The 140,734-nt window shown below is 45.9% G+C and overlaps 2 protein-coding genes across 3 annotated transcripts; one reads left to right on the forward strand and one right to left on the reverse strand.

The window, feature by feature from the left end:
* Positions 1 to 17,071: 17,071 nt before the first annotated feature.
* LOC308608161 (signal peptidase complex subunit 2-like) lies at positions 17,072 to 18,352 on the reverse strand. The gene has a single exon (XM_081220881.1). The coding sequence runs from the start codon at positions 18,346 to 18,348 to the stop codon at positions 17,755 to 17,757; it is 594 nt and encodes a 197-aa protein (XP_081077007.1). The 5' UTR covers positions 18,349 to 18,352; the 3' UTR covers positions 17,072 to 17,754.
* A 3,223-nt stretch (positions 18,353 to 21,575) lies between these two features.
* ENPP6 (ectonucleotide pyrophosphatase/phosphodiesterase 6) lies at positions 21,576 to 118,162 on the forward strand. 2 transcript variants are annotated; one of them, XM_081220899.1, is made up of 8 exons: positions 21,576 to 21,898; positions 68,330 to 68,509; positions 89,088 to 89,199; positions 93,974 to 94,115; positions 95,271 to 95,450; positions 98,189 to 98,326; positions 110,920 to 111,043; positions 115,965 to 118,162. In XM_081220899.1, exons 1-8 carry the CDS (start codon positions 21,658 to 21,660, stop codon positions 116,168 to 116,170), a joined length of 1,323 nt encoding a protein of 440 aa, XP_081077025.1. In that variant the 5' UTR covers positions 21,576 to 21,657; the 3' UTR covers positions 116,171 to 118,162. The 2 variants fall into 2 exon arrangements, with proteins under 2 accessions (XP_081077025.1, XP_081077026.1); XM_081220900.1 differs by lacking the exon at positions 115,965 to 118,162 and adding an exon at positions 113,520 to 113,714.
* Positions 118,163 to 140,734: the final 22,572 nt, after the last annotated feature.

The following is a 140,734-nucleotide window of genomic DNA, read 5'->3' on the forward strand; positions in this document are numbered from 1 at the left end:
TTCTGCTGTAGACTATTTTTAGAGAAACCATTCTTCTGGATCATCAAGATAAAATCCCTTTCCTATTTTTTGTAGCTTTTTAGAATTAGCTCCCTCCATAGGGTTTCCGCCTTTATTTGTTCATCCTTAAATGAAGTGACATCTGTGTAGAGCTAGCATTTGTAAAGAGATAGGGCGAGCTGATTATCCGTGGTCCCGTCCCCTTGTGTGGAATCTGATTCTTGGACCAATAGCCAGAGGGTAGGTGGACAATACAAGTTCCTGTTCTCAATTTCTGGCAAACTTTGACCTGTAGAAGCTCTGTTTTACCAGACTGCCAACTTCTCCTACCTTGTCTAATTGGTTCTCTGATACTGTATTCTGAGTCCAAGAAGTGCATGGAAAGCTTAGGTTTCTAATATACTGTTAACCAGTATATTTCATCCTCTTGTATTACTTAGAGGACTTGTGGGCACTGCTTTTCCTAAAACGTGATGAGCTAACCCCAGTTCCTTCTACTTTCTGCACAGGATTTTTGTTTTTTAAAGTTCTTCCTATCTCTGAATGAATATAGATTAAAAGGGGAATGGGATGGGGGTGGAATCACAGTGAGGAACTAGGTATCACAAAGAGGAACTTCTGTGTGATTTTCTGGTTGTTTCAGGGTTCAGATCCTGGGTCCCAGAAGGAGAGGGCAGACTGCAGGGTTGTACAACATACCTTCCAACTTCTTTTATGTGGTCTCAGTTTCCTGAAGTGAAACCTGGATGTGCTTGAGGAGAAGACTGGGTAGGTGTTCCTTCCAGCCAGTTCTGTCTGCTGTGCCATTAATGGAGTTTGTCTACATTTTCCATTTGATTATCTGTTAAGCCTAGATTTGGTGATGGTGTAAATTTGTGTTTTTGTTTTTCCTTGGGCAGCTGAGAGAAATTGCATTTTAGGGTTGCTGATCTCATTAAAAAACAAAAATGTGTTATTTTTTTTTTTATTTTTATTTTTTTTTCTTTTTGCGGTATGCGGGCCTCTCACTCTTGTGGCCTCTCCCGTTGCGGAGCACAGGCTCCGGACGCGCAGGCTCCGGATGCGCAGGCCCAGCGGCCATGGCTCACGGGCCCAGCCGCTCCGCGGCACATGGGATCCTCCCAGACCGGGGCACGAACCCGTATCCCCTGCATCGGCAGGCGGACTCTCAACCACTGCGCCACCAGGGAGGCCCCTGAAAAATGTGTTATTTTTTAATGTGAGACACTGACGTGATTTTCCTCAAAGCAGCATAAATAATTATAAAATATTAAATACTTTTTCTCGATCAGCTGTATGTTAGGAACTGGCACTAAAGGAAATTAGAAGTTTCATATTTTCATATTTGGTTGAGACTATTTAAAACCTTTCTTCCTCATAGGTACAGTAGGTTCTCTTATTTTCCTCTGTGCTTTCTGTCCTGATTAAGGGAAGATCAACAGCAAATGCCTATTTCTCTTTGAATGAATCTCTCCCCCTTGTCTTTTCTATTTTCAACTAGATCTGAACAAATATGGGCTGGAGAAACATAGATTTTAAAAACCTTGAACAGGTCAATAAAAAGGCTATTCTGTTTTCCCAGGGTTTTTGGTGATTATTATGGGGAAAACAGAACCACTGGAGCCAGAAAGCATGTATTTATCACTCAACCACAGAGAGAACTTTAAATATACATTTTAAAATATTTTATTATATAAAATATATATTTTATATATATAATATATAATATATTCAACAGGTGTTTTATATATAATTGGAGTTACAAACTATGTATTTAACACTCAATGGCAGAAAGAGATTTAAATATATAATATGTACAATTATATATAAAATGCAATAGATAAAATACATTTAAATATATACTCTTCATTTATACATAAAATAAATATATAAGTGTATTTTACATTTTATTTATATAATATATATTAAATATATATTTTATGTTAGAATGTAGTTTAAATATATATTTTAAATTCTCTTTGTTGAGATAAACACGTTTTGTATCTCCCCTGGTTCTGTTTTCAATATATATGTGTATCTCCATTGTATTGACTTTTAAGACAATAATTGAGGGACTGAAATGGAAAAAGTTCAGCTCATGGCGGCCTTACAGACTGTAGACTGCAGGTTGGCAAAAAAATCTGGTTGGGAGCCAGTGGGCTTGGTGAGCAAATCCTTGCAATAAGCCTTTGACATTGTCAGGCTAAGGCCATTTGAGTTGAAAGCCAGTTCAGAGCCAAAGGATTAAGATTTTATTTTGAAAATAGAGCTCCACCTAGTGGCCATTTGAAGGCTGACTTCTAAAGTTGAGTTCTAAGAACCCACCAGTTTGGGAAGCACCTCTCTGAACTTGTTTTCTTTCTGCTGTTATTTTCTACCCCTGTACTTGCACTAGATTTCGGCTTCCACTCGCCCCCTGGGTCGGGAACCCTTCCAAGTTCCTGTTCTCAATTTCTTATGTCTGGACGTTGAGCACAGACCCTTCCCAGAGTGTCATCAGATGGAAGGACGAAGGGTCAGGGCTCACTTTGGCCGCTGCTTGATGGCTATTAGATGCCACTAATATTGGAGGCTGGTGGTGGGAAGAACACTGGGCCGAGACTCCCAGGACACCCGGGTCTCTTCCTGGCTGTACCATTGACTGTATACTTGTTTCTCTCTTCAGGGCTCAGGGCCGTCATCTATGTAACTAGAGGCCTGAAGGATGAGTCTCTGAAGGGCAGCATCCAGTTCTGAGATTCTGTGGCTCGGGAAGGAAGAGGGACTTTAGACCTTGGCATCTGCCGTTTCTCAGGGCACCTTATTCTACAAGCTCAGTCGCTCTGAGGTCGGGTCATGGGGCTGGCCTGGGACCCAGTGAGAAAATGTCCAAGCACAAGCCTCCTTGGACAGCTCCCGTTACTCTAGGGAGGGGGTGGGTGCCCGTGTCCTCTTCACAGGGACCATGGGCAGCAGATTTTGCTGATGGAAGGATTCTTGGAAGAGGTACCTAAGGGGGAGGAAAGCCAATCTTTAAAACGGACAAGCACGATGAGGGACTTATTATTATTTTTTTGCGGTATGCGGGCCTCTCACTGTTGTGGCCTCTCCCGTTGCGGAGCACAGGCTCCGGACGCACGGGCTCAGCGGCCATGGCTCACGGGCCCAGCCGCTCCGCGGCATGTGGGATCTTCCCAGACCGGGGCACGAACCTGCATCCCTTGCATCGGCAGACGGACTTTCAACCACTGCGCCACCAGGGGAGCCCAGGTCTAACTCTTAATGGTTTGTATCAAATGCTCAAGACAAGCATATAGCTTGACCCATCAGCACCCGTGCCCCAAGGAACCTGACTCTAGAAGGCTTTTGTGCTCTGGAGGATCAGAAGTGACTCCGGCGACCTTCTTGCTTGACCCCTGAACTTCTGGATCTGAACTTCTAGAGGCCCATGTGAATAGCATACTGAATACGCTGTTTTGCTCTGAAGTGGACATACAGTGTTTGATTCAGGGAGACCATGCGCCCCCCACGGCCTCCCCCAAGTCTGTGGCAGACATTGCCAATCAATCACAGCACTCTGCAGTCGAGCATCCTTCTCATCACAGCTGTACTTGATCTTCTTGGAGAATTCACCAGGTTTGTCTTCACAATTAAGTGGGCTTCCATGTGTGAAGACCACACAGTATAAGATGGCTATCTTGGATTCAGCTCTTTGTGAGTTCTTTGCAGATGGATAGTATACATTCCACAAAGCTACCTCAGCTTCTGAAAGTCAAAGGTTAGTACCCAGGGAAGGTGAAAATCTACTTTAAAGTTGCCGGTGAAAGGTGGGCTGGGCAGTAGGAATAGAGAATTGGGCTTATGGAGCAGCCTGGGTTTCCATAGAAACAAGATGCAGCTGAATCAAACCCATGAGTAAACTTATCCACACTGGTTTTGAGCCTGGAATGAAGCCGGAAAAGAGTATTTACTGACCACGCAGGCAGAGTGAGAATTTCGACAGTAAAGTCCTCCAAAAAGACTCAGCCAAAGTAAATGGCAGTGGCTCCCCACAGAAGTCACGTGGGAGGCCCAGCTACAGCTTTATGTGCACTGGCTTGTCATGTGCACGAAATTGTCCAGCTTGGAGAATGAAAGGTATTGTAACTCATTCTGGATATGTATCACCTTTAAGAAACACTTAGTCAGCACAGGGTAGTGATTTGGGATCTGTGGGGTTTAGTGAAATACAGTAGCATGCTTTGCAGGTCCAAAACCTCCAGTTTATTGCAGACAGTTAAGAAAGCTGAAGATGTGGTGCTGCTGCTGTGAGCAGCTCAGCCTGAAGCCCCTGTGGGTGGCAACTCGAGCCTGTTTTCCAGCAGCCTGGCAGTGGTGGGGGCACTTCTGTTCAAGCCTTCCCTCAGGCAGCGTGTGTGAACTTGTGAGACTGTGGTGGCTGCCTTCCAGCTGGGGCAGGAGAAGCTGAAAGAAAGTACAGCCTTGAGCGGAGTAGGGCTTGTCTGGAACAACACCCGTTGTTCTCTCCCTTTTTTCTCCTGGGCAGGAAGGATTGGGCTCCCAGGTAAATGGCCAGAAAAGCCTTCCTTGTCTCACTTTGATGGAACCCATCATGGAACAGATAGAGTTGCAGAAGCAGAAGTATCGCTGTTGTTACTTTGCTTGAAAGGCTAAGGACTTGTAGATCCATAGAATCTGTAGAGCTCTAGGGGACCAATGAGGTTCTTTAATTCAGCCCTCTCATTCTACAAGAGAAGAAATAGATTTCCCACGTGAATGTGCCTGCTGCCTGGCCAGGCTTAGGGAGAATGGCAAGACCAATCCCTCTCAAGATGGGGAGGATCCCTGAGAAACTACGCTATGGGGTCCGTGTTCTAATATCTGAACTTGGTCAGATTTGAGTCTTCTGAGTCCATGGTGAGGCTTACTGGCAGGTCATTTCTGAATAGAGTAAGTTCAAGGTCTGACAGTATTCTCTCTTTCCTCCGGGATAGCAAGTAGGGCATGTATTAGTTTCCTATTGCTGCTGTAACAAAGTACTACACATTTAGGGGCTTAAAACAATACACATTTATTATCTTACAGTTCTAGATATCAGAAATCCAGAATGGGTCTCACAAGGCTGAAATCAAGATGCTGGCAGGGCTGCCTTTGTTTCTGGAGACTCCTGGGGGGAGTCCGTTTCCTTGCCCTTCCCAGCTTCTGGAGGCTGCCCACGGTCCTCTGCTCGTGGCCCCCTTCCTCCTCAAAGCCAGCAGCCGTGGTTCAAGATCTTCTAGTCCTCACAACACATCCTGACCGCCTCTTCTACTTGCCTCTTCCCTTCTGATTTCAGTGGGTGTACTCCAGCAATCCAGGATAATCTCGCTAGCAATTTTATTTTATTTAAAAAAAATTTTTATTGGAGTATAATTGATTTACAATATTGTGTTAGTTTCAGGTGTACAGCAAAGTGAATCTGTTATACATATATCCACTTTTTTTTTTTACTCTTTTTTTTTTCTAGATTCTTTTCCCATATAGGCCATTACAGAGTATTGAGTAGAGTTCCCTGTGCAGTCTCTAGCAATTTTAATTGCATCTTCACCATGTAACCTATACACAGGTTCCAGGGCTTAGGCCATGGGCATCTATGGGGGGCATTATTCTGCCTACCCCAGAGCACCCCCAGTTTGTCAGGAGCAGTCTCTACAGCCAACCTTGACGTCCATAGTCTTGACTTCTGAAGATCTGAAGGTTCTTGGTTCCCGCTATTTGGAAGTGACAGGCAGGGTTCATGACACATAACCGTTTGCTCTTCGACCTCTATGCTTCAGTGCCAAAGCCAGCACCTGGCCAGTGAGTGCGCCTCGCCAGCCTCCCAGCTGCGACCTTGGGGTGCTCCTCTGTGGATCTCATTTGATGATGCTCAGACATTTTCTCACAATAACCCTTTGAAAGTGGCATTATTCCTGATTTATAGCGAGGAAACTTACAAAATTACATGCTAGAAGGATGTTTCCAGATTCAAGGATTGTTTACATTCTCCCCACCAAGGTGAGTGGTTTTATGTTCTTAGGGGACACAGGCTCCTTTGTAGGCTTCGGAGGCTTTCTAAAAAAAAAATCTTCGGCCACTAGAGGGAGACAGATCTTTGAAGAGCTGAGGCCATTGTTCATGTTTGTCATAGACAGATGAAATCCTGTGTGTGTTTTAAAATGGTATCCAGGGCAGACGTAACAGGTGGACAATGAAGGGGGCAAATCCCGCGCTCATCCTCAATGCAGGCCTCAGCGAACAGCTTCTCCTTCACCCACGGCTCCCTCTTCCATAGTCACTCCTGCCACTCGGAGCCAAGGTCCTTTTTTACTTAGCCATTGGCAGCTTACCATTAAAAAAAAAAAGAAAAATCTTCTCTTTCTCCCTGATGGTAAACTTTGCAGAGATACGACCCAATAAGTTGTTAGAACTAATTCTGATAAAAACATAGAATCCCAAAGATTTCAAGTGCTGTCGTCATGTAGGGTCTAAAACAGAGGCCACTGCTCCCCAGACAAGCCGTGTGGCAACCATGTGTCCTCCGACAATAGTGTTCTGAAATGGGACCCAGGGCGTGTTTTCTCTGTTAGAGAGTTCTGGGTTTCCTGACATAAGATTTGCTCCTGACATCTCTTGGTTTAAAAAAATGCAACTTCTGGGGCTTCCCTGGTGGCGCAGTGGTTGGGAGTCCGCCTGCTGATGCAGGGGACGCGGGTTCGTGCCCCGGTCCAGGAGGATCCCACATGCCGTGGAGCGGCTGGGCCCGTGAGCCATGGCCGCTGAGCCTGTGCGTCTGGAGCCTGTGCTCCGCAACGGGAGAGGCCACAACAGGGAGAGGCCCGTGTACCGCAAAAAAAAAAAAAAAAAAAAAAGTAAAAAATGCAACTTCTGTGTTAAAGAGATTGCTTTCCGTGAGGTAAAATGTCTAGTGTGGAGATCCTGTGAGCCTAGTCGAAGCAATGTGGAGACACATCAGCCACAGGAGTCCAGTGGCTGCAGACTGGGCCCAGTAGGAATGAAGTCGAGTGACTTTAGCCTGCTACCCTGTGTGGCATATCTCAGAGGTGCGATGTTTTATTGGATAATAACACGCGCCCACCTCACCTCTGTTTCTTATACTCACGCAGAGATTCTGATTCAAACCTGGAAGAATTAGCACAAAAACCATGGTTACTAACAGGGGTGTGCCATATTGCTCATGTGTTTTGAGGAGGTAAAAGGGTCTCCGCTATGAAATCACTTGGCATTTTAGTGGTTTTCAGCAGGTAGGTCAGTCTGGGTACTTAGTTCATCATATTTCTAGAAATGACATCCCCATCAGGCTCTTTAAAGGTTTTGTTGACTGTACTTCCTTTTTTTTTTTTTTTAAGTAAACACATTTGCTTTATTGGCAAATGGTGTCATCTTGATCAAGAAGCTACTCCAATTAACTGATAAGTTGGCTGAACTCCTCTATATAGATTAATTCTATAACCAGATTTAAAATTAAACTTCAGTTGCAGGCAGCAAACATTGGCTTGGAATATACATTCTCTGTGATGTGTATATTTAGCTCTTTTACAACAGAAGGTTAGAGTGCTGCACATATTTTACATAATAACAGCATCTGGTGTTCAAAATTAGTCACTGTTTTCAATAAGATAAACTGTCTCTGTAATGAATTCATATCTGCAAATTGCTTCAATCCGTGGATCTCTTCATTGAATAGACTCCAAGTAACTGGACGTTTGGGGTCCGCCCCTTGCAGTCATGGGAGAGCTTGGGTCAAACCAAGACCAAACTCTTCTGCCTGGATAAACATAGGTCTAGAAGGTATCTTCCTAGGTGACCTGGGCCACTTCTGCTTCTGCCTGAACCAGTTAAGGCAGGTGCATCATTAACATTCGTTTCAATTTCTCAAGGAGGGGGACTGGAGACTTCTTTCTGCAACCCACCAGTGAGGCCCTGGGTACAAAAGAAGTACTTTATGTGACTTGACAGCTACTAGTCTTACTGTTGGTTGTTGGTGCTAAGATCCATCTCCCTCGGACCCCCTTATGAAAATGGGGTTCACTGAAAGGGTACCGTGGACTAGAAAGGGAGCTGGCAAGGACCCCAGGCAGCCGTGGGACTGGCTCTACCCCTCCCTTTCTATCTTTCTAGCCACGCTCTGCACAGACGTGGCCTCACCACGCCCTGTAGACTAAGAGCAAAGTATATATCTTTACCTAATACATTTAGAGTTTTCTCCCAAACATAAAGCTTATGCCGTTATCCACAATTCTAGAATTCAAAAGGCTCTGAAAACGTAAAGATTTTGATAACTTACTTGAGGAAAATCCTGATCTTATCTGAACTCACTGGGTGGCATGCACTCACCTTGATGTAATGGGAGGCTACTTATGGTCTTTATTTATCCCACTTAGTGTGAACGTGTATACATTTTTTCTGTGGAAATATTAACAGATTTGATTATTGGGTGATGCTTCTAAAGCTGCAGGTGTTTATATGATATATTCTACACGCACCATGTTACCTTTTCAAATCAGAAAAACGCTCAACTCCCAAACATAGCTGGCCCCATATAGGGTTTCAAATAAGGGACTGTGGACCATTACAAGCAGGAAATAAATGTATTTCAGGCAAATAAACAAAGGGAGTGGGGTGGGAAGAGAGGCAGAATAAATAAAGTTGAATTTTTTTTTGCGGTACGCGGGCCTCTCACTGTTGTGGCCTCTCCCGTTGCGGAGCACAGGCTCCGGACGCGCAGGCCCAGCGGCCATGGCTCACGGGCCCAGCCGCTCTGCGGCAGGTGGGGTCTTCGCGGACCGGGGCACAAACCCATGCCCCCTGCATCGGCAGGCGGACTCTCAACCACTGCGCCACCAGGGAAGCCCAATAAAGTTGAAATTTAAAAAAGCTTTAATATGGGAGATTATACCTACTCTGGACTCTGCCGTTATTTACTTTTGTGATCCTTCAGGCAAATTCTTATACTTATTTGACATGCAGGTTTCTCTTCTTCGAAATTAACAGATTACCACTAGATTATTTCTCCAATCACAACTCTATAATTCTGTGATTCTAGTTACTTTTTTCAAAGCAGTTCTTCCCATCTGGCAGCAACCAAGATGTGCCAATTCTTTATCAAGGTTTACATGCTACTGTATTTTCCCTTCATATGTCACGTATTTAATGTAAACTCAAACATATTCCTCTGACTAACCGTTTTTTCAGTTTTCTTAAAGAGAAAAACATTGAGGAGTTTCTATTGGTTTTACATGAGTTTTTACATTCAACTTTTATGCAATTATTAAATAATCCATTTTACTTTTCTCAGCATACATGATGATTTCTATTTATCCAGCAAAGATGTAAAGAGAGAACATGAGGTCATTTGTACAAGAGTATTTGAGCCAAGACTTGGAATTGCTCGCTCTTGACGGCTCTGCTGAGATCACTTCCCTAGTTCTGTTTTGAAGATAAAGTTCCTTTGTTACCTTGGATCGTGGTTTGAATTAGGTTAACTTCCCTCTTTTTTCTGATTTATATGATGAGGTGATTGCTTAAAGATGGCGATTCTCCTACAGCACCGATCTTGACAAATGTACTACTGCGTCATTGAAGGCAGAACCTTGGGAATCATCCAAGACCCTTTTCTCTCCCTTACCACCCACATGTTCAATTAATCACCAGGGCCTGCTGATTTTTTTTTAAAGTTATATTATGTTTCTGGCCTGCATAAAATCCAAGAGCATAATATAAACAACATCCTTGTACCAACCCTCACGTTTGTGAAATTGTAGCCTTTTGTCATATATATGCACTTCATGTTCTTGTTTTGTTTTGTTTTGTTTTGTTTTGTTCTGCCCGTGTTGAGGCTTGTGGAATCTTAGCTCTCCGACCAGGGATTGAACCCAGGCCCTCTGGGCAGTAAAATTGCAGAGTCCTAACCACTGGACCTCCAGGGAATTCCTTGTTTTGTTTTTTAAATGAATAGAACATTACAAAGTTGAAACCCCCAGTGTACCTCTCTCTGATTTCATTCTCCTCTCTCCTTTCCAGAGGAAACCTCAATCTTGAGTTTGGTGTTTGTCATTTCTGTGGTGTTGGTACTATTATTATATAGAATATCGTGCTGCATGTTTTTATGTTAATATTCTATACTGTGTGTATCCATCTGCAACTTGTTTTTCTCACTCACCATTATTCTTGAGATCTTCAAGAACTAGATATTTATGTCTAGTTCATTCTTTTGGACGGCTGTATAGTTTTCTTTTCGATGAATATTGATATCACTTATTCATACTCTTGTTCATGAACCTTTAGATTATTTCTAATTTTTTTTTGCCATTACTGACACTGCAACAATAAATATCCATGTATATATCTCCTTGTACAATATGACAGCTTCTGTCATATATGACAGCTTCTCTAGGGCACAGTGGAGTAGCACAGCATCCATGATTTCCTTTAACAAACTTTTTTTTTAATGGTCACAGTGTTACAAGCTTTCTGTCATTGCAACCACTAGAACAAATATTTTGATATACAGAAAATCTTTTGCCTCTTTCAGTAAGAAGGCTTAGAAACTTTACCATGACAAGATGCAGAATAACTCAGATTTCATTCTTGTGGTAGAAGCATGTATAGTCCTCCCCTGGTATCCACAGGGGATTGTTTCCAGGACCCTCCCCTGTCCCCATGCCGAAATCCGTGAATGCTCAAGTACTTTATATAAAATGGTGTAGTACTTGCATATAACCTATGCACATCCTCCTGTATACTTTAAATCATCTCTAGATTACTTGTATGTCTGATACAATACCAATGTTATGTAAGTAGTCGTAAATACAATGTAAATATTACATACATATTTGCCAGTGAGTGGTAAAGTCAAGTTTTTTTCCCCTGTACTTATTTATTTATTTGGCCATGCCACGTGGCTTGCAGGATCTTAGTTGCCCGACCAGGGATCGAACCAGGCCCCCAGCAGTGGAAGCTCAGAGCCCTAACCACTGGACCTCCAGGGAATTCCCTTTTCTTTTCTTTTTTTTTTTTTTTTTTTTTTTTTCTGTATGCGGGCCTCTCACTGTTGTGGCCTCTCCCGTTGCGGAGCACAGGCTCCGGATGCGCAGGCTCAGCAGCCATGGCTCACGGGCCCAGCTGCTCCGCGGCATGTGGGATCTTCCCGGACTGGGGCACGAACCCGTGTCCCCTGCATCAGCAGGCGGACTCTCAACCACTGCGCCACCAGGGAAGCCCTCTTTTTTTTTTTTAATTGAAGTATAGTTGATTTAAAATGTTCGGTTAATTTCTGCTGTACAGCAAAGTGATTCAGTTATAAATATATATACTTTTTAATATTATTTTCCATTATGGCTTATCTCAGGATATTGAATATAGTTCCTTGTGCTATACAGTAGGACCTTGTTGTTTATCTATTTTGCATGTAATAGTTTGCATCTACTAACCCCAAGTCAAGTTTTTCTTTTTATTACTTTCTGGAATTTTTTTTCTGAATATTTTCAATCCACAGTTGGTTGAATCCAGGGCTGCAGAACCTGCAGATACGGAGGGCTGACTGTGTATATTCGAGATAACCTCTGCTAGCTTCTAAACAAGGGCAATTGTTTCTCCATTGTTTTGTATTCTCAAAAACACTTTTGTCTTATTGATGCCAGGCTTCTGATTTCAATTTAAATTTTTAAACTTTATTTTGAAAAAGTTTTGCACTCACTGAAAAATTGCAGAAAGAAGGCAGAGTGTCCCCATAACTCTTCACCCAGCTTCCCCTAAGGTTAGCATCACACATAAGCAGAGTACGATTATCAAAACTAAGACATTAACATTGGTGCAATACTAATAGCTAAGCAACTTTATTTGGATGTACTGATTTTTGCTTCATGTTTCTTTCTGTTCCAGGATCCCAGGCCACATTGCATATAGTTGTCATGTCTCCTCAGCTGCCTCTGGTTTGTGACAGTTTCTTGATCTGTTGTTTTTCACGTCCTTGATGTTCTTCAGGAGTCCTTGCCAGTTATCCTGTAGTATACCCCCCAGTCTGGGCTTGTGTGGTGTTTTCCTCACGATTAGACTGGGGTTTTGGAGTTTTGGAAAGAACACCACAGAGAGAAGTGCCAGTCTTATCTTGCTATATGAGGGGTTACATCAGGTCTGCATGACATCACTGGTGATATTAACCTCCATCACCTGGGTGATGTGTTTGCCAGATTCCTCCACTGCACAGTCACTGCTCTTCCTTTTTCCCTACTCTCTTCTTTGGAAGTGGGTCACTAGGTCCAGCCTACCCTTGATGGCGAGTAGGTAGGGGTTAAGTACTACCTCTTGCCATGAGGGCATCGGCATATATTATCTAGAATTCTTTTGTCACAGGAAGATTTGTCACTTCTTCCCTATTTATTTGCTTGTTCAATTATTTGTTTATACCAGTATGGACTTGTGTATTTATTTTATACTTTGGGTTAATATTCCAGTACTGCGTCATTTATTTTATTCTGGTTTTGGCAACTGGGAGCTCTTTCAGGTTGGCTCCCATGTCCCTTTGGTATGCCCCATCCTTTTGCTTTTTGTACACTTCCTCACTTTCTGGTTCTCCCACTAATTTTAGCATCCGTCGGTGGATGTTGCCTGTGACGGTTATTTCTGCAGTGTTCTAGTGGTGGTTTTCTATTCCCCCCTCTCAGTTTAATCAAGATAAGCTAAAGATACTTAGGGTTTATTATTTTTTTCTTTTACACAGTCTTTGATTTTTCTTCCTAATTTCACAAATTGAATGTATTCCCCTAAAATATAAAGCTATAAAAGAGACCTGGGCTTGAATTTCAGTTCTGACACTTCAGGCTATTTGACATTAGGCTTCCCTGAACCTTGATTTTCTTTGCATTTTCGGGGTGTAGATACTTACCTTCAAAATTATCAGAAGATCTAAGTGAATTTTTGCATGTAAAGTTCTTCATATCAAGGAAGATGGATGTTATTATTCTTGCTTCTGCCGGCACTGATGTTGCCTCCCCATGGCTTCCAGAGCCTGCTTTCTAAAATGCGGATCTGATGATGACATGACCATGTTCAGGCTTGTGCATTGCTGCCTGTCATTGTCAGCAGTGGCTCCCAAGCCTCTCTTTTGATCAAAATTATATGAGGAACCTCAAAAGATATATAATAGCCCAGTCCTGCAGACTAGAATTTTGGTGGGGTGAGTTCAGCCCTTGTCTGTACTCTGGAGGGGTGAGACCTGAGTCGGAGGCTCCCTCTGAAGGCGGATCGTGGGTTCTCCCTCAGTGATCAAGAGAGGGGCCCTTCTCCCCACCATGAAATGGACAGGTAGGACCAGAGCATGAGATTAGGAGTCAGTCTAACAGTTCTTAGATAGTCCGCGTAGTATCTGTGTAACTAATCTGTGTGATTCGTTAGCTGCTTTTTATATACGGAGTATGTTCTTGAAGACCGTTTAATTTAAAGTGTGCACAGATAAAACTACTTTGCTAGTAGGAACAAGTAGAATGATTGTTGTACGAATTTTCTTCAGTGCTGCCTTTTACTCTTTTTTACCTTTAATTCTAATGCTTTGCGGAGTGTTCTTTCTCTCTTTTGTTTTGATTCACTACAGATATATATTATGAAAAGATTATCACAATAAGGTTAGTTAACACCTCCATCACCTCACATAATTACCTTTTTTTGTGGGGATAACATTTAAGATCTACTCTCTTAACAACTTCCAAGAATATAATAGAGAATTGTTAATTACAGTCACCATACTGTACATTAGATCCCCAGAACTTATTTATTTATTTATTTATTTATTTAAAGAAGATGTTGGGGGTAGGAGTTTATTAATTAATTAATTTATTTTTGCTGTGTTGGGTCTTCGTTTCTGTGCGAGGGCTTTCTCTAGTTGTGGCAAGCGGGGGCCACTCTTCATTGCGGTGCGCGGGCCTCTCACTATCGCGGCCTCTCTTGTTGCAGAGCACAGGCTCCAGATGCGCAGGCTCAGTTGTTGTGGCTCACGGGCCTAGTTGCTCCGCGGCATGTGGGATCCTCCCAGCCCAGGGCTCGAACCCGTGTTCCCTGCATTAGCAGGCAGATTCTCAACCACTGCGCCACCAGGGAAGCCCTGGAACTTATTTATCTTATAACTGTCTTATAACTGGGAGTCTGTACCCTTAAACCCAGCATCTCCTTAATTCCCCCACCCCCAGCCCCTGGCAACCATCATGCTACTCTGTTTCTATGATTTTGGTTTTTTAGATTCCACATATAAGTGAGAACATAGAGTATTTGTCTTTCTGTGACTTATTTCACTTAATGTGATGCCCTCAAGGTCTTTATATGTCGTTGTAAATGGCATGATTGCCTTCTTTTTATGGATAATATTCTATTGTATATACGTACCACATTTTCTTTATACTTTCACTCTTTAATAGACATTTAGGTTGTTTCCATGTCTTGGCTATTGTGAATAATGCTGCAGTGAACATGGGGGTGCAGATATCTCTTTGAGACAGTGATTTAATTTCGTTCCGATATATACCCAGAATGGGTTTGCTGGGCCATATGGTAGTTCTATTTTTCATTTTTTGAGGCGCCACCGTACTGTTTTCCATAATATTTGTACCAATTTAACATTCCCACCAACAGTGCACAAGGGTCCCCTTTTCTCCACATCCTCGCCAGCGTGTGTTATCGCTTGTCTTTTTTGGTAATAGCCATTTGAACAGGTCTGAGGTGACATGTCGTGGTTTTGAGTTTCATTTCCTTGATGGTTAGTGACATCGAACATCTTTTCATGTACCTGTTGGCCATTTGTATGTCGTCTTTGGAAAAATGACTGTTAAAGGCCCTTTGCCCATTTTTTTTTTTGGTACGCGGGCCTCTCACTGTTGCGGCCTCTCCTGTTGCGGAGCACAGGCTCTGGACGCATAGGCTCAGCAGCCATGGCTCACGGGCCCAGCCGCTCCATGGCATGTGGGATCTTCCTGGACCAGGACACGAACCCGTGTCCCCTGCATCGGCAGGCGGACACTCAACCACTGCGCCACCAGGGAAGCCCTCTTTGCCCATTTTTCAATTGGATTGTTTATTTTTTTGCTATTGAAATGTTGAGCTCCTTATATATTGTGGATATTACCCCCTTTCAGATTGATGGTTTGTGAATATTTTCTCTCATTCTATAGGTTGCCTTTTTTTTTTTTTGCAGTACGCGGGCCTCTCACTGTTGTGGCCTCTCCCGTTGCGGAGCACAGGCTCCGGACGCGCAGGCTCAGCAGCCATGGCTCACGGGCCCAGCTGCTCCGCAGCATGTGGGATCTTCCCGGACCAGGGCACGAACCCGTGTCCCCTGCATCGGCAGGCGGACTCTCAACCACTGCGCCACCAGGGAAGCCCTATAGGTTGCCTTTTCATTTGGTTGATTGTTTCTTTTGCTGTGCAGAAGCTTTTTAGTTTGATGTAGTCCACTTGTTTATTTTTGCTTTTGTTGTTTGTGCTTTCAGTGTCGTATCCAAGAAATTATCACCAACACCAATGTCAAGAAGCTTTTCCCCTATATTTTCTCCTAGGAGTTTTATGGGTTTGAGTCTTACATTTAAGTCTTTAATCCATTTCAAGTGAATTATTGCAAGTGGTGTAGGACAGGGGTGTAAAACAGTTTTATTCTTTTGTATAGGAAGATACAGCTTTCCTATCACTAATTGGAGAGACGATTCTTTCCTCATTGAGTATTCTTGGCTCACTTGTCAAATATCAGTTGATTGCATAGTGTGGGTTAATTTCTGGGCTCTCAACTTTATTCCATTGGTCTGTGTGTCTGTTTTTATGCCACTACCATACTGTTTAGATTACTATAGCTTTCAAATAAAATTTGAAATCAGGAAGTGTGATGCCTCTAGCTTTGTTGTTCTTTCTCAGGATTGCTTTGGCTATTCAGGATCTTTTATGGTTCCATATGAATTTTAGGATTGTTTTTCCTATTTCTGTGAAAAATGCCATTGAAATTTTGTTAGGGGTTTCATTGAATCTATAGCTAGCTTTGGATAGTATGGACATTTCAACAATATTAATTATTCTGATGTATGAACATAGTATATCATTCCATTTATTTGTGTCTTCAGTTTTTTCATCAATGTGTTGTGATTTTCAGTGTACAGATTTTTCACCTCCTTAGTTAAATTTATCCCTAAATAATTTATTATTTTTGATGCTATTATTGTATAAATGGGATTGTTTTCTTTATTTCTTTCTCATATAATTCATTGCTAGTGTATAGAAAAGCAATTGGTTTTTGTACGTTAATTTGTATTCTGAAATTTTACTGAATTCATTTACTAGTTCTTTTTTTTAAACTGTTTTTGGGTTTTTTTTAGGATTTTATATATATGGTATCGTATCATCTGCATACAATTTTACTTTTCCTTTCCAACTTGGATGCCTTTTACTTCTTTTTCTTGCCTAATTGCTCTGGCTGGGAGTTCTAGCATTATGTTAAATAGGAGTGGTGAGAGTGGTGTCCTTGTCTTGTTCCTGATCTTAGTGGAAAAGCTTTCCCATTTCACTACTGAGTATGATGTTAGCTGCGGGTTTGTCATATGCAGCCTTTATTATGTTGAGGTAATTTACTTCTCTATTAGCTATGCCTCTTTGTAGTATTTTTTAGTGGTTGCTCTTGGCATTATAATATGTATCCTTGTTACAATCTACTTAGAGTTACTATTTGATCACTTTAGATTTTATTCTTCACATCTGACTTTTCCCATTTCATAAATGAAAAAAAAAAGTCACAACAATTTAATTCCATTTAAACATTCTACTACTGTCTTTAAGCTACTGTTTTTTATATCTTTTAATTCTTCATAAGTTATAAATTTATACATCCCATCAGAGTGTTATTTTTTACTTTAAACAATTTTTTTAGGACATTAAGAAAATAAAAATATATACTCTTTTATGTTTATCCATATATTTACCAATTCTAATACTCTTTATTCCCTTCCTGTAAATCTTAATTTTTATCTTGTATTATTTCCCTTCAATCTGAAGGACATTCTTTAGTATTTCTTTTTATTTTTTTTAAACTAAAAATGCCATTGGCTTCTTTAATTGGTTAAGAGCACAAAATGTAACAGGCAGAAAGTCTCTTTTAAACAAATTAAAAAGCTGTGGGGTTTTTCTCCCCAGTTCTCCCCAAGTCAGATATATACACACCCACAAAAATGTGTGTGTGAAGGAAAACTGTCATACACAAGAAGTTGTATCCTGAATTAAGGGAAACAGCTGTTGAAATGGGAATTAACACAATAAAGTCAGCAACAGGTTAACAGTTTAAAAAATTGAGTCTTCAAATGCTGCATGGCACAAAGCTATACTATATAAAGTACTGCTAGGTATGAAGGAGGAAGTCTGTACGGTTTTTAGCAAAAATGCTTTTCCAGAAAAGCAAATCAAAACAATGCAATCAGCAGACCAAAGAGGCTACAGCTAGATATCAGAGCTACAACTTCTCATATCTGAGCTAGAAAATTCTCTTTATACAGAATGGACTAAAATTTCAAGACAAAACGGACATTTTTTACATTTCTTACTTTATCCATATTAAGTTCTCTGTTTCTTTCTCCCTCACCCCTCAATTCAGCATGATCCGGCCAAAAGATGGCTGCTTTTAGAAGTAGCTATTTTATTTTTCTTTCTGTGGCAAGGCTGTCATGAAGCCTGGATATCTCAGGCTCATAAGCATCCATGACCAGGGTCCCACTGTGGTCAAAAAAACTTAGCAATGGACTTGGTGAACTTGGCTTCCCGTTGCTGCTTTGTTCTTCCACTGATGAAGGTCAGCTTCACAGTGTATTTGTCATCGAACCTTTTGAGACTGGACGACAGCTGCCAAATATCATCAGGGTCCATCCCTGTGGGATCTTTCCTGTGGGCCACGAGAAAGATGCTCTCCTCCTTATATGAGGTATAAATGGTCAGGATCCCTATCATCACAAAATAGGATATAACGCACAAAGCCAAAACAGGTTTGGACTCTGGAAAGGGGTGCATATGATCCCAAATCAAAGCCACTATGGCGAAGAAACAGGAGATGGTACAGATGGTGAGGTGACCATCAATTAGACCCAAATTCTGCACATACTTGTACTTTTCCAGGAGTACCGTTTTGGCAGAATCATCCAGAGAATTTTTCACAGCTGATTTATCCCATTTGTCAATTTTTACAGGCTTATCATCAATCTTCCACTTGTCCAGCAAGCCTCTGCGGCTACTGCCTGTCCCACAGCTGGAACCGCTGCCAGCCCCACTACCGCCTCCGCCACCACCGGTTCTCCCTCCCTGAGCAGCCGCCGCCGCCATCTTGCTTGCTTCTGTAGTACAGGTATGTTGGAGACTAATTCTCTCAGCTTTCATTTATCTGAAAATGTCTTTATTTAATCTTAATTTTAGATGAATACTATCCTGAATCTAGAACACGTTCTGTAGGATTTCAATTTTTTTAAATGTATTAAGATTCTAATTCCAAGGCCTGACCACAGAGAGGGCAGGTGGGACACTTGCCATGGTCAGGCTTTAGGGCAAGAACTTTGAGGATCCAAGACTGCTGATTTCTAGGGAAGGTAAGGGTTGACATGGGCCCACATGGGCTGGCAAAAATGTGATGGATTAACAGGATCAGTGAAGGCTGATGTTGGCTAACATGGGCTGACTTGGGTCACAACTTTTGAATTCTAATTGATTCTGGGAAGGATCTTAAAACCTCTGTCACTTTTCAGAGGGGAAAATTAAAGCATGGAAAGGCAGCAACTTTCTCAGAATCACACCGTTGCAGAATGCCAGAACCCAGGCTCTAGAATCGTGTCTTTTTTCTCTAAGCCCAGGACTCCTTCCTTCCATCTCATCTGCCTCTCCATGGAGGCAAGGCTCCAGAGTGCTGACCCATCTGGACAGCACATTCCTGAGAGCTCTTGCATGTCCCTAGCAAGACCTGGAACAGCTTTCAGGGCAAAGCTCGTTCCAAGTTCTGGAGGAAATTTTTCATTTTTCTGCCTTATCTGGGTTAAACTTCTGTGGGCAGTGACCTTTTTAGCATTGTCAACCCTTGAAAAACAAGTGGCAAGGAGCACTTTTACATATTAGATGCTGATGACCACCCCCCAGCTGAGGACATCTAGATAACAGACGTACCAGGTCTTGGACCACAAGACTTTGGGCACTTAATTATAACCACATTTCCTAATCTGTTGTCTTTCCTTGTTGGCTTTTAGCTTTTCTTTCCAACCTTTTCTAGGCCACAAGGCAATATAAGACCAGGAGTCTGACTGTAGGCAGTGCTGGGACTTCCTTGGTTTGAATTCCATCCCATGTGTTTCTTTCTTTCTTCATATATTGGTATGTATATTAAAGATGCTTATTTACAGTAATTTATTGACCCAAAACTTTAGAGAAACTCTCTAAACATGATCATAAATCAACATGTTCATCATAAAACAATATAGTGCACAGCAGCAGTGCCCACACCCAGACGCATCACAGCGCTATCCATGGAGCCTTGGGGTCCTCTGGGGATCTGTGGACACTCTAATTTGGAGCTTGTTAGTTAAGGATTCCCCACCTCAACAACTGGGTAAGGCGCTCAGGGAGCCGTATTTGGGGTTGGACCTCCCGCTAGAGGCGGAGGAAAGTGGATGCCCCTTTTATATTCATCTTTAACATTTGGAGTCCTTAACCTCTCCCCAAGGGAGCTCAGGGGCCACCCCCAAGGCAGTTCATGTGGGTTTGCATTATTATGGCATCTCCGTAGTCCCCTACCCAGGCCCTCCCTACCGGAGGACAGGCCTTCAGTGTGTGTGTGATGGTCACGGCCAGGGCAGCCCATCGACTCGGCAGCAGCAGCACCTTTCCCTTTGCTTTACTCCTTCCTTCCTTCCATTTAGAATAACAGTACAGCATAACTCAAAGAGATAAGAATAACATTGTGTTTTCAAATTAAAAAAATATTAAGCTGTCCTCTTTCTCTTATTTTTTTAATTGTAAAAAGCATTACTTTTATTGGGAAAATGAAGTCTGATCCTTGTCTCAGCCAGCTGAGATGGGAATGGTAATTTGGCCTAGGTGTTTTTTTTTTTTTTTTTCCCAGCCCAATGTAGAAAGTGACCAGTGGTCTCATGTGAGGGCTTGACTCTAAATGCAATAGAACAGGATAAGAAGACAAGGCACAGGCAGAGGGCGGAGGTAGAGTGACAGCCATTGTAGAATTGATTAAGATCAGAGCGGCTGGTGTCTGACCGCCCTCAGTCCCTGTGAAGCTTTGCCCAGGGCCTTGCAAGTTTCACCAGGATCCAAGCAACGTTATAATGCTAATAATAGTTAGCATTTGGTAAGGGCTTGCTATGGGCCATGCACATTTTTTTTTTTTTTTTTTTTTTTTTCTTTTTGCGGTATGCGGGCCTCTCACTGTTGTGGCCTCTCCCGTTGCGGAGCACAGGCTCCGGACGCGCAGGCCCAGCGGCCATGGCTCACGGGCCCAGCCGCTCCGCGGCATATGGGATCCTCCCAGACCGGGGCACGAACCCGTATCCCCTGCATCGGCAGGCGGACTCTCAACCACTGCGCCACCAGGGAGGCCCATGGGCCATGCACATTTTATCAGCCTTTATATTTAATTTTCTGCCAAATGAAAGACCCAGCCTAGGGAACCGCAGGCATCTGGACTCAATGCTTGGTCTCCTGACCCACCTGTGTTTGCTGCCCTTTGCCGACCTCCTGGTCGGCCTCCCGGTCACGCCTCTGCCTGGTCCTTCTTGGCATGGAGCCTCCTGGCTATCTCTCGCTGTGCTTGTCCATCTCAAACTCTCGCCCTCCAGCTCTCTGTCTGATTGCTGCCCTCTTGGGGCAATGCTACCTCAGACCAATCTGCCATAATGACCCCCAAGTCTGTTTTCAACTGTGGAACTCTGGCTCTATGGCTCTGCTGAGAGGCATCTCCTCCTACATCTGGGTTTGGACACGGGGAACTTGAAAAGTAAAACAATAAGCGCTGTATAGGGATGCATACAAAAAGAAGTGGCTGAGACATAGACAAATAATTTGTTTTTAAATGCTATGAAGATGGAGGCCCTGCTGAAACGTCCACAGATATGCCCAAGGCGAATTTTATGGTCTCTTGTCTACATCCCGAGTTAAGAGGTTTGTGTTACTAAATTGTAGCGAAAAAGTCAGTGAGAGAGTTTAAATTGGGCAGAGGCGTGGGCTGGCAGCAAATCAAGAGATCACCCTTTTCCTTGCCTCCTCTCTATGGTTAGCCCAACTGCAAAGTTAGTGCTAACTTCTGTCATCTTCTCAAATTCCACCTCTCTGTGGGCGCTTGTATTTCTGGAACATTCGCCCCAAATAGTAAGGTTGCACTCTCTCCCCTGGTGTTAATTCTGGGTTGTTTGGGAACCTGGCTTCTCTGAAGCGGTCCATCTCCGCACTTTCTAGTAAAGGGTGAGCGTAGATGTTTTTAAAAGGGGGTGCTGTACCTTTAAATTCTGAAAGTGAACTTGGCTCAGGAAGGCCAGCAGTCAAGGTCCAGCCCCTAGAAGAGAGAATAGCTACAGATTCTCCATCCTCAGTCTCTGCAAAGGGACGGCTGTGCCAGCCGTGCTCGGGCAGGCTCCTGGCAGCATGGCAGAGAAGCTCGGGGCCCTCCTGCTGGCCCTTGTTCTCAGCCTGGCACAGCCAGCCCCGGCCCGCCGGAAGCTCCTGGTGTTTCTGCTGGATGGTTTTCGCTCTGACTACATCAGTGATGAGGCCCTGGAGTCCTTGCCTGGTTTCAGAGAGATTGTGAGCAGGGGGGTAAAAGTGGATTACCTGACCCCAGACTTTCCCAGTCTCTCTTACCCCAATTACTACAGCCTAATGACTGGTGAGTACCGTGTCCTCCTCCGGGCGGGGAGGGGTGGGCTGGAGTCCAACAGTAGCAGTTAGCTCCTGGCATTAGAGTCTCATGTAAGTGTTCAGGTTTCCCTCATCCTTTGGGACACCAGAGATAGACAGGAAGTGTGTGTTCTTGGCTGAGATTTTTTTTTTCATGGGTGTGTTGTTTTCCAAAAGTTATCCCCAGGACCTGTTTTGGATTCTCAGCGTGGAGAACAGAGAACTACATGAATAGATGATTGTTAAAGTGGTTATTTGTTTTACAAATAAAGAATTCTAGCCTACTCCGTATTTTCTAAGTTCAAATTTAAAAAGTCCACAGGGCTTCATTTGTATCAAATTTCTCCTGTCCCCTTGCCCTGCAGTCATCTGTCATCCTGGAGCTGTTTTGGCTTGTTTGTCAATGTGCTGGATTATGAAAGTTACATGTGGGATTCCTGGATGCCTCGGAGGGAATTTTCAGGTCATATCCTGAAGTATTACTTAGCAATGCGACTTGCTCCGTTTGCCTTTTGGGGCCAGGTAAAATGACATGGAGAAGAAAAAATGGATGTGTAGTTCAGATTCCCGTTTTTAACTTCTAGCATCTGTTAACAAAACAAAACCCAACCCCCCAGCTAACCCAGACTGTGGCTGGGTTTGGAAAAGCTGACTTTTGCCTAAAAATGACCTTCATCTGGGATTGCCAGCACGCCAAATGTGATTCCATGAATTTGATCCTCTATCTGTGCTCACACAGTGAGAGATTCCTAGCTTCCGGTTTGTTTATCAGCTAACCTTTGTAAGGGCCAGCGAGAGGCGCTCAGAAAGAATTTAGCAAGCTGTCCAGGGAGGCTGGTAAGAATGCACTGGTATTGATGCTTATGTAGGGCTTAGCTATGTGCTCTGAGCGCAGGGAAAACTCTATAAATTCTGTTAACAGGAAGGGGATGAGAACTCTTGTATCTCATTATGGATCTTCACAGGACAGCAAAGCCCAAGGATCCTGGAAAGACAAATTGCTATCTCTGACTTCATACGTGGATACTGTATGCATGTGTACATAAAAATGCCATAAAATTAACAGGGAAAGAGATTTTGGAGAATCAGAAATAAAGGCATGGAGAGCAAAAAAAAAAAAAAAAAAAAGTCCAGACGACACACAGCAAGGAATTTATCTGCTCATTTTCAAAAATCTCCCCCAACAGACAAACAATCAGCATCTCTCAGATAAAGAAGATGAACAAAAGTCTCCTCGTCCTCCCTTGGCACGGATCTATCTGCCCTTGCAGGGAAGCCGTTTGCGGGCCGCACATAGAGGTTATTGTGTGTCACAGGCCGACTTCAGCACTGTCCGGGGAGTTTCACACCTGCAGCCACCCCGACACCAGTTGTCTCTCAGAGCCCTGCTGCGAGGCTCGATTCACAAACTGCCACGTGCACTTTTGTCAGTCTCAGTGGAAGAGGAACAAAATCCGTTTTAGCAAGTCAGACTCCAACGAGCAAAAAGGGACCATTACAGTCTCCACGGAGAAACGCAGCCAGTGACTCGGCCCTTTGTGTGTCTGATCCACGTTCCTGATATCAGCACAAGGGCTAATTTGCACAAAGCCTTAGTCACGCAGACACTTTCTTGTCAGGCTGTGGGTATTTTCTCTGGTCTAGGCACGACAGAAGGGCCCTTCTCGTGGTGGGACAGTGCAGGTCCCATGAATGACAAAGATCTTACCTTTACTTTCAAACTGAGTCTAGCCCGAGAAAGCCACAGGCTCTCCATACAGCTTACGCCTTTAGAGTTTTTTGATTTTTTTTTTTGCGGTACACGGGCCTCTCACTGTTGTGGTCTCTCCCGCTGTGGAGCACAGGCTCCGGATGCGCAGGCTCAGCGGCCATGGCTCACGGGCCCAGCCGCTCCGCGCCATGTGGGATCTTCCCGGACCGGGGCACGAACCCGTGTCCCCTGCACCAGCAGGTGGACTCTCAACCACTGCGCCACCAGGGAAGCCCGCCTTTAGAGTTTTTGATGGTAAAATGTATGATCTGACTTGAAAGCTTGCTTGGTGCTTAAGTTGGCTTTTTCACTTTTATAGAAGCAATATTGTATATAGGATGTGTCCAGCAAGACTCATGTTCATGTGCCAGTGTCTTTGGGTGTGACTTGTCTTGTATCTACTGAGTGGACATAAAGGCTTGGGGTGGGCTTGTGGGCTGGGGTGGCCTGGCCATCAGGATGCTGCCATCTCCACTGCCCTGGAACTGACTCAGCAAGAAATCTAGACTATTTCCCCCAATATCTATGCTGCTTTTTCCACCTGATGTTGAAAAATTCCTCTTTTTTTCATATAAGGAAGGATCTATCCATTGGGAATAGTAGTTAAACATATGGTTTGAGCATATGAACATTTTATGAACCAACGAAAGAATCATGCTAGATCCTTTCGGTACTAAAAGATATGCTGTCTTAAGGTTCCTCAGAATTTATAAGGCAGTCCGTGATCTCACTTCCTTACATGAATTATTGCCCATAAGCCATAAAGCCCTTGGTGTTCTTCTCTTTTCGTAATGAGGAATGATGGGGTTATTGGAAAGAACTTGGCCTGGGAGCTGGGAGAACTTGGTTGGAGTCCTTGCAGGGTCGGGAAGACTTTGGGCAAGCCATCGCACTGCCCTGAACCTCAGTTTCCTCAGCTTCTGGGTCCTAATCCGGCCAGAATCTCAGGTGTTGCCAGAAGCAGACATGAAATTAGAAAAAGTTAGGACTGGCACCTCTTGGGAGGCCTACATATTAGAAATTAAGCAAATGACTGATCTTTAGAGAGGAGAATTTCATGGGAAGCCACGTGGATGGTGATGAAATGAACAGTCACAGGATTTGTGAGGAACCTTGGAAATCATCTAGCCCAGTCATTGACATGAAGCCACCGTGACGGATTTTTTTTTCCCTTCAAAATGTGTTTGCATCAGGACAAATGTGAACACAATTCCAATAGTGATCAAGAAGATCCATCAAGGGAATTCCCTGGCGGTCCAGTGGTTAGGACTCCACACTTTCACTGACCAGGGCCTGGGTTCAGTCCCTGGTCGGGGAACTAAGATCCCACAAGCTGTGTGGCCTGGCACCCCGCCTCCCTGCAAAAAAGAAGATCCATCAGACAATTGATTACTGGGAACACATAGAATCTTAAAACAGGGCCATTCACCCAGGGAGCCTACATTCAAGTTGAGCAGGTAAGACACATCACGTACCTGCTAATATCTCAGATGAGTAGCAAGGGCCGAATGGTGCCCCTCCAAAATTCATGTGTTGAAATCCCAACCCCCAGTACATCAGAATGTAACGATATATAAGGACATGGTTTTTAAAGAGGTGATTAAGTTAAATGATGCTGTTAGAGTGGGGCCCTGCTCCACTATGGCTGATGCTTTTTTAAGAAGAGGAAGAGACATCGGGGATCACCGTTCACAGAGAAGAGACCTCATGAGGACAGTGAGAAGGCTGTCACCTGCAAGCCAAGGAGAGAGGCCTCAGCAGAAACCAGACCTGCCGACTCCTTGATCTCAGATTTCCAGCCTCCAGAACTGCAAGAGACCAATTTCTGTTGCTGGGCCACTCAGTCGGTGGTACTTTGTTAGGGCAGCCCTAGCAGACTACTACACAAAGGACCAATGGGTAGTTTCCTAATATGCTGTGCAAGACCAGAAGAGAGGAGAATTTTCTTCCAGTCGGAGTAGCATGTGAAAGCATTTTGAAGGCTGGAATAAACAGCCCCAAGCGTGGCATTTATCATAATATCTTACTTGATGCATAAGCTCTTTTTCTGAAGAGCTGTCTGTAGATCAACTTAATTTTAGTTAAAATATAACCACAGTGTAACTGCTATGGGGAAGCTTTCTGTTTTAATCTTCTTAATTAATTAATTAAGTAATTAATTTTTGGCTGTGTTGGGTCTTCGTTTCTGTGCGAGGGCTTTCTCTAGTTGCGGCGAACAGAGGCCACCCTTCATCGCAGTGCGCGGGCCTCTCACTGTCGCGGCCTCTCTTTTTGCGGAGCACAGGCTCCAGACGCGCAGGCTCAGTAGTTGTGGCTCACGGGCCTAGTTGCTCCGCGGCATGTGGGATCCTCCCAGATCAGGGCTCGAACCCGTGTCCCCTGCATTGGCAGGCAGATTCTCAACCACTGCGCCACCAAGGGTGCCCTGTTTTAATTTTTAACTGTGGATCTTTTTGTAAAATTATTCTCTTTGAGGTAAATCCCCGTTTGATTTAAGTAAAGTTTAACATAACATCCACGGACAAAAAGCAGTGATTTGTTCAATGCAGATCACGCGTAAGAGAAAACGTTGGGTGTGTTTTGGGGCAGCATAAGGTAGCATCATTTTGCCAAAGCCAATGGCAACATTTGTTTGTAACTCTTGAGCACTTCTGATTCAGTGTTTGGGGAAGGTGGCCCAGAAATGTCCTGAGTAGCCGGGAAGCTGGTCTAGAATTTAATCTTCCTGAACATAATCTGCCAAGAGATGAACATATCCTGAGATGTTTGCTATACAGTATGTCATTATCATGTTAACATTTAGAAACTGGTAAATAATGCGCAGGGAGACTGTGTGCTTCACTGCAGACACCTAAGAACCTCAGTAGCAGGGCTGAGATTGGAGGGCAGGCCTCAGAGGCCAGTTCTCATACAGCAACCAGCAGGGCCCCGACCCGAGTCCTGGCGTGCCCACAAGGTTTTGTGTATGACCTGGGACCCAGGACAGAGGTCTCCTTATGACCAGTCCGGGAAGCAGCCAGAGCCTGGATAAAGGCACTTGATTAATCCTCTAGTGGAATCAAAGCAAAACCAAGGATGTTAACTGCTTAGAATTAATGTCTGTGCCGATGCAGTTCTGACCACCCTCCTAGAAATGACACGTGAAGCAAATTCTTCCCAGATATCAAGGCCTCACATTCTGGAGCGAGGGATTGCCGGGTAAGGCAAGCTTTCCCTTGCCTTTAAGAAAATAGCCGATTTAAATTAAAACCGGCTGTCACTTGGACCAAAGGAAATCAATGCAGAAAGTACTTGAGAAATCATGTTTTGAAAAAAAGCCCACATCCTCAGCCTTCTGGGGAATTCAGTTTCACTTGCGGCGGCCTCTGCACGCCCACAGCACAAGCAGCATGGACATGGCCTCTCTCCAGGGCACCCTGGCCTCTCCTCCCCCTGGATCAGCATCTGCTCGAGCTGTTCAGCCCAGGGCTTGGCTTCCTTGGATTTATTTTTATTATTATTATTTTAAAAAATAAATTTATTTATTTATTTATTTATTTTGGGCTGTGTTGGGTCTTCGTTTCTGTGCGAGGGCTTTCTCTAGTTGCAGAGAGCGGGGGCCACTCTTCACCGCGGTGCGCGGGCCTCTCACTGTCGCAGCCTCTCTTGTTGCGGAGCACAGGCTCCAGACGCGCAGGCTCAGTAGTTGTGGCTCACGGGCTTTGTTGCTCCGCGGCATGTGGGATCTACCCAGACCAGGGCTTGAACCCTTGTCCCGTGCATTGGCAGGCAGATTCTCAACCACTGCACCACCAGGGAAGCCCCTTCCTTGGATTTAGATGCCTCTGTCTGGGGTGCCCACTGCTCCCCGCTTACTCTCTCTCCTGCAAAACCCCGTCATGCTTTGGTTTTCAGCAGCGGCCTCCTGGTCATCAAGGGTCAGTCCTCTGCTTTGGTGGCCTCCTACCTGATAGCGCCCTCAGTTCCAGGACGCCCTCCTCTCTCTGTTTCCTTCTGTTTCACTGATTCCTCCTCGGTCCCTTCTGTTGGCCCCTCCCCATCTTCCTCACCACATTTTCTCCCGCAGCTGAGTCGGCTCTGCTTTCAGGATGGATCGCAAAGCCTCTGCTTCTCCTGCCTCCACCCCTGGGGCCCTGACCAGAGGGCGCACCCTCGGAAGCCTAGAGCTTCCCAACAGCTCCTGGTCCCCCACCTTCTCTGCCCTGCAGTTTGTCTCACATGCGAACCAGACTAGTCCTCTTAAAACACAGGCCCGATGGTGTCACTCCTCTGTTCAGACCCTCCAGTAGATTCAAGCTCTTACAGAACTGGCCCCAGGTCACCCAGCCCCTTTCCAGCCTCATTCCCCACCATTTCCTCCCTTTTTCCCTCACCTGTTCCAGGCAGGTGGCCATCCCAGGACACCTGAACTTGCTGTTCCGTCTGTCTGGAATGCTTTTCCCCAGAAAGGCCCAAAGTTTGAGGGATCTTAGTTCCCTGACCAGGGATTGAACCTGCGCCCTCGGCAGTAAAAGCACCAAGTCCTAACCACTGGACCGCCAGGGAATTCTCGCTCCGTTGCTTCTTTTAGATCTCTTCCCCGAAGTCACTACAGTGGATATGCCTTCCCTGGCCACCCTCCCTTCACTTGCCATGCTCTGTCTTCAAACAAAATGTATCCTAGTGAAGAAGCATTATAATAATGATTAAAGCGCTCAGAGTTTCAGGGAACTTGATTATTATTTTGATTTTAGATACTACTAAACTAGCAGGCAAAGGAAAAGACAAATTATGCTTTGCTTTATGAAAGCAATGAACAGATATTCAGGTGAACCGATTACCATTTATGCCTAATAATCTTATATAACCTCAAAATATGTCTATCGGTTTTGTTTTACATTTTGACTGTAAGGTCAGGGGCTGCAAGAGGGTTGAAAGGAGAGTCACCCATGAGGAGGGTGCTGGGCCTCAAAGGCCTGGGGTGTAGGGGGTGCAGCAAAACACTAGTCGTCAGCGTAGCCCTAGACAGAGCCTAACTCCAGCCAAGACTGCCGAAGCGAAGAAGGCAGAGGCATCAGTGAGGCGTGAACAAGGCCAATGGTTCAGAACCATGCGAGCAACTGTGAGAGGACAGCGAAGGCCACATTTTGTGTGGTCCTGGCCGTCAGACCCAGGGATGGGACTGGCGACTTAAAGGGTCAGCCGTCTTGTGCTCTCAGTCTCCACTCCAGACTGCTTAAGGCTCGTGAGAGGCTCCTTAGATATTTGAAAACATGAAATGGTTTATGGGCTGAATCGTGTCCTCCTTGTCCAACACACAAGTGTGTATCTTGAAGTCCTATCCCCCAGTGCCTCAGAATGTGACTGCATTTGGAGATGGGGGTCTTTAAAACGGCAATTAAGTTAAATGGAGCTGTTCGGGTGGGCTCTAATCCAACATAACTGATGTCCTGACAAGAAGAGGAGATTAGGACACAGGTGGGCACCAGCGGAAGACCATATGCACACACAGGGAGAAGGTGGCCATCTACAGAGCCAAGGAGAGATGGCTGTAGAAAAGACCAACCCTGATGACACCTTGATTTGGGACTTCTAGCCTCCAGAATTGTGAAAAATAAAGTTCTGTTGTTCAAGTCACCTGGTCTGTGGTACTTTGTTACGACAGCTCTTGGAAACTAACACAGGCAGGATGGGGACACTGGGCAGCCAATGGAAGAATGAAGGCTTCTTTAGACACACCACTTCCACCCCCAGACCTACTTCCTGAGAATTTCTGATGGTTTATGCCCTGAAACTGAGGTGGTCACGGTGTTTGGCTTCCTAGGGCTGCTGTAACAAATTACCACAAATGCGGTGCCCTAAAATAATAGAAATTATTGCTTCATAGTTCTGGAAGCCAGTCGTCTGAAATCAAGGTGCCAGCAGGGCCACGCTCCCTCTGAAGGCTCTAGGGGAGCATCTGTTCCATGCCTTTCTCTTAGCTTTCTTGTGTTGCCAGCAGTCCTTGGTAGTTCTGGTTTGTAGATTGCATCGAAATGTCGCTCCAGTCTCTGCCTTCACTGTCATGGTGTTCTCCCTGTGTGTCCCTTCCTATAAGGACACCAGTCATACGGGATTAGGGATTAGGGCCCGTCCTCATGACCTCATCTTAACTTGATTACATCTGCAAAGACCTTGTGTCTAAATAAGGTCTCACTCACAGGTGCTGAGGGATAGAACTTCAACATAACTTTTTAGAGAACACAGTTCAGCCCACAGTACATGGTATAGTGGAAAGAGCTATGGATTTGCTGCCAAAGATCTAATTTCATCTGTTCTCTCACTTTCTGACTTGCAGGATTTGAACAAGTGCTTTTGAGTTTTAATATTATTTAGCAGTAGAATGGAGAAAGTAAAACTTACCCAATAGGCTTGTTGTGAGAACAGAATGAGAAACTTTGTGTAAAACCACCGTTATACAAATTGTACATATTACCCACTTTACCAATAGGATTCGGCTAAATCATGTTGCAGTAACAAGCTCTGTCAGAGGCTTACCACAACTAAGATTCTTTTTTCACTCATGTGCATGGACTTTAAGGATTAACTGCCCCATTTCCTCTTCATTTTGAGACACAGGCTGAAAAAGCCACTTCTAAGTGAGACGTGCTTCTCGCATGGCAGAGGGAAAAGGGAAAATGGCGAACAGTGTAATGATGCTTAAAAGTTCTGCTCAGAGGTGGCACAAGTCACATCTATTCCCATTTCATCGGCCAAAGCAAATCATATTGCCAAGCTTGACGCCAATAGTTCAGGATATGTAATCCTCACATAGAGGTGGCGGGGATATATTTAATGTTTATGCACTGAATGGATATTAGGTGCATTTTATAAGAAACTTGTAGGTCTTAATTTAAACGAATAGCACAGAGATTAAGTGTCTGCAGCTCAGGGATACAGGTCTTATTGGGAGTTATAATGGTCTTGAACAGTTCCGTGGAGAAGGTGGATCTAGGTGGATCTAGAAGGTGGAATAAACACTGAAAGATGACTGGAAAGATTTTTAGTGGAGATAAATTTGGGGCCAGATCTTAAAAAAAAAAAATCTATAAAGACTCTGATGAGGGACACGGCACAAGTAAAGTCAGAGAAATAGTCAGAGACACATTAACAAGACAGAGGGAAGGGTGCTAAGCCCATTCACCATCCCGGTACAGGGTAGAGGGTTAGAGAGAGAGAGGGAATTTGTTTTATAAAAAAAGAAAAAAGACATGCAATTGATAGAAGGCTTTGGAAGCTAAATTGAAGATAATTCAGTAGGCTCCACCTTTCCTTTTTTTCTACTTCAAACGTTGGAGCATCTGTTCTTTCCGATGGGCTACAAGTGAAGAGTTGAATTTGAGGAGTGCCCTCGAGGCAGAACTTGCTGATTGGTTAGTGAGTGAATATGGAAGAGCTGAAAAGAAGGGAACCTGAGTCAATTCCAAGCCTACAAGAAATTCAGAAGTCTGGGGCTCCTATGTGCAAAGATGGGAAAGTTTGGACGGCTGTTTATTTGACGAAGTAAATTTTCATCAGAATAGATTTCAGGTTGGATTTGGATATTCACCTGGAGTTGGCCCTTTAGGGGATCAGAGACAACCTCTTAAAGGAGTGTTCCAGAAACATGTAGAATAATCATAGGGGTCAAGGAGAGAAATTGCTCTTGTGGGTTCCAGTGGACCGCAGTATATGGACTTCTCATCTCTCTGCTTGCCCCACGGCTGGTAGAGGACATTTCTCACAAACACACAATTAAATCTGTCTTCTCATCTGCATGAACTCTTGTCTCAGTTTTGTCACTTACTTCCCAGAGACACCTAACAACACCTTTTCACGTTTCCACTTAAAGCTATGGTGTGTGTAATGGGTCCTGAGTAAGCCGCCTGCAGAAAGCGGCCGGGTGTGTGAGGTGTCGGGCGACAGAAGCCGTGAGGACCACTCACTGGCTCAAGCCCGGAGAAAAAAGCGCGTTCCAAGAATTTACGAAAATAATCTCTCCCGGCACGTCATTATTTCAGCGCTCGTCATCAGACCTCTCGACACCGAAGTGCCGCTTTTCAAAAAGTATGTTTCTCTTGGCTTCCACGGTGATGCCAGGGTGTTCATTCAGCTGCTGGAAATGTACTCCCTGCAGGAGGGGCCGGAGAGGCTGGCGGGCAGAGCTGTGGTGAAAGTCTTTGATTATAAGCACAGTAAACCCTCTTTTAGGAGGTCCCCTTCCTGGAGCCAGGTGGTCTCCATACCAGGCTGGTCTCCTGTCTCACTCCCTCTCCCCTCTCCCCACTGCTGATTGCTGGGACCACAGGCTTCCTGCCAAGGCTGCTCTCAGGACCTGCTTCATCATCAGTGCTACGCCACAAACGGCTTAAAGAACATTTAGAATGGATCCAGAGGGAGCCTGAGTCAGCATGTTAACATTGATTTCAGAGGCAGTTTAGACAACACCTACTGGGGTTTCAGGGTCCCCGTCCGTGAATAAGGCCGTTGTGTCCACGGCCTCCTGGGCGAGGACCCAGGGTGGGCCTGGGGCCCCTCTGCGTCCTGTGTGTAGCATGTGGCTCGCGTCACACCTTGTGCTTGATCATAACCTACTCCTGCCTTTGGCGCTTTCCGGCGCGAGGAGAGGGGCAAGGGCTTGACAGGCAGGTCACAGAGCCATGAGGGACAGACGCATCTGGACGAAGGGCTGCCCAGGCTGAAACCACAGACAGGCTTGTGGTGAGGGGAATGCCGAGCCTTCGCCCCCCTGACGAAGCAGCTTCCCCTGGGCACCCGCCTTTAAGAGGGAGCGCTCCGGTGGTGCCAGGGCTGAGTCAGGAGGACAGGTGCGGTCATTGGGAGAACTCAGGCAAGCGTCTGTAGCAGAGCATCCTCACCTGTGTGCTGTGGGCCGTGAGAGGGTTACAGGTGTGCTCGGGGGCCCGGTCCCCCGCCCCATCCCCTTGGGGAGAGCAGCCTTGTCTGTTCAGCCCAGGTTGCCCAACAAAAATGTCTGACGGGCAGCAGGTTGGCAAGCCCTGCTGGAGCAGCAAGAGTGTGGGCAGGGAGTCAGGGGCTTCCCTCTGCGGAGCAGGGCTAGAGACCGTCTACCAGAGCCCACCTTGGGTCCAGCCTCTGAAGGCTTTCCGCCTACTGTAGTCCAGGCCATCCGCATGGCAACCTACCCTGCTGCTGGTCTACACCCGCTCACAGTGAGTGTAGTGGAATGTGGGCAATCAAAGCACCTGGGCCCAGAGCTTGCTCAGAAGAGACAGTTGATTCGTGTCCGTTGCACTTCTTTGGCTCGGTGCCAGGAACTAGACTTGTGTTCGATCCCGCGGTGGAATCCTTATATTATTTATCTGTCTTCTGAGTCTCTGGACCTCATCAGCTGAGGTCCCACTGTTTTCTAACAAACTGCTGTTTCGACCTCCCTGGATTCTGGATTCCTCCAGCCATACTCTGTAGGCTTCTGAGTTCCCTCCTTCATCTTCACGTGGGCTGTGCTTCTCCTTCCCAGGTCCAAACGAGCACCTCTGCCACATTCAGCCTGTTGTCCTGGACCTCCCAGCACCCAAGGCTCTCCCGGTTTTGCTGGGCTCTGTGGGTGGATCTAATTCCAGGTTCTGGTTACTCCCAGTCTGGCCCATTCCCCCACAGCTTAGCCAGCTGGCCTCACCCCAAAACATGACACCCCTCCCTGTACGTTTCTGTGTATGACTTTCATAGTCCATTTTAGTGTGCATTTGTCGGTGTACAACAGAACACTAAAACTGTGTGAATGAGCTTGGAACTATGTAACAAAACCCACTACATCCCAATCCAAAATTTCCCCCAGAGACATTCAGAATTACAAAATGCGAAAAGCAGAAGATGCTTTAGGAATGCTAGCGCATTTATTTATCTCATTGTGCAGAACAGAGACCGGGGCGTAAGGTTCGGCTCCAGCATCTATAAAAGGGCAGAACCTCACCAAACACAGGCCTCTGAGTCAGGCCAGAGTCTGGCCTCCCTCAGATGTCCAGGGATGGAAGCCGAGGAATCCCTTCCAATCCTTCCTGCCTGTTGATCCGCGCGGCCGCTTTGCCTGTGCTCTCTGAGCACTCCACTCCTTCCTGGCCGGGCTTCCCTGCTTGGTTTGCTTTTGCTTTTTTCTCACCCTCCTTAATGCTTCCCGGGATGTGTAAGCCGAAGTGGAGATGGGATTCGAAGAAGCTTTGTGTGTAGATTTCATCAAAGATCCGGTCAGGAAGGTGGTGGAAGCGCCTAGAAGATTGTGTGTGTTGTGGGTGGAGGGTGCTTAGACTCAGCTCAGCCATTCCCGCCCACCGCCCCCCCCCCACCCTTTCCCAGGCCTTGGCTGGTCATCGGAGGCTGGCTGCTGTTCTTCACAAGCCTTAACTGACCTCATCAAGTTCTGATGGAACAGATAAGAAAGTCACGGTCCAAAGACTTCACTCTCAGACTGTGTTAACAGCTGCTAAAAGCTAAAAGAATAAAATGGAAACAAAAATGCCTTTATTTACTCAATTCTCAACCACCTGTTTGACTAGCCGTTTGAACTGACTAGCCAGCTGTGTGGTGAATCTCACCTCAGGAGCTTCCGTCAGCGGAAACAGACTGATTCCTACCCTTCAAACACAGGGATCATCAGGGTTCTGTTGGCCAGTTGTGCAACCCCTGCGGGAATGGAATTTTGCAGAACGACCTCTTTACCTCCCTGTTTGGGTTGGAGGCCTCTCTGAGAATGCCCAGTCCTTCCGTCTGCTTATCCTTCTTATTACTTCTGGAAGCACTCTACTGCCGTCCTCCTTGGAACCCCTGAGCCTCCACCCCAGCCCGGACCCAGCTGCCCTCCACCCATCTTTCTCTTTGCAGCCAAAATAAGATGTCCCCCCTCTACGAGGCCTTGACCCACAGATAGTAACATCTCAGAGCTGGATGGCGCTCTGAGATCTCATTTTCTTCCATTTGCTGGCTCCTTTACCACTTACCGTCTGAACCACAGAATTTGGTAATTACAACAGCATGTAATGTTGACGTACGTTCACAAAGTACATTTGTGTATGATCATTCCCTATGCGGGGATATATGATCATTTCCTAGGTGAGGGGTGCTGTTCTGAGGGGACACGGCCTCTGTCTTGGATGAGCTTGCAGATAAGCTGAGCAACTCCGTGTGTGCAGAAAGAAAGAGTCATAAGCCAGGACAGAATAGGCACAGGGGATGCAGGGACCATTTCTAAGGGTGTGTGGCGAAGAGGGAAGGTTTGCTGAGGTGACGGTGTTTGAGTGAAGCCTGAAGGACTTGGCCAGGTTGAAACCTGGCAGGAGGGCCGAGAGGGCGAATGGCGTCGCTCAAGTCCAGGGGCAGAGGCGGGAATAACGGGGAGCGTTTGGAGAGCAGAAGTGGGCCTTGAGATGGTTACTCTGACATTTCTGAGCAGTGTGGGTTTGGGAGAGGCCATCCAAAGCCAAGGGGAGAATGAAGGAGCCTGGGAGTCAAGTGCCCAGAATTCTGTAGCCCATCCTGTGTTCCTGTCTTCCTTGCTTCCCTCAGGGCATATATGCCTTCCTTCCTCCCCTCCCCTTTAAAGTCATGTTCACTGTGTGTTTAAATGAGCTCAGTTTGAGATGATAAAAAGTCCCAAAGGAAGGAGTGTGTCCTGCAGGTAATATCAGCTCTCCAAAGACAAAAGGTACTGGACAGGGCTTCCTTGGCGGCGCAGTGGTTGAGAGTCCGCCTGCCGATGCGGGGGACACGGGTTCGTGCCCCGGTCCAGGAAGATCCCGCATGCCATGGAGCGGCTGGGCCCGTGAGCCATGGCCGCTGAGCCTGTGCGTCCGGAGCCTGTGCTCCACAACAGGAGAGGCCACAACAGTGAGAGGACCGCGTACCGCAAAAAAAAAAAAGGACTGGACACCTACTTGAAACATGATGGAAGGGAATATACTGGCTAATGTTTCAATAAAATATATCAATACAGTATCTAAGTCTCATACTTTGGGCACTTGCAAGACGCCTGGGTGGTGATTTCTTTACTAGCCATGAAGGCTGGAGATACAGATTTCAGAGTTGTCCTCATAGAGGTGGAAATTATGTGAGTAGATGAGGCTCCTTGGGAGGATTGTGTCAAGAGAAGGGAAAGAGGTCAACATGAAACCTTGGGGGACCTTCTTACGTTTAGGGAGCACGACATAGAAGAGACAGGAAAGGAGACAAGAAGTAAAGACCTGTCACAGAACATTCTAGCAAAGACCTCAAATGAAAATCAGGGGTCAAACAGGGTCAGAGTAATCAAGGAAAGAAGAAGTTTCTATAGGAGATGGACAGTATTATCAAACAGAAAAATTAAAAAGAAGAAACAGAAAAGGGGCTTTGCATGTAGCAGCAGGGTTTGGAGACCAGTAGGGAGATGGAAAGTCTGGACAAGACTTTGTGGGTAAAGCCTGCATTGGAGGACCTGGGGGCTGGTATTTGACTGTGTAGCTGGGAATCTGAGGGATGTAACTTAGTCTTTTTTCTTTTTTTTTTTTTGTGTGATACGCGGGCCTCTCACTGCTGTGGCCTCTCCCGTTGCGGAGCACAGGCTCTGGACGCGCAGGCTCAGCGGCCATGGCTCACGGGCCCAGCCGCTCCGTGGCATGTGGGATCCTCCTGGACTGGGGCACGAACCCGTGTCCCCTGCATCGGCAGGCGGACTCTCAACCACTGCGCCACCAGGGAAGCCCTAACTTAGTCTTGATATGCTAATGAGGTCCTATATGTGGATCTCTATAGTTGTGCTCTCAAGTGATCTTTTAAAATTATTAATAGATTTATTGAGGTATAATTTACATACCATAAAATCTATCCATTGTAAGTGTACAACTCAGTGACTTTTAGTATGTTTACAGAGGTGTGCAACTATCACCACAATATAACTTTAGAATATTTCCATCATCCCAAAAGGAAAGCTTGGGCTGGGTAGTTGCTCCCCATTTTCACCTCCAGCCCTAGGTAACCACTCATCTTCTTTCTTTCTCTAAAGATTTGCCTTTTCTGGACATTTCATATAAATGGAACCATGTGTTCTTTTGTATTTGGCTTCTTTCACTCAGCATAATGCTTCTGAGGTTCATCCATGTTGTATTAGAACATCATTCCTTTTCATTGGCAAAAAATATTCCATTGTATGGATAGGCCACGCTTTGTTTATTCATTCACCAGCTGATGAACATTTGGGTCATTTCCACTTTTCAGCTATTATGAATAAGGCTGCTGTGAACATTCATGTACAAGCCTTTGTGTGGACATATGTTGTCATTCCTCCTGGGTAGATACCTAGGCATGAAATTGCTGGGTCATATGGTAATGCTGCATTTAACATTATGAGAAATTGCCAAACTGTTTTTCAAGGTGGCTGTACCATTTTATATTGCCACTGTATGACGGTTCCCATTTTTCTACATCCTCAATAACACTTGTCATTGTCTTTCCTTTTTTACTATAGCCATTCGAGTGGGAGTGACAGGGTATTTCATTGTGGTTTTGATTTACATTTCCCTAAGAACTAAGATGCTTAACATCATGTGCTTATTAGCTATTTGATAACTTCTTTGGAAAAATGTCTACTCAAATTCTATTATCCATTTAAAAAAATTGTGTTGTCTTTTTATTATTAGTTTTGGGAGTTCTTTATATATTTTGGATATATATTTCTTATGGAGTATATGATTTGAAAACATTTTTCTCCCAGGCAGAGGGTTGTCATCACTTTGAAGTGTCTTGAAGTACAAAAGCATTTGATGTTGATGAAGTCCAATATCTCAGTCTTTTCTTTTTGTACTTTTTGTGTCATATCTAAGAGATAACTGACTGATCCAACATCATGAAGATTTACGCCTTTGTTTTCTTCTGCGAGTTTTATACTTTTAGTTCTTACATCTAGGTCTGCAATACATTTTGAGCTAATTTTTGTGTATGGTGTGAGGTAGTTGCTCTGGCACCATTTGTTGAAAAAACTATTCCTTTCTTGATATTTTTGTAGGAAATCAACTGACCATGAATGCTAGAGTTTATTCCTGGGCTCTCAGTTTTACTTCCTATGTCCATCCTTATGCCAGGACCACACCATCACGATTGCTGTAGCTTTGTAGTGAGTTTTGTAATAGGGGTGTGTAAGTCTTCCCACTTCTTCTTTTTTTTTTTTTTTTTTTGCGGTACGCGGGCCTCTCACTATTATGGCCTCTCCTGTTGCGGAGCACAGGCTCCGGACGCGCAGGCTCAGCGGCCATGGCTCACGGGCCCAGCCGCTCTGCGGTATGTGGGACCCTCCTGGACCGGGGCCCGAACCCGTGTCCCCTGCATTGGCAGGCGGACTCTCAACCACTGCGCCACCAGGGAAGCCCCCTTACTTCTTTTTGAAGATGGTTTTGGCTATTTTGAGTCACTTGTATTTCCAAATAAATTTTAGGATGAGCTTTTCAACTTCTGGAAAAAAAAATCCAGCTAGGATTTTGTTAGGTGTTGTGTTGAATCTATAGAATAATTTAGGAAATATTGCCAACTTAACAATATTAAGTCTTTTGATCCATAAACATGAGACGTCCACTTATTCAGGTTTCAAATTCTTTCCACACTGCTTTATAATTTTCAGTGCACAAGTCTTGCACTTCTTTTAAAATATTTTTAGGCATTTTATTTTATGATGTTATTATGAATGGAATTATTTTCTTAACTTCACTTTTGTGGTGTATGAAAACTGAACTGATTTCTGGGTGTTGATCTTGCATCTTGCTACCTTGCTGAATTTGTTTATTAGTTCTGATAGAATTATGTGGATTCCTTAGGATTCTCTGCATCACAAGAATCTACAAGATCATGTTTCCTGCAAATAAAAACAGTTACTTCTTCCTTTCTAATCTTGATACCTTCAGACGATCTTTATAATCACCTTGGGAGTTATGTAAGGGCAAATCTGCAGATGAGAGAACTCCAATCTGGGGAGGGTGTGCCGTCTGTGTGAGGTCACCTAGCCAGGAATTGGATAAAGCAGGACCAGAACGAGGACCTCTGCATCCCCCCAGCCCAGTCCATCACTCAGCATCTTCACCATGCAGCCTCTGGTTGGTGGAGTCAGAGTCTGCGAGGACGATGGAGGCCTCTGTCTCTGCAGCACTCTGTTGTCCTCCTTTGTTACAGCCGCCAGATTTAGTCAAGAGGGAACAGGATGGGGCTTCCCTGGTGGCAGTGGTTGAGAGGCCGCCTGTCCCCGCAGGGGACGCGGGCTCGTGCCCCGGTCCGGGAAGATCCCACATGCCGCGGAGCGGCTGGGCCTGTGAGCCATGGACGCTGGACCTGCGCGTCCGGAGCCTGTGCTCCGCAACAGGAGAGGCCACAACAGTGAGAGGCCCGCGTACCGGGGGAAAAGAAAAAAAAAAAAAAGAGGGAACAGGATGTACATTTCCCAAACGTCTGCAGGATTCCTACATCCTTGGGTCTAAAGCGCCTAGGCCCAGGTGCTTTCAAATAGTATTTCAGTCCTCAGAAAACCATGTAAGGTGGGCGTACTTAACCTGGTTTTATAGATGAGGAAATCGAGGCTGTGAGCTCTTTTTTCTTTTAATTTTAATTAATTATTTATTTATTTTTGGATGTCCTAATTTTTATTTTTATTTATTTATTTATTTTAACATCTTTATTGGAGTATAATTACTTTACATTGTTGTGTTAGTTTCTGCTTTCTAACAAAGTGAATCAGCTATACCTGTACATATATCCCCATATCTCTTCCCTGTTGCGTCTCCCTCCCACCCTCCCTATCCCACCCCTCTAGGTGGTCACAAAGCACCCAGCTGATCTCCCTGTGCTATGCGGCTGCTTCCCACTAGCTATCTATTTCATGTTTGGTAATATATATAAGTCCATGCCACTCTCTCACTTCGTCCCAGTTTGCCCTTCCCCCTCCCCGTGTCCTCAAGTCCATTCTCTACGTCTGCGTCTTTATTCCTGTCCTGCCCCTAGGTTTTTCAGAACCTTTTTTTTTTTTTTTTTTTTTTAGATTCCATATATATGTGTTAGCATACGGTATTTGTTTTGGTCTTTCTGACTTACTTCACTCTGTAGGACAGACTCTAGGTCCATCCACCTCACTACAAATAACTCAATCTCGTTTCTTTTTACGTGTGAGCTCTTAACTTACTCACTCAAGCTCACAGAGCCCCAGGATGGGCAGAACTGTGAGTATAGGATCCTGTGCTCTGTTAGGACTTCCCGCCTTCAAAGAAGTGGCTCTCAGAGCAGCACAGTCCTGTGTGGCCAGCTAAGTGTCCGTCCCTCAGACAGTGACCTTGTAGCTGCATTACGCACATGACACACGCCTGTGCACACAGACTGCACAGTGCATGTGTCACGGCCCTTCCAAGCTTCTTCCAGACTAGGCAGCCTCACGGACAGCTCTGTTTTAAACCCTCCTTTGTGTGTCTCAATGGACAATACGAACAATACGCGCTTCTGGGGTTGAGTACAAAAGAGGGGATTCAGCCTCAGACACTTAGCTGCTTATCTCAAATGGCCACGGCTGAACAGTTGTGAGGAATGGTTTAAACAGGCTTCTTTTGAAAAGCCCCATCTGGGACACTGGCCCAGGCCACCGAGGTGCTGCTCCGGACTAGCTGCATGTAAGTACACTTGGTTCTGGGGGCCTGGGAGGGCATGGTGGTCCCGGTGAGGGCAGGACCCTCCCACTCAAGTGTCTCATCTACCCTCACACTTAGCGGGAGCTCCGTAAGTGTCTCTTTGTGTTTCTTTTAAAATTACTTGGAAGCTGCTGTATCCTAAATACTCAGCCAGTTTCCTTTTAAGCTATTCTCTGCCCCATTCCACCCCTCACTCCTTACAGAAAGGCAGTCCCTGCTGCTAGGCCATCAAGGGGGACCTTTTTAGTTTCACAGCAGATGAAAAATCCAAATGGACATGGCAAAGATTGCCTCAGACATTGTCCTATGACTCTCTCTCCTCAGCCCCAATCCATACCCGACCCAGGACAGGTTTTAGGAATGCAAAGCAGAAATGGGTATAATTAAGTATTTTGCAAACTCTGTCAAATATTTTAAGAGGCAAGTAGATACCCAGTTTAAAACTCCTATGGTTTACCTTTTCACTAAATTCCAAATTGGTGAGTAATCCAGAGCTCTGGTGGCTTAAAACAACTTCAGTCTTATTCCCAAGAGATTTTAGGTTTGGGAGTTTAAGCCATTTATAACTGAGAGTCTGGGACAGTTCTCAGAAACAGCAGTCCCCTCGGGCGACATGGTGTGAGGTAGAAGGTATCCTGTTTGCCCAGCTTCCACCTCCAGGTGGTTTTGTGGTCAGCAGGAGAATATGAATTTCTTAATAACGTGAAATAAAAAGGCAATGCTTCTGCCCAAACAAGATTACCTTGTATTTGACTTCGCCATATTTTATAGTTTTTCAGGTCACGGCCAGACGTAACCACTTCTCCCCTCACATGAGCCCCCTCCCTCTCTGTGTTCGTGTGCCGATCTGGGCTTGGCCTGGTCACTTCCTCCCTGTCTCTTGATGGTGTCTGCGTGAGAAGGGTCATGGATTAGAAGCGAGAGATGTTGGTTCAAGTCCGGCTACGGTGATCCCTAAACCCGCTGGCCTCAAAGTCTTTCTGGTTTCGAGTTGCTCTTCTGAAAATAATGAAGGGGTTTAGGGCTCCGAGTTCAAATGCTGTGGCAAAGTCCTCTTTCTTTTTTTTTATTTTATTTTTTTGCCGTACGCGGGCCTCTCACTGTTGTGGCCTCTCCCGTTGCGGAGCACAGGCTCCGGACGCGCAGGCTCAGCAGCCATGGCTCACGGGCCCAGCCGCTCTGCAGCATGTGGGATCTTCCCGGACCGGGGCACGAACCCGCGTCCCCTGCATCGGCAGGCGGACTCCCAACCACTGCGCCACCAGGGAAGCCCAAGGTCCTCTTTCTTATCTGTCGCCGTGACCACTTCTGCTCTCCTCCCCCGAACCTTCTGACCTTGGCTCAGGTCACAGGGAAGGCAGTGCTGTTAGTTGATCGTGCCCCTCTTCACTGCGTCACTACTGAACCGAACGGGCACTGCGGCTGCGGTTAGCATTTGAAGCCAGACGACCATACATTTATTTTTCAAAGCAGGAGTGTAGTTTTTGCCCCCCACGCCTCGCGAGTTATGATTTTAAAAAGGGGGGAAATGGCCTGGCTTGAGGTAGGATTTGGGGGATTAGAAGCCTAGGCCAGAAATTTCTACTTAAAATCACATCCTTCACTACCAATTGACCTGAGGAACAAAGTTTAATTCTTTTTTGGGAAAAACCTAATGGACTCCATCCCCTCTGTTTCACTGGAATAACCCCCATGTAGAGCCGTGGCAGGGAAAGGAGGAGGGTGAGGGAGGCGTTCTCTGGTGTAGCCAGGAGGAGCTGTTCACTGTATCAACTCCAATCCACTTTCCCCGCGCAGGGCCTGCTGGCCCGCCAGGCACACAGAGCTGCTAGGTTCCAACCCTCTGAAACAGCCTGACAGGCCAAGTGGCCGCCCTGGAGGGTCACAGATGGAAAATCCAGAAATGAAGTTTTTTAAAAGAATGGCAAATACATTGGCTTGCTTAAGCACCTTATCTGTCATTTCGATTCCTATCAATCTTTCTAGATGGATTCGGTTTCAAGTCAAGTGTTAATAAGACCGGATGTTGACTTCTACATGGTATCAGTACCTATTCTGTCACATAAGGAAACAAATAAAATGCAAAAATGGCCCTGTCAGTGGGCCCAGTGGATTACCAACGAATCTCACAATTGCGGTTTGATGTCTTTATTTATTTATTTATCTATCTATCTATCTATCTATTTATTTATTTTTGCGGTACGCGGGCCTCTCACTGTTGGGGCCTCTCCCGTTGCGGAGCACAGGCTCCAGACGCGCAGGCTCAGCGGCCATGGCTCACGGGCCCAGCTGCTCCGCGGCATGTGGGATCCTCCCAGACCAGGGCACGAACCCGCGTCCCCTGCATCGTCAGGCGGACTCTCAACCACTGCGCCACCAGGGAAGCTCTGATGTCTTTATTTTGAAATGTCTCCACCATTTAATTGGTAATACATTCTCCTGAATCTTTTCTCATCAGAATTGCTTCCCCCTGAAGCTAAATTGTTCCTACATTTTCCAACCTCTGGAGCTACTTGACATCACTTTTCACAGGTGGCTTCTCCTGAATTCCCTTTACATCTTACAAGAGACGCCCGTCTGCGCTCCCACGGAGGGGATTCCTAGCGACCACCAGCAAACATAGTGTGGTCAGGCCAAGGCGCGGCTTCAGGATGGAAGCTTCTCATCACCTGCCCACAATGACACAAATGGAACATAGGTTTCCAGATCTTCAGATAATATTGGGAGGAGTAGAAACGGCAATTGGTGAAGAAATGACCTTCTTTACTTGGAGCAAAAATCTTGAATGATGTTTGATTTTGTTAACTAGAAAAGGGTTGGTATTTTAAGAAAATGTTCGCTTTCGGAATCTCCCCACTGCAGCTGAGCTCGGTTACTGTTTCCACAAGGAGACACCACGGGGAAAGGCTTCAGGCACAATGAAAACCAACGCTTGACTTCTGGAATTGAAGTGTAAACATGAGAATGAAAGCAAAGACCACTGGGCTTGTTCAACTCGTGGCCATGTTACATTCTTTCCTGGGATAGGCTCCTAAGAGAGCACGTGCCTTTAATGTTAGCTCAGAGAGACTTATGACAAGATACTTCTGCTCCCATAAATGATCTATTAGACTCTAGCATCCAATAATCAGTCTTTTATTTTTATTAAAGAATGTATACTCTGTGACAGTGGGGAGTCTTGTTCACTGCTGTATTCGCAGCTCCTGGAACAGTGCCTGACTCATTCAGCCATTACATAAATATTCCCAGAGCACTTGCTATGTGAACATGAGAGGTGTTCATCTTTCATTTATTTTTTACTCAAAAAGCATCCAGTGTGCTTCCCTGGTGGCGCAGTGGTTGAGAGTCCGCCTGCCAATGCAGGGGACGCGGGTTCGTGCCCTGGTCTGGGAAGATCCCACATGCCGCGGAGCGGCTGGGCCTGTGAGCCATGGCTGCTGAGCCTGCATGTCCGGAGCCTGTGCTCTGCAATGGGAGAGGCCACAACAGTGAGAGGCCCCGGAACCCAAAAAAAAAAGAAAAAAAAAGCATCCATTGCCTTTCGTGAGCCCAGAGGTACACTCTTCTAGGTACTGGAGATACACATGAACAAAACAGGCCAGAGTTTCCACCCTCATGGAACTTATATTCCTGTGAAGTGCTACAGACAAATAAACAAACAAATAAAGTCATGTAGTTTCTATGGAAAAAGTGAAAAAGGTTAAGGGCTCCGAGAACGCTGAGAATGCCACTTTATATAGAGTGGTCTGCAAATGCCTCTCTGATAAGATAGAATTCAAGCAAAGACCTGGAGCGAGTAAGGGGGCTGGCCACATAGATATGTGACAGCAAAGAGTTCCAGACGAGGGGACAGCAAGGATGAAAGCTCAGAGGCAGAAACATGCTCGGGATCTTAGAGGGACAGCAAAGAGCCAGGGTAGCCACAACAGAAGTGAGTGATGGGGAGAGTGGCAGATGAGGCCCGGGACCTAACAAGTGGTATGGCGGCCACAGAAATGCTCGGCTCCGATGTCCAGCTGTGGGGAGCCTGGATAACCCATGGTTCCCCTGCTGCCCGCTGGGTCCACCACTGTGCCGGTGCCGAAGCCCCACTTCCCCCAGGCTGATCCTAACCAATGACCAAGCAAGGCCGGGGTCCTACCTTTGCCCATTCCTCTAATGGGTGACTTTGGCCGAAGGACCCCCATCAATCTGGCCAAACTTTCTTACATTTGCAGAGGCCCTTTCTTCCCAGTCCCTTCCTTCTCCATCTCCTTTCGCAGATGTCAGACCTTCACAAGCGGAGGATTCTCCCGCCTACTCCTGCTTCCTGCTCTTCACCTGTAACAGCTGCTTCCCTCAGTAAATTTCATGCATGTCTAATCTTCTCTCACTGTCTCCTTCCCAAAGGGCCTGAGCTAACGCAAGGCCACATCAGGTCCCTGGAGGTCATGCAGACTCTGGACCTTATTCTGAGTGCAGAGAAAGGCACGGGAGGGTTTTGAGCAGAGGAGTGGTGTGATATAACTTTCATCTTAGAAAATCACTCTGGCTACTGGGGCAGAGAATGGGGACCAGCGAGGGTGAGGGTGGAAGCAGGGTCGGGCAGATGTATGAGTGGCAGTCTAACTTTTTTTTTTTTTTTTTTTTTGCGGTACACGGGCCTCTCACCGTTGTGGCCTCTCCCGTTGTGGAGCACAGGCTCCGGACGCTCAGGCTCAGCGGCCACGGCTCACGGGCCCAGCCGCTCCACGGCATGTGGGATCTTCCCAGACCGGGGCACAAACCTGTGTCCCCTGCATCGGCTGGTGGACTCTCAACCACTGTGCCACCAGGGAAGCCCCGGCAGTCTAACTTTTGATGTCATCCTTCTACCATCACTGCTCTTCCTAAGTTCACCCAAGACCTTCTAATAGCAACATCCAATGCCATCTTTCAACCTCTCTCTGTGGAATTTTACCTTTTGACCATCCCTGCCTTCTACAGACTGTCTCTTTATTGGGTCCCAAGTTTCCATCCTCCTCTCAATCTCCCCTTCTAGTAACTTCCACTGACTTCTCTTTTGCCAGCCCTTCACACTGAGGCTCCAAGAAGAGTTTGGTTCTTGTTCTCTGGTCTTTGCTTGTTCTCTCTTCTCATCTTGGTGGTCTCATCCCTCATGAGGTCTTACCCTTCATGCACATTATTGGTAGCTCTCATCTGTCACCACTTCTGCCCCAGAGAACCACTAATCTACTTTATGTGTTTTTAACTTTGCCTTTCATGGATATTTCACATAAATGGAGTCATTCAATATGTGGTCCCTTGGGTCTTGCTTCTTTTACTGAGCATACTAGTTTTGAGGCTCATTCACCTGGTGGGGTGTCCATAGTGTGTTCCTTTTTATTGCTGAGTAGTATTCCATCATATGGATATCTCCCACGTTTTTATAATTAAAAAAAAATCTTAAGGCTACAAAAACGCTGAAATAGTATTATGAGTATCCGTGTGCTGTGATTCTGTAAATTGTTAACATTTGGCATGTTTGTTTTTATTCTCACTTGAGAAATACAGGTTTCTGTTTTATTTTGTTTTTTGTGCTTGCTGAACCAGTTGAAAGTCAATTGCTAACATCATGACACCTCATCTCCCCCGCTCTGCAAATAATGCAGCATGTCTAGAATATTCTCACACATGACCACAATTATTTTCAGATTTTCTCAATTGCCAACAAAATATCTTTTATAACCTCTTCTGAAATAAAAATCGAATCAAGTTTCAAGCAGTCCATTCAGCTGCCATGTTTCTTTGCTCTCCATTAAGAGTGGCATCCTTGGGCTTCCCTGGTGGCGCAGTGGTTGAGAGTCCGCCTGCTGATGCAGGGGACACGGGTTCGTGCCCCGGTCCGGGAAGATCCCACGTGCCGCAGAGCGGCTGGGCCCATGAGCCATGGCCACTGAGCCTGTGCTCTGCAACGGGAGAGGCCACAACACTGAGAGGCCCGCGTACCGCAAAAAAAAAAAAAAAGAGTGGCATCCTTGCCTTTTTGTTTCATTTGGACTTCCACCACGTTGACATACTTGAAAAGCCCAGACAGTTATGTGGTAAACTGACTGCATTTTAGATTTGTCTGATTTTTCTTCATGGTTAGATTCATTAAACTGCTTTTGGCAAGAATACTACATTTTAAAAAATCCAAATTAGGACAAGGGGTCATTCAAGTTAGGACACGGTGACAAGTGTAAAAAGGTCTAAGGTGTCCGTACAGTTCCAGAAGAGGGTCCCCGCAGCTCTCCCTCTGCTGCCCTGCATGGATGCTGACATCAGGTGGCTCTTGGTAGCCTTGGTTGGGTTGTTCCCAGAGGCTTTTACCTAAAGGTTCACAGGGAGAATTTGTCACTTAGTTTTGTCATAGATGTTGTCCATGGGCTGTTTGTGTTGCTCTGTTTGTCTCTATGGGGGGATTTGGTGACATTCAAAATCTGTGCAAATCAGGACACTTTTGAAAATGAAAAAGGAGCTAAGAATCAGGAACAACAGGTGCAAACCAGAACTGTCCTGGGAAAATACTACCCATGACCCAGTAATTCTGCTCCCAGGTATGTACTGTGAAGAAGCAGATGTTCAGCATTCTCACTACAGTTTGTTTTGGTATGAATTTTGGTATTACAATTTAACCTGCTTTTTGATGTGTTGGATTACTTATCTACGGATTTGTGTATTTCATCAGTTTGGGAAAGTATCCGTTGTTACGTCTTATAATGTTGCCCTTCCTCCACTCTCCCTCTTCTTCCTTCTGAGTCTTTTATTAGATGTGACATAGAACCTCTCATTCTAATTCTCCTTATCTCTTAGCCTTTGTCTTAGTTTCCCAGGGCTGCTATAACACATCGCCACAAACTACGTGGCTTAAAACAACAGAGTTTTTTTCTCTCACAGTTCGAGAGGCCAAAAGTCCAAAATCAAGATGTTGACAGGGTTGGTTCCTTCTAGAGCCTCTGAGGGAGAATGTTCTGTGCTTCTCTCCCAGCTTCTGGTGCTGCCAGAATTCCTCAGTGTTCTTGACTTGTAGATTCATCACTCTGATCTCTGCCTCTGTCTCCACGCGGCCTTCTCCATTTTGTGTGTCTGGGTCTCCTCTTCTTATAAGGACACTTGGATAATCTAGGATGATCTCATCTCAAGATCCTTAGTTTCACTTGAAAAGAAGCTTTCCCCAAATACAGTCACATCCACAGGCTCTGAGTGGACGTATCTTTTGAGGAGCCACCATTCAGCCCACTACAATCTTTCTTTCATATTTTATTTTATTTTATTTATTTATTTTGTGGTACACGGGCCTCTCACTGCTGTGGCCTCTCCCGTTGCGGAGCACAGGCTCCGGATGCGCAGGCTCAGCAGCCATGGCTCACGGGCCCAGCCGCTCCGCGGCACGTGGGATCTTCCTGGACCGCAGCACGAACCTGTGTCCCCTGTATCGGCAGGCAGACTCCCAACCACTGCGCCACCAGGGAAGCCCTTTCTTTCATATTGTAATCTGTTTCTCTTTAATCTCTTTCCTCTGGGTCATTCATTTATGTCTTCCATTTCACTATCTTTTCAGCTGTGTTTATTCTGCTATTTAGCTTACCACCAAATTTTAATTCAAATGATTATATTTTTAATGTCCAAAGTGCTGTTTGATTCCTTCTTAATCCTGCCTGTTTATTTTTGATAGTCTTTTGCCCTTCGATAATTTTGATTCGCTCTTGTTTCTTTAAACATGTCATAAGGCTTATTTCATATTCTAAATATGATCATTCCAAACTCTAAAGCCCTTGGTGCTGAGTTTGTGGTTTCTTGTTTCTGCTGACTCTCACAAGGATGGATTAGTTAAGGTAGGTCCAACTCCTGCACACTTAAACTCCAAACTCGCAGTGCCTTAACACTCTGGGTCTTCTTTTCTTACTCCCATAACATCAAGCTGGTAGATCGAGGTGGGACTTTGCTCAGTGCTGTCATTCCTGAAAGGTCCCTGGACCCTGACTGAGGAAGCCTCTGCCATATTCAACACGTGGCCTCCAAGATCACCCTGAGCACCAACATTCTGCTCGTGGACAGGGGAGCCCGTACAGGATCCCAGAGGTGGTCTCTGTGGGCCAGGCCTGGAAATGGAATCTGCCACTTCTGCCTTCTTTCTGTTGACCAAAGCACGGGTCATGGCTCCACCTAGACGTGAGGGTGGCTGGAAACTAGCATCGCTGGCTGGGCTGTTGTGTCCCAGCAATGATTTTTCACGATGGAAGGAAGGCAAGGGACACTGGCTGAGAACTACTTGCCTGAGCCACACAATTTATTTCTCTGTGTGTTTGGCCTTTTTTTTAAAAAAAAATTCGTATTTGATTGAACTTAGTCTATGGGAAATCTGAGGGCTTAAATTGGAACTTTCCTGGAAGGAAGATATTCGTTTGCATTTCTAGGAAAGAAGGGACACTACTGACCTGGGACCAATTGTGAGCTTAGCAATATTTTAAACTCACGCACACACGTGTGTGTGCATGTGTGTGTGTGTGTGTGTGTATTTTATCCAGGATCTAGTTATATTGTGTATTGTAGTTACATTGTAGAGGGAGAGTCCTCCAGAGCATTCACGTCAGTGTTGCTCACTTGCCTGTCAATGGTGGGAAGTATCTATGCTCGTAATATTCAAGTTTAATCTATTTCGTTGGCTGTGCAACAGCTGGAAGTCTAAAATTAAAAGCTATTCAGTTATTTCTACATATTCAATATCTGCCTAGTAGAATCAGATATTCTTGTTATGTCCCATTAGTCTGACAATCTGGTTTAGTACTAATAGGAAGCAAAAAATCCCTTGGTGCAATAACATATACAAGCAAGGCGTGCGCATAGTACACACAAACACCACACCACGTTTATGTAGCGTCTTTCTTCCAAAAAGTTCTCAAACATTTTCATATTTATTGACTCTTGTATCCTTAAGTTTAAGGATTAAAGATATTAAGTTTTTCTTAATCTTGTCCAAAGAGGTGAGATTCTTTTAGTCCCACTTTAGAAATGAGAAAAGTGAGCCTCAGAAGGTTGTAGCTGAAGACAGAGTCTCTCAAGGCCAAGGCCCAGATTCCTTCCCCTGGCCCACATGCTCCCCCCGCAGTGACAACCTTCAGGGCCTGGGCAGCAAAGGTGGTATGCAGATATCTGTTGCTCATGCTTTGATGCTTTCATAATCCTGTGCTAATTCTCATGATGAAATTTCCCACTGAGTCACTTTGAAAAAGGTTCAGTCAACTCTAACAGGGTTTTCCTTAGACCCCTCACCCCCAGCCTGAGAACATTCATTACTCATAGCTCATGCCCCCACCCCGTGGTACCCAGAGCTCTGATCCTCAGCACAGTCCTTCCTTCCTGCAGTTCAGGGCAGAGGGAGGTGTGCTCCCTGTGGCCCGGTGGACAGGCAGCGTGGCACGGCACTCAAGAGCTACACCCCAGGTCAGATACCTGCACACACCTTCTCTCCCGGCCCCTCATCACCTTGAATAAGCCACTTGACTCCTCTGGGCTTCCATCTGCTCCCCTGTGTGAAAAGAGGATGATGGTAGTATCTTCTTCATAGGGTCGGTGTGAGGATTAAAAAAGAATTCTGGTGATGCCCCTAGTATCCTACTTGACATAGACTCAGTGTTTGGTACCTGCTGGCTGTGATGGTGAAGATGATGCTTGGCGAGGCCTTGGTCTATGGCCAAGGGCGCTGGTCCTGGAGTCGGATTCCTGCCTCTGCCCCTTACCAACTACATGAACTTGGGATACTCAGCCTCTCCTGGTCTCTGTTCAGTGGAGGTAACAATGGTACACAGCTCCTAAGATGGTTTTGTACTGGACAGGTATCACTGTCCTCTCCTCCATCCCACCCACATACAACCTGCCACTTTTGTGGACATCTGACCTTGTGCCACTGGAGGGACAGTGATGCTAGTGCAGCTGGTGGTTTATGGCAGATCGGGCCCAGGTCTTCTAGTTCTGTTCTCACATATGCACTGCCCCACTGGGGGTGGGAATGCAGAGCAGGTTTGATGTAAGTGGACTCCTACTTCTCAGTGCTCCAGAATGAGAATTCAGCTCCAGCTTTGCAGTTGGCGGAGCTTCCATTTAGAGAGAGTGCCTAATTTTTGGCCCACAAGTTGACAACTTATAGATTCCCATTCTAGCACCGGCTTTGCTTTCTCCCAGTGGTGTGATAAAGTGCCCTCTTCTGCAGAGGTAGCCCCAAGCCTAGGGCTTTTCTGTCACTTACCCTTGGCATCAACTCAGTAGTGGTGTAGAAGGGAGAAAACAGGGCTGCTATGAAAATCACAGCTGCCCTTAACTCAGGAGTTATTTTTTAAATTTTTATTTGATATTGGAGTAGAATTGATTAACAATGTTGGGTCAGTTTCTGGTTTACAGCAAAGTGGCTCTGTTATACATATATATGTATCTATTCTTTTTCAAATTCTTTTCCTATTTACGTTATTACAGAGTATTGAGCAGAGTGCCCTGTGCTATACAGTAGGTCCTTGTTGGTTATCTATTTTAAAAATAGCAGCGTGTACACGTCAACCCCAAACTCAACTCAGGGATTACTATGCGATTCTTTTACAGGAATTCTCTATCATCATTGTGAGAGGAAGAAAGGAACAGGTTGTTTATAGTCCTCGCTGATTGGGAAGGGGGGTGGATTTTAGTTTCCTGAAGCAGGGAGATGGGTGTGGGTCTGCAGGTTTGGAAACTGGGACTGGAATGAGCTGAGGGGTGAGAGAGAGGGGGGTCCTGGGAGCTGCGAGGCCGAAAAGAGAGACTTGGAAATCGTATCTCGCAGGGGTTTCGGAGTAAGTGCTGCGCACAGTGTATTGTTAGGAAACCCTCGGTAAAGGGTATGTTGTTCACTGATGCTTTCATGGGGGTTAAAGCTTTCACAGCTTTAATCAGTAGAGTACAACAGAAGTGATGCTATGTGACCTTTGGGTCTGGGTCATAAAAATGCCAAGTATTTTCTCCTTGCTCTCTTTGGTTGCTCACTCTTGGAAGACAGTCACCATGCTTCGAGAAAGACAAGCAGCCACACGGAGGGGTCATGTGTAGTATAGCAACTGACAGCCCTGGCTCAGGTGCCAGCCAGCAGCCAGCATCAACTGCCTTCAAATAATTCCAGCACCCAGGTGTTCATCACCCCCAGCCTTTGAGCTGCCCCTGCTGATGCCACATAGAGCAGAGAAGAGCTTTCCCTTCCAACCTCCGTTCAAACTACAGATTTGTGAGAGGGATACATGATTGTTGTTGTTTTAAGCCACTGAAGGTTTGAGGCTTGTTTGTTACACAGCAGTAGATAACTGATACACCCACCCACTTCCATGCAAGGGACATTCAGGCAAAGAGAGATTCAAAAAAGAACGTGTTTTCAGAAAATAGTTTCACTTGGGAACCCTTATAAAAGGGATGGATGTAGGTGAGGATCATCAGTGGTTGCTAAAACCATTAGGTGAAGGTTGATGGGAAACTTTATAGTAAATGGATTAGCCTGACACCATCCAAACCCACAGATCAAGCTTAACAAAAAGCGAGACAGCCAGATGTTCTGAGCACATGACGTGGTGCAGGAGCAAGTACACAGCACCATCTGTAATGGATTCTTGTGTTAAAAAATTGAACCTGAATCTAATCAGAACTCTAGATCAAACTAGTAGTTGGTAAGAAATACAAGAGCTGAAGGAACATGTCAATAACACCACGATGCTCTAATTGGCCAAATCCAGAATATGAGACGTTTTCAGGACAAAAGACTCAGTTTCATCAATAAATAAATGGTGAATAAATAATAAATAAACAAAATAGAGGTGAATCCTTACAGATTAAAGGAGACCAAGAGTCATAACCAAATATACTATGCGTTTTGTTAGAACCCTGATTCGAAGAAACCAACTGCATGGAGGCATTTTTGAGATAATCAGGGAAAATTGACCATGGACTGGGTACTAGATGATGGCGAAGAATTATCGTTCATTTTGTTGGGTATGAAACAAAAGTGTCTTTTTTTTTTTTTTTTTTTTCGGTACTCGGGCCTCTCACTGTTGTGGCCTCTCCCGTTGCAGAGCACAGGCTCCGGACGTGCAGGCTCAGCAGCCATGGCTCACGGGCCCAGCCGCTGTGCGGCATGTGGGGTCTTCCCGGACCGGGGCACAAACCCGTGTCCCCTGCGTCGGCAGGCGAACTCTCAACCACTGCGCCACCAGGGAAGCCCCAAAAGTGTCATTTTTTAAAAAAAGTTCTTCAGTATGAGAGATAGGCACAGAAGTATTTAAGATTTAAGATATGATGTCTGGCATTTGCTTTAAAAATATTCCAGTAGGGGAAGGAAAACATACAAAACCAGGGCAGAATGTTCTCTGTTGTTGTTTATCATACTGTTTTTGGACGTTTGAAAATTTCCATAATAGAGAACTTTTAAATTGTATCTAAGCTCTTCAGCAGGGGCGAACCTAGACTTAGACCATGAGCACTTTTAAAGCAAACTGACGTGTGAGATTTGCCATGGGTGAGTAAGCTTTGGAGGGAGAAGCCCCGCGAGACTGCTGAGGCCCGGTGCTCAGAAGCCACGCACCACGCAGGTCCAGGGCCTCCACCTAACGTGGTCCCGAGTCAGCAGCCTCCGCAGCCATGTCCGGGCAAGGCACTGTGAGTTCAGAGGGAAGAGGGCAAAGTGCCCAGAAATGCCCACAGAGCCCGTGTGCCAGCTCCAGGGAGCTGAGTCCCGGAAAAGGTGAAGGATGCACGTGGTGGAGGTCCGAGCCTGTGACTCTCGGCAGAGAGAAGGTTCTGGAGTGCCTGCACCCAGCGGCACAGGGGGAACTGGGAGCAGAGCTAAGGGCCCAACCCTGCTGGGACTGTACCGCCACCCCGGCCTCCGCTGCTCCTTTCCTACAGCCCACATGGTCCCCATTCGCCCCTACTGCAGCCTGGATTTCTCCCCTCAGGGAGCGTGTATTCACGCTGGGGGCACTTCTTCCCAGCTGGGTCTCCCAGCATGAGTGTGGGGGCCACAGCTCTGACCCGCCCAGCCTGGATCCTAGAGCACCTGTCCCTGTGGCCAGGGGTGGGCACTCTAACTGGCACAGCTTGGGATGGATGCCCACTAACCCGCAGCTAGAGAGGTCGGGTCTTGTAAGCTCCTGAAAGGACCACGTGTAGGGGGTGGAGGGAAGGAATTTCCCAAGGGGCAGTGGTAGCTGCTCCTAAAAGAACAAAGGGTGCTAGAGAAGCTAAATGTCCACTGCAGTGACCATTACAGATTGGGGTAGAAAACGATCACCGACCTTAACCGAAAGAGGAAAGAAGAGAAGCAGGGGGATAAAGGGCTGGGGTCAAGGGTAATAAAATACCAAATAGAAGCAACGATCCTAAAAAGAAAAGTGAAATGAAACGAGGATTAGGGTGGGGTGGAGTATGGGGATGAGGACGTGGAAACACAACAGAGACCTAGAAGGAATCAAGTCCAGACCAGGGGATCCCGCCTCCTTCCGCAGGGTGCACGGTTCACGTTTGCTGCGCTGACTTAAGGGGGCTGCCCTGGGGGTGTGGCCACCCGGCCCCGCTGGCCACGCGCTCTGCCCCGGCCTGAATTCTTGGCATATTTAGTATCTTCACAGGCAGCTCTAGAAATTCTGGGGTGCCTTTACCTCGTGAGATGCAAGGACAAAAGGCGAGGCTCCTACAGGTGCGTGGCGCCCAGCAAGACCGTGGGTGAGGCTGCGGGTGGTGGAGATTATTGTGACGGCCAGTAGAGGGCAGTGTCGGGCCAGGCATTTCCCAGGCGCAGGGGAGGCACTTTCTCAGCCATCCAGAGCCCCGTGGTTAGTTTCTGAATTTGGGATTCACTCCTTGCAAACCTTCCTGAGCAATGGTAATGAGTGGTAGTGCTCTTTTTTTTTTTTTTTTTTCCTTCAAGGGGATTTGAGAGTCTGCTTCGGGAGTTGGTATGTAAATACGAGGCAGGGTTGCCCTCTAAAGGAGGATTTAGGTGGTGTGCATTTATCAAATGCCTATTACGTACCAGACACTGTGCTAAAGTTTTGCCTACCCCAAATTATTTAACTCTGGACAAAGGTATGATTATCTCCGTTTTTCAGAGGAGAAAGCTGAGGCTCACTGCAGTTCAGTGACATGTATGAGATCCCGGGCAGGGATAGACTTTGGTCTGTTGGGCCCCCAAATGCTTTCCACTAGGCCACGTGCTTCTCATAGGTTCCTGCCAGTTTTTATCCTTCCTGATGCTTCTATTTTTAACTCAAAAAGCTCCTCTATTCCAAAGATGTCTACTGTTTGGACTGGGAAACTATCAATACATCAAAAAGATACTTCTTGGGCCTTCCCTGGTGGCGCAGTGGTTGAGAGTCCGCCTGCCGATGCAGGGGACACGGGTTCGTGCTCCGATCCGGGAAGATCCCACATGCCGTGGAGCGGCTGGGCCCGTGAGCCATGGCTGCTGAGCCTGAGCGTCCGGAGCCTGTGCTCCGCAACGGGAGAGGCCACAGCAGTGAGAGGCCTGCGTACCGCAAAAAAAAAAAAAAAAAAAAAAAAAGATACTTCTCACACCTAGCCAAGTGATGAATTGCTCATTTGAGTTACTCTTTCATCCCTAAGGCAAATTATCTTTCAACACATTTTATATATGTTAAGAGCACTCAAGGAGGATTATATACACCGATCATTAGGCCAGGTGCAGTGTCAGCTCCAAACACTGTCTGTTTATATGCTGATCGCTGGTGCTCGTTGATCAGGGCAGATAAGCTGTGGCTACAACCATGACCTAAACTGTTTTTTCCTCTCGTGACTTGGGAGACTGGTCTCACTATTCTGTGGTCACACCTGACCCAAGGCAGTGAACTTGACGGGCCAGCATCATACTTCACACATAGGTTTTTGTTTGCTTGTTTATTGTAGATTGGTTGGTTCACACTAGATTGAGCCAATAAAGTTGTCGATTACCTCACACACCTGAATAGCTGAATTTGATCATTCTTTATCAATTCCTGACATTAATGGTTGATCCAATAATGTTTTGGTACCCGTCTTTGGAGCTCACCCATCAGCCATTCCAGATTCTACACCAATTGCAAAGGTGGATTGGGGAACGTGGCTTGGATCCAAGACCTAAACATGTGACCCCCTTTTTTTTTACAGCATTGAACTCTCCATCCTTATCCCAGCCCTGCCCCAGTCACAGGTGGGGCAGCTGGAGAACTAAAGAACCCCCCTGCCCTGGCTCAAGGAGGACTCCTGTCCTGGGTGAATTTACGGGGAGAGAACAAAAAAGGGGCCTTCCACCACCTGGAGGCAGACAGGACGGGAGGGGGCTGGAGCCTGTTTTATGCCAAAGTAACCACTCCTAGTAGCGTGAGGAATGTGGCCGACCTGATGTCACTGGGGAAGGGGAGGGTGGCTGAATGATCGGGGAGGAGATGGATGCTTTATGACTAGGGAGGGAGTGGAGAAGCTTGTGGATGGAGATATTGGCTGGGTCTCTCTCATGTATGGAAGGATAAGGGCTAGGAATACAGACTTTCCCCCTCCAAACACCTACCATCTTTAGAAGTCCCTAGAAATACTTAGTAAAATGGAAGTGTGTTTCAAAAGGGATTCCATCTTAAATGCAATAATTAATTCAAGCTCTTTTCCAACTCTGCACAGAGGTAAGGATAGATTAAATTGTCTGGAAATTTCTTTGAACTTTGATAAAAATTAGCTTTCCCCAAATAAAGAGTGTTTAAAACAAAAAGTCCCAAACTTACATTTTTGTCCTTATTCAGGAAAATAATGTTTGTTTCTGTCCCTGTATTCTAGTTGTTAAATAATTGCACCAAGCTAGTACACTCCAGAAAAATAAAACAATACATTCTTTTGAGTCCAGTGACCTCAAAACTATGAGCATGAATATCTCTAATCAAAAATATCTCCCCTTTTAACATTTTGGGGTTATTTTTGTTGCAGTCCGTATATTTCACACTATAATCAAAGCCTGTTATCTTGGTCTTGCACTATTTGTGACTCAAACTCAATCAGGACTGTGTCTGGCACATGCATCAGTAGTTGCGTTTAAAAATGTGCAAATTGTGAACTTTTCTTTCAACTTGATCTTGCATATTTCATTCGAAACCACTTCTTTAACATACCAAATTCTGTCTTTGAACAAGTTAAGAAAATAAGATATATTTCCTAGCAGAGGTGATCCATAAAGCAAATTTCGATTTGTAAGTTAGGTAGTTAACTTTGAGCAATGCACTGTTAATTCAAGTCTCTTGGGTATCAAGTAGTTATTTGAAAATTCACTAGTCTAAACAGGGTCTAAACTCATCTTTAGACCCCCCAAATGCTCAAGGAAAAGCTCAGAGAGGAGTCTAGTGGTGGGAAAGTCTGGCTTATATAACGTGCTCAGGCTGCCCGGCTCTGGATCTGGTGTGTAGTTACCTCTTGGCGTCATGTCAATTTGAGGTGATGTATATACATACGTTCACTCTCTAAAATGCACCCATTAGCTTGAGATCTCCAGATTTCAGACCTTTGGGAGCCTCTCGTTCCACAGCTGGACCCCTTCCAGAGGGAGAGGGAGGGTAAGATTCCCGTCCGCTTTGTTCGTATCCCTCGTCTGGCAGCCTTCCCTCCTTCAGAGATATTTATGGTAAAGTCTGTGCATGATAATCCATTGCAAGAGGCAGGAGCATCTGGCTTTCTGGAGATCTGAGCACCTCATGTGCTTACCTTGGTGAGAGTCTTAGAGGCAGTCCTGGATTGTGGGACAATTTCTATTAAAATGACCAAGCCCTATGGGGCTGGTGAGCCACCCAGTGGCCAGAAGGGAGCAGCTGCTGGGAAAAGCGTGGGCACTAAGTCAGTGAGACCTGGCTTTGAACTGGTGCTCCGTTCTTTTATTAGCTGCGTGGTGCTGGCCTCGCCACACAGCCACTTTGAGCCTTAGTTCTCCCACCTGCAACATGAGGACAGTATTATCTACCTCTTAGACTTGTGTTGAAGACTAAATGAGATGGAAGCACAAAGCACCTATTTTCAGATACATGGAAGGTGGCCAAGAGCTGGTAACTAGTCCTGTTACTAAGCTGATCAGCAGACACCCGTCAAGTTGGCTCAGGCCTTTGGCCTTCAGGTTATGACCCCTCCCGAGTCTAACCTGGCCTCTAGCCCATCCATGCGGTGCCCCAGGTAAAGTGCTTCCTGAGTGGACTGATCCCCGGAACCTGACACCTGGACTGAATGGTCCCCTGAAGTCAACCTGTCCTTGAGGGCAGAAGCTCTATAGGTGGCATGAAAGCAAGCACAGAGTGGCGGCAGCTCCCTCTCCGTGGGCTTCTTAAGGCTGAGGGTTGTATCAGTTGCCGGGTCATACACTGGTGAACTAGTGTTAGTGGGTCGTAGTCCTGAAGAGTGAGGACTCCGTGTCCAGCCTCCCTCGGTTGAATCCTGGCTCCACTCTACCCACTGGTGTGAGAATCTAGGCAGGCTACCTCTCTGGGCCTCAGTTACTTTACCTGTAAAGTAGGGCCACCAATAGTACTTACCCCTTAGGGTAGTCGTGAAGATTAAATGTGTTAGTTTCCTGAGGCTGCTTTAAATTCCACAAATTGGGTGGCTTAGAACAACACAGACGTATTGTCTCACTGGTCTGGAGGCCAGAAGTCAGAAATCAAGGTGTTGGCAGGGTCGTGGTCCCTCTGAAGGCTCTAGGGGACGGTCCTTCCTTGCTTCTTGCTGCCTCTGGTGGCTCCTCCTGTTGCTTGGCTTGTAGATGGCCATCTTCTCCCTGTGGCTTCACATCATCTTCCCTCTGTGCATGTCTGTCTCTGTGTCCAAATTTCCCCTTTTATAAGGACATCAGGGTCCACCCTATCACCTCATTTTATTCAATAACTTGATTATCTCTGTAAAGAGCCAATTTCCAAATAAGGTCACATTTTGAGCTACTAGGGGTTAAGGACTCCAACGTATCTTTTCTGGGAGGGTACAGTTCAACCTGTAACAGATGAACTTAGAACAATCCTTAGAACATAGTAAGCATTACACACGTGTTAACTATTTTTATCTTTAATACTCACCCCAATCCAGCCAGGGAAGTAATGTTATTCCCATTTTAGGGATGGAAAAATGAGGCTCTGAGAGGTTAAAGATTAGCCTCAATTCACACAACTAGAAAGGGGGAAGACCCCTTAACCCCAACTCTGATCTGTCTGACCACATGTCCGTCCTCTCTCCATCGTACCCATCACCTCCCAGAGATGGACAGGTTGCCCACAGCCTGTTCCGTGTGCCCATCACACATGGCTGTAACCCAGACTTCCAGCGGGTGGCCCCAGAGGCCTGCCTGCAGCTGTGGACTCAGAACTCACCTGAATGCTGCCTCTGGGTGAAAATGTATATGTTCTAAGGAAAGAATCATTTCCAAGGTCTGTATTAATATTTTGTAACCTGTATTTATATCTCTATGTTTTGGCTAAATTGATGTGCCTAAAATATAACTTAATTTTTCACTTTTCACCCGGCTGTTTTGGTATCTAGTAGACATAGCCATATTCATCTAATGGAAACACATGGATGTCAGAAGAACACAACTAATGGCTTTAATATTACTTTGTAAAGGTGATTATACACCAAGAATTAAGAAAGCCTCTTGTATAATAGAGAAATTCCTCACTGGCTGTGGAACCTGAGTGTTTAGCGATACCATTCGCTATGTAGTTGTTTTTCTGCATGTGCGTTTAGAGACATAAGTAAATGGTTTTAAAAAAGAGCCAAGAGGTCTCATCTTGAAACCAGCGTAGTTTTATGTTCCAGAATACAAACGTAACCACTAAATCTATTGCAGCCGTGAAAGGTGAAAGGGTGGTGATTCAAGTTCAGGTTGTTCGTGTTCTCTTTGCCCCTGCACCACACACACCATTTATTAGCGCTGGGACAGTGAGCAAAATATTCAACCCTTTTGCAGCTAATATATATAAAATGCAGAGAGTCACTCCTCACTTCTGAATTTACAGGTGGAGGGTTAGACCAGGAGGCCAGCTGAGGTCCCTTCCATTTCTGAGATGTGTGTGGGATCGTACACACTCATAAGACCCTCTGCCGGGGGGACCTCAGGCTCAGGTCGTGTCCCATGTTTAATTAAGGACTCCTGCCCAAGAGGTCAACATGATTTTCTTGAGAAATCCACGTCTTACGATTTTCTTTGGCGGTTGTGCTGGATATTGTCTGTTTGCCTCTTTGCCCTGCTCCCCCTTCCCTGGCCTGCCTGGAGCCCCAGGAGGTGCAGCGCCTCAGCTGGACAGCGGGAGGGACAGCAGAGTCGGGGTATTGATCTCCGCCAGGCTCCCTGCTGGCCACACCCGCTGCACTTGCTCTTCAAGCCTGGGGGGCAGGTGCAGGGTGCGTGGAAGTGGCTCCCTGCGACGACTAAGCCTGGGTTGCTTCACCATGTCTTCTTGGCTCCCCAGGGCCCTGGCCACCCCTTTGCAAATCACCCCTTTAATGACCCGCGATGTATTGTGCCAGGACCTTGGCTGAGTGAGGCTCTGTCTTGAATGGTATTAGCTCAGCATATCATTAAGAGCATCTCGCCTTTCAAGGAAAGGGAACCCTGAGTGATGGAGAGCAAGATTCTACATTTTACCTGAATAAGAAACATCCACACCCCCCAATCCCGTCATAGTTTTGCACATGCCATCATCTCTGTCTGCAGTGCTCTTTGTGCCCGGATATGTCCTACTTAGCTCTCAACTCCCAGCTCTCTAGAAGCTTCCTCTGATTCTTGCAGGCAGTCTCCGCCACTCCTCGTTCTACCTTCCTTTTGGGCTCCGCCCACACCTCCTGATTCCACTTCTTAGGCTTTACTGTTACTGTGAAATAGGGACAAATAAAGGATGCTTTCTCTAGAGTGGCCAGATAAAGTACAGGATATTCAGTTAGAATTTTAGATAAACAACAAATAATTGTTTCGTAGAGGTACATTCCATGGAGTATTTGGGACATACTTACAGTAAAAAATTGTTTATCTGAAACTCAGATTTAACTGGGAAGCTTCCAGCATTTTTTTTGTTGTTGTTGTTGTTTTGTTTTTTTGCTAAAATAAACCTGGCAACTCTGACTAGAATGGCCTTCTAAAGTCGGTGATTCCTGTTCAAAGAAACACTTTCTTTTGTTTTCTTCCTTCCTTGTTTTCTTCCTGCCCGCCTCCCCCCCGCCCCCCCATTTTTCAGCATTCTATCAGCTAATGAGCTATGCAAATTTAGGAGTTCAGCAGGAGCTCTGGGGGGCTGAACTGCTTCTGAGAAAACTTTGAGGTCCCGAGAGAAGTTTCGGAGGTGGGTGCTGTGGAGCAGAGAATGGAGCAGACATGAGTCAGTAAGATGCGCAAGGGTACGGATCTTTCCAACGACAGGCCAAGGAGGAGGCCCTGGAGGGGGAGGCTGGAATGACTTAGAAGAACTTGGATGTCTAGCGCTCAATTTGAAGTTCTTTGCACTGTTCTCAGTCTTCCTCTCCGCACCTCACTGGATCCCCAGTAAAGCTCACCCCCCCTCATGACTACGTCATGTGAGTGGGTTTCTTTGTGTGATGCCGTAAAGCACTGAGCCTCACTTCTGGGGAGCCATATGTTATGGGAGCAGGAGGCTAGAAGTAGAGATGCCTGCAAGTCAGTGAATGTCACAGGGAAGTGCAAGAGTCTGGTGGAAACAGGGTTGGGACACATCATGTGGAGACCTTGAAAGAAAGGAGGCTCCAGCTGATCTCTAGATTACATTTGTTTGTGTGACTCTCTACCCTAACAATAATAATATAAGTTAATCAGAACAGTTTTTACTGTTTGCTATGTATTCATATATGTATTTACATGTGTCTGTGTACACAAACACGCTCCTCCCTTTGCACTGTTTGGATAAGCACAAAATCCAATTACTGCAGTTTAGCTAAATAATACCAGTTCTGCAACAACATGATTCAAATTTCAGTTACCATGGTATATTAACTCAAATAAATCTGGCAACCTTAATTGTAACTATCGCAGCGTAAAATATAAACTTAATTCCTAGCTCATCAGTCCACAAATCACGTGTAAATAACAAATGTGCATCATAATCAGTGACCAATCACATCACTTCTTTCAAGGTCTCTTGCTGATTGGTTGCCGCCCATCTGTTATTTAGTTCATACACAGACAGCAAAGCATATAATTGTGTTCCCTCTTTGTCTTCCAGTGATAAATGCAGGTAATTTAATTTTTAATGAACTACTACTGTTGGATAATGCTCCAGGTCACCCTGATTCTCTTGGACACCTGATGATTTGAACATTTTCTTTTTATGACAAAAGCAGTTTCAATAATCCAGCAAATAGACCATAGAGTTATTTCAATTTTTAAAGCCCATTATCTTAGATGGACTTTTGGACAGGCTATTGAGGCTACAGTGGGAGATCATGCAATTTCTTTAGCTGAATTTTGGAGGAAATATGACATAGAACATGCAACTGAAAACATTCAAACATCGTGGCAGAAAGTGAAAGCAAGTAATATGTGTGTGGTGTGGCAGAAATTTTTGCATTTACTGTGCAAATAACGTTGCAGGATTTGAATCAAAAGGAATGGGAATCATAGAGGAAATAGTTGACCATGGGAATGTTGACACTGGCACTATTGGAGACTCACTATGCAGCCGGAGGAGCTTAGTGAAGGCGAACTTATCGACGAAGAAAGGGGTTGTGATGAAAAGGAGGAAGATGTCCTAGAGGAAGTGACACCAGCAAAACTACTTCACATTAAAATAAGTCTCAGACATATTTCATGACATTGAAAACACAAAGGATAAAATGTTTGAAGATGATCCACACTTAGAAAGGGTCTGAAAATTTGCCTCAGTATAGAAAAGATGCTCCCTTGTATTGTTTTATATCTTGGGAGGAAGTCAAGCACTGTTCACACCATTCTTTTGTTTTTTTTTTTTTTGCGGTACGTGGGCCTCTCACCGCTGCGGCCCCTCCCGTTGCGGAGCACAGGCTCCGGACGCGCAGGCTCAGCGGCCACGGCTCACGGGCCCAGCCGCTCCGCGGCATGTGGGATCCTCCCGGACCGGGGCATGAACACGTATCCCCTGCATCGGCAGGCGGACTGTCAACCACTGCACCACCAGGGAAGCCCCACACCATTCTTGATAAGTTTTTTTTTTTTTTAAATAAGTAAAACTCTTTAACTCTCAATATTCCTAATGTTTTAAATTACAGTGTACTAATAAATATTAATTTCACTGTTTTCTTTATAACTTACAGTAAGAGAGTTTTAAAATATTTTGACAAATGATTTTTTTTTTTTTTTTTTTTTTTTTTTTTTTTTGTGGTACGCGGGCCTCTCACTGTTGTGGCCTCTCCCGTTGCGGAGCACAGGCTCCGGATGCGCAGGCTCAGCGGCCATGGCTCACGGGCCCAGCCGCTCCGCGGCATGTGGGATCTTCCCGGACCAGGGCACGAACCCGTGTCTCCTGCATCGGCAGGCAGGCTCTCAACCACTGCGCCACCAGGGAAGCCCGACAAATGATTTTAAAGGTCATGGAACAGTTGTAATTTCCCCATTGATTATTAAGATAGCTTTGCATGGTTTCAGCTAGCATGGTCATTTCTATGGCCCCATACTGCCAGGCAGAGAGAGGACTGCTTATGTATATATCTCATGGTAACTGTTATTATGCCCGTTACTCAGATGAGGAAATTGAGGCTTCAGGGGGGTCTAAGCTACCTGTCCAAGGTCATGCAGATAGTAAATAGTAGAGCTTGGATTTGAACCTATGCACTCTGACACCAAGACCTGTCCCCTTAACCACTATTGTTGCCCCTACTGGGCTCTGAGCACTTTTGATCTTTGTATACCTGGCATGTAAACATTATTTGATAAATACATGTTGAGTGAATGAAAAAGAAAAGAATAAATGAAGTAAGAAACCATAAAAGGAATTAACGTTCAGTGTTTGAAAAGCATGAGAAAAGATTAAGACTGACTGAAGACTAAGTAGCAGCAACCTGACTGATTCGCAGTTCCAGGTAAAATGGGCGGATCCTCAAGCATCTCATTTGATGTGAATGCCAGCCATTTCTGAGATGTTTGGAAATACTTAATATGGTGCAGAGGATTACGGGTACTTGCTAAGAACCTTCTGGTGATGGTCATTACATCAGAACACACCTGTCTAAGGCTTTGAGGAATAGACAATGACGGTGTCCTATCCTGCTGCTTTCTTACGGCGGTTCTAGGTGTGGACGCTGTTGCATCAGCTCCCACTGAGAGAGACAAACAGTGGCCCCACCCCGGCCCCCGGCCCGCGAGAGCCACTTGCAGCTCCCAGTCACCTGCAGGAGCCCTTGAGCTGAGGCGGGTCTACAGGTGGGTTAAGAGTCCACAGCTCCGTCAAGTGTCGGGCTGACCGCCACCGTGTATATTAACAAGTCTATAAACTCCTAGGTCTTAGGGATAAGGGGGGAAAAGGGAGAAAAATGTTCATCTGTGTTGGGAAATGTTTGTACTAGGGGCTGCCTGCATTTTCACAGGGAGTGCTGAGCCTCTGGCACAAATTTCAAAGACCCACAGAGCTGCATTTGGAGGAGGACGAGGCGGGGAGGAGCAGTAGACCTTCCCTACACCATACCCGAAAGCCACCTGAGATCTGTGGTTTGTGACGGTGTCAGGAAGGGTTCTACTGACGCCTTGAGCAAAGGGTCCAGATAATCAAACTACAGCAAGGTCTGCTTAGAAAGCCCAAAGCAGAGAAAAATCAAGCAACGTTGCAGATGCATAAAAATAGATACAGGTCAGGCAGAAATACGGAGACCAGAGCTTGTAGGCTGCAGGAGCCAGTACCTCACGTTGTGTCGTGTTGTGTTCTTTCAACCAAGCAATAATAACCAAAGAGCAAGAGAGGGCCTGGGTAGGTAAGGAAACCAGCTTGAGGAAGAGCAGACTCATACTGTTACAAACACAGACTACCAGCCTTAATATATTCACGGGAAGGAAAATCAGCTCAGCTGGGAGAGAAGATTCGAGCAGATGATGAGATGGAGAGCGTACGTCTCCTGCTGGCTTCCATGAAAGGCAGTGCTTCCCAGAACAAAGGGATGCCTCTGGGGACTGGCACTGCATCTGTGATTAAGCCTTTGAAGAATACACCCTCTCACTTCAACTCAAGGCCCAATCCACTAAAAGAATAAAACCCGCTTTCTAAACAGGGGTCTGAGATGACCTTCTTGTTGAAACAGCTCCCTCGACACTTGGAAACCCTTTAATCATATAAGGAAAACCACTGCTCGCAGGATCTTCTTTGGCACCATTCACTCACAGGAAGTGGGCAGGACCCTCCACGCTGGTGCCTCAGTCCAGCCTTTGGAGAGGGGTTGGGTCTCGGGGGAGTGGGAATGGATCACTTCCCTCCATGGGTCTGAGTTCCCTGTAGAATGGATGTGCCTCTCTGGGCCAGCCTAGACCAGCCAGGACGCTAGGTGGGAACAGGAACCAAAGCCGTCTCTGGAGGCCTCGTCTCAAAGACGCTTCCCTGAAGAATGCCATAATTAAAGGCTTTGAAGCTCACCTGAGTCTACGGGCACCACAGCCAATTGGTATGAAAAGAAACTATGAAAGCGAATGCTACCTCCTACCTAATGGTGAGGAGAGAAGACCCATTATGAAAAAAGCTAAGGGACCCAGAGAATCGCAGGAAACAGGACTTCATCATCTGAAATGTAAAAATGTGGTAGAACTGTGTGTTAACTGCACACATAGATCCTACCTCTCCTCAATGAGGTCTTACAGGTGTTTTAAAAAAATAAGTGTGAGAGGTAGAGAATTTAGCAGAAATTCTCTGGGAGAATATTCTTTCTGTCTCTGTCTCTCTCACACACACACACACACACACACACACACACACACACACCACAATCCAGTCACACTACGGCTCTACAATCTAAAGGAGGCCATAATATTTTACCCATGAGGAAAAGAGCGAAGGAGGTGAGAGAGCCTGCACCACCCTCTGGGTCTAGAGTGTTGAACGTGAGTGTTGAAAAGAAGAGGGAAGTTTTATCACATGATATTGTGGGGTTCTGAGATCTACAAGTAAAGGTTATAAGTACTTAAAAAAATATCTTCAGTTGCTTCATGCTTCTCTGAATGTAGCACGTTTTGAAAACTGAATCACGTGAGGCCCCTGCTTAGATTTGGGTTTCACGCATTCCTTCTAGAATAGTTGAAACAGTTCCAGTTAAAAGTAGAGACTCCCGCACACACACAGCCCCGCTTGATACCTTCCCTTACTATTCCCATATCCGATATCTGTAGCCCTTCCGACGCTCTCCTGGCGATTCACTCAGAGGCTCCTTTTGGTCTACTGACTTCAGTAACGCTTTTCATACCCCCTTCTAATTTTCACCCTTCCTGTGAGTTTGTACACACCAGCACCAGCTGAGATGCCCTTCCTGCCCTTGGGAGAGCGCTAGAGAGCATCTACAGAGAAAGACCCTAAAGGACACATTTCCCACGACTATTATCATGATTATCTTGCCTCGTGAAAAGGGTGAGTGAGCATCATTAGGATGATAGAAATTTTTAGATAGGGGGTGCAGTATTTTGGGTTAAGGAAATAGATAAGAACTTTTACTCATGAGGCAGGTTCCCTTAATATTGTTAAACTCTGATACACCAAAAGGATAACATATATCCTGAACAAGAACCAATAAGAAGGATGCCTCTACTTTTAATAGTAGGAATTATCCTGAGCACCCGAGATGGTGACAATCCTCGTAATTCTCCAAGTAAGACAACAACCTGGGCTTCCCTGGTGGCGCAGAGGTTAAGAATCTGCCTGCCAATGCAGGGGACACAGGTTCGAGCCCTGGTCCAGGAAGATCCCACACGCCTCGGAGCAACTAAATCTGTGTGCCATAACTACTGAGCCTGCGCTCTAGAGCCTGCGAGCCATAACTACTGAAGCTCACACGCCGCAACTACTGAAGCTCACCTGCCACCACTACTGAAGCCTGCGTGCCTAGAGCCCGTGCTCCACAACAAGAGAAGCCACCCCAATGAGAAGCCCGCGCACCACAATGAAGAATAGCTCCCGCTCGCCTCAACTAGGGAAAGCCTGTGTGCAGCAACGAAGACCCAACGTAGCCAAAAATAATTAAATAAAATAAATAAATTTATTTAAAAAAAAGACTACAACGTGGTCCCCTTCTTAGCGCCTCCCAGGAGGCCTGTCTCTTTTATGCAGAGGACCCTTTGTTGAGTATTATGTAACAATGCACTTGAGCATGGGGACTACATTTATCCAGATTTGAGTCTCTACACCTATCACAGTGTATAGTTCATAGGAGCATTTAGTAAATAAATGTTAGTTGAAGGAATAAATAAAACTAAGAAGTTCCTTAATCACTGGATCATTTTCTCAAAGTTTTTATTTTTTAATTTTTTCAGTTTACATGTGAAAGCTTCAGTCAGGGTCAAAAAACTAACTCTATAGCTTTGGGTAGAAATCATTTTGTTTGGCTCTCTGGGCTTTAAGTTGCAAGCATCATTTGTGGAAGGCATGGGTTTCTGTGATGAAATAAAAAGTTTTTCCTTTAAGATATTTTGGGTCTACAAATTTTCAAAGTTTTATTTTACGGTTTCTCCTTTTTTCTGATTAAAAATAAAGTGTGGGTGTTGGGGGGCTTGCTGGCAAGAAGACAGAGCAACAGCAAACAAACAAGCAAACAAAAAAAGCCACTTTGATTAAGCACAGTCAGTGAGCTCCGTGAAGCGTGTTTCAGCCCGATGCCAAATGACGCTCACTAAAATTGCAGCAATTTTTGATGCACATGCCAATGTTTGTGTTATTTTTACTTTAAAGATGTAACAGATTGCTCCAAAATAAATAATTTAAGCCTAATGTTTCAAAAGATTCCAAGCGCTGTGTCTTTCACTTCTGTAACCAACAGAAGCAACCCTCCTCTCTATGTAACACTCCTTTGGGAGGGTTGTTTTCTTGCTTTGTTTTTCAAAGTAGAATATTATTAAGTCACGAAAAACAATGACATACTGATAGATATTACGACATGCATGAGCCTTAAAAACATTATGCTAAATGCAAGAAGCCAGACATAAAAGGCCACATATTGTATGATCCCATTTATACAAAATATCCAGAATAGTCAAATTCATGGAGACAGAAAGTAGATGAATGGTTACCTGGGATTGGGAGTAGGAGGGAATGGAGAGTGGCTGCTAATTTGCACGAGGTTTCTTTTGGGGGTGATGAAAATGTAGAATTAGACAGTAGTGATGGTTGAACTTTGTGAATACAATAAAAGCACTGGATGTATACTTTTAAAGGATGAATTTTATGGCAAGTGAATTATATCTCAGTACAGCTGTTATAAAATTTAGTATCCCTCCAAAAAAAAAAAGTAGAATCTATTTTTCACCATCCTGTTCCAAATGTCATAGGTTCCATTGTTGTCCAGCGCTGAAGTGATAACTCCTCTTATCCAGGAAAAAGGGGAACAAACTCCATAGCATCTAGATTTGTGATCTGGTGGGAGGAGGGTGTGGAAAGGGTGCAGAGAGAGCTCTGGGTTGAGAATATAACCCACGTGCCACGGAAATCTACAATGTCCACACTGATGCTTCTTCAGACGTCAGGCCACGAACAGTGGGTCAGATTTTACACCTGATGCCCTCAGTTTAACTTAAAATAGCTTCAGACATGGCAAATCAACTTCACTCAAAATGTCCCCATCCTCAATCAATATTGGACTTCTTACTGGATTGTTTGCCTTTATGGTACAATCTAAGAGAAAAGAAACATCTATGATTTAAAAAAAAATCAAAAGCAAATATTTATGCTCTTCTGTCCTCCCTAAATGAGCCTGAATGGCTTTTAAATTCAGAAAATAAAGATGAAATGTAAGAATACCAGAGCAATAAACTGACAGCCTTGTGTTTTCATTAACATAGGTCGCCACTGTGAGGTGCATCAGATGATCGGGAACTACATGTGGGACCCCGCCACCAACAAGTCATTTGACATAGGGGTCAACAGAGACAGCCTGATGCCTCTCTGGTGGAACGGATCAGAACCTCTGTGGATCACTCTGACCAAGGCCAAAAGGAAGGTCTACATGTACTACTGGCCAGGTGAGTGTGTTGACATCCATGCCTGTCCAACCTTCCAAATCTCAAAGCACCATTGTAGTTCTCTGAGAAAAAAGCATGTAGACGTGTTTGAAGACCAAGGCAGGATTTAGATAATGGGGTCTTTGTTCAAGAAATGTCTTATGGACATGTTTATGGACATGTTTCTTTAAATTTTGGACATGTTTCTTATGGACATGTTTCTTATGGACATGTTTCTTTAAATTTTGGTTCAAACTCTCTAACATCAGACCAGACATAATGCCATTTCCTAATTCCCTTGGTTCAGCAGTGTTTCTGCAGTATATCATGCGTTTTCGTGGGTAAAATTTTGGATACACTGGAGAGATAAATTATAGGGTGCTTATTTGCTTTACAAAAGAACTTGGAGTACCATTTCTACAGATTTTGAGCTCCCCTACAATACTGAAAAGAGGATTCAAAGCTCTTACAACTTTCTGGCTGTGCATTAAATGAAGTCCCTTTATATTAACATTCCTCCTGTACATCCTAAATCAATGAGAAACTAAAGTACTTAACTTACTTCAGTGAGGGAGGTAAGCACTCATGCAGACTGCCCTGGCTGCTGTGAGGGGGCTTCAGGAGACTCTCATCTTGTCAGCCAAACTCTTTCATTAAGGATGCCAGGATTCAGTGACAACGGAATACTTAACTCACCACTGACTTCGCATTGGTAGGATGTGTTCCTAGTGAGTGGACAATATAACTTTTCCATGCCCGTGGCTGTAGACACGTTTTTCCTAACTCTTCACGGTGCATTACTGATGATTGTCATTGTGGGAGAAGAGATCAGGGAGGCCTAGAAGAAATGAAGGGATAAGTGGGGAGAAGCTTGTGGATGGATCTTGCTGGCCTGGGCTGGAGACGGCGGCCGCCTGATGGAACTGTGCGAGCCTGGCGGGTTCTGGGGGGCGGGGGAGCGGGCCCGGGCTGAGTCACAGGGGGCCACACCGAGGACGTGGGCCTGGAGCGAGAGTTTGGAGGATGCTGGTTGCAGGTGGTCACACGGAGAGCTGCTCCGGGGACTCAAGGCTGTGCCAGCTCTCGGAGGAGGAGCGTCAAGCAAGGATGGATGGAGAGCAGGGAAAGCAGGCCCATGGCTGCGCTGTGCTGAGGGCCCTGAAAGCTGCCGCAGGGCAGAGACTGGCATCCAGCGGTGAGCCCAGGACGGCCAGGGCAGCTGCGTTACTTCAAAACCCGGCAGGAGAACAAACAGACAGGCTGGTTCTGTGGGCAGATGCAGTGTCGGGGGAGCGCTGGAGTTGCTTCAGAAGATGCCTGGGGTTCGGTCCATAGCGGCCACCTGGGCTGACATAAGAAGAAGCTTTCAAGCACGGGAAGGGTTGAAGAGAACTCTACCTTAAATGGAGGCTCAACTTTTCACGGAGTTGGATGTAAGGTTAGGAAGACAAGTGGGTGCATCTGCCAAGCTAATCAGACTTGATAGAGGAGCCCAGCTCAGGTTCAGCCCAACGTGACGAGATCCAGAGCCGAAAGACGTTGCTGCGCTTTGAGGTCTTTCTCAGCAATCATCATCAACAAACACAAGGGCGCACAGGCACAGGCCTGGGAGGGGGCAGGGAGCAAACACGCGCTCTCAGGGACCACCTCCAAACGAACCTGAGGACCATCAAGACGAATGCTGTCCCGATTCCATAAGGGCCATCTTCCACGGTATCCGGTTAATGTAACTTTCTGTGTCTTGGAACTTGATCTCTTCTTGCTCTGAAGAACACCTCCCCCGGCATCTCCTCCCAGATCCCCACATGCCTCCTGAGCATACACTCTCCTCGGATGGCCTTCTGGGTAGCCATGGATGCCAGTGCTCGTGGAAAGGGGGGGAAGATCTTAAAGGAGACGGTTGCCATGTCTCAGACTTCTCTCAGCTGTATTACAGAGCATCACTCTTTATCTCATCCCGGAGAGTCTGGCTCCTTAATCATAATCAGCAATTTGAATTCATGTACCACTGAGTAGCTACAAAGTCTCAATGCTAACGTGAATGTAAAATATCTTGTCGCTCCTCCAAAATAGCTCCTGAAGGGCAAGAAATGGCCAGTCGCTTTCTTTGATTCACAGTTCAGCAGCTAATGTGATGTGACAAATACACCTTGAGATCAGTTTATGGTGTTTCCTACCAGGAGGGCAGAAGCTAAAACAGATAACCTCCTAGAATTTCCTCAGTGATCTAAATGGAGATTAGCTAACCATCTGGCCGTGTTGAAGTCTTGATAGAAATGGGATGAAAAGTCTCCTGTTTCTTAGACACTGTCCAGTCCTTCTAAACTGGATCCACAAATAAAGGCTCCCTGAGAACCAGCTGTCTCTGAAGGCCCTGCCCCCCAGCCCAAGCCAGGCGTGCTCTGGCCCCTGCATTCTTACTGGTTGACAGCTGAGGGATTAACGATCACTGCTGTCCTTTCTCCCTCCACCTTGGTCCCCTCCGGCCACAGCTCATAGCCCAGTGAGTGTTCATTTGTCTCCGCAAGATTTAGTGAAGTGCAGTGGCATTTCTTCTAAACATGACTTGGTTTTATTTTTCTTCTCAAGCCCTCCTCTTCCTTCTCCAGTCGCCACCAGACATTGTACAGACCTCTTGATGAGGCCTGGAAAATCTTTATTGCTCCAGTGAGCTGTGTTATGACACTTTGAGCCTTGCCATTAAGTCAATATTTAGAAGTGCAATTTAGAAATAGCAGTAGTTCAAGTCTTCCTGTCAGGTAGATAAAGCAGCAGACTGAAAAATTGATCCCTGGTAAAGAGTCCAAAAGACCCCACCTCAAGCCTGGAGAAATTTAATATCGTAAACAGACCCTTTATTACCCCACCCAGTGGTGCCGTGGAGCTGTGCAGAGGAAAATGTGCCTCAGGGAATGATCCCAGGCCCTAACTCAAATATCTGGCGGGGAAGGCTCCCCCAGATCAGCCAGGACCAGCGTCACCAGGACCTAGGAGTGCTCTGGAAAGGATGAGAGCTGAGTGTGTGTCATTCACTAATTTTATTCCCCTATTCCATCCCTCTGGTTTGAGGTCAAAGGAGTTTCATTGAAGTGGGGGGAAAGAAGAGGCTCCAATATTCACCTCATATCAAGAGCAACCCAAAGAGAAGGATGCCTTGGGGGAGGAGGTGAAGTGGGGGAATATAGGAGGATAAGTATTGATAAGATATTGCATGGAAGTAGAGTTTGAACTCCTTGGACAGTCGATGCTCCCTTACATAATGGCAGCAGTTTTTAAGTTTTTTCTTATGGCTATCGTGAAATACAAAAAAAGGAACAAAAAACAGCCGCCTTTTAGGAGTCTGTGGTTTAAAAACTCTTTGGAGCAAGGGTCTGAAGACTCTCAGTTCTACATCTTCAGTCATGATTTTGCAGTATTAACTCCTTATGGCCAAGCAGTCAGGAGGAGTTGGGGGCAACCATTCATATGGCTCCGGGAGGGTGTTGGGTGTGGGTCTGGGGTCTTCTGCTGGCCTCTTCCCGTCCTGTGCAGGTGTTGAGGCAAATAAGACACCTTTTATGTGGGGAAAGACACATTTCCAGCTGGCTTCTCCTCCCCTACTTCCCAGAGGTGGGCTGGCTGGGGAGTTAACAGATGGGTATCTGACTCAGCTCCAGTCAAGTTTTGGTTGTTAAAATCAAGAGGATTTCCTCTGGATGCGTGAGGAGGCACGTACTGACTAGGATCAGGAGTTGTGGTTGTTCACAGAATCTTCCCCTTCCCTGCTGTGCTGGGTCCCTGACAACCTTCCATTGGGCTGAACTTAGATGAATGCGCTTAGCCTCAGGGGGGGTCCGGAGCCCAGCATCAATCATGCAAATGTGTGGGTTAACGTTACAGCCAAGGTCTTGGACTCTACCTACATGACTCCAGATATCTGCATAAAAACTGAATTTTTTTTCAGGCAAATATTTAACAATCAAATACAGGGGGTCCAGATTTTCACTAAATTTTCCAACACTGCCACCAATTTGGCATTAAGCTTTAAGATGTATGTAATTTTAGGACCAGAAGAGGCTTTATTCTGTATGTAGTTTGCTGGTTCCTACACTTGTAAATCAAGACCTCCTTAGGATACTGATAAAAACTATGGAATTTTTTTTATTAGAAAAACAAACGCATACATACTATACACACAATTTTGTGCTCATGTAATACAAGGGACTACAATGATGAGGACTGCCAGATGGTCTTTAACGTGGCAGTACATACATATGTATAATATCTAGTTGATTTGATTTTTTTCAATGTGAGGGAAACGTCTTAGAAACTCAGTAAAGTATCAATGAAGCCCAGACTCCTCTAGTTAATGTTGTCTGCCAAGAGTAGGCTTGGGTTAAAATTCTCTAAGACTCTCTGGGTCAGATTCACCTTGAGTCCTTTCCTTTGTTTGTTGGTAACTTGGGTAAGGTCTGCCTCATTGCTCTTGTCTGTCTGCGTCAGCAACAAGGAGATTACAAATTCACATCGCAAGTTAGAGGTTGTCTCAGGGAAGTGATCTATCTTCAAAAGCATCCTGCAGGATTTCTAGGGGTCAACCATTTCTGCTGCAGAGAAATTGAGGAGGTGGTGCCTTTCTGGACTGCTGCCTGCAGGGGTGACTCCCCCAGCACTCGGAAGTCTTCCGAGCTGTCCAGCCACATCCAGTCTCCTTTTGCAGGATGGTGTCTTGGCCAAAAGAGCCCATAGTTTCTCAGCAGCATCTGTTACGGTAACTAGGAAGCCTTAAAGAGAAATCCAGGGACAAACTTCCACTCTTCACAAATCATGGCAAATCTGTTTCTTCATAAAACATCTTAAAAGGGTGTGACTCAAGGCCCTGTAATAAGCTCTCAGGAGACGACTGTGAGCAACACCAGATACAGGCTCTCCCCACCCTACCCCCAGCCCCCCAGAGAACCTACCGTCCATTCAGTCAAGGAGACATGTGATAATCTAATACTCGCCCAGAGAAATGAAAAGGACACTTGTTTAAAGTATAACAGTGAAAAGTATATTGCATTATGACCTCATCTAATAGGGGATCTGGTTTCACCCAGAGGGTGAGGTGAGTTAACACCTGAGGGGATGGACAGGGTAGCGGGGTGGGAGCGCAGGAGCTGGCGGGAGGGAGCATCCAGACCCAGCGAACGGCGTATGTTAAGGGATGGATGTGGCATGTGGATGGGCTGGAGAGAAGCTGAGGCCAGGCCAGGCTCCATGGGCCAACTGAAGAATTTGGTCTTATCCTGAGAGGAGTAAGAAGTCACTGGAAGGTTTTAAGGAAGAAGGTGACAGTACCATATTTGAATTTGGCAAGATTACTCTGGCAGCACCGTGGAGAAAGGAACCTAGGCATCAGAGGGCCTGGAGGAGGGGCGAGCAACCCGTCAGGAAGGTACTGCACAGACCTAGGAAAGAGGTGAGAATAGTGTGGATGAGGGTAAAGGAAGTGGGGAGAAATGGGTGGGTTGGGGACATATTTAGGAATTGAAATTGCCAGGGCCTGGTGATGCACCGGATTTGGGATTAAGGGACCGAGCAGTGACGGGCATGACACTTGGTTTCTGGCTTACAGGACTAAGGAGGGAAGGTGTGTCTTTGCCCTCCGGGAAATTGAAAGAGGAGTGGTTTGGAGGCAGAGGAACATCTGCATTGACTCTGAGACATGTCGCGTTGTGTGCCTGGAGCTCGATGAGTGAACTGGAGATACACAGATGTGTGGTTCTCGGGAGGGCCCGGGGCCGGTGAAGCTGTGGGCAGGAAGGTCAGCCGGGGGAGAGCCCACGTGAAGAGAGACGATGGCCCCAGACACAGCCTGGAGCGGAGGAAGTTCATGCTTAACGATCAGATGGGGCGAGTGAGTCTGCGGAGGAAACAAAGATGGACTTCCTCGGGAAGCAGGAGAGAAGCCAGAAGAGCTGGGAAAAGTATAAGGAGAGTGATGCCATCTTTTGAAGGCATCTGATGGGGGGCTTGATGTCACCCGAGAGGCAGGGGAGGCGCCACTGGAGAGCGACACCAGCTGAAATCTGTTGGCCCCTCTTGTGACAGAGACCAGAGGAACCAAATGGTTTCAAGAGGGGAGTGGCCATCCCTGGGCTCACTGTCGAGCGACACTGCGGGGCGGCAGAGACAGCGTGTGGATTTATTATCTGGGGCATCGCTGGCAAGCTCTGAACTTTGTAGCTGTTAATTTCTTTAACATTTTTCAACTCAGTCTCAAGAAAGGTCCATTATAATAACCCCAGGGTAGCCTTTAATTTCCCTCTATTGCCCGAGAGTCTGCTTGAATAGCGGCAACGATCATTGTACCTCATCTAATACTGGTTTTGAAGAAAACAAAGTGTACAAAGAATAAAATTCCCCATGATGTTTTCCGCAAAGACGATTTTCAATTAAACAGGAAAAGTAACATTAAAAAAACAAAAAAACAAAACACCTTTTATTGGTCTGGTTAGCGGACCCTCTGACTCCCGCTGGGAGTTCGTATATTCTAATGATAAACAAGCACACCTCCTCAGGTCGGGCGGCCAGGTAAGGAGTCAGCAGTCACCATCCACCGTGGATGATGCTGGGACTATAATAGACACGGTAATGCATGCGCAGGTGTGACAGATTCCTAGGAGCATCTGAGGCAGAGGGAAGGAACATGTACTAAGGTTCAAAGATGAGCAGGCAAGCGCATGTCGTGTGCCTGAAACTACAAAGAATACGACAAGGTTGCAGCTGAGTGACTAAGGCAGGATGAAGAGATCGGAAACTGGAAATGGCCAGATCTTAAGAATCAGGGACTTGGGCCCTGGTATATAAAGGGACTTGCATTTAAGGAACAAAGGTGTTTTAGGTCATATCAGTTGCAGAAACAGATAAGCCCCAAAGTCTCAGTGGCTTAACCCAATGGAAGTTTATTTTTTGCTACAGAAAGTCTGAAAAGGGTAATTGTGATCAACAGTTGACTGTCTGAACAAGGATGCAGACACTGGTGGGGACTGAAACGTGTCCCCCAAATCCGTACCTTGGAGCCCTAGTCCCCCATGTGGTGATGTCTGGAGGTGAGACCTTTGGGAAGTAATCGTTTGGACGAGGTCATGATCCTCTTTACTCCCGCTGGGTCTTCCTTTCTTGCTGTTTAAGGGACATCTCTGTTCTTGTTTCTCCCTCCTTAGGAGTGATTCTCCACCCTGGGTGTGTTAAGAATCCCCTGAGGCCTTTATGAAGTATCAGAGCCCAGGCTGCATCCTCAGAGGTTCCGACATCACTGGTGTGGGGCGAGGGGCTGAGGACTACAGCGAGAGACCCTCTGCAGTGGGCCTGGTGCACAGACCTAGTGTGCCTGGGTGGGCCCTGGGTGCCCACAGCCACGGCATGGCTTCCAGCCCCGCACTCCCATCTCTGCCGGTCACACTGTCCCAAGCAGCCTCTTCCCGTCCTTCTCTCCCCCCCGCCCCAGTCCCCAGGGTCACTCTGTGTCGTTGGCGCTGGCCTGTCTGAAACCTGACATCAACAGGGAAAGGAGAAGAGATGAGTAGTTTGAGCACCTGAAGTGAACTCAGCACTTCGCAGACATAATTCCACTCAATCCTCACAACAGTCCTAAGACAGGACTGCTGTCTTCCCCACTTTACGGACGGGGGCATGGAAGTTCCCAGAACACACAGCCAGGACACAGTAAGCCGGCTGGGCTGCTGCCGGGGCTGCCTGAGTCCACGCCCCGCGCAGGGTCCCTCCCTGAGCTTGGCCGAGGCCGGGGAGGCTCTTCCCACCGGCCATCCCAGGTTTGCGAGTTCAAGCCCCCCCCCACAGCCCAGGGTGGGAGCAGAGGGATTCATGGGGAGGAGTCCTGACAAAGTGAAGAAAAGAGCCCGGAGTCGGGACTTCCTGTAGAAACTCAGTCCCTGGCAGAGAATGCTGGAGGCTTGGCTTTTGGTGGCCGAGGCAGGCCTACACGCCCACCCCCCAGGTCTGTTCTACTTTCCCCCTCGGCACCAAACACGCCCTCGTTGTCAGTGGGCATGGGGGCTCAGCCACCTCTGCAGTGCTTTTCCCAGCTGGTGGGCCGCTGGCTGTCGGATCCAGATCCAGCGTCTGTCAGAGGGATTCCTTAGGGTGGGACAGAGACGTGGCCCTTTCACCTCACCAGAGCCCTTTGTGTGCAGAGAGCTCTGTGCCCTCCCGGCCTCTCCCCTCCTGTTCTCCCTGCTGTGCTGGATGGAGCCCTTGAGGAACCTCAGGGCAACGTAAAGAGCCAGAACATGACCGGAAAGAGACCAGTTCAGCCACTTCTTTGCCGTGGGACCTGGGGGCAGTCACTTAATCTCTCTGTGCAGCGGGTTCCTTATCTGTCCCACAGGAATGACTACGTGTACCTCTCAGGCTTGCTGGGCATGTAAAATGAGATAGGATATACAGAATATCCGACCAGAATATATGGTTAGGAGCTATATAGTAACCCCACCCTTGCCCCCCGATTCTTAAAAGGGAGCTTCAGCCTGTGTCCTTCTAATGTGTCACACGGGGTGCATGGGGGGAGGGGGAAGCTCTGGCCAGGTCACTCTTGGCCCAAAACAATGCTGCAAGGTCACATCAGGGATTCAAATGCACACTTGCAGCAAAGGCCACAGAGTGAAACACAAGTCCTGTTTTAAATCGCCATGAGAGTTCTGAGACAGGCCATCATGGCTAGTCAGGGACGGGAAAGGGGTTTCCCAGGAAAGGGGTGGATGAAGGGGTCTGGCCACTGGGTCATCAGAAGAGGGAAAGGGGACAGAGTCTGGCTTTTTGATGCCTCAGGGCTGCGGGGCAGAAGCCACGGACAGCGCGAGCTGTGCACACAGGACTCTCTCTGTGCAGAGGCGGCGCTGAGTGCTTGAGGTGTGGCCACTGGGGCGGCCCTCGGGCTCTTTGCCCAGGTGTGCAGAGTGCTGGCCTTGCAGGGCCACGTGCAGCACTCACTCCTGCTCCCAGCCATTCCTGGAAGTGGTTCAGAACTAGCTCAGAAGTTGGAGAGTTCCCCCAGATACATGGTGGGAGGAAAAGGGCACTTTGTAAGACCTGGAGATCACAGGCTCAAACTGGAGGGCTGGAGGGTGAGGAATCTCTGGGTCGGCGCTAGAGTTCTGGCAAAGCCGCTGGCAAGGCTGAGCCTGCGGTCAAGGGCTTGCCGGCATTCTGCATCCCGAGGAGGCCCAGGCTTCTTGGATCCAAATACCAGGAAACCACCTGCTCCGGGAGGAGGCTCTGGTGGGGACCACCACGTGTGCAGCAGTCGAGATGCCTTCCCCCTGGGGAGCATGACATCACTTGCAAGATTTAGATGACCTTGAGGCATGTGCCTCAGACCCAGAGATGCTGCTTGTGGCTGATATGAGGGGCACCAGGAGTCCCTCACTCCTCACCTGGGCCTGCTGGGGAGGAGGACGGTCCCTGACCCTGGCACAGAGACTTGCCCATCTAAAGCTGGCTCACAGAGGCAGAGATCGCATCTCACCTTTGGCCTCGTGATGCCTTGCTAAGGTTTCGCCACTGCCTTCCTAAAGCAGACACCCAGCCTGGGTTAGGCACATGCCCATCTGCCCTCAGGTTCCTCTCAGGACTCAGTGAGTCCTTTCCAGTTGAGTTTACAGAATCTGCTCTAATGGATGAGCAGATCATCTCACCTGTCTGCTCCTGTGCACAAGGCCAGTCTGCATGGCATCCTGTGTTCAGGCCAGCCCACCACCCCCCCCTTCCCCAGATCAGAAGAGACCTCCCAGCCCTGTGGGCCCGGCTGACCTGGGAAAGGGTGTCTGAGATCAAAGGCCACACTTTCCCCAAGGACTTGTCCCCATAAGCTCCTGTGCATCAGTTGTATCTTCCTGGAAAAGGTGACATGTTTCTAAGAGTTAATTAACTTAGCTGTTTTAATAAGCTCTCCTGAGACACATATTCAACTGTAGTACACCTGCCTCATGTCCCATAAAACGCAGCTCACAGGGGTTATTGTCACAAGGTGTGTGTGGAAGTTGGAAGCCGGGCGGCACTTGGAAGCCGGGACCTGTGTTCCAGGAAGTTTAGAGAAATGTGATTTTCATGGGCTCAGCTTCCTTGGAGGGAGTTGGCAGGAAGCCAGGATCAGTCAGGAAAGCAGTGGAAAAGTATCAGAGCCAGGAAGCTGATGGCTAGGTGGCAAGGGGACCTTGGGACAGTCACTTCTCCCATCTCAGGCGTTTGTTTTCTCAGCTGCAAAATAAAAGGCACTGATGTAAGGCTGCCGTGAAGGGCCATGAAAGCTGTTCGTTGTGCCCGGATGCTGTGTCCACGGGGGCGTGGCTCACACTATAGTCGTCATAGATTTGCATATTTATTTTGACAATATGTTGGTCTCTGACAGTCATGTTGCTATGACAAAATAGATATATTAAAATAATTGTCTAGGGCTTCCCTGGTGGCGCAGTGGTTGGGAGACTGCCTGCCGATTCAGGGGACACGGGTTCGTGCCCCGGTCCGGGAGGATCCCACATGCTGCGGAGTGGCTGGGCCTGTGAGCCATGGTCGCTGAGCCTGCGCGTCTGGAGCCTGTGCTCCGCAACTGGAGGGGCCGCGGCAGTGGGAGTCCCGCGTACCGCAAAAAAAAAAAAAAAAAAAAAAAATTGTCTAGCAGATGTAAGTTAAGTGTTTTGAAGAAGTGACTTCAAAAAATTTTTTTTGGCACAAAGATGCATGGGCTTAGTGGTGGTCCTCTTTGGTTGTCCTTTAAGTTCCCTCCAACTCTATATTTTCTGCTCAGGATATATTTATTAGGTTGCTGAGATGGGACTATCCCAGCAGGAAGGCAGACTCTAGACAGACATAAGATGAGGACCTGAACAATGAGCCCTAATTAAGGGCAATTCCCTTTCAAGTTCCCTGGGAACAACGAGGAAATAAGATGGAGGAAAGTCAAAGCCTGCCCTTGAAGCACTGGTGAAACCAAAATCTTAGTGCCAAGTTCCTGGTTGGTCTTTGAAACTGCAAAAGCCAAGCCACTGCCTTTGTGTCCCCACAGACCCCTGTGCAGAGAATCAGGAATCCCTGCTTTCCGCAGGCATGGTGGGCTGACCTGAAGGACCTCAGTTGACCAGATCCACACTCCCTGGGAGGCCATGAAAATGGCCTGGAGGCAACAGCCCAAGAGGCTGAGCAGTGCGCCTAGGTTCATGGACTGAGCCCACGGTGGGTCCAGAAAGGGGCCCACAGGCTCCTGATTAGAGAAATAGCACGTGGGATCCACACAACACACCCCTTCCAGTCTGATGATTTCCATCAGGTAAAGACTAAGGAAAACCAAACGAAGCCCCCAGACTAATTCTTCCAGGAATAATGAGCCTTGCTCTCTCTAAATCTACCACCTTCACTAATTCCATGTTCCATTGCATCGTGGCATCTGTCATTGCTTGCTGGCTGTTTCCTTTGCCGGTCATTTTTATTCATTCTGGGTTTTAAGATTAGAGGTCTAGTGACTTTGGAGATTTCACCTGGGAAAGACCATTCAGGACAGAGAGCGCAGAATGACTGCACTTGCCTCAGTTTTTGTGAACTTGGGTACCGGTCTCTCCCTTCTCAGGGCCACATGAAGGTATGTAGCTTCGATCCAAATTAATTGTGTCTGCAGCGTCAGGGCATCTCTGCTGGGTTGAGACACAATCTTTTCACTCCTCTGTCTGGCTCTCTGCTTATCTGAAGAGACAGTAAGCAATAATGCTCCGTTTGCTCTGCAGTCAAGGTTTTCCCTCTCTCTGCTCAGCTTATAGAGCTTCAGCTGGGGAACAACCCTGAGAATAAATGACAACTCTCAGTCATATCTTACCTCCAACTGCCTGCACCACTCTAAGCCCTGCTGCTTTCTGAACTTTACAGTTCCCTTAGAGTAGCAGCACTAATGCCTAGTTTCCTGGTTCAGTGTCTTCAAACTGTAAGGATTTCCAAGAGCAAAATTAATTTTAAGGGAATCTGTCTTAAGATCATCAACTTTCATATATATTGCAAAAATTGTCCTGATTAAAAACATGTCCTTTTCCTACTTTTTATAAGAAAGGAGTACCCCTCAGCAATCAAGAACCTTACTAAGGTGCATTGCCTCAGTATATAAAAGCCTCCAGGGCCAAACAAAGAAACAGTTCAAAATGTTGGTGTAGGTGTATAGAAAAGAATGCATCCAGTGACAAAATAACAAAACGTAAAAATAGTCAAGTATTTTCCAATGCTCTCCTTTAAATTATTTAAGAAAAACTTAATTGAGTTGTCAGCTGAAACACTATTTAAAAATTTATGATGATAGATCACTATGTGAATGTTGGCATTCAAAGGAGCTATTCAAAGAATTAAATGACAGACTACTTCTATTTCCATCTACTTATTTATGTAAACAACTTTCTTATCACTTAGATTTAACAAATAGGAATAGAATGGATTCTGAACTTGTCTCATTCTAGAGATCAATCATATTCATCCATGGATATACAAACTGATTTTTAAAAGCATCCTATTCCTTTCATTATGAGATGCATTTCCAATAAAATGTAACTTTTTATTTTAAAAGATCATTTATTGAAATTTGGGATTCCACTGGTACAATGACAGGCAAAGCTACTTTGAAACAACTCTTCTTGCCAGCAACAACTGAAAACGCTGCTGGACTCTGTGTGTGTGTGTGTGTGTGTGCATGTGCGCGTGCACGCGCACACAGTGTGATTGATCAGAGACAGACTAAGACCAGAGAACAAGGTGTATCTGGAAATTGGCACCATGTCTCCCCTTCATTTAAACACTGATCGTAGAAGCAGCAGCTGAGAGACTAAGAAACTGAACTGAGGTTTTGACAGAATCACAGGATGGGGGAAATGACAAAAATTGGAGTTCACAGGCCACCAAGCAGAAGAGATCTAGTAAACATCCTAGACTTTCAGTTGGGACAATAAAGGACAATGCCCTTGGAGTAAGAAGGAGCTAGAAGTAAACTAAGGGTGAAACCCTCTGGAGGACTGAAGCCTTCATAAAGCCCAAGCTGAGCTTCGAGTCATCTTTATCCCTGACTAAATCCACTCTGGGTTAAGATGGTCTGCCTATAGCCTAGGTGCCCTTCATAAGCAAAAGCCAGGGCTCTCTAGAAAAAGATAACAACATATGGAGTGTCAAATGATATCTACAATTTTTTGTATACCATATGCAGCATTCAGTTATAAAAAATAACCAGAATATGGGAAAAAAGGTCTGACTGGAAACTCAGGAGAAATAAACAAGTCTTGACTGAAAAATCAAGAGAAAAACAGTAGACAATAGACTCACACCCACTGGTCCAGATACCGATATGACTTTAAAAAGAGCTATGATGAAAGAACTAAATGATAAAATGGAGACCTGCACTAGTAAACTAGAATCTTTTTTAAAAAGTGAACTCTATAACTGAAGACAGCTCTCCAGCTTAAATAGGCAAAAATGAAAAAGGCAGAAAAGAATGTTCGAGACATATGGGACATAGTGAAAAGGCCACAGAAGGATGAGAGAGAGAAGATGAGACACAAGTAATATTTGAGAGATAAAGTTTGAGAACTTTCTGAAACAGACAAGAAATATCAAATCATAGACTCAAGAAGTGCTGTGAAACCCATGAATTTCAGAACTGCTGATACCACAGAAATGAGAAAAACTTAAAAGCAGCAGTAGAAAATTGTTCAGAGAAGCAGTGATAAGACTGACAGCTGACTTTCCAACAGAAATACTGGAATCCAGAAAGACAATAGAATGATATCCCCAAATGATAAAAGAAAAATAATGATCAGTTCTATATCCAGTGAAAATACCCCTCAAAAATGAAGGTAAGGGACTTCCCAGGTGGTTCAGGGGTTAAGACTCCATGCTCCCAATGCAGGGGGCCTGGGTTCAATCCCTGGTCAGGGAAATAGATCCTGCGTGCCACAGCTGAGACCCAGCGTAGCCAAATAAATAAAAATTTTTTTTTAAAAGGAAGGCAAAATAATGACTTTTTCTATAGACAGAACACTGAGAGGATTTATTGTCAGCACATTTAGAGCAGAGGAAATGCTAAATTCTTAAGGTGGAAGGAAAATTGTCACAAGTGGAAGCCCAGAGATGGAGGGAGGGATGAAGAGCCACAGAAAGGGTAAATGTGTAGGAAAACCTAAATTAATAATAATAGTAGTAATAATCATGTTTAGATTAAAAACCCATACGGAATGGAAATACATGACAACAGAAGCACAGAGGTAGGAGAAATGTAAAATTCAAAGTTAAAGTGTTTAAATGTCTTTGCATTGCCTGGGAAGTTGTGGGAGTGCAAATTTATATTAGATTTCGATTGACCAATATTTCAATTTTTAAAAATCATCTCTAGGGCACTATTCCAGAAAGAGATTAATTAAAATATACAAGTAGCAAGGTAATAGAGGAGAGGAAAAGGAGCAATAATAATCATACATACATAATCCAAAAGGAATTAAGAAAGGAGAGAAAAACTGTCAAATGTGTAATGAATACAAGACGTATTTAGGTGGCTGATTTAAACATAAAAATTTCCTTAAGTACATTGCAAGTAAACATTTATTTTTTTTACTAATATTTCATTAAATACTCCAATTAATCTGAATGAGTGTATTTATATAAAGTTCAAAAGCAGGTAAAACTAATCTACAGTGTTAGAATAGTGTTTACACTTGGAAGAACAGTGACTAAAATGGGGCATGAGAAGGTGCCTGTATGTGAAGGTTATGTTCTGTTTCCTGATCTGGGTGCTGGCTACACAGCTGCATTTACTTTGTCAGGATGAACAGTACACTTACCATTTATTCACTTTGTATGTATCTATGTTAAACTTTAATAGAAATTCACATTTAAAACAACTATCAGACTGGATAAAAGCAAAAACTAATATATGCTGCTTATAAAAGATGTACATTAAATGTAAGTGTGCAGAAAAGTTGAAAGTAATAGCATTTTAAAAGACATAGCATACACTCACCAAAGGAGAGCTGGTGCAGCTATAACATCAGTCGGTGCAGACTCTAAGCTTAGACTATTTTTAAGATAAAGAAAGACAGTTCACATTGATATAAAGTTCAATCTACCAAGAAGTTGTAATAATTCTAAATTTTCATGCTCCTAATTACACAATCTCAAAAATAAATAAAGCAAATATTGATAAAACCAAAAGGAGAAATGGGTAAATTCACAATGATAATAAGTTTTAAGACATCTTTCTCAGTAACTGATAATATAAGAAAATAAAAAAATAGGATACAGAAAATTTATGAAGCATAATTAACATATTTACCTAATTGATATTACTAGAACACTGTACCCAACTACCACTAAATACACATTATTCTCAAGTACACATGGAACATTTGTCAAAAATGACCATATTTTAGCCATAAAGCATTTCTCAACAAATTGGAACTGTATGAATCCTTACAGAATGTGTTCTCTGACTACAGTGTAATTAAAGTATAATCAATAATAAAAAGAAGAATTTCAATTCTATATATTTGGAAAATAACCAGAGACTTCTAAATAACTCATGGTTCAAAGAAGAAGTAACTATGGATATTTGGATTGTGGGATGCAAGTAAAGTCATTCTTAAATGGAAATTAATCGTTATACATCCAAGTGATGACAAGGGTGGAGTAACAAAGTCTCATATAGTGCCAGGAGGAGCAAATTAATATAGCAACTTTGAAAGCCTATTTGGCATTATCTAATAAAGGTGAACATATGCACACCCCAAATCTAGCAATTCTACTCCTACACATATCACAACAGAAATGCATACCTAAGTGCATCAAAGAACATGTACAAGAATGTTTATATCAGCATTACTCATAATTTTTAAAAACTGGATATTCATACAATAGAACTTTTGTGTCTTAATGGGTATATTAGAAGGAAGTTGGAAGTTATCAGTAAACCTATGTTTTTGGTTTCTTATTACAAAAATAACAGATATTTATTTTAGGAAAGTTAGTGCCATTTGATAAACAATGATAAGAATATAAAAGTCAACTATGATCCTTCTGTATCAGTTCATAACTATGAACTATCTACTGCAAGTTTGAGAAAACCTGGCCAAGAGTGACTAAACATATAGGAATTTATTTGTATCACATAAGAAGTATGTACTTTATGTAGTTCAGCCGTTTAACAATGTCATTTAAAAACCTAGGCTCTTTCGATCCTTCTGCTCTATATTAGCATATTAACTTTCTCCCTTCATGCTTGTTGACTCATGGTTTCAGAATGGTTGCTGCCGGTCCAGGAATCCTGTCCTTACAACCTACATTCCAAACTGCAAACGAAGAAAAGAGGTGGCACTAGCAACTCATGTTAATCTTTTCATATCACAGCAAAGCCTCCCACTCTAAGCATCTCAGCAGGTCTCAGTGCCAGTAGTGAGTCACATGACCATTCCTACTCACAAGAGACCCTGGGCAGATGAGAAAGCTTTCCTCTTTCTTTAGGAAGGGATGGAAAGGAAGAAAGAAGTTCAGAATGGCTTCAGTTTAGCCCAAAAAAGTCTACCAAGGCAGCCACACAAATTTTACCATCTTATATTTTGTTATATTCACCTCCACTCTTTCTTAGACATAAATATGCTTTTTTTTTAAAAAAAATAAATGTATGTGTATTTATGTATTTATTTTTGTCTGCGTTGGGTCTTCATTGCTGCACGCAGGCTTTCTCTAGTTGCAGTGAGCGGGGACTACTCTTTGTTGCGGTGTGTGGGCTTCTCATCGCGGTGGTTTCTCTTGCTGCGGAGCACCGGCTCTAGGCACGCGGGCTTCAGTAGTTGTGGCATGTGGGCTTCAGTAGTTGTGGCGCAGGGGCTTAGTTGCTCCATGGCATGTGGGATCTTCCTGGACCAGGGCTCGAACCCGGGTCCCCTGCATTGGCAGGCGGATTCTTAACCATTGCTCCACGAGGGAAGCCCTAAATATGCTTTAAATGTTTACAAAAATGAGACCATCCTTCACAAACTATTTACTAGCCTTTTTTCACTTAAAATAGTATGGCAGTAAATACAAATGGCATAATAATTTTATATGCTTGCATGGTATTTCATTATTCGGATGTGCTCTAATTTAACCATACCTTTATTACCAAATGTTTAAATTGCTTCTTAATTTTATATTCTAAATAATATTGTAATAAAGGGGCTTGTATATAGAAATTTATTTTCTTAGAATATGTTCTCTGAAGTGGTTTTCAAGGAAAAGCATGTATACAATAAAATTTATATAAATATTGCCAAACATTGCCACTCTGGAGGAGAGTGACCCAGAAACCCACTCCTGGCTGTGTGCCTCATACTGGTGTTTTTCAAACACTGGTCTTGTTTCATAACGGACAGTGACATCAATTTGTGGATTGTTAACCAGTGTTTTAAAAAACCCACATAAAACAGAATAGAATAAAGTATTAACATGCTTTGCTCATATTTTAGTAAAACTTCTGTTTTCTCTGTGAGAGTGTGTGTTCTGTACTGTGTCATGAAGCAAAATGAGTATTTTGCCAAGGGTTACAGACAAAAAATTTTTTTAAATGTTCCCAGAGAGGAACACTCATGCATGCCTCCTGATTTCCAGCGCTCATTTAAAATTTCTGTTTGTTGTTAATTGCCTTGATAAGAAGTTCTATAACAGTAACAGATTACAGCGGTGATGGCAGCGCTCCTGATTTGCTTCGGACCTAAATGAAAATGTGTCCCATGAAGTTTTTTTTTTTTTTTTTAAGATTTATTATTTATTTATTTATTTATTTAATTTATTTTTGGCTGCATATGGTCTTAGTTGCAGCACGCAGGATCTTCGTTGAGGCACGTGGGATCTTTCGTTGTGGCGCCCGGGCTTCTCTCTAGTTGTGGCGTGTGGGTTTTCTCTTCTCTAGTTGTGGCTCACGGGCTCCAGGGCGTGTGGGTTCTGTAGTTGTGGCACGCGGGTTCTAGTTGAGGCGTGTGAGCTCAGTAGTTGTGGCACGCGGGCTTAGTTGCCCTGCGGCATGTGGAATCTTAGCTCCCTGACCAGGGTTGAACCTGAGTCTCCTGCACTGTAAGGCAGATTCTTTACCACTGGACCTCCAGGGAAGTCCCCCCATGAAGCTTTGAAATGTAGAATTTTCACTGTTAATAACTAGCCTGTCAGTGAAGTTTTCATGTCCTCTTTACATCGTTTCATAAAGGTTTTCTTTTTTATTTATAAGGAGTTGGATTTATTTTTAGTTAACTGTTATAATTAATTTATAGTTTTATTACCTGTGGTCAGATAATATGCATTGTGCTATATAATTTCTACTTTTTTGGAAGTTAATGAGATTTTCTTTGTGGATGAGGATACGATCAGTTTTTCCAACTTTTGTGTTTTTATAACAATTCCATTCTTATAAGAATTCTTTAATAATAATTATGTATATTTGTGTATATTTACGATCTATAAATACTCATTTACATTCTAAACTATTAATGTGGATTTGTAGCTGTTTCAGGCTTTTGAGACCATAATCAACTTGAATACTATTGATAAAGCTGATTTTTTGGTTTACTTTTGGGGGAGTTTGTTTGGTCTATTCTTTTATATCTAACCTTGCTGTGTCATTTTACTTGTAAATTAAAAAAATCGTTTATAGTTACTTCATGTTGACATTCTTGTAGAGTGTAACCCATTCACATTTATTTTGAAACGAATATATTTGATTTTCTCTTTTATTATGCTTTCAATATTAGTGCTTCCTAGATATTTCCTTTTTTTTTTCTTTTCATGTACTTTGATATTTGATTAATTTTGTATGCCTCTTTTTCTTCCTTTAGTGATTTGGAAGTTATGCATACAACTTTCTTCTGTATATTCCAAACTTTTAAATCAATGTCTAGAATGAACACTATATATTGACCATCCCTTCCCTCCAACAACTATGAAAATGCTTTTCCTTTCATTTTTGTTTAAATAATTGGGAACTTTAGATCCAGGTTATTACATTAAACATTTTTTAAAAATATGCACCTTATTTTTCAATAAAATATTTTCACATAACTACATTAATATTACTAATACTTAACTATATTTTGTGATTTCATCGTTTACTGCTATTTATTTTAAAACCCTATCTTATTCATTCTTGGGTTCTTTTATTTTGACTTATTTCTCGATTAGCTTGAGTAAATCTTAATAGTATGGAAAACTGTCTGTCTGTCCTTAATGTCCATAATGTCTGTCCTTGCATGTCTGAATTCGTCAGATAGTGTTTTAAAAGAGTACCTAAAGTCTTGGAGTCAGATAAAACTAGATTCAAATGTTAGCGCTTCCTCATTACTGCCCTGAGACAATGGGGAAGTCTCTTCACCTTTTCGACTCAGTTCCTCCTGTGTAAAATGAAGGCACCATCAGCTATTTTATAGGATTCCTAAGGATCATACCAAGTGTAAGTGGGAATCATTTTCTCTGGGCTACAAGAAAGCTCACCATCTGGTCGCCAGACCCCCTTGCCTGGGAACGTTACCCTGCTTGCTGTTCTACACACACACCTTATTGTTTCTCACTTTGAACTTTTGCTTCCGCTGCTCTCTTTGCTTGGACGTCCCTTTCTTCCCACTTCTAACCCCAACGCATGGGCCAAACACAGTCTGTAAGACTGAGCCCAACACGAGGATTTGAGGAAAGCTTCCAGAAGGAAATAATATCTGCATTAAATGTGCCTCGTCTGAGTTCCCTCACCACCCAGTAAATGTGCACTTCACTTTAGACTTCAACTATTACACTGTTTGCACGGCATCCTCCTCCTACTAGGCTAGATTCTGGGATGCCACAGGATGGAGACACTATGTCTGAACATAGTGACTAATTCATAGTAGGTGCCCAATAAATACACCCAACTAACAAAATGAGGCTGGCACATTCCTCTCCTGCCCTATTTTCTGATAATGAGGTTGGATGTCTCTTCCTCGGGGCAACCATTTCAACTTGTTCAGGGGTCTGGGGCAGAAAAGCTGAGGCCACAGCAGCTCCTAACATCTGAATACCTTTCATTCTTTTACTTCATTTTGGGAGAGGTAAGGGCCTGGCTCAGGATCCTTGCTTTAACTCAGTGATTTTTAGACTTGCCCATCAGTGCAGTACTTCTGAGTCCAGTTAGACTAGTGACGTCTTTATTTTCTTATTCTCAGGCTAATCAGATATTACCGCATACTTGGTTCTAGAATAGGCAAAGATGCACTAGAAGAATTAGCAGTTATAAAAAATCTATAGAAAAAAGTTTTAATTGAGACATTCTGTGTACTAATTAATTTTTGTTACTGTTGTTTCAAATTGGGAAAGACAACCATTAACCAATCTTTGCTAGTCCCTGTCATGAGACACCAGGAATGACATTTAAGAGCCTCTGTTCCAGTTAAACAAAATTAGAGTTAAATACACCACTTATCAATAATACATTCTTTTATTTCATGAAAAGGAACAAAATTTTTTGTTTTGACTAATGGTATTTGCTTCCTAAAATAGGCTCATGACCCTACCTTGATTATTGAAGAAAGTAACCATTTACCATCTTTTTCCTTCTTAGGCTGTGAGGTTGAGATTCTTGGTGTCAGACCTACTTACTGCCTAGAATATAAAAATGTCCCAACGGATATCAATTTTGCCAATGCAGTCAGCGATGCTCTCGACTTCTTCAAGTAAGTGTCCCAAATTCTTAGCCATGCCACTGTTCTTCCTGTTTCCGGGACCAATAATGAATGCTAAAGTGGATTAAGAAGGCTTGGTATAGGTGAAATATGTCTCAGAGAGGTAGTGAGCCTCTCACACGGTGATTGCTACCCTCTAGTAGAGGATGATTGTGCGTTGAGTAATTTTAGGTAGGGGCACCCTTTGGAAACGTTGAATTGAGAGCAAGGAAGTCCCCAGGGGTTTAGAACTTTCTTCTTTGTGTTGATGGAAAATAGAGAAGCAATGTGAATGTCAGCGTTTCTCTAATCATGATATAGTGAATGCCTGGCTCTCCGAAGATATAAGTTTTTGACAAAAGAAGGAAGATCTTTGGTGGAATAAGTTTGGAAAAATTGCCTACTCTGCCATCTTCTTGGAAATGTACAAAGCCTATTAGCATATTAGTACATAGAACCTTTTTTTTTTTTTTCTCTTCCACATGGAACTATCACACCCAGTTTGAAAAATGCAGAAATCAGTAATGGTCTGAATAGCACACAAGAGTGTGTCAGGGAAACTGACTTATTTCTAAGTTTTCAATAAAAAAAAAAAGTATTTATTTATTTATTTTTGGCTGGGTTGGGTCTTCATTGCTGCCTGCGGGCTTTCTCTAGTTGTGGCGAGAGGGGGCTACTCTTTGTTGCGGTGTACAGGCTTCTCATTGCGGTGGCTTCTCTTGTTGTGGAGCATGGGCTCTAGGCACGCAGGCTTCAGTAGTTGTGGCACACGGGTTCAGTAGTTGTGGCTCGCGGGCTCTAGATTGCAGCCTCAGTAGTTGTGGCACACAGGCTTAGTTGCTCTGTGGCATGTGGGATCTTCCCGGACCAGAGCTCAAACCCGTGTCCCCTGCACTGGCAGGCAGATTCTTAACCACTGTGCCACCAGGGAAGTCCCTCAATTTTTTTTTTTAACACACAGCAACTTCAACCATTCCTTTAAACTACTTCCATTTCTCTCTCCCTATTTCTCTCCAACCCACTTCAGTAAGGAAAATGGATGTGACATCCTGAACTCTTTACAATGAAAAGAAATCTGGACAGGATCCTAAGGTGATGGGAGACCTGAGTGTCCCTGAAATCCAGGGTTGGGGGCCCCTTGCAGCTCTCAGGTAATTGGGCCGATGGCCACATGTCCTTCTGGCATGGTTCCTGGGCTGAAAGCTATAAATGGCCAATAACAGATGTGCAGGCGTTTCCACCCATCACTCCTCACCCAACCGCTCCATTACAAATGAGCTGACCAGTGATGGAGACCAGATCCATGTGGAAAACAGCTGGCCACCAAGAATTTGTCAGCTAAACTCCAACAGGCAAGAGCTCTTAGCCCTTGAAGACTCAGGTCCCTCATGAATCAATGAGCTCCAACATAGAGGTCTTTCACAAAAGGCATATGTGTAAATCCCCGAATGTCCACCATCGCAATTCCAGTGTTCCTGGCATCTGGGGTTGACAGCTTCCTGACACAGAGCCATCAGGTAAATCTGTGAGACTTGCTAGCTTTCTGATCACATGGAGATTTACGAATATGGCAAGCAGCCTTAAAGAAACCAGCCCAGTGGCTGCTGTGTTAAGGTGAAGTGTCTAAAATGCAGTGACCTGAAAGTATTTCATTGAGCTTTAGTGCAACCAGTAAACCTTGTGAAATGTTTCCCACATACAAGCCCCACCCTGGAAGCGTACACACCTAAACATAGGATGTTCTGTGTGAACCAGCGCACCTGGGATGCTACAGGCACAAGTACAAAAGGCAGCTAAGTGCAGAGACATATCCGAGGGCATGATTTTGTGGAAAGTTCCATTATGTTCAAACGTGGTGGAGGAAATACCATCGGTCCATCAGTGTAAGGAACATGGGCCTCAGAAGAGTTTAGGGTTATGTATGAAAATGCCACTCCCAAGTTAGAACTTTTCCCTACTGCCTGCACACGTGTGGAACCCTTAGTGACTTTTTGTTCTCTGCTGTCTGTAGATGCAGGGGGCATTTGTATTAGTCATTCATACACTAGCGAGTATGAATGATGATAATATTTGTGAGAAACAACCAAACAATAACTTACCCCAATCCCCATTGTGGAGGAGGGTGGACATGGCGTTTGTTAAAGAGGGGCCATTCTGGGCTTCCCTGGTGGCGCAGTGGTTGAGAGTCCGCCTGCCGCTGCAGGGGACACGGGTTCGTGCCCCGGTCCGGGAAGATCCCACATGCCGCGGAGCGGCTGGGCCCGTGAGCCATGGCCGCTGAGCCTGCGCGTCCGGAGCCTGTGCTCCACAAGGGGAGAGGCCACAACAGTGAGAGGCCCGCGTACAGCAAAAAAAAAAAAAAAAAAGAAGGGCCAGTCTGTTTTGTTCTAAAAAGAGAAAAGAACACTTGACTAGCAATTTCCCTTAACTGGAAACGAGTATATCCTCCAAACTGTGAATGAAGTACACCTCAGGGTACGAGAACATCACAGCATCATTAAAAGGTGTTGTGCCCTCTTGGCAACTATGACCATGGTGATGGAAGACGCCAGGCTGAACGTCCTCTGGAACCGATCCCCGTGTAGTGAATGGAGTCGGTGTGGACATTCAAAAGCCCGGGCTGGTGGAGTCAAGCGTTCTGACCTTGGACGTGGGAAGTTCACATTTCCAGTCCTAGCCGTGTCTCAGAGGTCTGTGAGGCCTAGAATCCTTTTTGGCCTATTTCCTCATCTGCAAAATCTGCAAGTGCTTTCCTCTAGGGACACTTTTCATTCATCTCAGATCCAGAATTTGGAGGCACATCCAAGCCGCAGACATGGAGCTCATGCCGAGAAATGAAAGTGACTCAGTTTCCCTGCTGCCTTTGCCTTGTCTCACGCCCCACTTTCTTGGGGTTGGTGGGATTCTTATAGCAGAATAAGAACCACTTCCACGTGGTCATTTGGGTTTAGCAGAATGTTTCCCCATGGGTGTGGGCTGTTGCGTTCTCTCAGAGTATCTGGGTCAGGGTGTTGGAGCGCCACCTGGGGCTCAGCACTGGCTCCGCTTCTCACGAGCTGTGTGATGTGGACAACGGTACCGAACTCTCTGTTTAATGTATTCCTGCCTGATAGGGTTGCTGCAAGGATGAATTATGATAATGTATGAAAAGCCCTCAACATAGTGCCCGACCTAGCATAACTATCATTTATTGAGCACTTACTATCATTATACCTTCAGCTGACAGTTACAGAGCTCCTACTGTATGCCAGATCCTACTGTATGTCTCAACACAATGGAGAATGAATGCATCCCAGGGTGAAAAAACCCTCAATTTAGAGGGGGAGGGAGGGACACATAAATGGGCAATTACAGCCCAGTGTGAAAAATCACAACCCAGAGATGAACCAGGAAAGCCGTGGAAGTGCCCAGGAGGGCCACCCAACTGAGCCTGGGCATCAGGGATGCTTCCTGGAAGAAGCACCTTCTTCCTGAGACCGAAGGATGGGCGGGATTGTGCAAACCACGCTCTGGAACTACTGTGAGGTTCTTTTCCCTCTTCTGTGGATTGCAAGGCCCAAGGCGCCACAGGCGCTGAGGATACACGTTCTCTCATTGCAAGTGGCGGGGGAGACCACACCAGGAGAGACCAGGCCGCCTCACTTGTGTGTTTGTTTAAATAGAGTTTTTCAAGGCAGTCCGCCAAGAGGATTATTATTAACCCTTAAAGTGCAAACAAAGGAGTTAGCCTTCATTCCTTTTCCACTGCTTCCTCTTTTGTCAGTTGCTGTTACCGCTACCCGCACCATCACCGTCATCAGCATCATTGCTCTGTTCAGGTGCTTTGGGGGACGTTGTGGGCAGGGCAGTCACAGTGGGAAGCTGTGCGCTGCGTGGAGGAGGGGGCACATCGCACGGTGTTTTCTCCCCGCCACCCCTGACTCCCTCAGCCTCCTACTCCAGCTTTGTCAGTAGTTCCCACTCAGTCTCAGCTTCGCACGGAGGGTTAAATAGTTGGATTTTTACCACCAGTACTCTGGCCGAGGGGGGCGTTTTTCTGGGATGCAGAAAGTGTGGTCAGTGCTAGAATTCACCCTGTGCCCACCCTGGAGCTGACCCTTCCTGGGTCCCCAGAGACGTCAGGCCCTGAACACAAACACAAACCTGTCTGCCTCCTACAAGGTTGCCTGGTAAAGCTTGTTCTTATTCTTGCGGGTCAGTGAAACCTACAGTCTAGTGTTTTATTTAGAGGCTTCCTCGAAGACCAGCAATAATGGAGGAGACTTTTTTTTTAAACATCTTTATAGGAGTATAATTGCTTTACAATGGTGTGTTAGTTTCTGCTGTATAACAAAGTGAATCAGCTCTACATGTACTTATATCCCCATATCTCCTCCCTCCTGCGTCTCCCTCCCACCCTCCATTATCCGAGGAGACGTTTTTTGAATGATTGCTTCTCTTTTCTCTGAGCTTCTGGTGACAGCTGGTGGTGAGGGGAGTTGTCAGAACTGTCCCCTGTCTGTCGCCACCTCTTCCAATTCCTGGGTCATGATGAGCTGAGAGGGGAGGTGACCCATAAGCATGCTCTCTGACTTTTGTCACCAGGGTGCTCGGGACTGGCATGTCTTGGTGCAGTATTCCTGTCTCTCCCTTGGAGAACCCCCTTGTTCTTTTTAAGGTATCAGCTGTGCCTGGACCACAGGGCACGGGCTGGAGGACGCCCATGCCTCCGCCAGGACCGCCGGGTGGGAGGGGAGAAAGCTGGCAGGGCCTCTCTCAGCTCTCACCCTGCCCACCCCCTCCCCAGGAGCGGCCAGGCGGACCTGGTGGCCATCTACTACGAGCGCATCGATGTGGAAGGCCACCACTATGGGCCCTCGTCGCCGCAGAGGAAAGAAGCCCTGAGGGCTGTGGACACCGTCCTGAAGTACATGACCAAGTGGATCCAGGTGACCGAAAACCAGGACCACTGGGCTAACCTTCCCTCTGTCACTCTTCTTCTGTCTCCTTGACTGTCCCACCCCTCGACATCTTCCTTCTTACTGCTGAGAGCTGACTGGGCCAGCTCAAGGGTCTGAGGAGTCTCTTTTCTTCACACAACGCCTCCCCAGGTACCACGAGCTCCCTTGTCTTACAGCCAGGCCAGTGGCACTGAAATGACCCAGATCTGCATTACCGTCTGGCTCAGCTGGCGAGATGGCCTGATGCTTTACCAAACCATTCAGTCTGGTAACCAGATTGGTGTGGGTGTGGAACCCAGGCCTGGGTTCTCTCCCTGATCCTGCCATACCCTTACTGAATGACTTTCAGCAAAGTATTATTTTTAAACTTTTTAAAATTTTATTTTTTATTGAAGTATAGTTGATTTACAATGTTGTGTTAGTGTGTTAGTTTCAGGTGTACAGCAAAGTGATTCAGATATATAGATAGACAGATGGATAAGTAGATAGATTATATATGCTTCTTTTCTGTTATAGGCTATTACAAGATATTGAATACAGTTCCCTGTGCCATTCAGTGGGTCCTTGTTGTTTATTTTATATAAGTAGTGTGTATCTGTTAATCCCAAACTCCTAATTTATCCCTCTCCCGCCACTTTCCCTTCGGGAACCATAAGTTTGTTTTCTCTCTGTGAGTCTATTTCTGTTCTGTAAATAAGTTCATTTGTATCATTTTTTAAAATCCCATCTATAAGTGATATCATATGATATTTGTCTTTGTCTGTCTTAAAATACTATTTTTTTAAACTTTGGTGGGGTTGGTTTTTCACATGTATAAAACGGGCGAGTGAGTGATGGTTGTCGTATTCCCACACAAGTTGGTTGAAAGACCCAAAGAGGATGAAAACAGAAAGGCTGTCGGAGCCTCGTACGTATTCTATTCAGCGCCAATCGGACGGGGACTGGCCTCTCGTTCCCTCCCTGCAGCACTTGTGCTATGGTTTTGAACCGTGTCTTATCAGGGCAGACAAGCAGATGCTTAAATTCAGAACTGGGGAAGAAGCCTTTCTCCTATAACCCGTAGCTGAAAACACCTCTTTGCCAGACAGCTGGTGTGAGAGGGTCCCCCTCGGGGCGCCGTCCTGACTGCCTGTCTCCCCCCAGGAGCGCGAGCTGCAGGACGACCTCAACGTCGTCATCTTCTCGGATCACGGGATGACTGACATTTTCTGGATGGACAGAGTGATCGAGCTGGATAAGTACATCAGCCTGCACGACCTGCAGCAGGTGAAGGACCGAGGGCCAGTTGTGAGCGTGTGGCCGGCGCCCGGGAAGCATTCTGAGGCAAGACGGGGGAGCAGGGGGTGGGGGGACGGGGGCGGAGCGCACCCCCGGAGGCCATGACTCTGCTCTGAGTTTGTGCGTAGCGTTAAGGCGGAGGCGCAGGGCAGCCTCGGGAGCCGGGACTCCGGGGGCAGATGACCCACGTGCTCCCTTCCTCGCCGAGGCACCTCTGTCCAGTGCTTCATCCTCCTGTGTCTTCTCTCCTCTAAAACGGGCCCTGAACGTTAGTGGACACGAAACGAGATGGGGGTGTGCGGTGCTCAGCACGTGGCGCGGGGGCCGTTTCGTTCTTGGCCAAAATGCAGCGCTTCTCCTGCGCAGCTGGGGGCAGCGGAAGCCTGCACAGAAGGTCCTTCCCCGGAGGACAGCCCCCAGTCTGACCTGTTCTCACCAGGGACTGGAGAGAGGAAGGCGACGGACGAGCACAGGCGGAGGCCGCGTGTGCCGTGGGTCGGGCCCTTAGCTCGGAGCCCCGCTCTCAGCGGCCGAGCAGCTCCCTAAGCGGCCCTCCTGCCGCTTCTCTGCTGCGTGCGCTGACGACACTGTAGCTGCCCTCCTAGGCGGCCGTGAAGCTCGGGAAGCAGCTGGGCCCGCTGCAGGCACGATGTGTGTGTCGCCTACGGCGATTACCGCCACCCGAGGGGGCGTCCCCACGAGGCTGTGGCGGAATTCCCACGGCGTGCGGATGGCGTGGGGCAGGGCTCCCGGGGACTCGGCGCGCTCGGTGACAAGGCCCCTGCTTACCCCTCCCTCCAAACAATCCTTCCCTCCGAGTGGCCGGTTAACCACGCTGAGGACGTGAAGGAGCGAGTGGCCCCGCCGGCTGACTGCTTTGCCCCGTGTGGCCTGGGCGTGTCCCAGCACAGGCTCTGGGCCTCTCTTCCCTGGGGGAGGCCTCCACCGCTGCCAGGGGCATCCGCAGGGAGATGGGAATCAGCCTCGGCTGGGCCGGCTGCCTGCTCCTGCTTCCCCACGGCGGTGACGCGGTTCGTATTGATGGAGCACTGGTGTAGGCTGGGGTCCGGCCCTTTTGGCCCAGACAGAGACCTTCCTCCCAGCCCTGACTGCTCCCTCCCACGTGAGAGTCTGAGATCTGTCTGTCTGGGGTTGAGGAACTCGGTGCCCGCAATGCGGCTTCTCCCCAGCCTCGTCCCCTTCCCTCGACGGGTGCCCCCTTTTCTCAGGCTCCACGGTCAGCAAGTGGAGGTGCTGAATATGTTTGCACAGGCTTCTCGTGAACTCCTTAAATATGAAACTGGGAAGAATATTTTACAGGTTGGCAGGTCCCACAGTAAATGGCTTCTTGCAAAGAAGTTCTGTTTTCCTGGCAAGGAACATCATCCGTTATCTCCTATCTGGCACCTAGGGACATGCCGTCTCCGGGATGCTAGAGCATCAACAGCTCGCGAGCTGGGAAGAGCTTTTTTCTTCCAACGTGGTGTGTACATCAGGCAGTTGCAAGCTGCCTAAAGCAGTTGGTAGATTATTCAGAACTGGGGCTATGTTTGGGTGACAGTTTGTCACGTGACGGACACAACAGTTTGTGACACCCGTTATGTGCCATCAGAGTTTTCACTTATGCAAAATCTTTCTGGTAATGCCCCCTACTTTCCTTAAGAATTATGGATTTTCTTAAGTAGGAAATCATAACTCCTGGGGCCAGAAGAAACTCTCTACTAAACAGCCTAAAGACTAATTATTTTCCAGAGTTGAACTGATAAACTCAATTTTATATTCAGTTCTACCCAGGAATATATGCCTGCTTTGGCTAAGGGCCAACAAATCAACACCAGCCGGTTGATTTTAATTTTAGCCATAAAGATTTAAGCTGCTGCTAAATATTGGAAAGAGGTACAGGGTTTACATCTTCATCAGAAAATTAGCAGTGTAATTAATGGCAAACAGTCACTAGTATTTTAAAATCAGGCGTAGAGCTTCCCTGGTGGTGCAGCGGTTAAGAATCCGCTTGCCAACACAGGTGACACGGGTTCGAGCCCTGGTCTGGGAAGATCCCAAGTGCCGCGGAGCAACTAAACCTGTGCGCTACAACTACTGAGCCTGCGCTCTGGAGCGTGCCAGCCACAACTACTGAAGCCTGCGTGCCACAACTACTGAAGCCCGCGCGCCTAGAGCCCGTGCTCCACGACAAGAGAAGCCACTGCAATGAAGAACAGCTCCCGCTCGCCGCAACTAGAGAAAGCCCACGCCCAGCAACAAAGACCCAACGCAGCCAAAAATAAATAAAAATAAAATAAATAAATTTATTTTAAAAAATCAGGTGTTGGGCTTCCCTGGTGGCGCAGTGGTTGAGAGTCCGCCTGCCGATGCAGGGGACACGGGTTCGTGCCCCGGTCTGGGAAGATCCCACATGCCGCAGAGCGGCTGGGCCCGTGAGCCATGGCCGCTGAGCCTGTGCGTCCGGAGCCTGTGCTCTGCAAGGGGAGAGGCCACAACAGTGAGAGGCCCGCCTACCGCAAAAAAAAAAAAAAAAAAAAAAAAAAAAATCAGGTGTAGATAGGACATGCTCTAGGTCTAGTCAAAGAATAAATGCTTTTCTTTGATCTTGGTGGTGTTTAACATCAGGCAGACCAATTTCTCATTCACCTTTTTATTTTACTATAGTATTTTTGACATAAATAAGTTTTTATAAAGTCCTCCCTTTCCTCCAGGTCCAATAAATATTCACATACATTTAAGAGACAGAATGCAAAATTGGTCATTCTTGGTTATCTTTGCAGATATATAACAAATTGAGAACAGTGGAGCACATGACTGTCTACGAGAAGGAGGCCATCCCGAGCAGGTTCTATTACAAGAAAGGGAAATTTGTCTCTCCTTTGACCTTAGTGGCCGATGAAGGATGGTTCATAACTGAGGTAAATATAAAACATATGACAAGATATTCATTATACAAATTCTATCAAACAGCCAAAGGTAAACAATTATTTACCTTTTCCACCTGAAAAATTTCGTTTTTGCTTAAGTCTCATTTGTTGTATTATTTCCTTCTTTAGAGAATCCAAAGGCTTGGTCAGGTGACTTTGTAGACGCAAACTGGAGACTCTGACCCAGAGCCATGGTTTAGACTTCATGGCTCCAGACTTGCTGTATTTTAACAAATGGGCCTTAACTCAATTACCCAGGCTTACAGTGTAGCCTATTCAGTTTAAAGTAGAACAGTTACTGTGAACCAAAGCAATTGCTTTAGGGCAGCAAAAAGCCAGGAGAGGCTCGGCTTTGCTTTCACCTTAAAGAGAAATGATTGGCAAACAAAAGTCCACAGGTCCAGGTCTCTGGTTTGCCAACTTGATTTTACAGAGCTTATCTTGCGTTTCGGGCCCAAACCCTAATTGCTTGGTGCCCAGATGATTTCAGCAGCTTCCTCCTTGCCCACCTGGACTCCAAGCTCACCAGGCCCTTGCATCAGCTTGTGATACCCGGCCAGCTAGTAAGGCATCCCAAAGGGGAATCCGCAGTCACGTCCTGTTTAGAGTCAGTTCCCAGACAGGGCCTGGATCACTGTCAGTATGAGTATGAAGCTGGGTTACAAACTGATCAGACTACAGGGTAAAAGAGAGTAGCAGATGTTGGCACATGAGAGTTGTTGGTCGAGGCCAACAAAGTACAGTCAAATTCGAGGTTGCGCATCTGTAGATTCAACCAACTCTGATCAGAAATATTCAGGGGAAGAAAATTCCAGAAATTTCCAAAAAGCAAGACTTGAATTGGCTGGATGTCGGCAACCAGTTACATCACATTTTCATTGTATTTACAACTATTTACAAAGCATTTCATTGTATTAGGTATCATAAGTAATCCAGAGATGATTTAAAATACACAGGAGGATGTGTGTAGTTATATGCAAATACTATGCTGTTTTGTATAAGGGACTTGAGCATCCACAGATTTTGGTATCCGAGGGGATCCTGGAAACAATCCCCTGTGGATACCGAGGGATGACTGTATAAGGCCTAAGAGTGGTATTTAATCTACCAGAGTGGGGGCAGGGGGCGATCAGCAGAAATACTGATCAGGCAAAATGAGTGGACGTCTAGCGACCCAGGTGTGCAAAACGGGGATTCCCTGATGCAAACTTCAGTCGTTCAGGAGGACTGAGTTGTCCCTGTGTGCTCTCAGACAAGAGAAGCAGCTGGTCGCTGAGGAAACAAAGCAGAACTGGTCAGAAATGTCAAATTAATATAAAATTTGCACATATAAGAAATCTGTCAAGGGCTTCCCTGGTGGCGCAGTGGTTGAGAGTCCACCTGCCGATGCAGGGGACACGGGTTCGTGCCCTGGTCCGGGAAGATCCCACATGCCGCGGAGCGGCTGGGCCCGTGAGCCATGGCCGCTGAGCCTGCGCGTCCGGAGCCTGTGCTCCGCAACGGGAGAGGCCACAACAGTGAGAGGCCCGCGTACCGCAAAAAAAAAAAAAAAAAATCTGTCAAGAAAAATTTCTTCTTAAAATGTTGGTTGGCAACATCGGCCACAATAATAATAGCCATCTTGGATTAAGTATCTCCTAGTTACTATTTCTGTTTCTCTCCATGACTCTGCATTGTAGATATTGTTAGTCCTGAAAATCACTTACCATAACATAGAATGGAACCCAAGGTGGTTCTGAGCTTCCTGGCCACCAACTCAGAGACGAAAGTGCCATCAGTTTTATCAGTGTAACTTACGGTGTCTGTAACATAAAAACACAAATGTTTCTTTAGAAAATCATGCCAGTCCCTGGTCCTGAGAGAAATTTAGGTATTTTTTAGTCCATCTTTTGCGGTACCTTAGTTTTCTAGACTGAACCCCTTAATCATTTTACTCCTATCTTCAAATTTACGGATTTTTATTTTTAAGATTCAAATATGAAAATTATAATTTCTGAGCCTACTTAGATTTAATACTGGGGTTTTATCTCTTTATCTTCTGAAAAATCCTAAAAACGGGTGCCCATTCTTTCCCTGCTGTCTTAGACTTTTTTCTTTTACATCTCTCTGTTGTTTATTATACCTACTTGACTATAGAGAATTGAAAACGCCGTTATAGATCCCTGTTCCTGCAATGTGCCAGGACTATTCATCTCCCACATTCTTATTTGCAAAATCTCTCCCCACATGGTAAAAGAACATTGTGTTTGCTCTGTAACCTAAATACCAGTGCACAGCCCGGGTGAGGATGTTCCTGTTCTGGATTGCACTTTGCATCTGCAGCAGGGCGAATTCTCAGCCCTGAAAACAACTTCTCTGGGTCCAGGTTTGGATAGCAGAGGAGTCTTTTTTTTTTTTTTTTTTTCTGGCTTTGACATGCTTAGGAAAACAGCTGAGTCAGGACAAATTGATGCTGGTTGGGGCCAATAAAATAGAATCCCACCTCCCCTTCCTTTTTCCCTACAACCACCATCCCGTAAACATACAAGATTAGGCTTCCTTGGCAAAAATACCATTCCCATATAAACACCAACTTTTTGCCACCAATTTAAGTTTTGCAGACTCTAAGGCAGCTGCTCTAACAGGAAGACGCAACTGAGTTTTTTTTTTTCTTAATGGTCATTTGGAGAGCTGTCACTAAAAAAGATAAAGATAGGGAAACCTGGGCTTCCCTGGTGGTGCAGTGGTTGAGAGTCCGCCTGCCGATGCAGGGGACACGGGTTCGTGCCCTGGTCCAGGAAGATCCCACATGCCGTGGAGCGGCTGGGCCTGTGAGCCATGGCCGCTGAGCCTGTGCGTCCGGAGCCTGTGCTCCGCAACGGGAGAGGCCACAACAGTGAGAGGCCTGCATACTGCAAAAAAAAAAAACAGGCAGGAATCAGGAAGGAGAAGGCACTCTAGATTCTACTGATGGTTTATTGGGCTCTTGATGGTACCAGAATCCACTGAGTACAGGTGTGGAGAGCAGGTCAGGAGAGCATTAAGTACGTTGGGATCCAACCACTTGACACCCAACGCTTGAGTCTTGCATTAGAAAAATCATTTTCACACATACGAAAATTCTGGTTCAAGTATGTGCAAATCTCCCATGTTGGTGAGAGGAAAGGAGAGGGCTGGTTAGGAAGAGTTTGTTGCATTGTGACAAAAGCAAGAAAAAAATGAATGCCAACGTTAGAACTTTTGTGAAGGAGCTGAGACTTATCTCCAGATCAGAAGGGTGAGTCCATAATTCCAATCCACGAAATCAGAAATACCTTGAACATTGTAGTGGAAGATTTGAAGGCTCTTTGGAGAACTGGATGGACTTCGTGCTTAACGGTTACATCCGGGTTGTAATTCTTTGTCACTCTTAGCTCTGGGACCTTAGTCAAGACATTTAAAACTCTGAGCCTCACTTAACTCAGTAAAATCGGGATAACATCCACAATGCAGAAACAGCAAGCAGGAGACACTTAATTCAAGGTAGCTATTATTACTGTTGCTGCTGTTGTTGTTGACCAACATTTTTAAAAGACAATTTTCTAGATATATTTATTATCTGAAAAATGCACAATAACTGGATGCATGTATCATTGAAACTTTTGGGGGACGGTAGTGGGGAGCTCATTCTAAAGGTTCTAATGATCCGTGATAAATGAAGATTAATTTTACAGGGCTCACTGTCACTAAGGAGAGGTGTATGAAAAAACACTGATGGTCTCTGTATTTAGTGGGTAGACATAAGAAATATAAGAATTGCGGGGGGTGACTGCTCACAGCCTCAGTTGCTCAAACTCTTGTTTTTCTTGTGAGCTGTGAGTTACAGTATCCCGAGGATTATGGAGCACGCTCCCCCCTTGTTGCAATTCCCGATGGTTTCCCCTTGCACTTAAGGTAGGATCTGAAGTCTTGCCCGTGGCTGGGCCTGCTCAGGCCCCGCTGCCCCGGGCAGCCTCAGACGCGTCGCTGTCCCTCTCCTCACTCCCCGCACGTGCCGCTGGGTCCCTCCCTTCAGTTCCTCTAACTCTCAAGGCCCTTTCCTGCCTCAGATCCCTCCCGCATCCCACTCCGTCGGCCAGGAAAGCGACCCCTTCTCCCTGCCCCGTCGACGGCCCCTCATCCTTCAAGTTCCAGCCTGGAGGTCACTTTGTCAGAGACATTCTGCCCCTCATCTGAGTCAGGCTTCCTCTCCTCCCAGACCGTCTCTTTCATATCACTCTGTCTCCATTATAACACAGTACACCTTGTAACTGCACGCTTATCCCTTTGTATGGCATGCGTGCTTATTTAATATTTGGCTCCTTCCCTGGGCTGTGAGCTCCACGAGGGCAGGAGCTCCCAGGGGCTCCGCACTCTCATTGGAGTCAGAACTTTGGTAGGTTACATGGAGCGGGTGCTCAGCAGATGTCTGTTGAATTTAGCAGATGAGTGATTTTTTTAGGTATGTGGAGTTTGGAAGAATGTACTTGAGTTTGGCGGAAACTACCCACCGAATGTCTCCACTTTGCATTTTGTTCTGTTGTCCCTATCTATCCCATATGCCAAGGACATTTAGCATCACTGGACCGGCCTCCTGAGGGCTCGTGGACCATCCTAGACATTGTGACAGCCTCAGTGCCCCCTGGTGGAGGGATGGGTGCAGAGCATGGGTGAGTGGAAAGGATCGTGAGAAAAGCACATGGGCTGGGAGAGAGAGGCCACCTTGTGCTCGGCTCACATGCTTCCGTGAAGAGCGTGACCCTCGTCCCCTGGCAAGGACAAGCAAAGAGAGGGCTTACAGAGGATGGTGGCCAGGTCTTAGGGAGACAGAGGGGTGGGGCCTCCATTTAGGAAGCCTTGTTTCCATCCTTGAAGAAAGGAGCTTGGCAGGTGTGACAGTCTGGGGCTTAAGCTAGGCAGGTGGCCTGTGTCTTTTGCCTCTTCATGGTTAGTCCTCTGGGAAGATGAACACCTTCAGCTTTCTGTCCCTGCAGGAGGGGAGGCCAGAGAAGGGACTGGCAGTAGTTGGAAATCTAGTCTGTATACTAAGGAGCACAGTGAGAAGCAAACTGGGGGAGCCACTGGGCAGGGAGCTTGCTTGTATGATGCCAGCCGTCACACTGGATACTTGTGCAATTCCAGGTGACAAAGTCAATAGGTTTCCCTATCTTTTTTTTTTTTCTGTACGCGGGCCTCTCACTGTTGTGGCCTCTCCTGCTGTGGAGCACAGGCTCCGGATGCTCAGGCCCAGCGGCCATGGCTCATGGGCCCAGCCGCTCCGTGGCATGTGGGATCTTCCCGGACCGGGGCACGAACCCATGTCCCCCGCATCGGCAGGCGGACTCTCAACCACTGCGCCACCAGGGAAGCTCCTGCCTGTTTTTTAAGCCCAACTCAAATACCATCTCTTCCATGAAATACCCAGCTCTTCCCTCATTTCCTCCATCTTGGAATCTCACAAAACCCTGAATCACTCCCCAGGTGCTGCACTTGTTTGTCTTCTTTTGAACTCTTCCTTCCTGGGGTGGAAGCTCCCTGAGGGCAGGTCTGTGGCATCTTGACCTTCGTTTCCCTCTGTGGAACCTAGTACACGGCAAAAACTCGGTACATGTTTGTGATATATGAATTAAGAGATGAATTCATAAATATTGAGACAGTTGTTTCTTGATTACTTGTTGACAGGTTGTTTATTTTGTAGGTTAGTAAATCAGTGACCAATTAGACAGAGAGGAAAGCTGAGTCAGGCCTTTAACTTTGGCTAATTATTAGTACCCCTAGAAGAGATTTCAACAGAAAAAAAGGTGTTGAAACCACTAATGGCAATTGTCCTAGCTTCAGTTAGCCCACAGCTGGAGCCCAAGGGCGGGCGGATACATCAGCTTTCCCCAGGCCCTACTCAGGTCCAGGGGCTAATTCCTGCGGCCTCTCCTGAACAGCGTCCACTTCATGCCATGTCCACTGTGCTCAAAAAATCAGCCAGATGCAGCCAGAAGCTGGTGAAAGATTGTGAGACAGGGTGCTTCATTTTTGATCTTCTGGACTCTCGTCTGAGTGGAGGGAAATGCGGCAAATTCAGGCCCAAGCTTCCAAGGGAGGCCCGAATTTGTCTCCAGAGGAAAGATTTACTTTGAAACTTGGCAAAGGATATGAAATGCCGGGCTCAATTCTAAGGCCTGGGGTTGAATGGCAGTTAGGCCTGAACCCAAAATATTTGGGGAAATCAAGACAAGCTGGAGAATGTGGCTTCTGAGTTTTAGTGGCAGCTGGAGTGGTTTTGTCCAGGCCCAAGTAATGGAGCTTCAGGAAGCTGGTGTTGGGGGCTGGAAGCTGCTTGCTTTCTGGGGGTGACTAGGGTCATTGGTACGCCCTGTCGGAGACCACACGGACGCCCTCCTCCCTGTTGGCACGCTTCAGTAAACATGTCCAGGGGGAGAAAAGAGTAAAAGAAAGCCCATCCACTCAGTGCTCTCCTCAATACTTCCCTCCACTCCAAGGAATTCTGCTGCCCTTGGTCCCTGATGATTTTGCTGTCTGGCATTTTCCATTTCCAAGATTAGGTTGCGTGTGGCAGCGGGCTTGCCAGGGTCAGACCGGGGCCTGAGGCCTGAGCAATTAAATTCTGTTCTAGAAAGAGGCAGCCTTCTAAGACGGAGAAAGAGAAACTGTTGGGGGACGAGTCTTTGCAGTGGCGCATGGCAAACACACATCTGAAGGTTCATGACCACCATTCCTGGGGGGCTCCAAGGAGTCATCCCCACAGGAAGCCTCTCGGGAGGAGGGTTTAAAATGATGATGCCACAAAACCAGAGACACAGTGCTTTGTAATAGACGCCTAGCTCGACCTTAACCCTAGCAGCAAAAGCCCAGAGCCAGCCAGACTGCGCTCCCTTCCACAAGAGTTCTAATCGAAGCCACTTCTGATACATCACTGGGTGCCTTTTCCAGCCTGAGATGATGTGAGTTTATTGCAATGTGGAGGGCATGGGAAGTCGCTATTTCATTTGTATTAGGCCCCTCACACACCTTAGACAGGTGTTCACATTTTATTTATTGATTTTAATTGGACCAGATTTCAACTTTGTTCCCCAGTGCCCTAGAGGTGGGGTGAGAGGCCTCATCAAGAGAGGAGGAGGGGACCCTCGGGTCCTTGACCCTACTCCTCGACAGGAATTACACTTTTAGTGGCTGACACGAGGGGTGATGGTCGAAATGTTTGACCAACAGTGAACCTGGCGCCGGCCAATGAGCCTCGATGGCAGGTGGGAAAAGCCAGTCGGCCGCCCAGTTCCTCTTTGGAAAGCAGCCTGTGTGAGCGATTCCATGCTGGACTCTGCGCCTGCCGCGGGGAGGCCCTGTGCTCTCTCTGGGAGGGAGGCCCTGCGCTGCTGTGTGGGACCCCACGAAGGGGCCTGAGGCACAGCCTCTGACCTCAACGTGGTGACCCAGCGTAACGCGAAGTGTTCTCAGAAAACGATGGATACTCACTGAACACAGCACAGGACAGATGCAGGTGAATGACTGCCAGTGGTTTCCAGGCCAGACGATGCATCCCAGTCACCTGGGGGACGATGATTAAATAGAGTTCCTGCCTTACAGACCTGCTGAATCCAAATACCCAAAGTGGGAGCCGGGATAAGCTCAGGGCACTGTGTGCACAGCCAGGCTTGGGATCCAGCAGTGTAGACGGTGAGTTTCAAGGGGGAAGACTGGAGAGGGGGTCACCCAGATGGAGCAGGGAGACCCAGACAAGACCCCGAACGGCGCCTCTGGCCTGGGAGGGAAGCCACGAAGAACGGATTACCACCTCCTTGGCTGCCCCAAGAGAAGTCATTTTGGGTGCAAGGCAAGACCGGGAGTCCAGATGTTTTCCTGGAGCTGGAAAGCATTCCCTGCCCCCTCAGGAGTATTCTTCTCTGTGGCTTAGTAACCATTTTCAGATCTATGGCGGAGGGGAAATCGGAAGGAGGCGGTGAGAAATATACGTGCTAATATATTCCCCAAATGCAACAGTACAAAGCGAGTAATTGACCAGACAGTTTATGGAAGCAAGTGCCTCCGCCACGTGCAGACAGACAGTAACGACTACAGGCCACCCTCAGCTTCCTCCCAGCCTTCCGTCCCCGCTTCCACCCCGATCCTCTTTCCCAGCGCCACCCCCACTTCTGACTGTGCTACCGAGACATCGCAGCTCAGCAGCAGAAAGGCATCCAAAACTGGCAAGTCAAAGAGACAGGTCCGGGCACTTGTTGAACCAACTTCATTAGCTGGTTTGCTGATTTGGGGGTAAACAGTGAATGCAACTTTTTTTTTTTTTTTAATGCCAAGGATGCATGAGACAAAGAGCTAGTCTAGAAACGACAAGTCTTATCTCATACGTAATCTCCTGGCTCCCCCAGTTCAGCAAGCTTCTGGTAGACATTTCGTGGTGAACTGGTAGTGGAGTGAGGCATTAAAATACGGCGCAGGCACCAAATAAAAGAACCCAGGTCTAGAAACATAAGAACAAACATTGCTCACCGTGTTCCTCCTGTGAACTCTTTCTGGGTCCTTCCTGTGGGAAATGACGAACTAGTTTAGGGGCTCATGAAGGGGGGCGTCCCGGCACTGCTGTCCACCCACGTACAGAGGAGGGGTCCCGGAAGGTACTGGAAGGTGCTGAACAAGTGGACTTGGTGAGGATTTTATTTGAACTGACAAGAGAGTGTTCATTACAGAGCGACCAACTTGCCCCGGTTCGCCTAGGCCTGTCCTGGTTTTAAAACAGGAAGTTTTGCATCCCTGGACCCCCGCAGTCCCCGACAAACCGGGACAGTCGGTCACCCTGTCGGGCTGGCACAGCCTCGGGTAGACACCGCCTCACTCCTCCCGACAGCCTCACGGTGCCTTCTTCTCGCGCTCTCCCCACGTGCGGTCACTACACAAGGTCCCCTGGCCTCGCAGGGCCTCCTCTGTGTCAGCCCTCCCGCCACTCAGAGCTCCCTGGGGGCCGCTACTGGGGAGCCGCAGGGCTGCCGGCGCTCTGCGCTAGAGCCTCCTGGTGGCCTCCTCACTCCCTCTCTCACACACACACACACAGACTCACGCTCACACAGACTCACGCTCACACTCGCTCACACATAGACTCACGCTCACACACAGACACACAGACTCACGCTCACACTCGCTCACACAGACTCGCACACACACACAGACTCGCACACACACAGACTTATGCTCACACACACAAACTGACACAGACTCACGCTCACACACACACAGTCTAATGCTCACACGCTCACACAGACACACACGCTCACACAGACTCACGCTCACACACACACACGCTCACACACACAGACTCACGCTCACACACACAAACTGACACACAGACTCACGCTCACACACTCACGCTCACACACAGACCCCTCTACCCTCGCTCTCCTGGAGGGTTCGGGCACCTCCCCGGGATGTCACTAGGCGGTGCTGTGTGGCAGCCCCTGGGCCTGGTAGGGTCAGGAGGGGTGAGGCTCAACCAGTAGCTTGAGGAGCCCCTGTCTGGGGACTGAGGTCTGGGGTGCTTCACCCTCAGGGCTGCCCCTGTGTGGTATGTGTCACACGGCTGCATAGGCCTGCGCTGGGATGCTCATGTGGGGATACAGAACCCAGCGAAACGGTGAAAGCCACCAGGAGAGGACAAGGAAGGAAATCATCCCTGCACCTTCTTGAGGTTAATTACATAATGTAATTAGATTATGTCATGTAATCCATTCAATCACTTCGCTTCTCACATAACCAGCCAGTTTACTATTACTTTTTAAAATCAGTAAGAATAGTTGTTTCACTGGAGCAACCTGTCGTGTTAATAAGAACTGGTGGATTGACCTATGATCAGACAGATCCCCGCTTACCTTCAGGGCTGAGATTTTCTGTTGCTGTATGTTTGTAATTGTGGAATTAAGCTGGAATTTTAAAATCAGTCCTCATCTCTCTTCCACCTGTCCCTTGGTCATGGGACACATATGCCCCATGGGGTTCATGATTAGTGACATCTCTAGTGATATGTTCTACCTAGTTCTTCAGGAATCACTAAAGACTGGGGTGGGGGGGAGCAGCATGTGAAATTAGCAGACGAAGCTCCATTGGGATGTGTTGTGACCATCACCACAGACAAAGAACAAAAAACAGTATAAGTCAGAAATGCAGTAAGTTAATAAATATATTCCCGCTGAAAAATACAAGCTACAGCTGGAGAAGGCGGGATGGGGACGGTGGAAATTCAGGAAACAGAGTCAATGCAACGGTGCGATTTGGAAAGCGGTAGTGCCAGGGAGTGATTTATGGGGTGAGACTGGATGGGTGTGCACTGTGATATGACAACTAAATAAGCAAAGGGGGGCTTGACCCTGCTGCACAGACCCCGAGCGCCTCGCCCCGCAGCCAGCGGCATCTGGTGACCATCCCCAGCCATCTATCGAGCACCTACTGTGTTTCGGGCTTAGCGCACCGCCAGGTTATCCTCCAGAACCTCTGTGAGGCAGGTATTATCACACCCAGCAAGGAAGCTGAAGCTTGGAGAAGTTACGCAGCTCGCCCGGGATCACAGAGCTGGAAAGTGGCAAACTGGAATTTAACCCACATCCTATTCCAAAATCTCCTCTCCGTACTCTGTAACTGGCCACCACTCAGTGAGTGAAGAGGCAAGGGACAGGGTCAGCCCACTGTCCAGTGCTGGCAGGAGCCCTGCAGCGACCTCTGGCTATGGGGTCCTGGAAGGCGCATGAGGACCAGGAGACTGTCGACCCGGGTTCCAATCCCAGCCCTGCCTCTCAACAGCTGTGTGACTTTAAGAGTGTCACTTAACCTCTCTGTGCCAAGGTAGGGAAAATAATACCATCCACAGTGGGAGGTGGTGATGATTAAGTGGATGCTGGGGGAGGCCCTTGGTGAGCCGTACAGCACACAGAATACACGTGTTGTTACGAGTCTTGTGAGCCAACCTGTACATCCCTGGTCCTTGAGCTCTCCTGCTTCCACTCAGTCATCACGACCAGTCAGTTCTACCTCCTGCGTTTGGAAAACTTGTAATGTTAAACCCTGTGCTGAGCAAGAAGATGACTGGAATATTGGAAATGAAGGCTTAGTCCGCCAAGAAGGGCTCAGGTTGTGTCCAACTGGCTGCAGCCTCCTTAGGATTTGCAAAACCTTCTTTAAGCTTGTTGTCTCTCAAGTAAGCAGCTGCAGTCTAAGAAAATTTAGTTTTGCAGGAAAGAAGGGTGACAGGGCAGTGACAGTTCTGGAAGCCATCGTGAGTGAAGGATGGTCGAAGAAAGTGAAGGTACCCGAGGCCTGGAGCGGAGGGACATGGGCGCCATCTTCAAATGTTGACTCAGTGGAGAGGAGGGGACTCGTATGCTCCGAGTCCCCCCCCCGGAGGACGGGTGGTCCCTGCGGTGGGCGCCCCTGGGATTGTGGTAAGCCGGCTGCCTCGGGGCTTCCGTGCTGTACTAAAGAAACAAAGTGATTCGACTAGACGCTGTGTTTTCCAGCAACAATTCTCCCATAGCAATTGGGTGTCCTACCATTTGATTCAATTCTGACATCACCCCAAGGTAGAGCAGACACACACTTTAAGGGGTCCCGTCCCACAAGACTGCCTGCACATCTGAATTCTGGCCGCAAGTCCTGGGTCCTCAGGCTGCCCCCTCTTGTGTCCGACTTGGCTACAAATTTGAGGGTTCTCACAGCCCCCCTTCAGGTTCGATAATTCACTGGGATGAATCACAGCACTCAGAAAGGTGCTATAGTTATGATTACAATCTTATTACAAAGGATGCTACTCAGGGACAGGCAAATGGAAGAGAGGCACAGGGCAAAGTATGCGGTGAGTGGTGCAGAGAACCCGGGCCCTCTCTGGGTGCATCACCCTCCCATCACAACAGTGTGTTCATTAGTCCAGAAGCTCCCTGGACTACGCTGTTCCCGGGGTTTTATCTGGGGTCTCATTGCGATGGCATATGGGTCATTAAATCATGGCCACGTGACTGAACTCCATCTTAGAGGTCAGAGGATGTGGCTGAAAGTTCTAGCCCTCTCATCCTGTGGTTCATTCCTCAGGTGACCAGTCCCTCTCCTGAAGCTATGTAGCTCTCTACCCCAACGAGTCATCTCATTAGCATAAACTCAGGTATCAGAGCAAGGGGCTCATTTCAAATAACAAAACACTCCCATCACTCAGGAAATTCCAAGGGTCTAGGCATTCTGGGCCAGGGAACCCGGGACAAAGGCCAACTATGTTTTTTATTATACCACAGGTAGACGTCCACGTCCCTTCTGTCTCTGACATGCTATACTTAGTGACTCTAAAACCGCTTACGAGGTACAGTCCAGCCTGATATAAGAAGATACCTTCAGAACTAGAGCTCTTTGGCAATTTAATGGGCGGTCTCCAAAGGTCTGAGCTACCTGGAGTAGGAAGTGATCCAGCTGAGGTTGGATGACCCTGACTGAGACCGCTGAGCAGGAAATCCGCTGGGTGGCAGTTTGGACCGGATGCTCACTCATCCGGATGTCTGGACAAAGGGCGATGTCAATGCCTTGCTTGATTTCAGAATCGAGAGACGCTTCCATTCTGGATGAACAGCACTGGCAAGAGGGAAGGCTGGCAGCGCGGATGGCACGGATACGACAACGAGCTCAGGGACATGCGGGGCATCTTCCTGGCCTTCGGACCCGGTAGGAAGACATGACCCAATTCTCTTAGTCACCCCTTCCTAAGGAAGCGCCAGCCAGCGGGGCCTGACGGCACTAGTAAAGCTGGAGTGATTTCTTTATGGACCCTCTTTATGAGCAAAGCTGAGCAAACCCAGCCGGTCTCCATGAAGTGTCTTTGGCTGGCTGGCTTTCAAATGCTTCTTGGTTTTGGCAAACGTGGCCAAATACTTTTCCTTGTAAGTTTTAAATCTCGAGCGCAGTGAAAAAAATGTTCCACATGTTTATGATTCATTTTTTACTTAATTCATCAAAATGTTCTCTCACAGCCATCTGATGTCCAGGAAAGCTTATCAGGCACCAGGTTGCTGACAGCTGCGCGTCCTGAGGTTGACGCGATTGCTTCACAGGGTCCGACTCTTCCACAGTTCCTCCCTGTCCAGAGCACCCACCCCTGTGCAGGTCATTCGGTTTAGGGCCCACCAGAAGCTAGGATGTGCTCAAGGGCAGGCTAGGAAATGATTCTGTGACTACTTTGAGAATGAGCCAGAACGACTCGGGATGTCTTGGGTGAAAGCAAATTTACTGTGCCTTCCTTGACCTACATTCCCAGGGCAGGAAGAGAGGGGAGATGGAGAGAGCCTCTTTGGTTATTTGCTTTAATAAACACAGCACTGTAAAAAAAAAAAAAAAAAAAAAGAATACACTGGACACTAAATCCTAAATAATTATTTATATGCAAGATGCAGCACATTTCACACTTCATTTTTTAGGATAACTGGGGCCATGAGTGCAATCTCTTGAAAATGCAAAGTTTTAGCAAATAAACTTTAAATGCGTTTTAAAAAAAATAAAAAACACAGCACTGTAAATTCACATTTTAGAAAAGTTTATCAAGCACTCTAAAGATCATACTACTACCTGAATACCCCCTTTAAAAAAAATAGAGTAAAAAGCAGTCAACCGCCATCAGCAATCAGTGGACTGGCTCATGAGCTACTAATCTTCCTCCTTCCTGCTGTCCACACTCCTTACTAAACACAGTAAGCTTCACCAGTATCCATATTCCACGTTCCTTTTTCTGGATGTTGATCAAAATGTTTCAGCCCATGAAAGTCCATGCTTTCCTTTCACATTATAGGTTAGAGATCACGCCTAGAAGCCGTGCCGTTCTCCTTGATGTCACAGGACAGAGAAATGTGTCAGCCCCGTTCATCCCATCCGCCTCAGGTCACTCTACCTACCACAAAGTAGCTGCGGAGAACTACAAGGTGCCAGCTTCTGCACCCTCCTTGGGCGCCTCTGGGAGCATGAGCTTAGGGAACATGTCAGTGCAAATCATTGCCTACGTGTCATCCAGGTTCCCGTGTCCTTAAGGAAGCATCAGCACCAGTAGCAGCAAACATTTATAGAGCACAACTGGGGTCATGACATTGGCCTCAGACAGAGGTCAGAGGATGCCCCAGTATGACGCTATCAACTGATAACAGTTAACAGACCCTCCCTGTTAGCCAAGCCCCGGGCTAGAGCTGCGCAGCTCAAAAGCCGAGTGAATTCAGGATGGAGCCTTGCGGGTGTGGAGGTGAGAGCTGCTAGATCAGGTTAGAGACGTTCCAGGGCCTCGGCCTTCATGTGGGGGAACATTAGCCAGCAGGGCTTTCATTCAAAGCCATCGCCTCCTCTTTCCCCAGAAGAGAGGGATCAGATCATGAGTGCGAAACAGTTGTCAGCTGGAGTGTTTATGAGTAAGAGTCTCGGGCAGAGTTTAAAGCAGGAGCACGTCTACCGAAAATTTCAAACAAAGTATCCAAAGCTGCAATAGCTTAAATTCAGTGGGGAGATTTTGTCCATTAGCAAAGGCCTCCATCATACGTTCCTTTAAAACTAAAAGCCTAAGTCTTTTATAGACAGAAAGACGCCCCCTGATGAGACTGGACTGGGCTAATTGCAAAAATGTTTCCAGGCAGATACAGCCTTGAGAGCCTCCCACAAACCATCAGGTTTTTGGCTCTAATTCTCATGAAAGATTGAACAGCTTTACACACTGACTGTTTACTCAGAAGAAAATTTAAGAGCGAGGCCTTTAATAGCCATCTAGCTGCACTTTGAGATAAAGGTACATCCCACCTGATTAATTGTAGGTACTTCTCGCTCATGGAGGATGCTGAGCATTGCTGCGGCTGCCCAGATACAGCTTTAGAAGTCAGTAAGTCTGGTCCAGCTAAGAGAAAGGGAAATAATTCTGGAAGATAGCCTCTCTCTGGTTAATCCCAGTTTCTAATTTGAACAACCTAATCTTGCCGTGGAGAACTCCACATTCGAGATAAGACAGCAGGAGTGTGATTCAGTGAGCTGCCAGCGAGCTAGCAAGCCTCACTTGGAAAGCAGCCCAAGGTGGTCAGGCACAGCGGGAGCCTCCAGAACCTTCTCTCTTTAGGAGAAACAGTTTAAATATCCCCAAAATGTAAACCCATGGAAATAACTTGGATTCCCATTCCAGGTTCACACACCATCTTGAGCTAACAGGGCTTGTCTGGCCTCTCCCAGTTGGATCAGGTACTGTTTTGCTGTTGAGGAATTTTCTAGAAGCTCTCATTCCAGTCTGGATCATCTCTGCACTGGGCCCCAAATCCCAGCCCTGTAGACCGGGAAGCCGTGAACCAGATGCAGTGGGAAAGAAACCCCAATTCTCCTTCCTGCTTACATGTACCAGATTTGATTTTGTACTTTCAACATAAAAAGATGATCTTTTCTAACATTTTTTTTTTGTCAGTAGAGCTTGATCTCAAATTTTCTTGCCAAATGTTAAAGAAGGAGATGTTTGAAAGGCTGGGGACGGCTGTCTTGGATATGCTGTTGTCTGCCACCCTCCCATGTGACAGGACATGGCCACCAGGTGATGTGGCAGGATGATCTCATATCCAGGTCCACGGCAAGTCAGAGGGAGAGGAGTTGCTCCCACGTCCCTGGGACAACCTTGCCACTGATTTCTCAGCTGCAGCTGATTCTTCTCTGGGGAAGCGTTACCACCACCCTCTAATTGTAGTGTTTTCCTTGATATTGGAAAGGTTGGCATTCCAGGGCAGCCTCCACATTCTCCTTTCCAGGGAGTTCTGGATTTTTTTTTTTTTTTTTTTTTTTTTTTTTTGCGGTACGCGGGCCTCTCACTGCTGTGGCCTCTCCCGTTGCGGAGCACAGGCTGCGGACGCGCAGGCTCAGCGGCCATGGCTCACGGGCCCAGCCGCTCCGTGGCATGTGGGATCTTCCCGGACTGGGGCACGAACCCGTGTCCCCTGCATCGGCAGGCGGACTCTCAACCACTGTGCCACCAGGGAACCCCTGGATTTTTTAAAGTAAGCGTTTACCCTGAGGTGATGCTGACTCTTACCCTCCCTGCCCTGAAAGTAAAGTGAACCCTTCAAATAATCTATAGGGTGAATATTCTTGATCCATACTTTCCCTTGCTGGGCGTTTATTCTGTTACTAATAACAGCTCCCATTTATTGAGCACATACAGTGTGGCTGGAACTAGGATTTAGGTGCCACCTTCATGCCTGTCCCCTGAGGTTACCCAGCTAGTAAGTGGCTACAGGCTGGTTGTAGAGCCCGTGAACCTCTTTATACTGACTTCAACTTTAATTCTTCAAAATAAGCAAAACCCGTCACTTGGGAAGTTGCCCCGGGTCTAACATATGCTGTGGCAGAGTTTTCAGCGTATAGCTTCCTTCTGTATTTATAATTTCAGGGTTAATACAAGAGTAGAATTTGGTGTGGACACTTCTGGGCTATGTTGCTGTTTGTTTGCTTTTTAAATCAAGTATATGTGATCATTTTAGCAGAGCAATTATAAAGATTATTTTCTAAGATAGAAAACTTGGCTTTACAGCCCCCAAACTACCTGTTTTAAGAAAACTTTTTTTTAGAGGGACTAAAATCACATGCATGGGCCTTTATTGATGGATAAAACTCCCTCCTGAATTCAGCTTCTTAAGTTTTGGGTACTTTGTTGGAAGCTCTGGTTGGGAACCTAAAAGTGAAGCTGCTTATGAATATTACTGAAGTCTCATAGTCACTCTTTAAACAAACACTTTTCATTCAGCATCTTTTCTGCCTCCTGTGGAGAAAGAGAGGGTCCACTTTGGACTGATGTCCCTCCTTCAGCACCCTTACTTGCTATGCTGTGAATAGCCAGCCAGGTCCTCGGGGGCCTGTGTCCCCGTGGAGTCTGGCACAGCCTTGGGTAGAGGCACAGCCCTCTCCCTCATGAGTTCCCTTGAGCCTTCACTCAGGTCTCTGACTCCACTACCAGTTTCTTTATTTTCCCCACAGCTAAGTTACTTTATCTGCCAGTGAAAGGCTCCCAAGGAGACCGTTGCTATTGCTTGTGAATTAGGCGCACTGAGAAAACTATATAATTTCAGGTTCCATCCAGTCCTGGGACCTCCATGTGGCAGGAAAATGGGAAACATTCTTGAACTGGGGAGCACCCAGGCTAACCAGCCCCTGCCATATAGGTGGCCTGGAAGAAGAGTATGCAGCTGGATTGGGTTTGGGGAGCCCGGCAGGACAGTCAACCTTCTGTGACCACAGCGGCTCTGCAGTGCTTGCAGAAATGAGCAGCTTCAGATGGCCCTTGGGTCCCCAAGGAAAGCTCTGTTGTCACAAGGGAAGCACAGTTATGCACAGAGAGAGTTTGCTGTCTGATCTGTCTTTCAGAGAAACATCTCCACGAGCCATAGAAAGCAACCTCCTATCATAACCTAGAACCTTCCAGATCTCCTTCCAGGTTCACAATCCCTTGGCCAGGCCCTGCGGATGAGGCGGATTTTCCAGTCCCAAGCTGCCTGGATGCTGAATGTAATTCCTCCACATTGTGACTCCATGCCTGTCTCTGCCCTGCCCAGGAGTGACCGTGACAAGTCGTTTGCTTGCCTTTCCCTTTCAGATTTCAAATCCAACTTCAGAGCCGCTCCCATCAGATCCGTGGATGTCTACAACGTCATGTGCAACGTGGCAGGTGTCGCCCCCCTGCCCAACAACGGGTCCTGGTCCCGGGTGACATGCATGCTGAAGGACCCGGCCAGCTCGGCCCTGGCTGCGCGGCCGGGCGCCTGCATGTTGGCCTTGGTCCTGCTGGCGCTGCTGTCCTGAACTCCTAGCGCAGTGTGTGTCGTGCCCCACGGGGGAGGCCTTGCCGTTTCCTATTCCACTAATAGCTTCGTCAATTCAATCAAGGCCATACAATTGTAAATGTATTAGTCTTGGATGGTTCTATACATAAAAGTCCCTATTTCTTAAAAAAACAAAAACAAAAACACTTTGCTTTTTCCGGAGGTAGGGAAACTCCTAGCTTTTCATTTGTTCAACTATAGGTTATTTTCTCCTTTCTTTCCATGTACTCAGATGAACCAAGCAGGGCCTACCCCTGTAGCGACCAGACCTTGGGCGGCTATTCCATGGAATCCTGGCCCCTCTCTGTCCTGCTCTGCACAAAGCAGGCCCTTGCCTGTGCCCTGTCTAAACCCGGGAGCCCCCCTCAGGGACTACGGCCACCATCCCGTACGGCTCCTTCCGTCTGGGACAAAGGAGGCCCATGCGAAGCAGTAGCTGCTATTTCTAACTCAGCTCGTGGGGTTTCTTCACCTTATACAAAGTCCCAGAAAGGGCGTGTCTGAGCTTGGCTCACCCAGCAATCAAAATCAATGGGAACTGCAGAATTCACGGAACAAAGTGAAAGATGTGCATTCCTTCCCAAAGTCTGAGTGCACGAAAGTTTCTCCCTGCCTGAAGGAGCAGAAAAGTTTCCAATAGATACGGGCTTCTGTGAGCCTCCTTGTAGCGTATCATGGTGTGAACGTGCACACGGCAGGCCCTGGGTTGCCTGCCTGCCCATCTGCCTGTGGGAAGGTTCACTCAGAGTGTAGACACTAGCGACCCCTGACATCATCACGGGCGGGGAAGGGGGTGTCTGGCTGACGATGGTGTGGACATACTTAAAGAAATCTCACGTCATTGCTTGAAATGGTGACGCAATTAAGCATAAGTTTGATGCACCAGTGTCCTGGAGCACTGCTTATTCAACAGCCACAGCAAAGTGGACCCCTGAGTGACCCAGAATTCCAAGGAAAATGGTGGGGCGCGGGGAATGGCAGCCACGTGACGGAGTCACATCCCAGTCACTAACCACTTAGCCACTGGATTAGGAAACAGTCTGGTCAAAGTGCCGCCTCAGAGACCTTAAGAAACCCCGAAGAAGATGCACTGAGCCTGAGATGAAATGTTTTTAGTTTAGTCTCTAAGTCTGCTGTAGGAGCTCTTGTTGCAACACAAGGGATAACTGCATTTGTATATGATCAGAGTCATATACATATGTCATCGCATTAAAAATGAGTTTGCACTAAATGAGGCACATCTGCAAATGAGGCTTTTTGTCAGGAAAAGGCAAAAGATCAGGTCTCGTCAGGACGATGAAGCCCTTATGTGTTGTTTACCTTGAAAAATGAAAATCTACGCTCACCCTGATTCAAGAAGGTTGGGAACCGTTCCTGGGCCTTGAATCATGAGAGCAAAGGATCACTGCTTAAAAATATCAAATTTATCTTCACAAAAGATTTCTAAGGATTTATGTAATGGGTTTTTAAAGTGCCAGCAGACTATCGAACCAACTGGAAAGGCAAATCAGCCTTTGTTCTCCGGCTGAAAGCCAATTAGTGCTTTCGGAACATTGGCGCTGGTTGTTGAAATAGGCATCTACTGTTCAAAGTATTCTTTCTCCTTAAAGGACTAGGTTCTAATGAATCCAGTGCGGCCCACTGTGCTCCCTTGTGAAGGAAGGGGACCTAAAAGAAACCCAGTGACTCAATTAAAAGTGGATCATCCAAGTCCACAGGGGTACAAACAGGTACACAGTCTTGGATTTGTCCCTCTTGCTCTGTTCTACCAATTTTCCCCCTCCCTCATCCTTAACATCTTCAAGTTACATAATAAAATTTCAGATATTTGTCTGACAAAGTATAGTTACTCAATAAGTAGTCTTGAATAGATAAATGAGAATAAGATACTTTTGGAATCATCATGACTATTGGTAAATAATAAAGAAAATTCAGACACTGAATGGAGAAAAAAACTTTTTACCTAAAGCAACGCATATATTTTAGTGGCTTAATTATTTGGCTAGAATTTTTCCTTTTGATTTTTGTTTTAAAGTTACGTTATTTTCCCAAGGAAAATTCTACTTTCTCTAAACGCATTTTGTTCCATCGGAATAATATCTGCTAGGACTATACACACACCTTTTCTCCTGGATTATTTTACTATTTCATCGCTAATTCCAGGAGGAAGGTAATTGGACTGACCTGCAAATACCGAAGATAGATGAAACGAATGATCTTTAAATTAAAGATAAGATGAGTGGCTACTTTCCCTGCCCATAGGCCTAATCGCCAGAACCCGATTCAGTTAACTTCTGAAGACTTAAACATAAATAAGAGCAGGCCCAGGAAATTCTTTCTAGCCTTCAAGAGCCCAGACTTGGGCTCAAGTCCCAAGTCTCTTTACTTTTAAAGGGCTCTTGGAAATCCACAGCAGGTCTGAATTCAGCCACAGACAGCAGTTTGCAAACTTTCTGGGACTGCAAGCATCATCTGGCCCTCTTCCAGAGATGCAGGTTCAGAGGATCTGGCGTGGACAACACTGTTAAGTCACATGACTCTAAGGTCTGGGTTTGCTCTCAGGAGAGATGGGTTCTGATTTGACCTTGGTAGACCTGAGTCTCCTGACAGCAACTTCATAATCTGCCAGGTTTTTCAGGAGCCATCACGCTGGCATTGGCTACTGATCCCAGCTGGGTCAGATTTCCGCCCTTCTTAAACCAAAGCGGGTCTGTAAGCCCCAGTGATGGAGAGGCTTCTCCACACCCAAGTCCCTGGGAGTCTAAGATCCCCAACGGTGCTACCAGACAAACTCACTGTTCAAGACACACAGCTCTTTTATGAATTTTCTGTGAAAGTGTTTTACATTTCTGTAAATATCGAGAGATTTCCAAATGTGATAGTGTGTTTAATCTTTGTAAGCAATCTGTGATAGACCAGTCAGCTCCTGTAAACTACTTACTAGGAGGAAGAGAGATGGTAGCCTTGACAGCCTGGTTATAAAACATGGGAAACTTGGTCTCAGGTCTCTGCTATGGAAGTTCTACTTATGTGTTGCTTTGAAATCATAAAATAGCACCTAGTGCGGTGCCTCAAATGTTTCATAAATGTCCCATAAATATGTGTTGAATGAGAAAAAGAATGAATATCACTGAGGAGACTTGCTTACACAGCAGATATTCTCTCTGTCTGTAGTTCCTCAAATTAAACAAACCTTTCCTTTTTGGGTTGTTATTTTTTCTTATCACCCAACTGACAATATAATTATACTGCATTTCATGGACTAAGCATATTCCATTTCAAGCTTATAAACTTGACAGATGGATGGAAGGAAGGAAGGAAGGAGATTAGATTTTAAATATACTAAGCGTATTTACTTTTTAAAAATAAAAGTTTTATCGAGATTCAATTCACATACAATCCTTCCCTTTAAAGTATCAATTTAATGGCATCAGTATAGTCACAGAATTGTGCAACCATCACCACAAGCAACTTTAGAACTTTTTTTTTTTTTTTTTGCGGTACGCGGGCCTCTCACTGTTGTGGCCTCTCCCGTCGTGGAGCAGCACAGGCTCCGGACGTGCAGGCTCAGCGGCCATGGCTCATGGGCCCAGTCGCTCCGCGGCATGTGGGATCTTCCCGGACCGGGGCACGAACCCGTGTCCCCTGCATTGGCAGGTGGACTCTCAACCACTGCGCCACCAGGGAAGCCCCAGTCAACTTTAGAACATTTTTATCACCCCCAAAAGAGACTCCATATCCACGAGCATGTTAGCACTCACTCCCCCTTTCCCCCCACCCTGCTCCCAGGCAACCTCTAAGCTGCACTCTATCTCTACAGATTTGCCTATTTGGAATATTTCATGAAAATGCAATAACCATGATCCCTGTGGCGGCCTGAGTCCAGTCTATAGCCAATGTTACCACTCAAATGTACTCAGTCTCTCCCAGAGAATCCTCATGGCTTCACCCTGAAAACCAGTAACAGCCCACATGCCCCTTCTCACCAGCATCCCAGCCAGAAGCTCTACGTATCATTGTGTGTTGGCTTCCTGACAGGTTTCCTTGAGATGCCGAGGGCTGGCTCCAGCTCGTTCTCCTCTCTTCCACTTGAGGGTCTCTCTCGAATGCAAGTCAGACCAGGTCACGTCCCTGCCCAAACCTTGACATTGACTCCTCCGTCTTAATCTCACACCTGTAGCTTCATCGGGGCTGGCACCAGGTCCGCCCTTCTCTCTACCTGATCTCATGTCACCCCCCCTTTCACTCCGTAAGCTCTTCTTGCCTTAGGGCACTTCCCTCACATCACTTTCTCCTCCTTGATTAGTACCCCCATCCTCATCTAGTAAGTGTCCCCTTGCCTTAGAACTCGGGCTAAATGTTTCCTTACACCCCTCTTGACCAGGTTAGGCCCCCCGGCTGTACACTCTTTACACCAGCCGCATGCAACCCCACCCATCAAAATACTAGTAGCTGGAAGAGGCAAGTAAGGGTCCTCCCCTAGAGCCTTTAGAGGGAGCGCGGCACTGCTGACACCTTGATTTCAGACTTCTCGCTTCCAGAACCGTGAGAGAATACATGTCTGTTGTTCTAAGCCACCCAGTTTCTGGTAATTTGTTACAGGAAACTAACACACCCTTCAGATTGCTTTCGGAGTAGTGAGTCTAGTTCATCAAAGATTTCTTGAGTTCCTCCTTCACAGCAGGTACTGGGCTATGTTTTGGGGGTGCATAGAGGAAAAAAGACCATTACTGTCCTCACAGAACTCACAATAGAGTCATTTCCTTTCTTCTATTTTTTTTTTTAATTTATGTTTTATTGAAGTATGGTTGATTTACAATTTTGTGTTAGTTTCTGATGTACAGCAAAGTGATTCATATTCATGTGTATTCCTCTTCATATTCTTTTCCATTATGGTTTATTACAAGATATTGAATATTGTTCCCTATGTCATTTCTTCCATTTTTCAACACAGCTGAATTCTCATTTCTGTAGAACAAAATGTTCCAGTTGCTATGGGCAATGCATGGAGAGAATTTCAGAGAAAACAGGAGTAACACCTGTTACTGAAGGACGGCATCAGCTCCAGAGCAGAGGCTCTGGAGTCAGGGACCTCACCCACTGCCTCCTCTGGGATCTTGCTCGTGGCCATTTGATGTCTTCATGCCTGTCGGCTCTTTGCCTGGCCTGCGGGATTATCTGGCAGCAAAAGCAAGGCTGATCACATTACTCACCTGGTTAAAAATCCACCCTTGTCTCTCTTTCCTATGTAATTAAATTCCAAATTCTGCTTCCCATCCTTTTCTACAGTTTGACTTCCCCCTACATCTCTCAATGCTTCATCTCAGATTTCTCAGCTTAGTCCCTGAATGTGTCATTGTCAACTCTCTTACGTTGGCCCCATGTCTGGGATGGACCTTCCCACTCTCCATCTAGCAAACTTTCATTTATCCTTCAGAGCCTAGATTCTCTGTAAGGCTTTTGTGCTTTCACATTCTTGTTTCGTTTATTGCAAAGCAAGTCACATTGCCTTGTAATATGTTGTTGTCAAGTGTTCTCCAACTAGGCTGTCAGTTAAGCAGAATGCCAGGATTGTATCTTCTTTTTTGGAGTCTCCAAACCAAATCTGCAGCACCAACAAAGTCTGCCACATAATAGTTGATAATTGCCTGATAAAATGAATGAATTATGGAAGGAAGGAGGGGAAAAGGTTAGCACAGTCTGGTCAGGTCACCTAAATTTGGACAGAGCTTCTCACAGTAGCAATGGGTTGGAAAAGCCAGAGGTAGGAAACATCTTGTAGAAAGTAGAAGGATTTGACAAATGACTAATGTGTGACACGAAATACAGAGGGCAGGCGTTTCTTTTTCAACATTTCAGCAGGCCCCCTCTTTAGCCATGAACACGAGGAAGTGCAGCAGATGGGAAGAAAGGAAGAAAAGATAAATGAACCCTGTCTTCACCATATGCTTAATTCGACTTTTCAACAAGATGCTAACACAAGCCTGTACTGTCCTCTCCCTACAGCTTGGGAGAGACGGAAGAAGGAGGTTCAGAGCCTTGGATGCTAAAGACGTAGCATGTGGAGAAGGAGGGAGAGTTCCAGTCACCGGCTCCCTCCCTCCCATGCCTTCTGAGTCTGATCTGTCTTTGCTACTGAGAAGTGAGGAGTGGATGATGGGAGGAAGTGGAGAAAAGCCTTCAGAGGGAGGAAAGCGGTGTTTACGAAATCCCCTTCCTGGAATAGCTGTGTTTCCACCCCTGCCCTTCTGCTGCTCAGGAAAGTCTGGCCTCAGTGTGGTGTCAGCAGGACAGGCAGGAGCTGAATTTCCACCATATTCCAGAACCAGGTGGTGCTCAGAAGGACCCCTCCACTCCCACAGTGGCATCTGGAGGGGATGGGGCAGTCTATCCACTAGAAGCCCTTGAAACTGACCAGTCAGGTCTCAATGCTGGGACAAGACCCTAAACTGAGGAGACTCTGCTGAAAGTTAAATCAAAATCCAGCAAGACAGGGACAATAGAGGCGAAAGAAAGAGAAGGTCCAGATAAGCATGGCAGAAAAAAAGAGAGCCAGGAATTTCTAGCCAGAAATGTCATACTTTTGAATACTACATGAAAACAATAGAAGAAGATACCGTATAAAATCAGAAAGACTATCCTGAACCACATCTCCTTCTAAAGTTTAGAAAAACTAATTTCAAATAAAAATGTAAAAAGTTTTGAAGTCAAATTCCATATTAAGATACTATTTTTAAATGATAATGAGGAGCAGAATAATAGTCCAACAATCAGTGAAATCATGCCAGAAAGACCTGATCACAAAGCAGACTGAAACCATGACTTACTATTTCAAGATGAGCCAAAATACATTAAGAAAACAATATGAAAGAACAACATAAATCAAATTATAAGAAGGCAGAAAGGGTTGAACTCAAGAAAGAATAAGAGATAAAATTAATTTCAGAAATAAAATCTAAGCTAGATGGACCAGAGAGTTAATAATCACAACAGATAATGCTTTAGGAGGAATATAAGGTAAAAGGGAGGGTTAAAAAATCAAAATTAAGAGATTAAAAAAAAGACTCAAGAGAAAGTGACAGATACTGAAGACAAGTAAAGAAAACTGAATATACAGTAACACGAATCCAAGAAGAAGAAAACCAAAGCAAAGGAATAGAATAAATGTTAAAACTGTACTACAAGGAAACTTTTTTGAAATTAAAAAGAAAAAAAACTAACACTATATACTGAAAGAATACTTCACATATCTGAGACTGTCAACCAGAGCCACTAATATCAAACCCACAAATTACTGGATTTTAAGACCAAGAAAAAATCCTTTGGGCATCTAAGCAAAAAGAGGAAGTGATTTATAATAAAAATGCCTTTTCCAACACAGTAGGACAGAAGAAAATGGGCTAACATATTTGAGATACTAATGAAAAGAAAATGCAAGTCAAGGATTTTTATATCCAGCAAAACTGACTTTCAAGTATGAAGGGTTCAAATTGTTATCAATAGGAAAGAACTTAGGAAATACTGTGCCCACGAGTCTTTTCTAATAGTCTAATCTATTAGAGCACAAGCTTCAGACAATCAAACTGACCAGGGACACATGGACATAAGGCCTAGTGATGAACATGAAAGAAACAGTTATTACAGAACAAGGGAGAGAGGGCAGTGTGCAGTGTCTATGTGCTTTGGCAATGTAGATATGGTATAACTTTTTAAATGGAGGGAAGATAAATGGGGAGAGACTTGGCAAAAAAAATTTAACTCTTGTCAGTAGTCTTATTGGTGGTGGGAATAACTGTACTCTTGTCCTGAGACTATTGTGTAAGTAATGTAGAGTAAAGCATGAGAGTTAATATGGGATATTCTAATTATATCATTCCTGTGTCATTGAGAACCAGGATTTGCAGAGTGGAAGAAAAGAGATGCAGATATAAACTGGAAGAGGGTAAATAAAACTCCTAAATCCTGAACTTGCATTAGAAATATCATTGTACAACATGGGGAATATATCCCATTTTTATAATGACTATAAATGGAGTATAACCTTTAAAAATTGTGAATCACTATATTGTACACCTGTAACATATAATATGGTACACCAACTATACTTCAATTTAAAAAATTATAATTTTCAAAAAGTGATGTGGAAAGTAAAAAAAAGGTCAATAAAAACTCTTAGAGATTTTATCTTTAAATATATATTTTCTAGCTGTAACTGCTAAAAAGACTTAGAAACAATTATATATCCAGTAGTATTCCTAGTATCCATGTTGTGATTTTTTAAATACCACTTCCCACATGTCCTCTCAAATATGTACCCCCCCAAAAAAACAAAAGCCAGGGAAAAAAACCTTAAAAAATTACACCAAAATAATAACAGGTATTTCTTATTTCTGGGGCTGGTAGGATTGTAGGTGATTTTGATTTTCTTCTTTATATTTTATATATATTACAGATTTTCTATAATGAATTTGTAATTGAAAAAATAGAGCTTTAAAATAAAAAGAGAACAAAATTATGCTATGAAAACACACATAAAAAAATAAATTTATTAAGGTATATGTTTTGAAAGAGGATTATCAGGCAGCCAAAAGAGAGCAATTTAAAAATCTTTTTTAAAAGACACCTTCTCTGAGGTAGTTATACACACACATCTGTCTCTCTTGACAGAAAGAGTCCTCAAGTCTACAGACAGAAATGGCCTTGGGGCCACATGAGGAAATGTGCACCCAGAGGTCCCTATGGGGGACTTAATCATATTCCACCAGCTCTGCTGGGGAGTAAGAGGACGTAAGCACGGCAAGATACCACCCTTCATTTCAAATGCTTACCCCTTGGCTCCTGGGAATTGGGATCTAGAGATCATTCCTTTCCAAATAAATATAAAATGGAAGAACATACCTCCCGCCTGAAGTCTCCCAACATGGACATAGAAGGATCCTCTCTCTTCACTCGAAGCAGGAAGTTGGCACACGTCCAGGAAAATGTTTCTATCGGAAGTGTTTCCAAATGGGTTTCCATGACCACGGCAGAGCTCAGTGGTCAGGGAAGGGAAGGCACACGGTGGCCACCAAAAAGAGAAGTGATTTAACAAACCGTTTATACCGTAGACCCCAATTTTCTTCACACATCAACTCTCGAACGCCTCAATTTCCCTCCTGCCAGATAAAGACAATCTCACTAGTTATTTCCTTTACAAGGGTGCCATGAAGATTAATGACAAGATGTTTATAAATATCCTGAAAGCCCCTGGGGATGGTGGTTGCATAAGCATAATGTGTTGCACATGCCCAGCTACGTTGGCACACACAAAAATAGAGGGTAGAAGTTCAAAAAGGAGAGTTGGCGTCTTAAAAATACAACCCAGAGATGTATCTCAGTTGTCGTGGGTGTTATATAGGTCTCCGGATGCAACTGGCTTAGAGCTGGGCGATGATAACCTGCAGGGCGGAAATTGACCGACAGCCTTTCCAGCAGGCTCCGTGGGCCTGGGACGTGTGTGATGTGAGTTGCCGCGTGAAGCCGAACAAAGGCCTGGATGAGTAGCAACCAGAAGTTCCTAGAGAAACCCCGTCATATGTTGTTTGAGGGTCTGTGGTTCTCAAACTTCAGGGAGAATTCAAATCACCTGGTGATTTTGATGAGCGGTGATTCCCAGGCCTTACCTCCACAAACCATCATCGATTGGCTCGGAGCTCTGCCCAGTCACCTGAATTTAACTAAGCTGATTCTTCTGCAGCCCCAACGTTGAGAATCAGGGATCTAAAATTTACAGCCTGCAGGTGAACTAACGCATACTTCTCTGAAGGCAGAGATGGGCCGGGCCTATCTGAATTCTAACCCTTGTTCTAAATTCTGCTTCAGAATGGATAGTGGAGGTAACAGGGGAAGCAGAATTTTCTGGGGCAGACTCCACACCATTACTAGGTCACTTGTGCACCCAGAACAGCAAGTGGTAAGTGACTGAGGTTATGTAGTTAGTTGGAGCAGATAAATATTGTGTATTCATGCTGCGTAATCGGGTAGCCACTAGCCACATGTGGCTACTGAGAACTTAAAATGTGGCTCGTCCGAACGGAGATTTAATATAAGTATAAAAGACACACCAGATTTCACAGATTTAATGCAAAAACGTAGAAAGGATTTAATTAGCATTTTTACATTGGATAAAGGCTAATTTATCCAATAAATGTGGAAATAGTAATGTTTTGGAAATACTTTGAGCTAAAATATATTAAAATGAATTTCACTTGTTTTGTTTTTCTTTTGTAAATACGGTTACCAGAAACTTTTTATTTTCTTCTGTGACTCACATTATATTTCTATTGGACAGTATGGTTCTAGATCAGTATACCATGTGGGTCTTAATTTATAGTAGAAGTGCTTGATCTTGGTGTGTGCTTCTTCTGGATGATACTGGTGTGTCAAGAGCCCGTTCTTCATTGTGATCTTAACAGGGTGATTAAATTGTAATGGCGGGCTTCCCTGGTGGCGCAGTGGTTGAGAGTCCGCCTGCCGATGCAGGGGACGCGGGTTCGTGCCCCGGTCCGGGAGGATCCCACACGCCGCGGAACGGCTGGGCCCGTGAGCCATGGCCGCTGGGCCTGCGCGTCCGGAGCCTGTGCTCCGCCACGGGAGAGGCCACAGCGGTGAGAGGCCCGCGTACCGAAAAAAAAAAAAAAAAATTGTAATGGCTCCTCAAGGGAGAAAAGAGGAGGAAAGAAAGGCCTGACCCGGCTCGTTCATTAGTCCAAAAAGCCTGCCAGACATGAATACCCCTCCAATATATAGAGTCAAAGGGTATAAATTAATTAACCACTGAAAAGATAATAAAAATAGTGGCTATGTCTAAAGCTGGTGACCACTCACGTGCTGTAGAGCAGCCCTATCTTCTGATGTTCTGCTCCTGCCTGCCCCTGTGGGGAAGGGAAGAACGGGGATGCAGAGATGGGGCGAGGGAGTTGGAACCCAGCTCTACGGGGGACGAGGGCAAATGAGAGCCATCCCACTTTCTCCTGGAGTTCACTTTGTTGAACCTGAGACAAGCCTATCCAGTCCTATCTGCAGTGACTTGAAAATACTTTTTTTTTTTTTTTTTTTGCGGTATGTGGGCCTCTCACTGTTGTAGCCTCTCCCGCTGCGGAGCACAGGCTCCAGACGCGCAGGCTCAGCGGCCATGGCTCACGGGCCCAGCCGCTCCGCGGCATGTGGGATCCTCCCAGACCGGGGCACGAGCCCGTGTCCCCTGCATCGGCAGGCGGACTCTCAACCACTGCACCACCAGGGGAGGCGAAAATACTTTTTTGAAGAGTATTTCTTTAATTTAAAGTAAGTCATTACATTCTTATTCAGGTTCTCTTATCACTGGCCCAGATGCTAATAAATATACAATAGAGTATGAGCATAATTCTTTTCAAATGACAGAACAAGCAGAAAGAAATCCATAGGTCATTTGGGACATGACAAATTTTACACCTAGAGAAAAGCGTAAGAAAAAGAGATTCTCACCTTGTTAAGTAAACTGGAACTGAAAGTAAAGATTTGATGTGTTCTGACTTCCTGGCTGCTCTGGGTGCTATGGCACCTTAAAATTCTAAGAAGATTCCAACACTTTCACTGGCCTCCATCTTTCTGGTGAGCTCAGTTGAGCTCCTCTTCCATCCTAGAGGTCTGGGAGGTTTGACAAGCGCTCTGCTTGAATCCCAAGATCCTGGGGAGCATCCATCCTTATGGCTTGAATCATGGCAATTTCACTGAGTGACCCAAATGGTAGCTTCTTCATGTACAGGCAAGAGCTGCGATGTGTGGCCAAAGAAACCCCCCAAAACAAAAAACCCAAAACTCAGCTTTTCAAAATGCAAAGTCCATAGCATCTTGTCAGGCCTTTGCTTCAGGTGTGACCTCATTCATCCAGCAGAAGGAACTGTTTACCAGACTAGAAATTACATTAAATCCTAAAGAGGGAAATGGTACTTTCCTTTGTTCTAATCAGCTGTGTCGTGGGATAGCATTCAGAAAGACCAGGGCAACTTCGTCTGCTTGCTCTGAGTTGCACTGAACTGATCGACTTACACGTCAATCCGAATGCAGCAGCGGTGTACCAGGGAAGTCACACACGTGTTTCGTTGTCACCTCCTCCGTGTGGCAGTGAGTTTTTCCTCAGCCATACAGGTCGCAGAGGTCAAAGAGTCTCCTGATTCCACCATTTTTGTTTTACTTATTGTGGATTTTCTGACAGGAAATGGAAATTTGGTTGATAATTACCAGGCATAGAGATAAGGTTTCCTCATTAAAGTCTCATAAAACCATGAAAATAAATCATTCCAAGTGGAGAGAGAAAGAAAATCTTCTGTTTAGACTTTTCCATGACCGTTTAGACCAATTCTTTTTCCTCTTCCAGCCTGGTGACTTTATTTCCAGCTAGCGTAGGGCCTGATAATCAGAGGAAAGAATGTAGAGGCCTCACAGACATTTTCTGATTTCAAGTTAATGGCTTGGTATGTCAAGGATAGGCTGAGCCTGGCAGAATAAATTATGAAAGTGCAGCTGAAGAAACACAGTGTTGGAAACCCACATCATACACATCTACAGAGATGATATAGACATAAATAAATCCTACCATTTCAAGGAAATGGAAAGGGTCCATTTGGCCTGTCCTGGAGATCAAAGCTAGTAGGAGTCACAGCAGCAGCTGACAGTCCCAAAGGCAACTCCACTGGAAATGGGATCAGCCCACCCTTTCCTGCTCCCCTCTCCAGGAGGGTCCTTCCTGTCCTGAGCATCAGAGCCAGGCCCTTAGGGACCCTGATGCAACTCAGTTTCTCCCAGGAACTCCTCTTCAGGAATTCCCCAACTCGGCCACAAGCCTGGCAGCTTTCCAATTTTCCTACCATCATTTTCTCTGGTCTCAAGTCCCAGCTTTTGGGGCATTTTGCTTTCTGCAGAGTTAGTGTGACCAGCCGATGAGAACAATGGTGTTACTGGATCACTAGATGGTAGCAGTGGCCTTCCAGGTTTCCTGACAGATACCTGACCTTGGTATGTTAAGATGGTTCCCAGTGGAGCTGTGCCTGCAGCCCGCTCCATCATTTGAATGCCCTACGGGAACAGGCAGAGAGACCCACTCTATGGTCAGTTAGTCACTTCAGACTAAAATGAATCCAGATTATTCATACACCAGGTTATTAAAATGAAGATATCCAGGGCCGATTACTGGGTGGCAGGGTGACCAGCTGTCTGGGTTTGCCAGGGACAGAGGTGGACTCACAGTGATGAAACCTGACAAACCCAGATAAGCCGGTCCCCCTGCCGGGTGGACCAGAGACATTAACGGAAACCCACCACAGTGCTCCTTTCACCCTTTCCAAGGAGACCGAAACATGTCTTGGCAGTGACTGCAAAGTACCCCAATGTAAGGTTTCGACTTAAGTCTATGAACCTAGTTAGTTCCTCACCTCCGGTGGCGAGTACGGCAGAGTCCTGAAGCTCCAGCTGAAAGGCTCCATCTGCCTCTAATGTCTTAGTCTGCTTGGGCTGCCATAACAAAACACCAGGCCGGGTGGCTTAAACAACAGACATGGGCCAGAAGTCCAAGACGAAGTTTCTAGCCAGTTCGGTTTCCGGTGAGGGCTCTCTTCCTGGCTTGCACGTGGCCACCTTCCTACTGTGACCTCATGTGGCCTTTCCTCGGCATGTCCGTACCGGGAGACAGAGAGAAAGCAAGCTCTCGGATGACACTTATTATAAGGACAGTAATCCTACTGGATCAGGGCCTCACCTTTATGATCTCGTTTGACCTTAGTTCCTTCCTCAGAGGCTACATTTCATTCCAGCCACGTTAGGGGGTTAGGGCTTCAACATATGAATTCGGGACAGATACTAAACATTCAGTTTGTAACAGTTACGTCACTCAAAGGAACTGACCAATTTTAAATCCCCATTCTTAAAGCTCTATTGAGAAAATGGATATGACGGCCCTTGGAGACCAGAATGCCCTGTACAAGTTAATCATACTGTGATGATCAGGGTGGTGATAATCAGCCATCAGGTTGGTGTTTTCTGTCTTCCTCTCGACCACCTTTCTAAGTGTGTTTACTATTCAATGGCTTTTGTCTGCTGCTCATGACCTGTCACCTGTGCCTTCAAAGGAGCCCCAGAATGACCTCCCCCAGGACACAAGCTACCCAGCCTAGTGGCCAGACATCCTCTTCCTCCGCATACTCTGCCCTCCCTCCCCTCTCTCCCCCTGCTCCCATGCTCTGGTGCTGTAGCCAAAGCGTGGGTCAGTGGAGTGATGTGCTGTTCTGCATTCGAAGCTCCTGGCCCAGAAAGTTATTTTCCACATAATTGTGTAAAGTCTCCAATTACCCAGTTAACTTTATTCAGTTCCCTCTCAGTCTTATTTGATAAGGAGGGGTGCCTACCATCCTCTCTTTTCAGAAGTTTTTATGAATGGCAAGTTTTTCACCAAAGAACCCTGGAGTTATTACCAAGTACAGGGAAGGGGGCCTTGGGCATAACCTCTCCACCATCCAAATAGACCTTGTTACCCTTTATCTCTAACTGAAAACATCCAGGCAAAGGTTTATTCCTAAATCTCAGTGTCGAGAGCCTTGAGTTAGTCCCCCATTACTTGAATTTTCACGGAAGCAACAGCATGGCTATTTTCATAGGTTTTGCAGCTATACTTTTGGGTTTTCCATTATACACCATGTATTAAATGGCTTCCCTCGCTTTGTTAAGCATTGTTTGTGACACTGCAGAAGGACAGTCCCTGTTTGTCACAGGGAGCTTAATTATCCAGATGAAGTGCCCTGGCTGAATGTCGGGCCCATTGTAAGAACGTTTGTTGAATGACTACACGAACTTTGATTCTGTCATTTGCTCCTGCATTCCTGCTTTTGCTCATACTGGCTGTGATTCCATGACTGATAAAACAGGGAAGAGTTTTCAACAAGAATTCAAGCAGAGAAGAACTGCTGGCTGTTCCCAGAAAGTGTCCAGCGTTCCAGCAGAAACTGCGGTTCTCCTGTCAATGTGGTTCGTTCCCCGTGTTCAGCACCACAGCTGCAGTTTGGGGCACACACAACCTCTGAATATGTTTGCCTCCATTTGGACCATTGCATTACGGAACAGACAGCAAGGCCACGCAAACCTTCAAGGCTGTGTCTACACAAAGCATCCACTTGGTTACATAAGCAGCGCAATTGAGTCACGAGAATAAGATTTTTTGAAATTGAAAAGTCAGGAAGGGATGGACAAAGAGAGTAACTTTACAGTGGAGAAACCTGACAAACACTGCTTTAGCGAGGTGACCCACGTCAAGATCAACAGTCATAAATTATGTTGATCTGTACCCTTAATATCATGTGATGAAAATGGCACTTTACCTCTGTGACCTTCCTTTCAAAAACCTATAACACCAGTCTCATAGTGAGAAAAACATCAGACAAATCCCAGTAACGGGGTATCCTATAATAAACCTGACCAGTCCTCCTTGAAACTGCCAAGGCCCTCAAAAACGAGGAGAGTCTGAGGAACTGTCCCAGCTACAAGGAGGCTAAGGAGACATGACATCTCTATGTAATGTGGCATCCTGGATGGGATCCTAGAACAGAAGGAGGACATTAGGTAAAAACTAAGGAGATCGGAATAAACTATGGATTTTAATAATGATATATTGATACTGGCTCATTAATTGTTCTGTACTAACGTAAGATGTTAGTGGTAAGGGAAATTGTGTGAAGGGTGTAGGGTAGTAGATTCCTATATGCTCTCTGTACTAACTCTGTACTATCTGCTTAATTTTCCTGTGAATCTCAAACTTCTAAAAATATAGTATATTATTAATAATAATAGTAATAAAATACATATAAGGCAGTGGTACTAGTTGGCCCAGGCAGAGGGATGCATCAAGGATAGAGGAAATGTTTATTTTTTGGACCTCGATAGACCTTGACGGCATTACGTTAAGGGAAATGAGCCAGATAAAGACAAATACTGAATGATCTCACTTATATGTGGCATCTTAAAAAAAAATGAACTCATAGATGTGGAGAAGAGATTGGGGTTGCTAGAGGCAGGGAGTGGGGGATGGGTGAAGGGGTCAAAAGGAACAAACTTCTAGTTATAAGACACATTAGTCCTGGGGATGTAAAGTACAGCATGGTTTAAAAAAAAAAAAAAGGACTTCCCTGGTGGCGCAGTGGTTGAGAATCCACCTGCCAATGCAGGGGACACGGGTTCGAGCCCTGGTCTGGGAAGATCCCACATGCTGCGGAGCAACTTACCCCTGCGCCACAAGTACTAAGCCTGCGCTCTAGAGCCCGCGAGCCACAACTACTGAGCCTGTGTGCCACAACTACTGAAGCCCGCGAGCCTAGAGCCCGTGCTCCACAACAAGAGAAGCCACTGCAATGAGAGGCATGCACACCACAACGAAGAGTAGCCCCCGCTCGCCGCAACTAGAGAAAGCCCGCACACAGCAACGAAGACCCAACGCAGCCACAAATAAATACATTTATTTACTTATTTATTTAAAAAGAATAAATAAAATACCACCACACCCTTGAACATGAAAGTCTACTAAGGAGTGATCAGTTACTAATCCTACTAAGTTTAATGTTTTCCACTTTATCTTCTTCTTAAAGTAGAAAACGGTGCTTTAAAATAATTAACGAAAAAGTCAGGCACAGAGATCACATACTGTGTGATTCCATTCGTATGAAATATCGAATATAGGTAAATCCATAGGGACAGAAATCAGATTAATAGTTGCCAGAGGCCAAGGAGAAGAAGGAAGGGGGGAGGGGGACTGCCAGTGAGTATGGGGGCTCCTTTGGGGCTGATGAAAATGGTTTGGAATTCCACAGAGGTGATGGTCGTACAACACTGCGATTGTACCAAATGCCACTGAGTTGCCCCCTTGAAAATGGTTAAATTTGTGTTAAGCAAATTTTACACGAATCAAAACTAATTAATGATAATAAAATAATGTAATACTTTAAAAATAATTTTTAAAGAAATAGTTTAAGTATGATAATAAAATAATTAGTGGTAAAAATAATAAGAACATAAATGCTGTGCTTTTGGTTTATCTGCTATTTTTTTTCTTTGTCAGGATTCTGAATGTTAATTTAGCATTATTGTAAAAACTATAAATGACCAAATAAAATAAAAGCCCTTGTCATTTGGAAGAAGAAAGTCAGGGAGCAGTTATATGACAAAAAGGGGGTGTGGCCGGGGGCCACATTTCGGCTGGTAGATGTGGTCTGCTGGTGTGATGGGCCGAGTTCCCATCCAGGCTCCGCCCCTCAGGGAACAACTTGAAGTCTGTGGTTCTCACAGTCTCTGTAAATCGAGAGGAGAAAGCCAGGGTGAACATTAGAAGACCTTCCCAGGAAGGACAACCCAAGGGTTCTCCTGCAAAGTTGTAGACCATCGGTGTGTGGGGGTGTCAGCAGGGGTGAGGGACAGGGGGAAAGGGGCCTTGCGCCAGCGGCCCGCTGACTGAGGGCACAGGTGACGGCCTTCCCTGAACGGACCGGTTGTCCTGGCCTTGTGCAAACCCAGTGGCGGAGCCAGGCCACGCGCTGTGGGCGGTTTCACCTGCGACAGGGCCTCTGTCTCAGTAGTTTCTTGCGGCCCTTCGGCCATGCATCAAGGTCCTGGAATCCGGTGGTTTTCAGAAGGACGAGCTGGGAGTGGTTGAATCTTGCGCCTGGTTTGAGGGCCCCCCTTCCCTTTCCATCAGCCTCTCCGGCAGCCACAGATCAGGGCGTGCACTCTGCCGCAGGGGAGAAGCAAGGAGGCCCGGCCCATTCTTCCCTGTATTGGGCACAACCAAGGAAGCCCTCCACGGGTGAAGGGCTTAGGGTGCGGACCAGGGGGCTCAAGAGACTGCTGCTTCCTCTCCCTCTGCACCACAACGTCCTTTTCTGGATGGGCGATGCCAGTGAGGACGGATTCACCACCACTGGCAAGGGGACCCACCGCCTGGGAGGTCCGGGCATTACTCTGGAGGAGGGGGCTCTGAGGTCTCTCTCCCCACGCTGGCAGTCGCCTCCTCACACCCAGGACCGTCCTCCGGCGAGGTGCTCAACACCGATGGATCCTTGTTCCCTCGCAGATTCGTTTCCATCCTCAAGAGTTACTAAGTCGTCCATCATCCGGGCCTAGAGCAAGAAGAAGCTTCCCCAAAGGTGGGCCACGATTACCTAACTCGGAGCTCCCTCTTCTGTCACTCCAAGTGTCAGAATTAGAACTGGGGGAGAAAGCCATCATTTTCAGATGCAGGTCAAAAAGGCAAAGTTTAAAATCTTTAGTGCCTTCAATAACCGTAAAAGATAGCGGAAAGCAGACACCTGTTTAAGACATGGAGCAAGGGGCATTTATAAGTAATTCACCTTCTGAAATGTGCCGTCAGGAAGTTCCCCAAACAGGAACAGTGAAAAGCTGCTAGATACTATTTTAGGCTGAAGTTGTCAATAAGTTATAGCCAGAGGTAATGGAAAGAAGAAAATTTCAACCCTTTGAAGTGACCATGATAAAAAAAAAAGAATCACAAACACTTAGCACACGTTTCTTCTAATGCAAGACAACGTAATAACAGGGAGGCATCTTCTAGATGTGGTCATTCGGACACGTGTTCATTCATTTATTGAACAAACGTGTCAAAGGTTTAGGATGGGCAAATTAAGGAGGCAGTGGGAATACAGGGGTAGGATCTCCACGCTGCCCAGAGTGACGTCATCAGTGAACACAGGAAGTAGATAATTAGCAGACAGGAAGTACTCTACTATGATACATATCCAGGGTGCTGTGAGAGGAAAAAGACTCATGTCTTCAGTTTCGGGAATGTTCCCAGGAGAAGTGACACCCACCGCTGAGCCTAGAAAGACCTAACCAGGCACAAGGCGGTAAGTTGAGGCAAGGGAGTCAGCAACATGGGAACCGAATGAAGGCCCCAGAGACATTCCGGGAAACTTGGGTAGTTCTGTGGGCTAGCCCTGCAGACTTGAGTCTTCAGTGTCTTGAGAGCAGTGTGCCTCTCAGATGGTAGAGTGAGACCTGGGTTCAAATCCCACCCCTGCCACTTATTAGCTGTGTAAGAAGCTTTTCCCCACCCCATGCACCCTTGACCCCATACATGCACCCTTGACCCCATACATGCACACACATCTTGGTGTAACTGCTCAAGAGTGTTCCCACCTCTAGGGACTGCCCTGGCGGTCCAGTAGTTAGGACTTCATGCTTCCAATTCAGGGGACGTGGGTTCAATCCCTGGTCAGGGAGTTCAAGATCCCACAAGCCGTGTGGCATGGCCAAAATAAAGAGTGCTCCTGCCTCTTAACTTAGAATCAAGAGGTCTACTAACAACCTAAGCCTAAAATCTCAAAGGCTTAACACAAAAGCAAACCTATTTCTTACTCATATTACACATCCAACGATGGTCAACTTGGCTGTACTCTACATGGACACTCGGGGACCCAGGCTGATGGAGGTGCCACCATATTGTAGCTGAACCTTCTAAATAAGTGGCCTCTGGAGACACCACAAAACCTGAAGAGAGAACTGGAGAGCCAGGTAGGGGCCGTCGAGGCCAAGCCTTGAAATGACGAACCTTATTTCTACCCACATCTCTTCAGGCAGAACTGAGCCACCTGGGCCCAGTCTAACAGCAAGAGAGGCTGAGAAATGCAGGGGAGCATGAGGATTTTCAGTAAAAGCGAATCGTTTCTGCCATACCTGGATCATAATGAGAAAGATGGATCGATCAAGTAAATAAGGTCAAGATTGCAAAGCATTTTGATTTTCAGGGTCAAGTGTTAGCACATTACCCTGGAGGCATCAAAGAGGCACCAAAGAGGCACAAGGAAAAGGCCAACGTTCAAAGTGTTGCTTTAGAAAATTAAAGCTATTCCCAGGATAAAGGATGGGTTAGAAGAAGGCCCTGGAGTGAGGGAGACCAGTTTAGAGGATGTTGTTACAGTCTTGGCATTTGGTAATAGAGATGTCTTAACACGACAGAAGGAGAGAGGAAAGTGGAGTGAACAGTGCATTTTCTGTAGAAGATTGATTACATGGACTGTCGAGATTGGAAATCCAGATTTTGGAGTCAAGAGGTGATATTTGAAACCATGAGAGCCTGTGAGGGAGGGAGGACAGGGGTCCATCCAGCACTTCACTGTCCCGTGGCAAATAGGGGCTGGTGCAGGGACAGTGAAAACTCAGCTCCCTCAAGGGCCGCAAGTGTTGAGAAGGCAAGATGTAGATCTGGGCTTTCTATCTTTTTGGAAATTTCTTATTCGTGCTTCGGAGGAACAATCAAGGGACCAAGGATGAAAGTCAAGATTTTGGGACTTCCCTGGTGGCGCAGTGGTTAAGAATCTGCCTGCCAATGCAGGGGACACGGGTTCGAGCCCTGGCCCAGGAGGATCCCACATGCCGCAGATCAACTAAGCCCGTGCGTCACAACTACTGAGCCTGCGCTCTAGAGCCTCTGAGCCACAACTGCTGAAGCCTGCATGCCTAGAGCCTGTGCTCTGCAACAAAGAGAAGCCACCGTAATGAGAAGCCGGCACACCACAACTTAGAGTAGCCCCCGCTCACCACAACTACAGAAATCCCGCGCACAGCAACGAAGACCCAACGCAGCTTAAAATAAAATAAAATATAAATAAATAAATAAATTGTAAAAAGACCCAACGCAGCCAAAAAACCCAACAAAATAAAATGAAGGTATGTTACCTTTGTAATAAGTTTATAAAATAAGGTTTTTAGTATAAAGAAGAAAAGAAAAATGTCATATTAAAAGCAAATTTCCATCTCCATTAACTGTAAAACCAATAATTCTTCCATGGGAATCATATGCATTTTAGTCCTGTGACCCCTGCCCCCAATCCTGACACACGTTTCCTGGACCCCAACACCCACAGGAACTGGCTGGGAAGATTTTATCTTGGTGAACACAACATAACACACACACACAGCCCTGTTATGGGCAATTCAGTGATTCTCTCTGTCCATCTTTATCCAGTCATTCCCTGACCTATCAATTGGTGAATTAGACTTACTGTTTGGAATAGAAAATATCACATTCACTGGATGCGAAGAGAAAATCCCCTTTCTAGTCTTTCCATACTCTCCCCTTAGGTCACCCACCTCCGTTCTTTATTTCAGGAAACTCCTCTTTAAATGCCAGGTATTGCAACATGTAAGCTGCTGGGCACAAGACAAGTGAGACCCACTCAGAATATATGTGAATAAGCAAAATTCTCCTACTGTTTTTAAGAAAAAAAAAAAAAAGCTCAACGTGTGTGCTGTATGCGCAGAGTTAAGAGCCTTATCTTCATATATGAAGGATGACATCCTATTAAAAACACAACGTGGGATTCCCTGGTGGCGCAGTGGTTAAGAGTCCGTCTGCCGATGCAGGGGACGCGGGTTCGTGCCGCGGTCCGGGAAGATCCCACGTGCCGCGGAGCGGCTGGGCCCGTGAGCCATGGCCGCTGAGCCTGCGCATCCGGAGACTGTGCTCCGCAACGGGAGAGGCCACAACAGTGAGAGGCCCGCGTACCGGGGGAAAAAAAAAATCTCTAAAAGAGGGCTTCCCTTGTGGCACAATGGTTGAGAGTCCGCCTGCCGATGCAGGGGACACGGGTTCGTGCCCCGGTCCGGGAAGATCCCACATGCCGTGGAGCAACTAAGCCCGTGAGCCATGGCCGCTGAGCCTGCGCGTCCGGAGCCTGTGCTCCGCAGCAGGAGAGGCCACAACAGTGAGAGGCCCGCGTACTGCAAAAAAAACAAACAAACCACAACGTGTTTTGCTTTCATGTTTGACACTCTCAATCCGTGGTGTCTTTAGGAGACTCCTATATCAATACCCACGATAAGCATAAATGACAAAAATAGACCATAGAGTAGCCCAACACAGTGGTTAAAAATACTGGCTTTGTATTTAATCGTATTTGGATGCAGAACCTGGCTCTATCCCTCCCCTCGTGAATGACTCTGGGCGAGTCCCTGGGCCCTCCATTCCTGCTTCCTCGCCTGTGGAGAGGTAGCCGTGACTTGGCTGCACAGGGAGCCCCTACAGATGAGGGGCCCTCTTCAAAAAACTGCCGTGTGATGAGAAAGTGAAGCCCCAAAGTTTCAGGGACAGGACAGGGCTCAGCACAGGCCAAGCCACCCTCCTAAGACCCTGATCCCCTGAGGCTCCTGACACTCACTGGTAAATTCACTCTTTGACGCAGTGAGGAGTGGGACCCACTCAGGTGCCCTCGGTCTCAGACATTTGGGCTGGGGAGGGCACCCGCAGTGGCAGCACAGCCAGACTGCATCCAGCCCTGGCAGGGAAGCTGAGGACAGCACACTTCTAGAGATGCCGTCATCAGTTCCTTGGGTGGGATTTGCCCTTGGCTCTCCACGCTACAGCTCTGTCGTTCTGGAGATCCAGGCTTTCCAAGGCCATGGCTGAATAACCAACTCTACCTCTTGCTTCTACTCATCCAGGGCTTCCGCTGCCTAGAGGCTCTGCTCACTGCCTTTCTCTGCTCCTCTGAACTCCCCAGAAGGGGCTAGAGACATGGTAGGCGCCAAAGGCATCTTCTATGTATCTAAAGCACATTGGATAAATTAAACATAGAACTACCATATGATTCGGCAATTCCACTTCTGGGTATATAGCCAAAGGGAAGGAAATCATTATCTCAAAGAGGTATCTATTCTTCTATGTTCCTAGTGGCATTATTCACATAGCCCAAAGATGGAAACAACATAAGTGTATGTCAATAGATGAATGGATAAAGTAAATGTGATATATATATATATATAATGTATATATAATTGAATTATATATATATATATATTCTTAGAAAAAGGAAGGAAATCCTATCATTTGCAATAACGTGGATGAACCTAGAAGGTACTACCCTAAGTGAAATAAGCCAGACAGAGAAAGACAAATACCACATGGTATCACTTATATGTGGAATCTTCAAAAAAAAAAGTTGAACTCATAGAAACAGAGAGTAGAAAAGTGGTTTCCAGGGGCTGGGGGTGGGGGTGGGGAAAATAGGGAACAGACTTTCAGCTATAAGATGAATAATTTCTGAGAACCCAATGTATAGTACAGTGACTACAGTTGATAACACTGTTTTATAATTGAAATTTGCTAAGAGAGTAGAACTTAAATGTTCTCACACACACAAGAGAAATTTAAATATGGGGGGTGATGGATGCCTTAACTGACTCATTGGGGAAAATCCTTGCATAACGTATGCCCATGACAAATCACCACATTGCCCACTTTATCTTACCATTCTATTTGTCAATTATGCCTCAGTAAAGCTGGAAAAACATTCAGATCCTTACGTATTCCTCTATTTGAGAACATTAATTTGGGATACTCTGAAGTTGGCCACTGATTTCTCTTATCCACGGTCATCAACTCTACATGCGGGTGATCAGAAAAGGAACAGTTCATCTGTTTTAAATTTTGTCCAAAATGCACCACTCACTGATTTTTTTTTCACAGTGGGAAATGTGATGGACTGCAAATTTTTCCATAATATAAAATAATCGTAATTATATGATTCCATGAAGTAAGCAATGCCACTTAGGAAATTGGAAACAGTTTTCCATTCTACTCATCTTCACCAGGCTCTGGTTTCCTTTGAATACCTCTGAAAGAGACATTGGATGTTTTCAGTTTCAATGGTATATGCCCAGTAAACTTTCATTTGCTAAGCTGAGTTTGAAACTATCTCTAATCCAGTTAAACTCAATATGGGGCAATCTCAGAAGGCAGGGACTAGGATATGATTTAATAAAGGGACAGAAAATCAACTGTATGGTGCCTTGATTGGAGAAAGATTGGGAACCAAAGCCTGGCAGGCAAGCGTTCAATAAACTTTTTCATGTGCACAGCTTGGCCAGCGGGTGAATATACATCCAGAACTTGGAAAAAGAGGAAAGGCCAAATAACCAGGGATTGACAAGATTGATGGGGCACAACCCATGCAGACAAGCAGGGAATCAATGGACACAGATGGAGTCAGAAGAGGTAGCCAGGCTGCTGTCTTCAGGCACAAGTAACAGGTCACTCCCGCGCCTGGATGCGGCCTCTCCTGAAACAGCTCACTTCCCTTGCCTCTGAATCCTTTGCTCACCAAGCAATCTACTGATTGCTTATTTAAATTCTTAGGTGAAATTCAAACTGGGAAAGGGCTAGAGACCTGAGCATTCTGATGCCTGGAAAGGGATAAATATTTGGGAAGCACTGAAAAATGTTGACTGTGAAACAACTTCAGAATCGGTACCCAGAAATCTCTATTTCCCATGGTTGATTCTTCTCTTACTCCATCTAGAACTCCGATAGATTTTAAAACCAGCCGTGAACTTTGGGAAGCAATTTGTAAGAAGATGATCAACAACAAATCTGACTCTAAGCTCCAAACTCTTCTCCTTGAAACACTGTGCAACTGATTTCTCCCAGAACACAATCTCTCTTTTTTTTTTTTTTTTTTTTTTTTTTTTTTCTTTTTGC

Source organism: Mesoplodon bidens (assembly GCF_964165515.1).
Source record: "Mesoplodon bidens genome assembly, chromosome: 20".
Taxonomy (NCBI): domain Eukaryota; kingdom Metazoa; phylum Chordata; class Mammalia; order Artiodactyla; family Ziphiidae; genus Mesoplodon; species Mesoplodon bidens.

Bases quoted from the DNA above. Each gene is read 5' to 3' on its own strand.
- LOC308608161 (XM_081220881.1), bottom strand. From the start codon at position 18,348: ATGGCGGCGGCGGCTGCTCAGGGAGGGAGAACCGGTGGTGGCGGAGGC.
- ENPP6 (XM_081220899.1), top strand. From the start codon at position 21,658: ATGGCAGAGAAGCTCGGGGCCCTCCTGCTGGCCCTTGTTCTCAGCCTG. The intron at 21,899-68,329 runs GTGAGTACCGTG...TCATTAACATAG, and splicing joins TTACTACAGCCTAATGACTG to GTCGCCACTGTGAGGTGCAT. The intron at 89,200-93,973 runs GTAAGTGTCCCA...CCCCCTCCCCAG, and splicing joins GATGCTCTCGACTTCTTCAA to GAGCGGCCAGGCGGACCTGG.